Raw genomic sequence first — 141,413 nt, 5'->3', positions numbered from 1 at the left:
TGAGAGTTTGTGTAAATCTGTAAGCAAGCACTGATCATTTTAGGGGTGACAAAAGGGCATCTTTTGGAGACATGCTTGAATATAAACATTGTCTCCTGCATTTGCTGTAAACTGGCGCTTATCATTTCAAATCGTTTGTGGGACATGGTGGCCCTGAAGACTGGTCTCCCCCTATGGACATCCCACAGGCTCCAGGTAGATTCCCCTTGTGTGGACCAGTACACACCTGCCAAGTGTGAAGTCCCATGTATGTTCGAATCTCTTGAGCATCCACATCACTCCATCCTGAGATTGAATGCCTCCCGTGTAGGTTTGTCATTTCCTGAATCAGCTGGATCATGTCAGGAGTGAAGAAAAGGTCGAAAGAGGATGCCAAATCATGGATTCTTGAAATGGCATATCTCGTGGGCTCTGGCATCATGCCGGTCGGTGCTTGAATGTTGCGCAGCGTCTCAGTATTAGATGGAGACCAGACTTGCCAATTCTTCACTGTCCATTCAATGTTAGGATGGACAGGATCTTCATTGTCCTCTCCACTTTCAGAGGAAGGGTTAGAGGCACTCACAGAATTGGAGGACACCAGTGACCATTTTGTGTCAGACTCTCGAAACGTGTGTCATCTTCAGATGAGTCCTGCAGTTCGCTGGAAGATAAAGGCACCTTCTCTTTGCTCCAGGTCTTTCTCCTTTTCTATAGCCAGGTGCATAAACACACTAATAGTTGTTTTTGTTTACAACAAATGCAGGAGACAATGTTTTTATTCAAGCTTGTCTCCAAAGACACATGAAATGCATCCTTCAAAAGATGCCCTTTTTTCACCCCTAAAATGATCAGCTCTTGCTTATAGATTTACACAAACTCTCTCTCACACACAGACACAGACACGCAGACACGGACACATTTTTTGTGTTTTTTTGTAATAAATAATGAAATACTTCAAATAAATAAACTGGCATTTAAGGGTTAAAATCCTGAAAATGATTGAATGTTTGGTATTTTTGAGCAAGTTAGAAGTTGTTTAAGTGATTTATGAAAAAAAAGCAGAAAACAATATTGATATATGATGATTTAATAGCAGTTTTTGTGTACGTGTACATTTTTGCCACGAAGGTGTCCAGAGGGTACAAAATGAATCAATCAAGTATAAAAAATGTATAAGAGTAAAAAACACTGGATTTAAAAATTTTGACCAAAAAGAAAGGTTCCTACAAAATGCCATGCCATAAGCAGTAACACAGCAAAAATTATAACAAAATGAAAAAAAAAAAATTGAGAAAAATGTACAAAAATGCCCGAAGAGGGCATGAGGGTTAAGGATTACTATACTATTACAGGATTACTACAGGACCATTGTAAACTTGTAAATATGCCATTTCAGAAATATATTATGTACAAACCTTATAGATTTAGCAGATTCAAACCCCTTTTTCCATCAGATATTTGAACATGACTTAATGACTTTGTGTTTTTCTGTTCCAGGTCTGGTGTAACTGGTGCTGACCAGAATTTAACCTGAAACAGTCGGATATGAGTATGCTTGTTCACTATCCCACATCAAACACAAAACTCATGGTTGAAAGTTGTAACAGAGTACATCTCAATAGACAAAAACTACCATCAGAGAACTTGCCTCATTCCCTTTCTTCCTCCTTTCTTTGATGTCTCTATTTCGTACCCACCCTGGTTGTCTTCATCTCACATCCAAATTTAGTTCTCTGCACAGTTTATGAACCACCATCCCTTTGCTCCTTCATCCCTCAAACCACTTCAGCAAATTTCAAAACTGTTTTGCTTCCTGAGTTTATCACTCGTGAGATGCCCTTTAAGAAGAAAGGAGGGGAAAAAAACTCCATTAATTGTGCGTATAAAGAATAATGAAGAGGTGCAGAGTTATTCTTCGAAGGTAGCTCAGGCCCTCCCTTTAGGTCATATAAAGGATCCATCTGAAAAGGCAACATCAGAAGGCCTTTGTGGTGCAAATGATGTCGCTTCTAAGAAAACTAGCCAGTTGGCGTTTTTGACATTTTATTATATCTTAATCTGGTACAACAACATCCTACTCCATGAAATGTGGACTACAACAATGTCCTCTCACAAAAGCACTCAAGTGGCATATGCAGTTTGCTTGCTTTTCAAAGTAAGAGATTTTATTTAATATCTGCATTTCCTTTGCGACGTTTACTGGATTTTGGATATCTGCTTCCTCTTTTTGCTCCACATTATTTCCTCTAGCATCATCACATACTGTATGAATAAGTCTAATTCCTCATTATCACATAATTAATACGTAATTTAGATGAAGTCATGGGAAGCTAATTGCCTGTCATTCTGTTTGCTTAACACTGCTCCAATTTGAATCAACTGAGGCATAATAAGCTAATGAAAATGTTGCATAATGAGTTAAAATATCACCTGGCCATGAGGTGCACATCACAGAAGCATGATATTAAACATTTCACACCTACCCTTACCCTTAATAATAATAATACAAAGAACTTTGTATCCTCGACTCTAATGCTGCTATAGTTTGCAGACTGTTGTTGCTATTTGATATATTCTAATTGTTTTGGGTCCTGTATCTTCTTGGGTGATGTATTGATTTTCATATATAGGCCTCCCCAGAAAGCAGTTGACATAATGAGTGGATTACCCTGGTGAAATAAAGTGAAAGTGAATTGAAGTGGAATTGGATTGAATATATTGGAGAAGCCTCTATGAGCAGGGAATTTTAGAATAACAGTCTAAAGCACGAATTCCCAATTTGCTGCTTTCTGTCCATTTATTTTCCGAGGACCGGATTCGAAAATGGTATTTTATATCTCTGAAATTGAATCTCAGGTGTCTCAGAAAACATCTTGTGACATCTGGTTCTCTCTCTCCATATTTTTCAGGATAGATGTAGGCTGACAGCATACAAAATCCATTTGTATACTATTCTTGCAAACAGAAGACACAGATTGTTTTTGGGCATTCTTTTCTTCTGGCAGTCATAGAAGATTTGCCTCTGAACCCCATTGAGCTTAAAGTTTCAGATACAATAATGACACATGTATGCTTTATGGCAGCATCTGAAGCCGAGACTTCCGCACAGAAAGAGAAAGCAGTTGTAGGTATTAATGAGTGGAGGATGAGCTCATCTGTCATTCCCCATTTTGTGCATGTCAGCCTCCATCCATAAAACAATCAGTCAGGTGGACTTGTAGGGCAGTTGCTTTTGCCCACAGAGTGGCTGTGTTTTGAATGGCTGCTCATTATTCATTCCGTCAGATTAACACATACAGTAATTCCCTGCACTGACACACTACCCTATTTATTTTAGATTAATACTGAAAATGCTGCAGGTCAGGGTAATGCGTAGGCTCATGCTGTGAATGAAGCACCGAACAGAGGGAGGTTTTACTCACAAGACAGCTGTCTCCACCCAGTGGCTGCTTTGGAAATGTAATGGAAACTCAATGCAAAGATGCATTGGAAATGGGTTTGACTGTAAAGATGATGTGTTTCCATATTGTTGCATAATATTACTCATATTACCCTTCAATACTTCTTATTTGCTCTCTCTCCCTCCTTCTCTATCTCTTATTCTTTCTCTGTATCCCTCCCTTGATGTCCCTAAGACCCACTCGGGTGCGCCTAATGAACAGCATTCATCAAAGTCCCCTTCCTTTGATCACAGCAAACTCACTATGCACTGTACTGTAGCTGTGGACACTCCCTATACCACACTCATAAGTCTTCATGTTCAAACGGAACAAGGGTTTGCTCTACGCAAGTCATTAGAAGACTGGCCTGTGCTTGTAATGATGCTTCTTCAGTGTGGAGCTTGTTACTGGGTGGACTGCTTCTCCATACCCACAGCTGTCAGAAGTGAGGCGTCAAGGTCTTAAAACATATAGCCAGAGAGTATAGCAAGGGTATTTTCTTACACTTTTTTTTAGCATACTGTACTGTAGTTTTTTGCCATGGATAAACAACCTAATGAGGCCTGCAGAGTCAAAGAGCCACCCACAGCTTCTCCAAACAGCTGTGGAGCCATAACGCTCCATCTTGTTGTCCACTGAGCAAATGAGACTAGAGAAGAAGAATGGAAAGAGGAGTGTGACGAATTGTCAAGTGGTCCAGGGGCCCAGGACAGGTGCAGAGGGGGGTGTGGGGGGGATGCATATATTAAGTAGTTTAACAGTTACTCTTCATTGCACACTAACCCTCACCCGACCTGCACCTTATCTGACTCCACTCCAGCATACAAGCTCTGCATCCACCATTAGCATTCATCAAGCTGTAAAGAGGAAGTGATGGGTTTCTGCAGCTGGAGGTGGTGTAATGTCTGGCAGGAAGAGCCGTCACTTGTCCGGCGGAACCCCCAAATAACGGTGGAGATACATTACATCAATTAGGTGTTGATTAGGCAAGCCCAATGAGTAGGAACCACTTATCGGTTTTACTATTTACCTTGGTGAAACATTTTAATGGATACTGCCAAAAACTTCTAATACCGTGATTGTCATTTTCAGAGGGCACCAATTTAAAATCGTTTTACAATATTTTAGCACAAATACCGGGCGGTAGTATTTCAGTAAATGTTGACGTTTATAATGATAAAAGTGTTTACCGTGAATTTTTTTGCCACAATAATTGTAGCATGAAAGTCTAATACTGTCACATCCCTACTTAGAGCGAGACAGTTGTGACTACAGAATAAGTCTATACAGTGAGTGACAAGTCCTGTGTAAGGGGTTAGGACTGATATGAAATTTGCAGCACTTAACACATCTCTTACATGTATATGGATGTCTGTGTGTGTACTTGAAGGACAGGGACATCTAGATCTGTTTAATGACTCCGTGTTCTTGTAAACCAGTATCCAAAGGGTAAAAGCATAAATCCAGCTTTTTTTTTATTAGATCCCATCCTAACCACATTGAAGCTGACAATATACTACGCTAACAGCCCTGCCTTGTACTGCGATAGGACAAGCCATTAAAATCATAAATAGAAAGGTTCTAATGAAATATCAATTAGGCCGTAAGAGACGGCCAATGCTACGTTTATGAGAACAGAGCTCATTAAGAGGACTGCTGGCTATGCCATGAGATGACTTTGTAATTATCCACTGATAATCCAATTAGTCCACAATGGATTTCTCCTGGTTGAGAAATCTTTGTTATTGGAGTAAGGTTTCACTGCACGGGGCATATAAATCTATATATAAAGCTCCTTAAAGATCAATTATGATGTGCTAATGGAGGCTGTAATCATGATTAGTACTTAATAATCATAGATTTTTTTAGTAATATCAGCTGATCAAGTCATACTTATTCTGATGGGCTTCCATTTTGTCTGAAGCTGACTTCAGCTTCTTGTTACAATCATGTTGCTCATATTTGTCTGTGCTTATTTTTTCATGGGAGAGGATTTTGATAGTGTTGACTCTGGGAATAATCATCTCTGCAATTTTTGATATTTCAGCACTTGGCATATCAGACAATAAGAAAACATCTATTTTTAATCAGGCATGTTTTTTCCCCCCTCGCTCACTGACCTTCAGCCCGTGAAAATTCAACTCAATAATTCAGTACGCTCTGCATTTCCCTTCCCCTTCGATACACACACACACAGACACACACACACACACACACACACACACACACACACGCGCACACACACACATTAAGGACACATGATGGGTTCACAGCAGTATGATGTATGGATTGTGATTGCTGCTTGTGGGGAATTTGTTTTCCTACTGACAGCTGACTTGTATCTTTGTCTACATTTTGTTTTTTCGATTACATTTATTTTCCTTTCTATGTTTTTATTTTCCTTATCTCCCTCAGCTGTGGTGCTGGCTACACAGTGGCTATAAGCACGTAAATCCCATTTTCCCCCTTCATTTTCTGAAGCTGGGGTCAGAGAGTTTATCTAATTGACTTGCATTTGGAAACATGTTTTGCTAAATAGGCTAAATGTTTTTTTTTATACCTTGGCCATTGGATCACATACTAAACCTTATAATTCACATTCATCATATTCACTTGAATTTGATGCACCACTTGATATTTTTTATATAATTATACATGCAGTCAGGCCGATTCATTTCTGTATTGCACAACCCTTGGCCATGTCTGTTTCCTGTTTAATTTCACACCTAACCATCCCAGACCTGAACACAAGTACTGCAACCTACCTCTGCTTTTTATTAATCTATCGCAGACAGCACAATCTAATGCACAATCCAATCTGATTCATCCGTGACCTACTGTAACAGTATCCATTACTGGAACAACGTGTCTGCGATTTAGTCTGAAAATAGGATTGGAAGTGAATCTCTGTTCTTCTTTTTCTATGTTGACATACAATATTCTCTGTATTACTTATGCAACTTAATAGTGCAGTAATGTGCAATATTTGTGAGCACTGTCTGTAGATTTACAATCTTGTTTGGAACAGTACTTTCGGGTTTCTTTTTTACAAACATCACAATGACACCTCAAACAAAAGATCTTATTCACCACTCCACCATTGTCTTCTATAACCTTGATTCAAAACGATTAAGGACTTCACCTCATTGTAGCTGCTATATTAAAATGAAGGTCAGCACTTTTGAGTTTCCCGGAAGAACTTTTCTTTGTCTCAGAGTTTGTTTCTCTGAGGTAAAAAGCTACTAACCGCTGTGTCTCTGCTCTTTCATTGAATGCCTTGTTAATGCATGTTTACAGTTGCATTGCATACTTATTAATTTGATCTGATACAGGCCTTTTTTGCTTATTAATATATTGAGAACTCAAGGTTTCCGTGAAAAAGAAAACATCTTGGGAAATGCACAATACCAAATGGAGCTGATGATGATGATCTCTCTACTTAATAGCCACATGCCGAAATAGATGATCTGAATAAAAATATTCACTAAGAGTTACACAAGCACATTTACACGCCCACCACAACTCACCTAGAGCAAATTCCGGTGTTTTGAGTTGGTATCAGGAGGCCAACTTTGTTGCATAATTGATGGGGTAGGATGAGCTTCCTGTTTATGTGGAGGAGATCCCTGTTGCATGTCATTAGGAGACAGAAAGCTTTGGTGGGGAGTTTACCTTACTCTTATTGTTTTCAAAGATGCTACATCAACAGATCTGCTAGTGACTGGCACTTTAATAACAGCTGCATCATCAGAAGTTGATTCTTTTTTTGGGAACTTCAGGGGTCGTATAAACAAAGTCCTCCTAAAAGGCATTCAAAGTTCCCAGCAAAGAGTTTCTTCTTAAGAAGTGTTCAGAAAGCTGCTGAGAGCAACTTTTACTTACGGACTGAGAACTGAGAGTGGTTTACTCTGTTGCAATGGTTAACTTTAATTTACTCACTTTGTTGACAGGTGACCATTTTTCGTCAGTGAATAAAATAAAATATTCATCAACAAGCTTGAAAAGGAATTAAATGTAATTTAATTGATTCATTTAATTGATAGATTACATTAAATTAAAGGTCCAATATGTAATATATTTACTGTAATAAATCCAAAAATGACCCCAATATGTCATCAGATATTAAGGAAACATGCTAAGTTGAAATACTATCTTTTCTGACATCATTGCTAATGCCAGTATTTTCTCCTTTTGAAATTTCTGTTCCGTGACGGAATTTCTGTTTGTGTTTTGGCCTGTGTGTTGTTATCAACTGCCCAGTTTGACAGCCAGAGGCCTGTACTACGAAGCAAGATCAACATGTCCTGGATTGATTTCAGTTACCCGGCTTCACCTAACCTAACAACCGCGGTCCTGCATAAGCTGTATCACGACGGTGGTTAACAACTAGTTCAATCAGCCCAGGGTTTCCCAATCCAGCGGCGCGCGCGTTCACATAAAAGAGGCGGTGTTTGCACAGCACGACCAACTGCAAACATCTACCGGAGCCGCATATTTTACATAAGAAGAGGAAATTATAATTCTACATAAATATGAATAACACAGACATGGTTTTGCAGGCAAAACGCAATACAGTCGCTGCTTCCTAAAACAGGAAGGAAAGCTGGCAAAAAAATAGCCGATGCTGTAGATGCGTAAATCACAACGCTTATTAATATCACTTCCCCATCAGTTAGGGAATAGATCTGACCATAATTACACTTGCACTTTCCATAAACTGTCGTTGCTTTAGCCTTTTATTTCAGTTGCAACCCTGGCAGTGGGAAGCCATCGTGAGAGCAAATAAAATATATAAAACAAAATTCAAACTGATGTGCGCATTGGCAACACACGGCTCAAGAAGCCGAGCCGATATGTAATTCCCTACCATTACAATCTATATATTTCATAAATATACACATCAGGGAATGCTAACAGGGTTGTCGTCTCTAAATGTTTTAACTTTTATGTGCGCACCCCTTTCTCCGTCTCTCCCTCTTTCTCTCTCTGCGCACCGAGCTCCGCCTGATCTTCTAAGAACGGTGACGCCGTTATCTATCGAATATTGATTGGTCAGTAGGCGGTGCTTTTACACCGGTTGATCTCTGATTTCCAACTTAACCAGCTCCCGACCAGGTTAGGCATTCAGCATAAGTTACCACGGCGATTGAACCCGATCACAAGTAATCCACCTTCGTAGTACAGAAAACCCTGGGTTGAACCTGAAGTTAGCTCGTTAATGCCAAATCTTGCTTCGTAGTACAGGCCTCTGGCCTGGTTGCCAGATATACCTGTAAAAATGTAAACCCAGCGCGCTACAGCTTTAATGTTAGTACAGCCATGAAAGCAGAACTCAAACGAATGGGATCAACGGAGATAGATTCTACATGACATAAAAAAAACGGCATGTTTCTAACAGTTGCGTGACCAGAGACGTAACAAACCCCGGGTAAATATTGGAGATGTATTTGAAAGATGGAGACAGCTTAGAGCCCAAAAGGACGCAGAGTTGGCTAATTTACTCCTGAACAGGTAAGCATTAGCTTCGGGCTAATTTATCACTGCTACAAGGACGGGCATTTTATGTAATTTAAACATTTGTGTACTCACATTGAATTATATAGCTAGAGTACCCGAGTTGGTTACTCGCAAAAACAATTGAGACACAGCCAGGAAAGTGATCCCGATTGGTCCTGGCTAACGACGCCATGCTAACCCTGCTAACTGCTAAGGTTACCGGAGGGCCAGGCAAGCAATTCACAGCTGTTTACACGTGTAGAATGGTGAGTTATTTTAAGCCAAGAGAGGGAGGCTGTGAATTGGGAAGAGAGGACCGTGAGTTTGCAGTGTGTTTAGCAATTGTTGCCGCAATTCTAAGCCAATGAAGTGTGTTCAGTCGGGTGTAATAGGACGGCAAGGTAGTGGTATTTTTAGTATTTCCTATCCTGGCATGTGGAGAGGACGACGAGGTTGTTGGGTGAGGTTGTCAGGTTTTTAGCGGTTCCTACTGTAATTCTAAGCCGAAAAAGTGTCCTTGTCAGTTGGTTTTTAACAGAGCTCCTCGTGAGCATGGGCTTTTATGACTGTCAATATAGCCAGCATCTAACGTTAGCTACTCCGCTGTCTAACATTGTTGGATGCTGCGGTCTCAGCCTGGCAACCAACATGAACTTCGAGTCTGGGCAGGAGGGGGCGGGGGAGACGACTCTCTCCGGTATTTTGAATTTGTACTGCTTTAACTATTTTAAACACTAGCTGTCAGTATTACATATTGGACCTTTTAAATCAGATTATATTAGATTGTATTAGATTGAATTAAATTAAAAACATTAATTATATTAGATTGAATAACATTTTATTTATTTTTAATTAAGCCTATATTAGATTTAATTAAATAAAATAAAAAAATATTACATGAAACAATCAAATAGATGTAATTCCATTTATACAAAACAAAATTTAAAAAATAAATTAGGTTGGATGGATTTATCATTAAGAAACAGCATCTCCAGTGTTATTGGATTGTTTTGAGGATGAGCTGATTCTTATTGAGTCACCTGCCATCTAAATATGAAAAAGTTCATTATTATCGTATTTTTCCAAAACTCTAAAGGCACAATAGCTGCAGCACTTGACTGATTGTCCATCCATCTTCGTCCGCTTATCCGGGGTCGGGTCGCGGGGGTAGCAGCTCCAGCAGGGGACCCCAAACTTCCCTTTCCCGAGCCACATTAACCAGCTCCGACTGGGGGATCCCGAGGCGTTCCCAGGCCAGGTTAGAGATATAATCCCTCCACCTAGTCCTGGGTCTTCCCCGGGGCCTCCTCCCAGCTGGACGTGCCTGGAACACCTCCCTAGGGAGGCGCCCAGGGGGCATCCTTACCAGATGCCCGAACCACCTCAACTGGCTCCTTTCGACACGAAGGAGCAGCGGCTCTACTCCGAGCTCCTTACGGATAACTGAGCTTCTCCCCCTATCTCTAAGGGAGACACCAGCTACCCTCCTGAGGAAACCCATTTCGGCCGCTTGTACCCTGGATCTTGTTCTTTCGGTCATGACCCAGCCTTCATGACCATAGGTGAGGGTAGGAACAAAAACTGACCGGTAGATTGAGAGCTTTGCCTTCTGGTTCAGCTCTCTTTTCGTCACAACAGTGCGATAAATTGAATGTAATACCGCACCCGCTGTGCCGATTCTCCGACCAATCTCCCGCTCCATTGTCCCCTCACTCGCGAACAAGACCCCAAGGTACTTGAACTCCTTCACTTGGGGTAAGGACTCATTCCCTACCTGGAGAAGGCACTCCATCGGTTTCCTGCTGAGAACCATGGCCTCCGATTTAGAGGTGCTGATCCTCATCCCAGCCGCTTCACACTCGGCTGCGAACCGATCCAGTGAGTGCTGAAGGTCACAGGCCGAGGATGCCAATCAGGACCACATCATCTGCAAAAAGCAGACTGACTGATTGTGATATTCTTATTGACTTTGGATTCCTCTGGACTGCCAATAACTTATCTTAGAATTAGGACCTACTTTTTAGCGCTAAAATGCTTTCCTACTGTAACTCGGCCCGTTAGGGGCTACTTTTAGCCTTAGGACATTTTGTGAATACAGCCCCTGGTTTTTAAAAACTGTCATATTCACCTGTGTGTCTTTGAAATTGGATTTCAATTTGACTCGCAGCTTTTCCTACTTAATCATATTTTTACAATAATCCCTTTTGTCAAATAAGAATCTAGGAAAGGATCTTGAACCCTTTGAGTTCAGAAGACTTGAATACCTGCCTCCTATGGTGTAACAGGCCTTGTAATGGTCTATGAATATAAATTGCAGCTCAGAAGAAATTTACAACGCAGTTCATGATTCTGAAACCTATAGGTTACTGCTCAGGAAAAGCATGGCAATGTATTGCCTTGCCTACCTACCTACATGCTGCGCATTATTTTAAAGATCATTGCTTAAAGTGAAATTAGCAGCTTCTAATCAAATGTAGCTTCTGGACCATGGCTTATTTTAATATTAACATACAGCAGCCCTTGTGTGTAACCTCTCTGATTGATTTACTGAGCTGTTTCTCTAGTCTCCACTGTATATTCCATCTTAATCCATGACATTTAGAGTGCCATTGAGGCTCGTATGGTCAAGAATATATCCCTGTCCCTTAATCAATACCAATTTAGATTTGATCAATAATTCGCTGTTGGCTTATGATTTTGTGTCATAAGGGCTACAAAATGAAAGTGTTTACAGTAGGTGGAGTGATATAACTGTAGGTTCCAGGAGTCGCTCAGAGCATAATCCTACATTTACAGTAGTCTAATTAATAGAAAACAAAATACAGTAACCACATACATATTTAGTCAAAATTTGGTTTTCTGACTTGTTTGCTTAAATTATTTAAATCATGTATACACCATAGGTTTAACCCAGAAGAAACTAGAAGGGCACTCGGAGAGCGCAGCCCTCCGCCAAGGCCAAATACCCTATCTCGCAATGTTAAAGAAAGTAAAAAAAAAAAAAATTGTGTATCTGCGCCGTGATTCTTTGTGGTTCTTCCTTGGCCCATGCTACACCCTTCCACTAAGTTCCATAAAATTTGGGCTGCTGACAAACAAACCGAACCTAAAACATAACCTCCTTGGCGGATGTAATAATTGCTGGAGGGATGGAGGCATAATTTCTGAGCTCTCGTGATCTTCCTTCAGGAGGTTAGCCACACATTATTTTCAGGTTCATTGCAATACACATCTACGGTAAGCAAGCTGCTGAATGAAATGGTGGAGACAGTGTTATCTGAAATTGAACTCAGGTTTGGTGCATGAGAGTTCCTACTATCATCAGGTAGAGATGGGATTGACCCAAAGAGATAAATGGAGCTGTGTAATTATGTGTCTTTATCAGGTCCGGGCAGCCCGGGTGCTGGAAGAAGTCATCTTGGCTGTGTCCTTGTCATCTCTCTGTGAATGGCACGCTGGCCATGAAGCACGATGCCAGCGTGGCTCCATGGCACTGCAACAGGAAAGGTGCCTTTTAGGGTCTTTTCCTTGTATAAAATCACTGACGCTTGCAAGATGGCACAATTCAATGTTACTAGAAGTTACACTGGCTTTTTTTCACATCAATAAACCACACCAGAACAGCTTTTTTATGGCATGTTTTATATGTTTTATTGCACACAAAAAAAGGCATTTCACTTGCAGGGGATATATTTAGTTTTTTTTCTCATTCAAAGGTGACCTTTTACAGTAAAACAGTTATGGGAGCAATATTAGTTTTTGTACTGCTGTCTGTGAGCTGTATTCAAGAATTCACATTTAAACATACAGTAGACATCTCACTGTTACACCTGTGCATCTTAATGGAGCCCCCATCTGCTCTAACTGGTATTTCAGCTGATTTAACCCATTACCACTCGCTTCTTGTGCACACACACACACACATACAGTAAGCCGCAATCATGTTTGATGCATATGATGTGAGCTGACAGCGAAACACTTAGTGTTCCCAGGAATATTCAGGCCAAAGAGCCGCTCTGGCTGTCAGCGGGGCCGATGCACAGTGGCAACAGGATGCTCCTTCTATAGTACGCTGCGTAAGAGCAATGCAATTTGCTTTCCGAGTACAGCAGGTTGTGTTGCTGGAACAAATGACATCATCAAGATCCCTGTGTGGATGGACGCACTTTTACAAAGATTAAATCAATAATAGATGGGAACAGCAAATTATGCGGAAGAGAACCTGCAGTATACAGTAGTTTTGCTTGATATTTCCAGTGTTAAAGTAGATTTTAGCTGAGAGATGTGATTCACAGTATACTGTATATTGCATTATATTGTAGTGAATCACACTTATTTTTGTTCACCTCTAATCTGTTTTTCTACAGATATCTTTTGCCTCCTTACTATTTGGCTTATCTCTGGCTGAGTAAAGGTGACAGGCTATTTTTCCTGCAGCCAAAGCCATTTATGCAATGAAGTATGAGTTGAGCTTCAAAAACACACTCGCTGTGTGATGATACTGTGTAAAGATGAAAACCGTTTGAAGTGCAGGCAGAAAACAAAGGCCTATTTAGACCACATTTATTTTCCATCAAACGCCTCAAACCACATGGGTTTTCTCTTCTGCAAAGTAGCACTTCTCAAATTACCAATAGATTTGGAAAAAGCATAACCATTCTCTCGGATAGATTAGCTGTGTAATAACCCCGCTTTATCCCTGAGTATCAGCTGAATGCAAAGACACCATTGAGATCAACATAAGCATGATTAGGCTATGAGCAGCTAGTCTTTTTCATAACTCGTTTGAGGGCCTCATTCCACTCCAGCTTGTCTTTGAGATAATGTCCTATTTAATTAGAAATTGGAGATATCACATTGTTTTTTAATGAGAGGAGCACTTTACCAGAGCATATGAGGCATCAGAGAATCATACACAAGAAGGATAATGGCTGCATGCGAGGGCTTGGGGGATTCAGACGAAATACATTTTCGCTCAACTGCTCTTTATTCCCTATTGTCATATTCTTAGAATGCTTTCCTCCAATATATCTTAACATGGAGAGAGGGAGCACTTCAGGTGTAAAGTCTCAGATTCACTCATTACCATATCTATTTTAATGTTTTTCCAATATCTTTTTTTGTCCTAACTGTACACGTTCACACAAACACACATGATAATACTGTATTTCATCCTTGTATAATCTCTTTTGTTCTGTGATTTCTGTCTAGGGCACATCAGCAGGGTGGTATGCAAATGTGTTTGCTTGGGCAGAACATGGGAAGAGACCATTGAGCCATAAAAGCTGCGTGGTGCAGGTTTTCAGCAGGCCTCTTAATTCCTCTGCCAGCTCAGTGGCACGCTCAGGGGCTTTGACCTTTTACCGTGTCACTGTCATGGAGTGAAGAAATATATGCCTGTCTTTTCGGGCGTTTTCACACATACCTCATTTGGTCCAGACTTTCCTGACTTTTCAGTTTGATCCGAACCAAAATTAGAGGTGTGAAACCTCCCCCGGACTACGGTCCGGATCAAAAGACCAAATGTTGGTCCGATAAAAAGAGGTGGTCTCGGTCCGGACCAAACTGAACCATGGTCCGGTTCGTTTATAGTGTGAAAGCATTTTTTGGATGGTTCGGACTTTCGGACCAAATACAAGAAGCTCTGGCAGGCTCTCCTTACAAGACCGGGGAAGCTCCTTTAAGGAATAGCTTGGTGCTTATGCGTACGCAAGAGACGGTAACGGTGTCAGCGCTCAGAGCAGACAGCTGTCAGCTATCAGAGCAGAGAATACATCAGCAGTTTATTTGTTAAGTGGTATTTGAAACAGTGTTTCCGTTTGTCTCTGAATAAATGCTCCAGGAAGAAAGTTCCCGTGTCTTTGCTTCTCAACATCACAACAAAACCAAAAGAGCTGCGGCAGTAGGGGAGAGCAGCCATCAGTTGAAAAAACTCCGACACAGAGAGAGGATACGAGAGGACGGGGAAGCCCGTCTACAAACCAATCAATTATAAGTATCTGGAGACGCAGCTCATGTATGTGATGACGGCAGGACGTAGTTTTGTCACGTATAGATCTTTAGTGCGCTTGCATAACTGCAGTGTGAAACCAAAACTTACCGGATCAAATGTATACAATGTAACAAAAACATGAACCTTGGTCGGGACCTTAGTTCGGACTTTCATGTGTGAAAACGCCCTTAGACTGGGGGGTCACTGGAAACGCCAAAAATCCCCCAACTATTTTCATTTCTTATGTGTCCAGCCACAAGTGAAGCCACTGACACAGACCCTTGACAAGCTCAAGTTGTATTATGTGGTAAATGCACCTCTGTCTGACGTGCATCAGAGTGCATCTTAGTTAAATAGGCCAGTTAATGACTTGTCAGCAGGCAAAGGTTAAGGTATGATGTAGCAGTGGAGCAAAGGGTAATTTATAATAGACCTTATTCTTAGGGGAATGGCCTGCACATTCAGATTTAAAATGTGATTAGCAGTACCAGCCAAGTGGAAACTATTCCAAGTGCTTAGTATTTTTAAGCATGTAGCCAGGATTTAAAAAAATACTGATGCTTACATGAAACATCTTGAGATGTTCTGCCCACACAGTTCACAGGGACAAATCTTGAGACAATTAAAAGTGTACTCTCTTTTTTCGCTGTTCCCAACACTCATCTCTCCTGTCATTAATCTCACTTTCTTTCATCATCCAAAAACACAGCGTTATCCTGGGCAACAGCTGCACGCATCAGGGCTTTCTTTCCAACTTTAAAATACATTTTTAAATGTTATACAATGTGATACAGTCATATAATGTCTTTAATAGATTTTTGGTGAAGAGCGAAGGGGCAAGATAAAAACAACTCATTTATACAGTATTGTTGTGGAGAATATTTGAATGATGCAGCTACTTCATCCTCATTGTGCTTGTGCAACATGACGAGGCAGTTTGCATATTTCTTTGTAATTGCACTATTAAAGAAATAGTTCGACATTTTGGGAAATACACTTCATTGCCTACGATCTGTACCGCTCTCATATCCATTATATATAAGGCCATAACCAGCAACTGGTTAGCTCAGCGGGGTCATCCCTATGTTCCCGCAGCCCAATGGTCCCACAGCCCTATTGTCCTGTATTTCTAAGAATTTTTTTTTCACTGAAAATTAGGCCCTATGTTCCCACAGCCCTATATTCCCACATTTCTAAGATTTTTTTCAAAATTAGGCTCTATGTTAGGGTTACGTTCCATCTGTAGTCCATTGCTACTGAATAATAGGTTGGGTGTAATTGGCTACCACATTGTATGAAAGGGGGATCAAATCTGATACAAATTTATGAAAAAGGAAATGTGGGAACATAGGGCCTAATTTTGGAAAATAAATCTTAGAAATGTGGGAACATAGGTACACTCCCAGCTCAGCTAGCCTGGCTCCAACAAAATCTGCACATCTAAATCTCACTAACATGTCATATACAAGAGCAGTCCATTTTACAATACAAACAAGCTATAACAATAAGTTAGTTTAAGGTGTATTTTGTTACCTTTTGGGCAGAGCCAGGCTAGCTGTTTACCCCTTAACCAGCATTTATGCTAAAATTGAATGGACATATATGAGAGTGGTATCGATCTTCTTATCTAACTTTTGGGAAGAAATGTCGAACTATTGCTTAAAAAAATAGTCAATTCTGTTAAAGAAGTTATTGCTATTAGCCTTTAAAAACACACAACTTTACAACTTTATTTCAGTTTGTCAAATCTCCAAATTCTACAAATAGGAAAAACAGAGGACATGGCCTCTGTGTCCTCAGTTGTTCTTTCCACACAGTGCTTAATGTGAAGTGGGTGTTGAGAATTAAAGCTATGAAGATAAATGCAGGAAAGCATACTATATTTCCTCCGTGCCGTATGTAATTTGTACTTGGGAGATGTGAGATATTGATGCTGTCGATCTAATGTTAAGAATTCTGTCAGCATGTCAGAAGGCTTGCTGCTAATAGGAACTGTGCTATCATCACCGTAGCGCCCCACAGGCTCTAAAATGTCAATGACAGCATTGTGACTTGAATAAGAAATGTCCCTGTGAGGTGCGTGGCTTGAGCCATCAAACTGTAATCACTTGTAGTTGCAGGCAGAGGATAGATAAACCACAGCAGCAACCCCTGACAAGGTGCTGACAGATACCAAGATTTGCCCCACACCACATTCCTGTAATTTGTCACCTCACTGACACCATTGTGTCACCACTTCATGGGGGAATAAAATATAATTGACATATGTCCTGGAAAAAACAACAAAAATATTACTTAAAAGCTTCAGTGCGTAACTTTTTGATATTAATAAACGTCTGTTACATTCAAGCCATTGCCAAATGAGTTGCTACAAAGCTAATTAAGACTATCAGCTCCACACAACTCCCTCTGTATTTCTCAGTATCGCTATGTTCAGAAGATTGTGTCGTCCGGTGACTTTCCCGCACAGAAACTCAAGTGAAGATAATTGCCTCTTCTGAAGAGTCCATGTTTTTTTTAATCCTCCTGTCCTCCTTAGCTGCAAGTAACTGCATCGAGGAGGGGTGGGGGTGGTGCGCGATCACGTAAGGCTTGTATCATGTGGACTCACTGACAGTGTTGTTGTCATTACTTAGAATTGCTCATAGGGGCGACAGAAACTACGCAATATAGCTTTAACAGTGGTGATCTTCATTCAGCTAAGGATCCTATGACTTATTTCAACACAGAAATTAGATATCACACCCGTTTCAATTTTTCATTGTGGTTTTACTTGTTTCTGGAAACAAGTCATTTTAAATGGCATGCAGAGTACATACCACTTTGGGAGAAACTCATACTTGATTCCTGACAATTAAATTCTTGATTTGATTTGCATTATACCTGTATTTGCAGTGGAAACAACTGCAACAAGTTTTTTTAAAAAGGAAGATTTTGGACTCAACAATAGAATATACAAGTTTAAGTACTGTAGAAATAGTTCGACATTTGGGAAAATACACTTATTCGCTCTTTTGCCGATAATTGGATAAAAAATCGATACCACTCTTGTGTGTGTCTAGTCCATAGACAGTAAAAAAAAATGGACCAACAGATCCTGTTGCTCTGGACGGAGACCAGTGAAGGCTATTAGAAGCACTTTTCCGGTGATGGCTGAGTGCTACTGTGCAGCCTCCAACTGAGCTTGAAGATGTAGATGTGACATGAGCAACCTGTCTGGAAGTTGGAAGTCTTCTGGTAGCTGTGCCAAGAGAAATCTCAATCATTCCGAATCTTGCAGAGACGGAGAGCGTAGGTATATGTAAGGAGATAACATAGGCGCAGGCTAATTATTTCTAACTAAAATGCTAGTTAACATTAGTAATTAAACTTAAACAGCTAATGTAAGTCAAAACTCCCTGCGAGCTTCTCCTGTACTATACGGCAATTCCTCTACTATGCGACAGTAAGTCGCGTGGTTATGACACAATCGTTAGCCTATTTTTACGAAAACGTCTACTACGGAGCCATAATGTGAGATACAAGGTAATGGGGCCTTTTATACGTTGTCGTGTTTCTTTAGAAATAAACAACGGACAAATAAACGCTTCAGATGTAAAGTTATTCGCTGTCAAAGTGACGTCAAAATGAATGGCAGTCAATGGAATGCTAACGGCGGGTGATGGCTTGTTAGCATCAAAATGGCGCCATAGGAGGTACGCGTTGTGGAGAGAGGCTTACCCCCTTGGTCTAGTCAAATGTGAAGCTACAGCTAGCAACTGGTAAGTTAAGCATAGAATAAAGACTGGATTTTACAGGGTTATGTGTTGGACTATTTCTTGGCCAGGATTATACAAACAAGATATAACATGTTAATTAGTAAGCTTTAGAGGTACTAGTAAGCAGATTTTGATTTTACCTTTGGACAGAGCCAAGCTAGCTATTTACCCCTGTTTCCAGTCTTAATGCTAAGATAAGCTAACCAGCTGCTGGCTAGCTTCATATTTACCTTACAGATATGAGAACGGTATTTAAGTTCTCATGTAATTCTCATCAAGAAAGTACATACGCGTAGTTCCCAAAATGTCAAACTATTCCTTTAATGATATGGCTTTTTGATCCTTACTCGTGTTTACTTAAGCGTAACTCTTGCCAAAATGCAACCTAGGGTCTTTTTGTGAATGTACCTGAGTCAAACCTTCGTTTAAAAGCATATTTAGGACAGAAGCGCCACTTTTAAGATGTACCGTATTTTCGTTTTTCGGTCAAATGGCCTTTTGAATGGGAGTAATAGCGGCACTTTTATGCTAGCCTCAAAATAGCTATTTTTAAAACACTAAGAAGGCTCGACACAACATGAAACTTTGCTCCAAGTATCACCAGGGTCTCTACACATGCATGTTCACATGCATTGAGAACATTGTTTGTGTACCCAGAGTTTACTAAAAAGAGAGGTTTTGAACAACTCACCATAGCTCTTGTTGTTTCCGGCTGCTACCACCTCGGCAGTCAAAACGAGTCAATATCAAAACAAGTAGCCACAGATTTAGTATATCCCTTGTGCACCGGTGTAGTTAAGGTGTAGAGCCCCTGGTGATACTTGGAGCAAAGTTTCATGTTGTGTTGAGCCTTCTTAGTGTTTTAAAAATAGCTATTTTGAGGCTAGCATAAAAGTGCCCCTATTACTCCCACTCAAAAGGCCATTTGACCGAAAAACTAAAATACGGTACATCTTAAAAGTGGCGCTTCCGTCCTCAATATGCTTTTAAACAAAAGTTTGACTCAGTACATTCACAAAAAGACCCTAGGTTGCATTTTGGCGAGAGTTATGCTTTAAGTAGCCTGAGTTCTGTCTTCTCTGGCCCTGCCACTCTTCAGTAAAGTCCTTCCCCACTGGCTGACACTGCTGGCTTTGTTAAGATTAGATTTGAATTTATGAAGATTGCCTCACCTGGAGCACCGCTGTAATCTATGCTGCTGTAGTAATTCACGTTTAGGCCCTCATTTCCATTGCGGTCAAGACCACCCATATTTCACCATGACAATGTAATCACAGTCCCACATTAAAAAGTCATTATTGTTTAAAATCGGGGGGCCTGACTCAGAAAACACTGACTATACTATAGCTGCTATTCACACGGATGTTTACACAAGAACAGAGGGCAGCGTGATTTAAACATACGCTTATACGCTTATTGATCACAAGGGGGTTTGCAGACACACACACACACACAGAGTAATATCATTGTTCATTGGATCCACTTGTGCTTTTTGTGCTGATTAGCAGGTCATCTCAGGAACAAGCTTTGATCACTGCAGATTAGCAGAAGGATAAGTACACAACATGTTTGTTCTGATAGCTTAGACATGCTATAATCCGTCTCTGCTCTATCGCTTGCCCAGTGGTCTTAAATGTGATATTTTTCTTGTACTTTTCTCTATTTAGCTGTAATAAAACCCAGCTTTGCTTAATGCTCGAGGTCAGTCTATGGGCTTTATGAAGTAATGGTTCTGATTTGGTGTTTTATATCCTGAAAACCACAACATGATGCTTATTAAAACAGGCTTTTAGAGAAGAGTATTTTGCAGCAGGTTGAGACACTTGATTTTAATGGCCCTTGTTTTCCAGTTAGTAACTCACACTACATTTTACCTGTAACTCCTGAATCTCATTAAATAAAATTGTCAGGTGTTGAGCTTTTTCATCTTGATTTTATTTCATGATGGGAAAAAGAAGTCATTTATTCGCTACAATCCTGAATAAGTCCTCAGACATTGTGTTTTACAGTTGACAAGACTAGCTTTGATCCTGGCCCTGCAGGTCCTTGTCTCTGACTTTCTTTCTGCAACAAGGTACAATTAAAGTACAAAGAAATGGTAGGCTCCTCTTATGTGATCTTGATATCATCTTTCAATCATGTCTTGGGGGGCGGTAACTTATAAAGGATTGTATTTTTGTGCATGTGAAAGGAAATGTGTTTCACTAACTGGTACACAAGCAAATTAGATCAAATCAGTGGTTGCAGTTCTTTTTCTTTCTTTTTGCACATAAAGTGTATTCTCGTGCCTCGCCCTGACCTTATCAGGATGCATTCATTGGTGAACCATTATTGACCTTCCTCTTCGCCCAGACTTTAATCAGCATGATTTTAGTCAGGATCAATAACTTCTTTTCATGTCAAACACTTTGCACTATTTTTTTTTTCCACAAATCAATACGGTGTGCAATGTGTTGTTCTGCTACTATCCCCACACCAATGCAAGACTAACATTGGCTCCATTCAGCTTTTACTTGTTCCTGTCAAAATGTCCAATGCAAGTGGTAACATCTCCTTTCTTCTGTTCCCTGAACATGTTTTCTTCCAGACAAAACATATTAAAACCTAACCAAGGAGATTAAGATTGCATAAGGAACATTAACACTAAAATTGCTCTTAATCCATATTCTTGTACAAGAGTATTTCTTTAATCAAAACACTCACATATGAAGTGATCCCTCAAAGAGACTTTGATCAATTTACATTGATTTAAACATAAAACCATGTGTTCAGTATAACAGTATGTATTATTTCTACAATAGAAGGGCAATGTGGTTTCCTTGAAATACATATCCAACCCCAGATCAGTGGGGATTGCAGAGCCTTTGTTAGTGCTGAAGCTTTGTTTTCTTCTAGATTTATGATCGTTTCGGGGAGTTGGCAGGAGCTTGTGTGATTACTGCTTACACGCTGATTTATACCTCACTTTTAATTATCTGAGGGGGTCTGCAGCTTGCTGATGCCAATACACCTTCTTTTGGGACCAGGAGGGGGAAAACGAGCCATCTCTGGTTTCCAACCCACCCATTCTCTCTCTGTCTGTGGTATGGGACCTAAACAGGGATCCACTGCGCTTCTGGCAGCATCCCCATCCTCCCCAGAGCAGAGCAGACGGATGTTTCTGACATTCATACACAGTGTGGGATCTGAAAGGAGGCTTTATGGAAATATGAAGCTGCTGGACATGTAAGTCTAACTAACACTCCCCAATGGCCTATAAATTATGTGGTTGTGAGAGCCACACAAATCATCTTCTCTAGTAACTCTCTACTTTTTCTTTTTTATAGAGTCCTCTACTGTGAAATTACAATGGCCAGACCCCTTACTGTGCTCTTAATTCTGAAAGTTAATTGCATAAGAACACAACAAGTGACAGATTATGTCATTTGAAACATTACTCATGATTCATTGCTTAATTGTCATGTAATTTCAACATTTTGTTTATCACAGTGGAAAGACACTGGGGCCAGGAAATGTTTGGTAATGAAATGTGCATTATGAAATTAGATTAAGAAGATCTATAGAGCCATACTGGTCAAAGATCTCTATTTTATTCCGTTAAATACCCTCTGGATTAAATCCACATGGAAAATAAGTATGCTAAACACTGCTGTAATTGGACAGCAGTGCAGTACTTGGACCCTTAAGGACCCTTAAATGAAATCATTAACTCAGTGATTTAAGTAGAATAATTAATGCAATGTAAGGATATATCCTGGGTAAAGACACCTAATGCACATGATGATTCTGTTATCTTCTTTCCAATTTTAAGCCCCAATAAATTTTTCTTTAAAGATCTGTCAAGCTTCACTACAGCTCTAAATCTGTAACTACTGAATTGTGGTATTTTGGCTTAAAGGCAGAGAAATGTAAAAGCTTACCTGTGCAAAGAGCAAACTTTCCTGATAGCTGTCCATTAAAGTCTAATTTCTGAAAACAATATGGAACCTCTTACAATATCCATATTGAATACTAAACGGCAAACACCACAACGTGAAAACAATTCTGAAGACGTTGGAAGTAACATATCTGTAATAGTCATGACAATTGTAATTGAACAGCCTGAATGCTGCTCACAGAGGGGCATGTCTTGGATGTAGGGAGGGTTAATTTTGAGCAGGACTGTTTTGTCTTTTCTAATTATTTTTAATGTCTGTCATTTAGCTGTCCCTTGGGGGAGGGATCCAGTCCTCTGTCTTTTTGGACCTCATATCAGCAGCCAGGCTGACTCCCCATTAATCCTCCTATTGTCCCATAGACCTGCTATGTGCCTACCCCTCCAATCAAGGACACAAGAGAAGCGACAGTGAGAGGGCATTATTGAGCTGGAGTTGAAGAGATACAACAATGTAATGCTTATGATTTCTCTATAAGCCAACATCCACAATTTAAATGTCTGTGGATCTGCAAGAGCACTAAATATCATAAAACGGAAAACATGTAACTCCACTTATGTCAGGAATATGTAACACAAGAAAAATAGTTATATAATGGAAATCCGTCTCAATCCGTCATGCAGATTTTGTCATAAGTTTTAAGAAACAGATTTTTAGACTTGGCATTAAATTAAAGGATTTGTAAAGATAAATTATCTTAGGATTTTCCATGTCTTAGTCACGTTTCAATACTGACTGCTGCTGTCTGAACCGTGGGGATATTCAAATGACAGCTGACACAGTGAGTCTTGCATCGTCACGCGCATCATTCTCATTTCCTCGTATTGTCTCTCCATCCCATTTCTTTTGTTCCTTGTCATTTCCCCTATCTGTCTCCTCGCTTCAATCCACTTAAATCCTATTCAAAATTTTATAGCTGAAAATCAATGATGGGCATATCACCTGATTAGATCAGTGTGCAGCACTCTGTTGTGTGAGCAGGTGTGGCGTCCGAGGGACTCCTCTGCAGCACCTCCACATGGGGGTTTGTAATAAGATTAGTGGAGCCTGAAGAACCTCACACAGGAGATGTGGTGATCTGATTAGGGAAGAGGACTATACTGTAACTTTAAGAGGCCTGTGACTATGAAACCTCCCAAGACGCCACACTGAAGCTTTTCCCTGGTAACAAAACACAACCTAAGCAGAAATCTTTCTCATTTTGACCCTGGTTTACAGTTTAACTTCCTGGTGTCCCTGGTCCTCTCTGTCCACGTGCACTGAGAGGCTAGGTGTGTGTCTAGAGGTGTGTGGTGAAGGTGGTGGGCATGGGGGGATTGGTGGTGTCACATTGATGGATTCGTCTGCTCATTGCTAGCTCCAGTGATTAGGTCAATGGCCCAAGAGACAGCAACATGTCTTCTGCAAAATGCTGATGCTAGACTTACTTACTGATTAGAAGTCACTGCATCACTGCCAGGCGAAGCGGGACTGCACACACTCACCGAGCTGCAGTGAACAATACTGCTGTCCCCATCAGAGCGAAGGGTGACATACTTCAGAGAGTCAGGGCGGGTTATTTGTTCAAATCTGCCCTCTCTGAGGAAGGCTTGAAGCTCGCAGATATCCTCTGTGTTCAAAGCCCATATCCTCTAAACACATGCCTCCTTTCTGTTCTCTCTCTGCAAGTGAGAGAGTGCAGAGTGGCGACAAAGGCACACACACATTAAACTGCTCAGCTCTCGCAATGCCATCGTCTTTCACAATAATGCTATTCCCCTCTCCCCAGCAGCCCACTTTCATTTGTTCAGTAGTGAATTCTCTGGCTGTTAAACTGAAGGATTGACTGTGGTGCTTGTCATGCTTTTATCTTTTGCCCTGATTCATTTTCATTTCCACTATGAAAGGGAGGACAGAGCGGCATCCAGTGCCATTATTTTGTCTGAGACAAGCCGATCTCGCTACAGAATCCAAAGACATATCATCTTGTGTGAGTCATCCCATTGTTTCTCGAAGACATTGCAACATTACTGTACTAAGAGAGATGATTGCAGTAGAATTTTATGGACTATTAGAGTGAGAGCGATGCATCTGGTGACCACAAAGTAATGGCATCTATCTGCCCCACACCACTGCGTTTAACAATACAGAAATGTGATTACAGAGGAAAAACTGTTTATTTCTGTCTTGTCACCACACCCGAACGTACATCATAATGTTTTCCATAATAACCTCATTTCCTACAAAAGGACAATTTTGTTAGTTAAGTAGCTTGTCTCCCTTAGTTTAAAAAACAGTAATTTTCTGATGGGACTACTTTTTCCATAGCATGAAAATAATCAAACTATAGATCAGATTTTATTATTCTGGACATTCTATTTACATAATTATGCAAAGAGGATTTGTTTCTCTGCATATTCAAAAGTCAAGCCTAGCATCCTTCATATTGATGTGTCCATAAATGGTAAGTACACAGGAGCAGACATTAACTCTCCTGGACAGAAAAAAAGGATGTGAATGAGGGGAACTCCTGCTGTAGTAAAAGCCTCAGCCATAGGAAGCGCCACTACCGCAGCATCATAAAGATAAGAAGACAGGTGTTTTCTCTGCTCTCCAGCCATGTGCCACTGTGTTGGCTTTTGTCTGAACACACACACTTCTTTGGATGGATGCCTTTTATGGCTCACGTCACAGAGAAATACACTTCTGGGCAGTTATCATGCTATTCTCACTGTTACATGGGTGGAACTCATGGATCTGATTGAAGTGTGTTTGCCAAGCCACATACATTTGAATACTGTTATGTGTAAGTGTGTGTGTCCTTGATTTTCTAAATTTATGATAAATTCTACAGCTGCTGTAATTAAATATACAGTTCTTATAAATGCGCTGACATACCTTGTATGATTTTATTAGATTATATAACTTTATAAATATTGTACAAATGAACAAATGTCTGCATTTTGGGAAAACACACCGTGCATGTGATTGTGCAAGACTGCCACTTGCCATGTTTAAAAGAAGACTTGTCTGCCCTCTTCAGGCCTGGAACATAATTTAGAAAATGTAAAACTGCCAGTGTACTGTAGATGATCAGATTCTGAATGTCAGAAAATCCAATTAACCCAACAGGTGTGGCAGATGCAGCTCTGGGTGTATCACAGTACATTCCCCCACCCCCCCACGCACCCACCCTCCTTGTCTTATTTTTTCTTTCATCAGAGGCCCTGAAGGAGAATATCTAACTGAACTCACCAGGTAACTTATTTGCAATTAGATTTGTTTTATTTGCCCCATTTCTCCCCACCAGCATCTGTAGCTGCTGCAATTACTCCCTCAGTAAAAGTGTAGAATAGAGATATGTGTGTGTGTGTGTGTGTGTGTGTGTGTGTGTGTGTGTGTGTGTGTGTGTGTGTGTGTACAGACCCAAAAGAGATCAAGCTACAGTCTGTATGTGCAGCAGCGCATCTACAATTTGTGACAATTCCCATCCATGGGACGGAATTCTCTGGGGGACTTCCAGGAAATTACACCTTGCTCTCATATCACTCCATCCTCCCCGAGCCTGTTGAGCTGCCCACTTCCTCACCGACTCCCCCCGCTGCAGCTGACACAGTTTCTCTTCCACCGTATGGCACCAAAATGTTGCAGCAGCCCAGTTTTTGAAAAGCCATTTCATTTTTCACTCTTGTCTGGGTCTTGCAGTAATGGGCTTCTCTCACTCCACAAGGTTCCATCAGTAATACACATTCAACCCAATACTCGCTGACCTTCTGCGACCTCAGACAACGGTTGCAATAATGACAGGTCTAATGTCCTACTGAACTGCACTGCCATACTCCTTATAGGCATGGCAGAGCCTGACCACTGTGCTGCATACACATCACTGAGTTTTCCCTCTCCAATCCCTTCAGGATTGAATTTAAAAAATTACATCATTGTAAGCCAGAAGGCAAAAGTGGAATCTTAATGGTTGTCAAATCAGAAATACATCCTCATGGAAACCTAGTGGCATTCTTACAAGCATGTAGAATAAAAACTGAATGTATATTGTTTCAGTGACAGACCTTTGCACAGACTTGAAGGAGCATTCATTCAGGATTATACACAGACCCCCTAAATCTTTAGTCCAGGGCCATGTAAGTTCTGACAGTAAGCTGTGTGATTCTATACAGAGATCTTTACGTACATTACAGTTGGATGGTTTCAGGAGGATGCAAGCTGGGGATCAGGAATAGAGTCTTCCAGTAGATTGTTTTCTACTGAGGGTTTCAGTAAGTGCAGGTCATGTTGAGCTTTCCCTCCTGTTGGTTCCATTCTCTTCTGACAAGAAGTTCATCCGGCAAGAGGCATGGTAAACCCACATATACCTGCTGGTGAGCAGGAAGTGACTTGAAAGATGAATGTTTGGCTTTAGTAAGTCCCCCCACTGTGATGCACCAACATCACCAGGCAAAGAATAAATCAATTGACAGATGCTGAAAATTGTGCAAAAGGTGTTTCCATGGCAAGAAATCTTGTTGAAAACATACAGACCCTTCAGTGGATCAGTGTATGGCATGGTAACTAAGATGGAGAACATGGTAAACATTATACTTGCTAAACATCAGCATGTTAGCATTGCCACTTGCGGCATGTTAGCATGCTGATCTTAGCATTTAGCTCAAAGCACCACAGTGTCTTACAGAGTCGCTCCCATGGCTGTAGACTCTTAAGCCTTTTTCACACATGCAGTCTATCCCTGAAATGTTCAGCAACGCTGTCTGGATTGGGTTAGGTCTGAATGGGAGCGGGGATATATATTCAGGTAAATTAGTACTGCCAATTTCCCATTTCAAGACCTAGTAACATTTCAGGGAAAAGTCCGGCATGGCTGTGTTGTGAATGAAAGAAGTAACATTGCAGAGATGAGCACGTAAATGGTTACATCCGCTTTTGGGTGGAGCGATCGACCCAATTACAGACTCCGCTCCGTGATTTATTTGAATCCATGACATTTTACAGTTAAAATGTATGCCAATGCTTTTGCGGGGGATGATTGTTTGCAATCATGCTAATTTTCAATAACGGTTCATTATCCGCCGTATTGTATTGTATACTGTAATATTAGCTTTTAGACACATCAAAGCTGCATGGGGGAATTTACTTAGGCCAGACTTTGATCCTGATGAGTTCTTCTATAGGCAATGACGTAAATGCTATCTGTCTGCTCATGTAAATGTGTGATAAAGTAATAGCATACTATATCTAATTCCTCTCTTTATAAGATAAGTTGTCCAAAGAATGCTATTTAATTACACTAATTACTGTAACTGTGCTGTAGATTGGTTCAATCAGTGTCATTTCGCTGTGTAGTTTGGCTTGCATACAGTATAACCCAAGAACCAGAACTTTAAGGTCATAGTGAAATTTAACAACACAAGTTTGAGCGTTTCACAAATAAAGATAATTTATTCTGCCAAATCATGTATACAATGTATGACTTAAATCAACAATTATTGATATTGATAAAGCTATTGATAAGGATCCTATTTAAAGTAGCTACTGTCTAAATATAATAACCTGATGGCGGAAGGAATAAAATATTTGGAGTAACGATTGCTGTATGTATGTACTGTATGTTGGATTGCTTTCATTTTATTTTCACATGTGTATCTGTGGGCATATGCTCATGTTTAGCCTAGCCTACATTTAGGCAACTTCTACATATATATTTAATGTATCACAGCAAATGAATGCAGAAAGTTAAGTTGGTCAGAATATACCTAGCATATATAATAAATATAATGAAATTATTTAGTTTATGCTATGCCTTAGTGCCTAGACCTACCAACAAATGCTTATTGTTAGAAGAAAACAAAACACCCCACATTTCATTAGACCTATAGACCACTACTGACCTCAATCACGCCGGCTCCCTCAGAATCAACTGCCCTGCCAATCTCCTGCTTCTCTTTCTCTCTGCTAAAATATCCTCGAATATCCATCTGCTCAATTAATTGAAAGATACACCGGTAGGCTACATGCTGTAGCAAGTTCAGACCAAAGAGTAGCGACGAGACGAGATGAATCCTCCAGTTACTTGCAACGCTCCGGTCTGCAACGCTCTGATAGCTGCCAGTTCACACACCAATGCAACGAGACGGTGCATCATCTTGATAGCACAACGACTCTTTGTACTTCTGTCTAACGTTCGACTTTTCGGCTATTTTGTAGCTGGATACATATCATTTGTTGCGTCTAAATATGAATGGGGATACGGTTAGTGATAATGAGATGCTTGATACAGTTGCAGAATCTTTGATTCTCTGCTTTGTTTTAATGCTGCTTAGCTCTCTTCAGTAGCTAGCTCTCTACCTCGCTCGTCCACATACCGTTACCGTGCCTGTGGGCACTCGTTGAGCCTCTAACGCTGCCATTTCGACCAGCTGACAGTTGTAAAATAGAATTAAAACAGACACACTACACACCGACACCGACACACACAGATGAATGGTGAAGGAAGATTGATTCACCGTAGTTAGTGAAAAAATCGAATTATTATTGTTGTTCTTATTATTATTTAGGGGGGCTTAGGAACATTTAAGGGTAGCTTCAGCACCCCTAATATAGGCCTAACGACGTCCCTGGCGCAAACAATGGCAAACCTCACAGAAAGAATTATTCAACCTGCTCCATCCCATGGATGTATTAAGAGAACGCTCCATCCTCATTGACGGCGAGAGTTTGGACACATTTCGGCTTTTATAACCTCGAGGGGAAGACGGAACTTGATAGGAATCATGCTATATGCAGGCTTTGCAAAGCGAAAGTTAAGTATTTTGGAAACACCACAAACTTGGGAACTCACATGGTCAGCACACACACATCACCCAGAGATTAACATTAAAGACGTGGACGAACAACAACCTAAAGTACCTCCTCCACATCCCAGTCAACCAACGCGCTCTTTCAATGCTCTAAACTCCCACTGTTGCGTCAGGGAGAGCGTTCTCAACTGCCGGAGACATCGTAACTGCACAGAGGAGCATGCTCACTCCAAAACACGTAGACCAGCTTCTGTTTCTGCAAAAGAATGTACAGATTCTTGCCAGTGGTGGACTCTGAACTGGTTACACACACACACACGCACACACACACACACACACACACACACACACACACACACACACACACACACACACACACACAAACACCTAAATGTGTATCCATTTTGTGATTCTGACACATCACAAAAGTTCTGTTGAATGGACTGTTGTTGCCACAGTTCTAAAAAGAAAGGGCCTAATTTTAGGAAGTTTAATGTGCCCAGTCAAGTTCACATTTCAACAGTCAACCTGGTAGCTAAAGTACTCCTTAAACCACATTTAGCAGTATTTTTTGTTTGATCGGAGTATAGCACTGCTAAATGTAAAAGCTCTTTTTATTTAACAGTTTTTGTTAAGTTCCGGGAAGTTGAGGACCCAAAGACAGAGAGCAGGCAGGCAGGCAGGAGAAAGTTGAGGATTTATTAAACCAAAACACAAAAAAAAATCCAAAGGAGTCCAGAGAATAGCTGACACGGAGAAACACAACCAGAACAAACACACACACATACAATAATCTGACACAGGACAAGGGGAACACAAAGACTAAATACAGAGGGTAACGAGGTAACAAGAGGCAGGTGACACAAGGGCTGGGAAACGTGGAAAACATCAGGCAATCACAAGAGCGGGAAAACACAGGGAGTAAAATTAGACAAGACAAGACAGAGAACAGACTATCAAAATAAAACAGGAAACAACATAAAACAAGACCAATAATCACAACAGAAGGAAACAAGACATGGCTACAAAAATGACAGGAAAACAGACTACAATAAGACAAGACAAAACACCAAAACCATAACAGTTTTATACTTGAATTAAATGTATTTGAAAGCTGGAAAGCTTGGCACTTTTGCAGTTTTTAGTTGCAAAAGTTTTTATTTTTGTATGAAGACATAAAAAGTAATATCAAACTACATTTAATTTGTTGTGTTTCTTTTCTTTTAAATTGTATGTCTACTGCATTCACATGGGAAAAGTAACTACATTTACATACTGTGAATCGTTTTTTGAATCGAGAATCGTTTTTGAATCGAAAATCGATATTGAATCGAATCGTGACATTTTCTGAATCATACACCCCTATTGCCATGGCATGTTTGAAAATGCACAAGACGGAAATGTTTCTGAATGTAGTGCATTTGTGTGCTATGCCAGAATTACAGTAATGCAGTAGTTGGGAAGTAACAGGAAAGGATGCCCTGCATGGCTAAAAACATTGTATCATCTCAAATCACAAAAATATGGAAGTTCATACTCTCTGTACAGTAGACACTACCATACAGAGTAAGTGTGGACAGGTCTTTTGTTGGTTTTGTCTATTTGCTAAATGGGTATAACCCTCCCCTCATGATTTGGCAGTGAAACAATGAAATTATACCAGAAAGCAGCATGTGTTTGGGATACATCCTCCAGCAATAAAACCAATATTGCAAGATAATTATCATGGATTTTACAATATGCCCATTGCATTTCTCCTGGAGGGGAAACTGTCAAGCATTTGCAGATTAATTTTGCTTTTTATTAGCTCACAGTAAAACACTGCCTCACTATCTTAGATGTAGTACAATAGCCTAGCTTTATAGTCAATGGAACCTGCAATGAAAAAAATAAACGCATCACTGGTTGCATACTAATGTAATGTGTAACATACATATCATACAGTATGTAGTCACATTATTTGATGTTTTGTATATAACTATTTTCCATAGTGTAGATGCTGACCTCCTACAGGAGGTCACAACATAACAAGAAATAAGCCAAGTAGTTCTAATAATTTTGCACTGTAGCTAAATAAATAACAAATTAAATACAAATTTGGATCCTGTTAGATTTGTTTCATGATGCTAATTTCATTCTGTCAAAAGTCCCCGCTATCAGTCTTCTTGCAAACAAGTGAGCCACCTAACATATGGCACAGGACTCTTCCTGGAGTTTTTTTGTTTGTTCCTGAATTTCTACACACAAAGTGGTTCTTCACATTTTCATCTTCAAAATATACAGGTACCTTGGTTTTTGATTGCTGTCAGAACTCATAAAATATATATATAACTCTTATTCATGAAGACAAAGTTTGTTTTATTGTCATGTGACTGGAGAGGGACAGGGACCTGAGCTGCATTTTAACCGAATTACTGCTATGCATCATGGCCAACTGAACTAAGGGAAGGGCTTGCCTTTTTATCACGCAGAATGTCCCTAAAAGAGACGTGTTAAAGGAGAATTTCAGCCTATTTTTACCTGAATCTTGATCGCTATATATCTCAGAGTTCGCTTCAACGCAGCGTAAATAACTCCTGAAAATAATGTCCATCTCGCAAATGTATCTGTCTCTGCAGTCATCTCAACCATTGAATACAGCAACAGGAAATAATACTCACGGCGTTTTTTTTCCTGTGAAGAAATGTTTCGCGGTGTTGGTGAATTCTTAAAAAAACAAAACACTAAATGTTGCGTCAAAATGCGTTGTAACGGGTATAATATTACCGAAATTCAATTAGTAATGCGTTATATTACTCCGTTACAGCAAAAAGGAATACATTACTGTAATTGCGTTACTTTTGTAACACATTACTCCCAACACTGATAACCAGTGCTCAATTTTGAAGGGGAAATAAACTTGCAAAGGCATGACCTGTTCTCTGGAGGACATAGCCAGACCACCAGCGCTCCGTGGATTGTTGTCGGCAGCAGGAGGCGATGAAGGCGGCGAAAGCAGAAGCGAGAGGTCGGGCCTGCTATCCTTTAAACCAACTACAGTGCAAATGTAGCCAATTATTTCAATATTTATAGCAGACACAAATCCACCACCAGCTCTTTCAGCTAGCCACGTGTTTCGCTTCAGTTTTATTTACTGCATGGAAGGTAATTCTGCAGTTTTAGTACATTATACTTCAGTATTTTATAACAGAAAAGAAGCAGTGCATACTAAGACTCACAGGAGCAGCAGGTTAGTCTCTGACTGCCTCTTTGCAGCCTGTCAGAATGAGCCATGGCTGAGCAGGTGGGATTGTCCCACCACAAAGATGTATGCATCAGGAAGCCGTAAATCCTCCACCACCATCCAGTTGTTTACTCCTCCTGTTTCCCGCCAAACAAACTACTAGATTTCCCATGAGAGTTCCCGGCCCCCACAAGGCGTCCTCAGTGGACGTGCTTTACAAGCGTCACAACCAGAAGAAAACAGTTAAAAAAACATTTTTAAAAAGGTGAGTTTGTGTGGAGGGGAGAGCAGGGCTTAGATTCAGCACAATTATTGGCACAAAATGACAGAATGTGCTATAAATCGGATCATGCCTGTCGTTCTTTTGAATAAACACCTTGATTCATTTCGCAAAAACAAGCAATTATGCTCAAATTTTATTTATGCATCAAAGCCTACAACACTGGGCAGGTGGAGGAGTGGGAGCTGCCGTAGCTCAGGAAAGAGAATTTCTCAAACCAGTATCACAATGCTGATGCAAAGTGGACAGTATATATATATATATATATATATATATATATATATATATATATATATATATATATATATATATATATATATATATATATAATGCAAAGCTGCATTATCCAATAATATGTAGTGTTTTAGGTTAATTACATGGTATAGAGCATATTTTGCATTTTGGATGTCAGGCTTCTAATTGTTGCTTCTCATTTTTATTTTTTTACCCTGATTTGAGATGGTTTAACCGGGGCTACATCTTGCCTAAACCTTGTGCAAGTTTGTGTGTGAGTGTGCACCTAATATTTGAGTTTTATGTCTCCGTGCCAGAATGTTTTATTAATGCGGTGCCTCACAGACGAGTTGACATATTTCACCAGTGAAGGACGTGACCCTGGTTGTTTATTTCCCATGATGAAATTGTCCAGAGGTTGATGACTCCGTAAATAAACAGTTCATGGAGCAGTAGCTCTTGGCTTCCGGTGACCAATGTAATTGTAATTGTGTATTTGTTTTTGTTGGGGGGGATAATAGAGGGGACAATATGTAATTATATTACATATTGTATTATATTACTTAATTAAAATTGGACAGCTATTAAAGCTAAGGCAGCCACATTTTTTTGACAAGAATTGTTTTTATTTGTTGACCAAGTATATTTTGATCATATTGTCTTTTAATGCTTCATTTATGTTGCTTTATTTTATTTTTGTTTTTAGTTTTTTGCTAAGACATGTAAATACATATTGTTTTCTATCAATGAAACTATATTTTGGGGGTTAGTGCAATTAATCATAATACTTAAATTTAGGTCACTTTTTATTTAGGTAATTTAAAATGTTCTGTTATAGCCGGCTTATGGAAGGAACGAAGATCAGCGTCATGAGAATGTGTTATTTGCAGCGTTTTTATGTTAAAAAAAGGCATTTAAATGTAGTTTGTCTGGTTAAAGAAACCCAGACTTCATTGTGTTCCCTCCACAAGATAATCATACATATAATTGTGATTCGCTATAAGGCAGACAAATGTCTGCTCTCGCATTAAAGATCTCCTTGCCATGTAAGGAACACAATATTGAGGCCTCACAAACCCAGTTACACTCAATAAGCAGACCAGGTCATACAGAATTGAACCTAATTTGCTGACAATTAATGGACATCATGTGACAGGAGCTGTCTGTTAACACCAGAACAGCTGAAACCAGGGCTAGAACACAGAAACAGGAAGTCTGCCAACTGCTACAATAGCTGTCATTGGTGATTTTCTTCTTGTTCTTCCTTAGATTTAGAAAATCAATTTTTTCACAATGACCTCATCACACCATTATCATTCTTTGAAAATGCCGGGTTCAAGAGTACAATAGTACTGCATAACAGATTTTACTTCCTGAGGTGTACATTTAGTAAAATGACCAGTATATTATTGTATACCAATCTCATTGTACCATCTTCATTAAGCTCTGCATGTTCTATAAGTCACCAGGCGATGTAGTTTTCTAATCTAGACACCTTACCATGCTTTGTCAGCACAATTTACTGCCTGTAGATCCACTGTATGGACAATCTATAAAGTCCTCCCTCCTCATCACGCCCATGCAGCTGTTAGAAACTGTGTTGCAGAGGGCGAAATTAAAGGGCCAAGCAAACCGGGATCTATAAACATATTATGTCCTGTTGTTAATGGAAATGTCATCAGCAGAAATCTCACAGCTCTATTGAGCGATGAGCCAAGTTCCCTGACTCTCTAAACCACTCGCATGTAAAACGGCTGGAAATTCTCAGGATTAAGTATGTACAGTAGCACCAGTTCGCCACCAAAAACAAAACGACCAAATTTTCCAACCGATTAAATTTAAAAGCCTCTTATCCCGGTTTTGAATGGACCATAATAAAAAGGAATTTTAGAGAAGTGGAGAGCTTCTCTTGAAGGATGAAGAATGGCACATAAACATTTACTGTGTGTGGCCAGTCCCTGCTGGTCACTGGCCTTCTTTGCCCTTCCATAATAACCCCCCCCCACACACACCACCACCCACCACCTACCTATTGAGTTATCATAGAGTGAGGTGTGTGTCTCTGAATCTGTATCAGTGGTTGATCGACCGTGACACTGACCACCAAGGCAGCAGCATCACATAGCCATGGTCATTTCTGTGGGTCACTGAATGTGGAAAGAGATAACACTTGACCTTTAATTTCCTCACTGGCATTCCTTTAAAGCTGTGAGCTGTTTGTTATGATATGAAGTGCTGCAGGCGCAACAGATCAAATTAAGGTTTTCTCAGCGTTGCTTCAAAAAGCAGGATTTGTTATCATAGGGCTGTTTTGCCTGATAGTTTTGCTCGACTACACTGTGCTACTTTGATCAACAGTAATATCCAACAAATTACCATTTCGCCAGAGAGTAATACAAGTGAAGATAAAATGGGCTCTGCAAAGAGCTTTAGTTTATCAGATTAGGTCCCTGAGCTGTTTTAGGATAGCTCTCACAACAAAGACAAAAGAATTTGCAAATGCAAATACATATATTAATAAGTATTTCAACAAGACATCAGCATTTCAAAGGTAGCAGCTGAGAGGCTGGACAACACTACGCTTTTGGAGCTAAATGCTGAAATCAGCATGCTAACATGCTCACATTAATAATGCTAACATGATGATGTTTAGCAGGTATAATATTTACCATGTTCACCATGTAAATTAAGCATCTTAGCATTTGAATCTGTCCTCCAGAGCACTTCCAGCTGAGCCCCTGGATGAGTCAACTAACATAAAGGACCAGGCAGAAAGGCAGAAGACTGACAGTATTGAAGAAAGAACTGGCGACAGTCAGACCCAGCTTCAGTTTATGGAGACAGTCTCCAAGAAACTGAAACTGAAATACGATTTACAAAAAGCCCTTGAGCAGGAGATGGAAAAGATGAAGCTGCTGTAGAGAGAAGCCTGCAGAGAAGAAGTGACTGCCTATCAGCCGGAGGAGTGCTCTGCCAACTGAAGCTATCTGTTTGTCTTCAGCTCATATTGAAAACATCACTGGGCTTTGTGTTGTTATTAAAACCACCCAGATGTCATTATTTTTCCACCTTGAAGGGGAGAAAGCAGCCAAATGCAACCACTTTGGTGGAGTGGCCCACACCTGCATGATTACGAAGGAAGAGGGGGATCATGGGAGAAAGAAAATGATGAAATGATGATCAGCATCGAGGCTGGAGGTGTCTTGTTGACACTTTAGCATTATTGACAGGTGGCATGCAGTCTTTTTGCAATTAATTACAGACATTAACCCTTTGACCCATTGCACAACTAGAAAGACTCTTCACTAGACTGATACCAGTTGGCATGGCAACCTGCTGTGAGTTGATGCTGTGTGAACAAGACATTTATTTCCTGAGTAAGCTGGACAGCAGGTACTATGTTACTGCCACCATGAATTGCTGCCAATAGCTTGAGTGCACTTAGCTTTTATGTTTGCATTAATGTGTCACGTATTCGTTTTTTTAAATACAATTTAGATTGGATGCTCTATATGAATAATATTTTTTTTCCTTTGGTTTTCTTATTATCTCCCTGCCTCTTATGGAGAAATAGCAAACAGAGGACCCAGGTGCCTGGTCATAATGACTGCCTGCGTGCAGTATGACCATGCAGTGTGAAATAGGGTTACATCTACAAGGTCTGGTAGAGATCCTGTGACTGGAAGTAGCATCATATCTTTGTTAGAGTGAGTAAGCAGCTGTGAGTGTCACTGTTCCTATCTTACACTCTGACATCATGTCTCATAAGCATTTAAAAGAGCTGAGACAAACGCAGGAATAGAAGAGAGAAGAATAAAGAGAGAGTCTTACATGAGAGAGTCTTACATGCCTCTACTCAAGAGAGTCTTGAGTAGAGGCATGTAAATAAATGTGAGTCAGGGAGTATCAGGGGTGCGAGTGGGAGTAAGTGATGGTCTCAAACAAACTGGCTGTCACAAGTGACTTAAAGGTGTATAATTGTCATAGACATACCAATTTGACAGTAAGAAGTAAATTGTCTTCTCACACTTGCTGTTGTCTCGCAGTTAACCTCCCAAAACAGAGAAAAGAAACCATGACTCTTTTTGCCGACAGATGGCCCTGTTTAACAGCAATGGTTACTATTTGCTTTGATTTTGCATACAAAATATATAATCAACTTAAACATTTGATCCGTAATTATAGATTAAAGGCCCTGCCCACAGAAGTATTTTGAGTTATGTGGTTGATTACAACTCCTCACTTACAATTTCAAATTTTTACATTTCAGCTGTTTGCATTTTTAGAAATGAACCATATCACAGAAAATGACATTACAACAGTGATGTCTGACATTAAAATGTATATGAGACTTTTCTTTAACTACAGAGATGCACATTGATTAACCCCCCTGTTTGCAAAGCTTTGTGAAAACAGCAAGTCAGATTTCATCCACCCATCCATCCATTTGTCCACTAGGGGGTGCAAGAGTGGAGCAAAAGATGATGAATCAGAATCAGAAAGGTTTTATTGCAACAATATGTACACTTATGTGGAATTTGCCTTGGTGAAAGGTGAATACATAAACAAATAAACATATTAAACATTAATATGAAATAAACAATACATACAGAAAAACTAATATAGACATACAAAATAGCAGTTGCATAAGAAAGAAAAGGCTGAATGGGGTATTCCCTGTAATCAACAGTTCTTAATAAATTGATTTTAACATACTGCGATGAATCATTATAAACCCAGTTAAGAGGCTGTTATCATTAAGTAAATAAAGCTCTTGCTTCAAAGTGTTAGTCATGCTGAGTGTATAGTATAGGCTGTATACTGTATGTGACCCTTTCACAATGAATCAGAAATGAGGATTCAAGTTATAACACCCCACAGCTGTAATCGTACAGGATCTATGGTGATTCATACTAGAATTTTCAGCTCATAATTGAGGGACAGCGGTTAAGTTCGAAGCACTGCTGGAATGAGAACTGACCAAAAGGAAATCATAAAGAAGTGTGGGATGATGTATAGATGTGTCATAATCTTAGCTGGGGGATTTGCGTCACTGTGTTTACCTGGACAATGTTTGACAGTAAAAGTCACTGGGTCAGATAATTGAGTAAAAAGAGACAGATGGTGGCAGCATTTACTGCTGATTACATGGAGGTCATAAACTGCCTTTCAGTAGCTGGGGGTGTCGGGTCCAAGCCTATTAAACTGCCAGAGCCTGAATCTTAGAGGAAGTGGAGGGGTTTAAACAGAAGGGCAAGACTAGAGACTCGAACATCCAGAGTAAAGGCACACAATATGTGTATCTCAACAGGGATGCATGGTTTCATGTCTGTAACAGTGCATATGATGTTTTTTTGTGTGCAACTATTAGACTCAGAAGACTCAGTCCAGCAGGATCTCTATGGTGCTGAGTAGAGTGAGTACTTGATCCTCTCCTCACATCATTGGAGTTGGCGTATTGTAGCGAGGGACGTAGCTGTCACTCACACAGAGTAAAATATTCCATACCAGAGGCCTCTAGGCTACAGCAAAATTGCATAGAGTGGCTGTATGTGCACAATGCAGAAAATATAAATAGGATATGCTGATGTAGGGCCATGCGCAGTGTTGTGAAATGACACGAGGACACAAAAGAGGCAATGTTCCTGTTCAAACCTGCTGGACAATGCAAAATGCATTATTCTAACAAATGGTTTATGAAATCATCTAAGATTTATGACCTTATCGTAAGTCAGAAGAAGAGGAATATGCAAATATCCACATAGTCAAACTCTGCAAAACTCAAGATTTCCAGAATAAAACAGAAGGCCACATTTGATTTTAACCCTCTAATAAAGTTTTGCAGGTCTTTATTGGGGATATACTGTGATTTTTACACCAGCTCAAGATGTACTCATGGTAGCACAGTGTAAATACAGATTACACAAAGCATTAGCACTAATTGAATATATTGAGGTTTACTGCAATAACCTGCTGATGATTTATATCTGTGGATAACTCCCTGTTTCATTCTACTCTGCATTCTGTTGCAGCCAGGACCTCCTCACCATTCATTTGCATTAGTCTGGTGTATTGGCTTCCCTAGGAACGGGTGCTGTGAAGAGTGTTTACTGATTGCACTGATGTATTTGTCCACCAACTCTGCAAGACAGACGATCAATATTACAATTACAGGTAGATTTCCAATTCTTGCACTGTAGAATAGCGGACATCAGTCAATATCTTTGTCAAAATGACTGTCAGTACATGTACAAAAAGGTGGAAGACCTACTGCATTGTGGTGCCAGTAAGTCAAATTAGTCATTCTTCCAAGCAACAATTTCATATTATCATGTCAGAAAACAGCAGCGTTGCAGCAGGTTGGTATTTTCTCCAATCTATGCAAAGTTGTAGCCAGTGCAGAATATAACAGGGACTTTCCCAACAGTATTAAAACACAGCGTAAAATAAGCTATAAAATAGCTATAAATTTGCAGTTACATGGTGACAATCCGAAGTAAATAGTCGAAAGTGCTCTTTGGGCTAAGAGTTACCTCAATTCCAATGTTTACATTTTGAAAGTCTGAGGACAGCTTTGAAATATTGACCTGCATGGTAGATTCCCTGACACGAAAACAGTACCTGCTTTAAAATATAGAGTACTGACTAAACTAATGTATGGACAAGCTATGTACCTAGAGTAATTTGTTTATGTGCTTATATATTTTGTGTTTTATTTACTTTTTGTATATATTTTTACACCTTTTGCTGGTTTCCTCCTGCTTTTTTCTTACTTTATTCCATTTAATGTTTTTCTTCATTGTATTTTGTGTGTCTGATATATACAGACACATATATACAAAACTGAATACATAAGTATGTTTCAGATTGCTCTCAAAGTAACTAGAACCTTACTTACCCCCCAACATAACAAGCACAGTGACTTCTTGAAATACATATTGCTGTATTGTTATATCAGATATTATGTGTCATAACACTTGTTCAGCTTGAAAGGATTGCAGTCCTGCTTGGGTGGGTTTCCTGTTGCATGGTTGTTGTCAAATGTTAACATGACATCAAGAACATTCTGTGCCGCCATCTCACAGCTGATGTGTTTCTGTTCAGCTTGACTGGCCTGTAATGAGGAGATGGAGCCCTCTCTTTTTCAGTTAGGACTGAACACTGAGATTCAGCCAGTGGCCCTCCAACTCAATCACATCAGACGCTTTGTTAACGTTCTTGCTGTCTTCTAACTCAACTCTTTTGACGCCACAGTAAAGTGAGCACAATCACCTGTCTGTGTTCTCCAGTTGGAGGGGATAAGGCAACCCTCCATCAGCATAATCAAGTTCCAGCTCTGGAGTAGGCATGGGCCAGTTACCGGTTTCAAGGTATACCGCGGTTTGAAAAAATCACAGTTTCAAAACCACTAAAGTTTTCTGTCATACAGTTCCTAAGTTATGAGCTGTTTTTTAAGGACAGAAAGTGCAGTTTAGAAATCCCTCTCCCTGCCACTGTGCAGTCAGTTTAAAAATAAAATACATTTTGTTCAATGGAAAAAAAAGTTGTTGTTTTTTACCCAGACATTTTAAAATTAATACATTTATAGCTGTAATTGCAGTACCGTAAAACCGTGATATTTTTGCTGAAGGTTATCATATCGTCAGAATCTCATGCCTACTCTGGATGCTGTTAGTCCAAAATGAGCACTGTTCACAGTTCCCTGAGTCTGACCTGCCAGTGTAAGTTTAATGCATTCACAACCATTAAAATCCCATCTTGCTTAGCTAGGTGTATCGGACACTAATGGAGACTGACTCTGCCTATTTGCTTTGTGATTCCCCAGTCATTTCCTCAAGCTACCATGCACGTGTCCAAATGAAGTGACGGTGGGGAGGAGTGCTGCTCACAAAGTCGAGATCCATTCATAATCCTCTGGATCATCCGTGGATCAACTACCACGTAGCACCAGTATCACTTCTTTTCCTTCTCTTTCTCTCTCCCGAGGCAAAGATTGGCCTCACATTAATGTTGATTAGTAGAGTGTGAGAGGATGTAAGCACACATCCAGAGGAGGCACTCCTTGTGAATAAATATTTGTTGTCCTTGTTTGGATAGTGAGGAGTTCTTTCTCTCTCTCTCTCTCTCTCTCTCTCTCTCTCTCTCTCTCTCTCTCTCTCTCTCTCTCTCTCTCTCTCTTTCTCTCTCTCATACAGTGGCTGTTCCTAATGACCCTGTGGTTGCATTTTCTCTCTGGTTTGCTTTAGAGAATTTACAAAAGCTTGCTTTCTCCGAGGTAATGTGAAACATGCTCACACATTATGTATTCTAGTTTGCTTGTTGGTGCATAATTCTTATGCACTCCTCATTTATAAATCATAAGTGGGGCAGTAAGACTTAAAGGGATTCTCACACACACTGTCAATATACATAATGCACTACTCTGTGAATGCAGAATAGCATGGAAAATTAGGTCAGAAATACTGGAAATGTCTCATTATATACTACATTTAAACATCACAGAACATGTGCACACTATATTTGATTTTCATCAACTACAGCATTGCATGGTCCCTTTTTAAAGAGTGGAGATAGATCCAATGTGCAAAACACATGCTGGCAGGGCTACTGTACATGAGCAGAGTAGGGATTGGTCAACCGCTCTGCCACTCTAACAGCAAATACTCCCCGACTTCCTCTGTCCTCCTTTCCTGGTGCAGCCTGGGAGGAGGGAGGGAAATGGATCTTTTCTGTGTGAGTCGCCAGAGCTCCCTCAGCCTGCTTCTTACCACCTGTCCTTGACTTACAGTGCCCAGACGAGACTGAGAGAAAGCTGTGCTGCTCGCTCCTCCCTCTGGCACCTCTCTGTCTGTATTTATGTGAGCAGCTTAATTTTTTTCTTTGTGTGGCTTGTTTCTTTCTACCTGTGGTGCTTCAGTGGAGTGGCAAGGAGAGGAGCGTTTGTCCTCGGCCGGTGGAGCTCTGATGGGAGGCAGTGCTGGCTTTGGCTGGGACTGGGGATGCTGAACAGGGGGAGGGAGGGCCTGTTTGAGCTGGGACAGCAGCTCCAGCAGCAGGGGGAGTATCAGGCCGCCCTCCACTGTTTCCTCAGCTGCCTGTTGGGACTGACCCATGTGCAGAGCTTCACCTCTCTGCCCAACTGCCTACACCAGGTGAGCCAGATGCAGAGCATAGACACATTTGCATAATTTCCCCTTTAGAGCCTCATATATAATCACACTGCACAGCACACAGGACACATTCAACCTTGTTATCTCTAACACCAATGTCAAATCTAACAGCACAGTGCATCATGTGTCCCTGTGTTGACACTGTGAGATAATTTCAATCTCAGTAGGAGTGATAGTGTGCGTGCTGCTAAATGAGGCACCGGATGCAGCACTAATATACAGTAGCATCGTTATTAGACTGCTCACATTGTTAAAAATGCAGTTTTCTGTCCCATTGTGCAAGAACCTTTCTATTTTTGAGGTCACAGGCTTTATGGCACTGTGTAACCAGGCCAAAGTCCTAGCAGATTACATATACAAAGGCAAGGCAACAATTTTAATTCTGTTTAGTAATGCCTGAAGGAATGTTCCTGATGTCAAAACAAAGCCTCTACACCAGAACTTTGGAACGTGTGGCATGATGTTGATCAGACCAATGGTGCTTCGAAGAGACCAGAATTACTTGTTATGACAGCTCATGACATCACAACCAGGATTGATGTTGGAAATTAATTATTTTGTCCCTTGTCTGTGCTTTACAGATCGCAGAACTCTTCATCACTGAAAAGAATTGTATCCTTTGCTAACTCAGGGAAAGCCTCACTCCCCCATCTCACATCTGACACTTAAACTTTCACCATCCCTTCAGAACTGTCTGTGTTAGCATGCGGGCTAACTATAAAACTCTCTTTCTTTCTGAACAATCTTTCTGAAACTCTTTTTCTGAACATGTAAAGGATTGCATGCAGTGGAAGGCGTGGCAAATTTCTGTACACTGGAGAATGTAGACCCGGTATAGAAAGCCATGTAAACTGAGGGGGATGAGCAGATGTCTGTGGGCGAGTTCATAACAACACATTTGTCCCAGAATGCCATGTTTTGTGTGCAGCTCAGGCTGTGTGTCTATCTCTTAAGAGGATTTGTAGGCTCTTATCTCTCCGCAACAGAGTGGAAGAGCACTAATTAACCTGCATCTGCACTGACTAGCCTGTCTAACGCCACTTAACTGCTTCTATAAGCTATAGCAGTATAGGACATAGAGATAATAGAGAGGTGTTACGTTTCAGGATATATTACCTGTGTGGCTCTTCTCCCCGTTTCTGAGACACTCCAACACTTAACTTGCCAGCTCAGGTTATCTACCTCAGCAAGGCTATACCCCTTACTGTCCATTTTCCAAAATAGGTCAATTTGCTGAGCTTTACTTCATCAATAGCCTTCAGTAGACCCCTCTTCAGCACAAAATGGTATCTACTTAGACCTCAACCTGTCTAGCTTAATGGGGTTAAATCTTTTGACATACAGTACTTTATTGCATAACATCATCAATAGTAATGGAGTCATGTTGTGTCAAACTGTGGCATTCTATGTATGGTAGAGTTACCATGTTACATTGTTTTACTTATAGTATAAGGTTACAGCCATGAACATGTATTCACACATTGTTTGGTATGTCAGCAGAAGAAATGAGGCATTCATAACAATAATAATAATAATGATAAATTATCAGTATTCAAAATGTAATCATGAACATATGATATTTACAATAACATAATACAATAAGAATTGCATCTAATGACTTTATTAATAATATCATTGTGCACAGAGATTGAAAGTATGTGGTCATTTCCCATGAAATAGAAGTTAAGTAAAGTTGCTTACATTTTTTTAGTAGTTCTCATGAGCATCATAGGAGCTGAAGCAGTGATGTTGTGATTTTTGCAGTGGTCCTCTGGGGAGGGAGGTGACAGGTCAGTGTGCTCAAACTCAGAAAGGATATGGGAACTTTGGAGTTTCACACAGATGTTTACGATAACAGAATTTGTGGTGTCCCCTCACATTTTGTCTGTGGGGTCTAAACAAAATCCACAATTTGGAAACAGCTGATTTTACATAGTCAAAGCTTGATGTATCGTTATCAGAGCTGGCAGTATCTGCAAGTGACCTTTGTCCAAAGCCAAAAGCTCTTTTGGCTGCTGAGTGTTTACTGATAAATGTTTCTTGGAAAGCATGCCGACCCGGACAATTTTACTTTAACCTCAAATAAAGGGGAATATCAGATACAAACTGGGAGTATCCTGCATTTACATTCCTAAAGTGGATATGCAGTATCAGAAAGAGTAGTAATAGATAGTCACAGGGAGCTTAAGAACACCAGCTAATCAATATATCACATTTAGTCATATTTATCACATAATTCTACTGGCTAGAGTTAATGGTGTTATTCATTTCAGTACACCCTTAGCAGAGTTGTGTGGCACTTGTGATCAATTGTGCCTTTGAAGGTTCCAGTGTTAATGCAAGTTCTTGTCGAGTTTTAGAATGCAGTCCAATTAGCAGTGAGGAGAGGGTGTTTGTGTGTAGGTGCGTAGAGTGGAGCACAAATTCCCTGAGGAGGATTGTGTGAGGTTCCTGTTGTGGCGTTGTTGTGGTCCAGCCAGGCTAAAAATAGCAGGCAGAAGTAGTAGACTGACCTTTGATGATGGCTGTTCCCCTAATCCTCCCTCCCAGATGGTCCACCACACACTCACCTTATTTCCTGCTGCCAGGTAACTCCCAGGAACTGGGGCAGGTATAATGCATCTTTAATCATCCTGTGATATATATCAAGATTTGTTAAAAAAACAAATGTGTGGTGTTGTATATACTAATAATATTAACCCAGAGTTTCACTTCATCATTAAAAAATGCTGGGTTTTCCTGACAGGTTGCTATGTCAGCTCCTACTGTACTGTACAGTAAATTATTCAGATGTACATCCACTAAAAGCTTTTCAACATCCACTCCTCACCGTCCATTATCTGGTATATTGTGCTCATCAGAAGTATTTTTCATTTTTTTATCTTTTATCTTTCTGTTTAATAACTGTCCTTTCCTTTTGTTGATGACCATATGTACAATAGGATTATAACTGCATTTTGTCCTGGTTTTCTTGTTGGATCTGTGGCTCGCCTGTCCCGCAGTACTGACATTAATGAAGGAAACCAGCTGTTGTGGTTTTCAGCGGTCAAAGTGGAAACCTATTGTCCATATTTCTGACCTCAATATAAAAGTTGTTAGTTTTATCTAAGCTATATTAAAGTAGAATTGGCAAATAAAATGGAAAATGAAATACGTACAATGTAATTTATAGAATTTTACAAATAAGAGATCTGGTTGTTAAGTAGGATGTTTAGACAGGCAGGGCTGTGTTTATTTTAAGCCTTCTCCTTCCCATTGGCCTTTAAATTCACCTGACAACCATCAGTGGTGTCATTTTACAGTGGGCCAGACTCTCGCATGCAGAATGCTTTGGAAAAAATTTAAGAGGCTCTATTTTTAGGAAGCTTTTTATAGAAAGTCTTTTCATGGAAACAAAAGTGACGCTGTACCAAACACAAAAACAAAAGACTAAGAGAGGAATATAATATGATGTAATACAATGGGGTGCAATCAGATTACTACTACACTGAGATTCAGCATTTGAAACTTGTTTAGCATCACAGTCGCGCTGTTTGAAATGCAGTACAAAAACCACAAACGGTATAACAACACAAAAGCAACGACACAGACACCAGTAGTTGAAATCTGTATTGCAAAATTCATACTGCAAGATTAAAAATCTGGTTTGGGTTACTACAAATTCTGTTTGCCTGGAGGGGTCATTCACGAGAGGGGTGAAACAAACATAAAACACAGCTGAGCTAGGTAACGAGGCTGTTTTTAACTTCAACAACTGAATAATCCTGATGACAACTAAGACTGATCCTTCACCTATATAAACAGATGAGAAGGCCCTGCAGTTCATCCAGGCTGAGAAAATGTTCTATGAGGTGGCATTGATCGAGCTCACAGCTCTTCAGGGGAGCACAGGCAAGTACTTTTGACATTAGGCTATCAATAAATACTTCTGGGAAAATACTGTATGTGCATATACAGTATTGCATGTACTGTATGTATATCATGCAGCCTTGGATAAGTCATATACCTTGACTTTGAAAATGTTTTTTTTGGTAATGCTTTATTTTCCTTATATTTTCTTAGAAAGATCCATGCCATTTGGCTAATTATGGGTAAAATAGAGATAGTGTTCAGTTGGTTTCAATTATTTGATTCAAATTAATTGCTAATCTCTAGTGTAACCTTCTTTTAGTCTTTTAGTCTGTGCACATCAGATCAGCTGAATGTGTAGTATGTTTAAAAAACGAAATCTGAATGACTATTTACTTGAGTTTAACTGGAGTGGTTCTTTTTAGGAAATTCCTGGAAGAACTGTTTGAGCTCAACACAACTAAAGTAACTAAATTACCAGTCTCAAAACATTGTCTCTCTCTACCCTATAATAAGTACCACATTACAAACTTAAAAAGGAAATTATTAGAAAAAACAGCCCCATTAAATAAAGTTTAACTGTTTTTTTCTTAACCTGCATTACTGGAAAGGGTGATGCAAAATAGTGTGGAGTCTAATTTTATTTTGTATTAAATTTATTTTGAGGCTGTTAGCAAAGCAGCACTGAAGCTGTTCAGTGGCTGACAAGTGGGCAGCTCTCCAAAGTGACTTGTGTGTAACCTGCATCTACAAACTAGCCTGCAAATAATGTCTAGACTATCACACGTGTTTTTATAATATCCCAAAAAATATATTCCCCTAACTCATTAAGCCAATATGGAGTGACGTCCCATTTCTACCATCTTTGATGACAATATACCCGGTGGAGCGTTAAGCGAGCATTTAAAGCAAGGCCGCGCATTCATCACCTGCTGCTGCTCCAGACATCTGCCTCCTCCTCTGTGTCTGCTGCTGAGGCAGCAGCGCAGTGTAGCATGGGCACAGTGGAGGAGAATGGGGACAGACATAGTAGAAGACAAATGGCCTCACTTTGCACACATCTCATTAGGAGCTGTGTGTCACTATAGAATACTGAAGCCCCTGATTCAGCACTCACTTGGATTAAATGCTGGACTTCTCCAGAGGCAGAGCAGGCATTATAGCTGCCGCTTGCTTACTTGCTTTCTTTCTCTCCCTGGTGTCTTTTTCAAATGTACCCTTCTCAGTATTTCCCCACTGGAAGCTCACATAATTGTCATGTTGTGGTTTTTTAATGCAAATGAAAGTCTTTACCTGTTACAATGATTTATTTGCTCTTGCTTGTGGCGTGGATTACAAGCCAAAAATCATTACCACCTCAACTATTGTCTGTGTGTGGCGTGTGTTTGGCTTGTACATACTGTGTGCTTGTGGTGTGTCACCGTGTGTCTGCATGTGTTCCAGTGTTCCAGTGGGCGTGGTGAGTGTGTTGTTTGACTCCCTTATCCGCTCTCTTCTGCCCTTATCTCTGCTCTCTTTTCTCCAGTTGGCTCCACTCTGCTGTTAAGGCTTAAAGTCCGCAGCAGTGCCAGACAGGCTGGTAGCCATATACCCAGGCTTTTTTAGCTTTATTTATCAAACTCTGTGCAGTGGTAGAGAGTCAAAGAGATCAAAGGACGGTGAGGAGAGAGGGATAAATAGATAGATAGACGAGCAGAGGGAAAGACTGAGTGGTTTGCTGGCGGACCAACTGTGATTCTATGCCCTGTGTTTGCGTAACAGGGCCTCAGGAGGAGGCTACGCTGGGCTCTGCAGGATGGACAACCCCAGAGGAGCTTTCGGAGCAGGCCTCCCAGGCACAGCAGCTCGAACGGCTGGCCCAGCTCTGCATCATGAGCAAACAGTAGGTAAAACTGTGTCCTGCTGTAGCTTCTGTTGGGGTGTAATTAATGAGGCGTTACATGTTCTGTGAGTTTAAGGGCTCAGTGGGCTCATCAGGAGTGGATTTATAGTGACATAGATTCACTTTTATGACGATTTTATCACCAGTTTTGTATACAGTTAAAGTACTGCATATATGTAAAGTGTGTGTTATTGTTGCATTTGACCATCACTCCATAGCTGAAGTGAAAATTGTGCTGATTCAGTTGTAACAAACAAAAACAGAAATCAATATATTACCGTTTGTTATCAGTTTTAGTGCGAAAGCTCGGAGCAATAAAAAGATCATTTATGCTTAGATTCAGCTCTAACTGAAATAATCTCGAGATAAATAATTTACTGCAAGATCACTGAAACTAATTATTGGCATGCTTGGATAAATTTGTGTGACGGTTTGAAAAACCCACTTTAAGGAATTAATCACTTTGATGTTTGAAAAGAATTATGCATATCCATGTCCACTTGCACGTACACACATTCGCCTTTCTGGAATGGAAATGTTTTGAACTAGATAAACTCCGGCTTCAAGTCCTTTTAGCTAGAGTTGAATTTCCTTGTAGATGCAGAGAAAAGAGACACCGCACTCTCCGTGAGTGTTACAGAAGGAACACCTTAACTGGATCTGGTGTCTCCTGTTGCAGGGGTCGAAGCATGCCCCTCTTTTCTGTGCCTGTGTTGTCATTGTTGAGATTAGGCCATTTAACCTGATTGCCAGAGAGGGTCACAGAGGGTGGAAGGTCTGCTTGACGGAGGGCTGGTCACAGTGCTTCATTAATGCAAGGAGCGTACAGTAGTTAAACTTAAATGAGATGGTACTGATTGTGCATGACTGTACCCAGAGGCTTTGGTTTCTGGCTAAATAAGAACAGCAGGAAATTGATTCTACTCTTAAAAAACGCAAACTTTGGTTTCTCTAAGTGGGTAAATATGATTAATGCCCCAAAGCTCTTACTACCTCCACCAAAAGCCTCAGTCCCAGTCTTTCTTTCTTTTAGACAGGAAGTTGTAGGCCTAATACTCTTCTGAATCTTTCAGCGATGTCGTAGGAAGTCCTTTGGACCGGCGAAGGGCTTTTCTGTCTTTGCTGATCAGATTTCCCCTGAAAAGGACGTTCTAAGGCAGTGCAAACTGATACCTGGCTATTAATAATTGAAGGGAAGTGTAGGTTTGGAACAGTAAAGCTGACATCTGTCACACTAAACAGGGCTTGCTCTACATCTTTAGGCGCAAGTGGGGGTGTGAGAGGGATGTCCTTGGCTGACTTTGCAGGGCAGATATGAGCAGAACAGCTGGCAGATTCTCATGTTCATAGAGCTTAGCACTAAGCAGAAAGTAGTGCGAGGGCACAAGTCAGTAAACCAACCTGTAAACGCCATGCCTTCTGTAATTCACCCTGGAGAATAGAAAGGGGCAGTCTGCTCGCAGAAATAGCAGCTTCCCACTTCCATAAGACGCCTGAGCACCTGCAGCCCTGCTCTCTGTCTGTCTAATCACAGCACACGCATGTTTAGATTTCTCATGCTGCTGAAACGGATCCATGCTCACCTGACAATGCAGCACGGGCCGCCAAATTTGATTAAGGTCAGGCGTTGTTTATTTGTGTTTTAATGGAAGAAGAATGTGCAGAGGTTGATTTAATCTGATCATTTAGTGCTCTCCATTTTTAAGAGAATGCTTTTGTTTTAATCAGATATAAAATGTTTGGTTTTACAGTGTAATTTCCTGACATTTACCACATAATTCCATATTTTAGAGGAAAGGAGAAATGATTTATACCCAGTATGTATTAAAATACTTAAAGCATAAATAAATTCTCCTTCTTTCTAAAATACCCGTAGGTACCCAGTTCAAAAATACTTATCGTATAACTTATTTTTCCTTTCCTCTAAAAGTCCCAATTGTTACTCCCTTGTTCTGCTATACCTACTTTTAGGTACTACTAGGAACTGGTAAGTGTATGTATTGATTCTTATGACGATATAACACCATAAATTAAGAGGAATTACATGGTAAGTGTTGGGAAATTACACTATAAATTGCGGGCTGTATTATAAAGTATTACCAAATATTTTACTCCAGTGGCACAGAAAAATGTAGAGGTAGTGTATTTGACTAACGGTGCCATTTTCCTTTTCCTTTCAGACCTCATCTTGCTCTAGAATACAGTGGTAAGGTATGTGCATCATTCTCTTTGCTTTCTCTCTAGACTTTTGAACAAATAAAATATTTTATGGCACTCTTGTACCAACTTCAAATCCCTGATGCCTGTTGATTAATCTTTCAGGCTGCAAAGATCCACCAGAGGGCTTTTGGTAATGACCACCCCATTACAGCCAGAAGCCTGGAGCTTATGGCCACTGTCTATGCTGAGATCGGCAAGACGGAATATTCAGGTAAACACTCACCTGGGATGAAAGGCACAGAGCGGCACAGTAAACACTCATCCTGACACAATGTTACAACACACTGACTTACTATTTGCAGATAAATAGATTGTGGAAAACAACCGTGGTTGTGTGATTTCTGAAAACAACAGAGCAGGACACCTCTCTCCGCAGTATATATTTTAACATTCAGTCTGGATATTGAACTGTTTGCCGTGGTCATGTTGTTAGTTGTTATGGTGACAACACGCCAGTGGGGCCAGTTAGTGTCACACTCACTATCATTTAATGAAAAGGTTTTGATGACTTACCTATAGAAATATGAAGCAATTACATCCAGCAATCCTCTCTAGCAGCAAGGCAACAGACAGAGTGTACAAAAGATGCCTTTCTATACAGAAGTTAGCCCACCATAATGGTTTTTTGCAATGACAATGGTACACATAAAAATGGCCGCCACTTTGACCCAGGGCTGTAGTCAAGTCCACCTTTGTCGAGTCCAAGACAAGTCCAAGACCAGGACTAGTCGAGACAGGTTCGTCTGTACAAACATCTGTGTTATTCTCCATGTACAGACCACAGGGAGTCAAACAGCCTTAAATATGTGTTCAGAGAGAGACGGCTACATGGAAAGAGTGTTCTCAACAGTGTTACAGGCAGACAGTGATTTGGAGATAAACAACAGTCAGATGAATGTAATGTTTCGCGGTACATCTGTGTTTTAACATGGATGTGTTTACTACTGTTGCCAGGCAGCCTGCTTCCGGTTTCTTTTCTCTACTACTTCTTGCTCATTCACTGATTATTTTGTCTGTACGCTCTCTGGTGTCTTGGAGAGTACCGCAACGAACAATGCGTTGAGCATAAACGTCTCTGTGCATGCTCGTAGCACGCGTGCCATTGACGGCAGACCGCGCACAGTGTTGAGCTCAAGTATACCCGCGCCTTTAGAGAGCATACAGCACAGTGAGGATGTGGTTTAAAGCAATTTAGTACTGTAAGCCTTTAAACCATGTCAACTCGTAAAAATGTTAAATTAATAAACACTTGCAATCATGTCGGACACAAGAGTGCTTTTATGCAGAGCAAAGAAGAAAAGTAGCTTTGTGTGCTCGGGTTGGGTCCATGGGTAGAGCAGGAGCACATATACTTGGAGGTTTATGCCTCGACGCAGAGGTCCAGGGTTCGAATCTGACTTGCGATGATTTCCTGCATGTCTTCCCCCTCGCTCTCTCTCACCTAGCTGTCCTATCGAATAAAGGTGGAAAAGCCAACAAAAATAATCTTTAAAAAAAAGTAGCATAGTGACAGTTTGAGGGCACTGTTTTGTTGTACAGTATGTATGCTTGGCTTGCAGTAAATGGGAGCAACACTCTCTGAAAGCTGCGTTTTTGTAAAGACTGCTGTGGTGTAAAAAAAGCAATATGCACAAACCAGCCTTGTTGTCGAGTCAGCTTTCAGAGGCAGTGGTGCTGAACAGCTACATAAAGACAGGAGTGTACATCATATAAAGACAAAGATTAACAACACTCCTTTTGTTCACCTCAGAACATCTTAAACATGTTTGGTGAAATGGTGAGAAAGTGAGCAGCTGTAGTTGTTGTTGCAAGTCAGAATGCAGTAATCTCAGTGCGCTTTTTGTGACCTTTTCATTTTGTATTGTAAATAGAAAAATCCTCTTTGACCCACAGTAAGATGCTTCAACAGAGGCATGTTTAAATGGTTCCAGCTCTTGTCCCCTAGATACTGTTCACTGTAAACTGGGTCAATCACTCTCCCTCAGCTAACAAACTATTTATAAGTATTTGCAAGTTGAATTAGTATGTCAGCTGTAGTATGTTGTGTAGCAGTATGTGGTAACATTTTGAAACTATAATTAACCAAACTGCTAACTACTAGGGAATGTATAAAAATGATTAGGGTGAGGATGGCAGTTGAACCTTGTGGTTCACTTTTTAAAAAGCAAAGCCCTCACACACACACACACATATACACACACACACACACACACACACACACACACACACACACACACACACACACACACACACACACACACATACATATATATCTCAACATATCAGATTTGAATTGGTGCAACTCGTTTAATAAGATAACCTTAAGGTGCATAAATAATTTGAAATGGTGTTCTTTTTTTAAACATATGTAAATATTATGGGGTACAGCTCAAGGGAAGGCTGAAATAAAATATAAATGCAAGGTGAGAATTTTTTTAAAGGCCCTCCCTTGCTCTTCCATTTCAGACGACTCTCATTTCAGCAAAAAGATAGAGAATACATAGCCCTGTCCATTTTTGACCCCCTTTAATAATTTGCATTCAGTCTCTTATGAAGGTGTTAAACTGTCCCTCATATGGGACCCTATATTTCTTATTATTATTATTACTTAGCACATTTATTTCCTAATAATCTATAGAGTATGTAGTGGAAAGGGTTACTAAGGTTGGCCTTAGCCTGAGCAGCATCTTTCTGCCTTATAAAAACTCAAATATTATGTAAGAAAGAAATGTAAACATATATACAAAAGAAAGTCTGTTAAAATAGGGACTAAACAATTTTTGCATCAGGCATTTTTTAAGAAAGGTCTGTCTGTCTGTCTGTTTGTCTGTGTATCTCTTTCGATCAGTTATTCTCCATAGAGGCTATTCTAGTTGTAAATGACCCAGAACAGTAATAGATTAACTTATGTCAGTGACTGGTTCATCAGCCAGTGTTGAAAGACAAAACATAGATGGTATTTAGTGGAGATATGTTCAACTTACAGACAATACAAATAAAGCAAAATTAAATTTGGTGGTACACTAAAGTGCAAATGTAAATGAAAAGATAATACGTAACTCAAAATAGCAGCCTCTGCCCCAGCATGGAGGGCTGTACCTGCCTTGGAATAGAACATCATTGGTCATTTCTATGACAACTTGTAAAACATCGTAGCTAGTGTTTGTTTACAAAAGAAACGTAGCTGCACTGCACCACGGCAACACTCCAGAACATAGAACTTTGAGTTGCTATACAAGTAGAGTGCCCTCTAAAACAAATTTAAAGATACGTTTTTAGGCTTTTCTGCCTTTATTTGACAGGACAGCTAGGTGAGAAAGGGGAGAGCAAGAGGAGGAAGACATGCAGGAAATCGTCACAGGTCGGATTCAAACCCTGGACCTCTGCATCAAGGCATAAACCTCAAAGTATATGTGCACCTGCTCCACTGAACCAGAACGGCCACACCCCTCTAAAAATGTTGATGTGCGTGAAAAGCTCTTTGACACCCTAACAGACACAAAGTTTGACGTTTTAATGTCACGCCTGGACTATGAATTGCCCTTTAAGTGGAGGAGGTTTACTAGTCAGAATGAACGCTAGTAAACGGCAGGGAAAAAACTAGAGAAGATGACGAGACAGGGTAGGCTACTCCACTCCTATAATTTACTATTGTACTTAACACGTTAGCTAACACAACTGAAATAGTGTTCCCTTAGCCAGCACCATGAGATCTTGTTTTCCGACAGGTAAACTAACAAACATTCCGATACAAACATTACCGTATAGCCAGTTGGCTAAAGCATGAAACAGTCGCTAAAACATACCTATCCGGAATAGACACAGCTCCAGGGTGCTTTCTTTTAAGGTGCCTGTGCATCACTGCATCACTATTGTGCTGCCATGCAATCCTAAGTGTCCTTTACAGTGTTTGCGCTGCACTTGTTTGGCAGGTTTATTTTCGGTTAGTCTATATCCTTGACGTTCCACTTCCGGGATTTCTCCGTTGCCATTGAAAAATCCGCTGGATTTCACTCATTAAGGCCGGATATCCATTGCCTTGGGCTTCCTTTGTGTTGGCATTTTAAACTCCGGGCGATTTATGAGGACTATGGCAAACCTTTTCTCAGATCTCTGCAGGGTAAATCCAGACAGCTAGCTAGACTATCTGTCCAATCTGAGTTTTCTGTTGCATGACTAAACGTACACAAGTTTCTTCCGAGCCTATTTTGCACAAAAAAACACCGCTGGCTAAAGTATTTAAAAATGGCGGGTTTGTTCAGGAACCCCCCCATCTGTCGCTAGCAATGATGACGCAGTGATTAGTGACGATTCTCTCTGACCAATCAGTAGTCTGCAGGTTTTCACGTCACCTTTTGGTATCGCCTCAGCTCGCTTGGAACCTCGACGGAGGTGGTACTAAAAAAAGTACCTGTTAGCAGATACCAGGGACTTTTTTTCGTAATGGAAAACCAAAAAGGCGAGTAGATTCGAGTCCAGCAGGTACCATGTAATGGAAAAACTTTAACTTTAACTTTAACTTCGCCTCATAGTTTCTCTTCAGAGCAGGGTGCACGCTCCTGTGTAAAGCAGCACTAGATCACTACTCATGTGTGGTCATGGTTCTCTTCCTAGACTCCCTGGGTCAGTGTGTGTCTGTACTGTCTAAACACTTCGCTGCTGCAGAGTCCATCAGAGACACCGTCAACTGTATTCCTCATTCCCACCGGGAGAAACACTCAGAGGTCCGCCACAGAAAGGACACCCACCACCAACAGGAGGACGCACTGAAACCTATGGTAATGTTAACAACACCAGCAGACATCTTCACCAGTGTTTGTTTGCAAAAGATCTGTTCCTTCCAGCTGTTTGTTGCCTGTCTTTGAAATTCATCAGGAGCTTGTTATGAGTGTATTCATCCTGAGCTGTATCTGATTCAGGTGACCAATGGCAAAGTCCCCACCTCCATTCTAAAGAGGCCAAGTCCCAACTACGGGTCAGACACCGAACCCAACCACAGACGGAAAAGCGAACGGAGGGTTCGATTCAGGGAGCCAGAGACCACAGTACATGGTGAGAGAACAGAAAAGTAGAGGTGTGACGAGATCTCATCCCACGAGGTAAAAAGTGTCTCGCGAGATCACTATAGCCTACACAAGTGCAGAGCAGCAGCCAGCATGACGGATGAATCTGACTTGAACCTCGAAATTAGCATAGAAGATCCCCCCGGCCCGTTCTCCAAAGTTGACTCTGAGTTAGCTTTTGCAGAGTGCTAAAAAAAGAAAAAAAAGCTGCCTGTAAAACCCAGCGAGAATACCGCAGCTCTCTCCCTCTCTCTCTGGCTGAGACACACGCGTCTGCAGCGTGCAGTTCACTGTGGCGCTGTCTTGCGCAGAACGCTCTCTTTCTCTGTCCTTTTTAAAATGAGTCTTTACTTTACTTTACTTTTAATGATATTAAACAAAGAAAACTGCTCTCCCTTCTTCCTATAGGCTAATGGTCATAAATCCATTCTAGAGTAGCCTGCTTCCTTGTTTATTGCTGGTATGAATAAAATTCAGAGGAGAAAAGAGCATCTGTCTTCACAAAAATCATCTGTTGAGTGTTTGTGCTTTAGAACATAATCACTGTGAAACAATAAAATAAGCTTTATTTCGCTCTGTCTACTAAATGACAAATTCAAGTAGGCAAAAAACAACTCAAACTCAACTACTACCAGAAAACGCTTGGTTACGTTGTAACCTTGGTTCTTTGAGTGAAGAGACTATCTCTCCACCGTACGGAATAAGTAACAGTGTAATTGTTAGTTACACAAGCGGGGAGCCAGTCATTTGAGTTTGTGGCAAAACCTTAAAGTGCTTGTTTTTCCATTTTGTGACTTTTGATTGAATAAAGGACTATTTTTCCAGTATTATTTCTTCATTGAAGTTTTTTTTTTTTTCAATAGTCATCTGAAGCGTTTAAAGACTCTATTTGTCCATTGTTTATTTCTAAAGAAACACGACAATGTATAAAAGGCTCCATTACCTTGTATCTCACGTTATGGCTCCGTAGCAGACGTTTTTGTAAAAATAGGCTAAAGATTGTGTCATAACCACGCGACTTACTGTCGCATAGTAGAGGAATTACCGTATAGTACAGGAGAAGCTCACAGGCAGTTTCGACTTACATTAGCTGTTTAAGTTTAATTACTAATGTTAACTAGCATTTTAGTTAGCAATAATTAGCCTGCGCCTATGTTATCTCCTTACATATACCTATGCTCTCCGTCTCTGCAAGATTCGGAATGATTGAGATTTCTCTTGGCACAGCTACCAGAAGACTTACAACTTTCAGACAGGTTGCTTATGTCACATCTATGTCGTCAAGCTCAGTTGGAGACTGCGCAGTAATGCTCAGCCATCACCGGAAAAGTGCTTCTAATATCCTTCACTGCTCTCCGTGGAAAACAACTGCGTCACATTATCCATTTATTTTACTGTCTATGGTCATCACACCCATGGATGTATTAAGAGAACGGTCACACCCCTACAGAAAAACAGTATGTAAACGATATGCTCAAACACGGATGTGGTTGTGCAACCAGAGAGAACATGCTTCCCTCTGGTGCTCTTACACCTCGACCAAACTAGTCCAGTGGCTTCATATCACCAATATTTTCTGCAGCCTGTCTACACTTACAGAAGTGTGAATAAGGGAATGTATTCATACATTAACAATATGAACATAATATTTGATTGTTTATTTTTTTTAAATGTCTTTGAAATTTGTGCAATCCCAGATTGCAAAGGGGCCCTTAACCCATATGTAACAGTAGTGTATGCCCTGCACTTAGCAGTAAAGAGAAAAGACAAAATGTAATACAACATCCTAACATCATACACTATTGTGCTTTGGGGAATATGTACTATTTAAAAAATAATATAATGCTGTGAGACTCCCAAACATGAGCAAGTGATTTACACTTCGTAATTAATTATGCATGCAAATAAGGCACCATGGAGTCTGTTCCATAGAGATAGTGGAGTTTATGAGGGCACAGCAGCTGGTTGGTAGCTGCTGTACATCACAGAGGTTGTTGATTGACTGGCCTCTTTTCTGTCGGCTTCACAGACATTCCTTACTGTGACTGTTTTGGTGGTAAGTCTGTCGGAAAGTGTTCAGATTCACTATGTTAATGTGCATGAGAAACACTACACTTTTTCTAGTCTAGTGGATGTAAATATGTGTGGAGAACACATTAGGAAAAAGGATTTAGGTTAGTTGTAAGGTAAAAGGTGTAAATTAAATCAAATCTTATCTTTGTTGCCTGCCATGCAAAATGGCTTTTGCTTCACTGTCACTCCCTTTTTGGAACACAGAGAGCACCAGTTTGTGTGACAAGGCCTCCACTACACTGTATATACTGTATGTAGTCACATTAAATCCTCCATCAAAAACTTCTCCTCCTCTTGAGGTCTTGACTTTGTTAGGTCAACAGAAAAGCGAGAGACCTGTGCATGTGACAATTCAAATGCTCATTTACAAATCAAAATTGTGAAAAACTGGTATTGTTTTTTGTTTGTAGCCTATGAGACGACACCATCCCGCCCCCACCTTGCACTGTTCACTTGCCTCTTCCTCCTGATGTCATTCCTGGGCGTGGCAATGTACTGCACAGACCGGCGGCGCCCACAGCGAGTGTGCGAGGAGCTGGAGGCCGCTCTGGCCGTCTACCTGCTGCATATGAAACAGCTTCTGTGGGGCTGCTGGATATGGCTGACCATGCAGTGACTGAGACCAACCAGAGGCGGAGACATAGAGCCTCCTTTAATTTTTTCAGACCCCTCTTTTCTCTCTCTGAAGCGGAGCCCAGGCCAACAAACACCTCAGCCTTTTGCCAAGGCTCTGTGAACTGTCTGTGGTGTTGAACCACTCTCGCAGTGACCAAGGGAAAAATGTGTAATCCCAGAAATATGTAGCTTCCATGTCTGTACTGTATGTACATATGTGCTAAGGTGGTGGGCACGCCACTCTTTAAGTTATGATTTTGCACATCTGCAATGTTGATGCTCATGTATAACACTCACCTAATCACCACAACCATTGGATACATGTCACAGTCTATTGTATGTGAGTAAATGTTTCCATGGAATGCAAATATTTATTTTGTTATGATACATGCTTTGTGTATATCAGATATTACACTGAACTGAATGTGTATGTATATGGTTCAATATACTAAGGACTATCACAATATTCAGCCTTGTAATTGCACATAAATGAATGTAGAGAATGTTTGGAAACAGCATTGATTAGCACGCCGCACATTCGAGAGGAGGGCGAACGGATGGAAGCACAAATGTGTGACCTGTTAGAGTTTGAACCATGAGGAAGAAAACACAGGGCTGCATCACTTCACAGTACCAGGTTAAATGACTAACAGATGAAAAACACCTCTTTATTTACAGACTGTCTGGTCTTCTGTACGACTGACTGTCTTCAGCAGACTCCTAGCTACACTGAGGAGAATATCTGCAGCACAATGTTATGAATTCTCTCTCCTTATCTATTGTCCGAAAGAATATACTCAAACTGAATGAATGCTAATGCTTTTGACAGTGTTTCTTCTTATAACCGCTTGAATCCCACAAAATACCCTTTATCTTAAATGGTATTTATTCTTCTATACTGTATATCTGCATCTACGCAACTATCCAACTTTCAATTATTTCAGATTTTTTTAACTTTTGTTACCGGTTACATTTCTATTTAAAAACAATAATATTCAGGTTTAAATCGTGATGTCAAATGCTTGTCAAGCTTTGGACAAATGTATGGATGGACATATATTTGCAATACATATAAAAACATGTTTAATTTTATTAAGTTCATTACTACTAATATGAGGCCAAACACAGAAATATAACAATCACATTCTGTATGTTATTGTATGAGTCCCTTTATGAAATGAAGCAAATCAAAGTCAGACAGCGCAAATGGATTATAGGACTTAAAGGGCACAGTGATGCACATCCCACAGACCTCTCATTATGAGCAATAACACACATCACATAGTTTCCAGTAAAACATTTCTCTTTATATAACAGATTTCAGGGAACTCAAAATTTGAATGTCAAAGCAATATAAGGCTAATAACGCCTGTATAGAAGAAAGAAACACTCTCGACTCTGTACTGTCAAAATAAATTGTCATTGGCAATAAACAATACCCAGTGAACTTATGTCCTGCATATGCACATTTAACTTAGAAGCTGCATTTCATGGCTGTCCAAACGTTTATGGTCACTTTGAAAGAAGTGCCTTTATGGAGGGTTTTCTTAGTTCCTACCGTTTTATGATTTCAATTGTTTTAAATAAAACTGTCATTGCCTATCAAAGTCAAGAAGGTGATTTGCTTTCTTCCTGTAATATCTGAAAATAAGTGAGTGTGTGATGTGTATGTAACCGGGAGAGAAAGCATGCAGGTACATTTGTGCGTCTACTCACAGTAATACAGTATATTGGTTTTGTAGGCTATAAAGTCTGAAGGAGGAGCCTAGGTTACTCTATGGCACAAAGAGGATTTGTTTTTTTTTCTCTCACACAGATTGCTAAAAGCATTTTTGGACTGGCTGCCCCATACATGAATGTTCTGAACTACAATTTTAAAACAACTTTTTGTAACTGCTGATGAAATAGTGAATGCACTGCAACAGCACACGAACATCCTTTCTTAGGAACACATTTATTGGTGTATAAAACAAAATAACCTTTGTTTACATCTAAAAACCACCACCCTATCAATTTGTCATGCATTAGGTCCATGCAGAGGTTTCACAAAGACAACATGATCGATTGGCCAATCTGTCCAAGCCATTTATACTGTGTTGCTAGATAGAAATTCATGAGTTGAAAAAAACTTGGTGTGAATTTCCATTTACTGGTTTAATACTGTCGGAGCTGAATTACGGTTGTGTGTGTTGAAGAGGAATGCACACAGTAAGCTCAATAAAGCAGGATTCCTCAAGGATTAACTACCATTGGGAGATTTTTTTGAGGGAAAATCAATTACCTTTGGAGAACAAAGCTAAAACCTTGTATTTGATTTAATCCATGATTAATGAGAGCAAATACCAATTTGAATGTCTACAGAGGCAAACATTGGTGTTTCTCATGGCAGGCGAGAGTACTGTACGATTGAGTGTGTGTGAGTGAGTGTGTTTGTGCGTGCTCTGGTTTCTAGATCAGGCCGGTCTTGAGGTCAGATTTGCGACGTGAGGAGCAGCCGAGCAGCAGTTCCTTCTCATGGATCAGACTGTCCAGCAGGTCCTCTTGTCTGTAGTTGTAGTAGACCTTCAGGAAGGCCATCACTGCGATCCCAAGCCAAGTGAGCCATGCAGCCCACAAGCCAAACTGAAGGACGGAAGGAAATTATTGTAAATATGACTGAGATTCTGGATTTTGTTGAACTGTGAACAATATTAACTAGAAAAAAAAGAAAAGACAATACTTGTTAATGCTGAAAATCTAAATTGCTAAATTGGATTGCTGGCATAATTGCATAAGAAAAAGGTGAAGTACTGAGAATAGTTGGAAATGTGGGAATGGTTTTAATTAGTACGAATTTCATTGAAATGTTGAATAATACCAATAATGTATTAAACAAAAGTGGAATATTTTAAGTTTTTAAAAGAAAAGAAAAGTCAAAGTATTGCATGTCGAAACGTCACAGTATAGGTTTGTCAAAAAAAGTGATATAAAGTCATATTATAGAATAGAATGTCCAAAAAAGTAATAGTATGGTATGTCGAAAAAAGTGATAACAAAGTCATGGTATAGTATGTAAAAAAAAATCATAAAAAAGTCATAGTATAGCAAGTCAAAACATTCATAGTATAAAATGTCTTTAAAAAATCATAGTATAGAATATAAAAAAGTCATACCATATATATGTTGACAAAAGTGATAATAAAGTCATAGTATAGTATGTCGAAAAAAGTGACAAAAAAGTCAAAGTATAGTATGTCAAAAATAGTCATAGTATAGCATGTCGCAAAATGTGATAAAAATGTCATAGTATAGCATGTCGAAACCAGTCATAAATAAGTCATAGTATAGTATGTCGAAAAAAGTGATAAAAAGTCAAAACATTCATAGTATAGCATGTCGAAATAAGTGATTAAAAAATCATAGTATCGCATGTCAAAAAAAGTGATAAAATGTCATAGCATAGTATGTCAAAAAAGTCATAGTATAGTATGATAAAAAAAAAGTGCAGTATAGCATATCGGAAAAAGTGATAAAAAGTCAGTATAGTATGTTTAAAAAAGTCATAGTATTGCGTGTCGAAAAAAGTCATAGTATATTATGTCGAAAAAAGTGATAGTACAGTATGTAGAAAACAAATGATAAAAGAATTATAGAAGGTATAGCATGTTGGAAAAAGTGATAAAAAGTCAGAGTATAGCATGTTGAAAAAAGTCATAAAAAGTGATAGTGTAGTATGTCAAAAAAGTGATAAAAAAAAGTCATAGTATAGTATGTTGAAAAAGTGATAAAAAAGTTATGGTATAGTATCTGAGATTAACTGAAAGCGCCCTGGTAAACATCCCATTGAAGAAGCCTGAAAACAGCCTAAACAATACCTGGTATCAATATAATGACCTCACTGTGAGCACCAGTATTTGCGAACATATTGATATATAATTTGCGTGGATAAAGTAAAAAAATGTGGTTATATCAGCAATTTGAAAAACTGGTACTATGTGCTTATGTCCAGAAATGTCGAGGTTGTTTAAAGGGGGCTGTCAATGAAGGAATGTTTGTGGCTCTTGTCATTCGGAGGCTCACTGAGCCAAATCTATAAGTCCTATTGCTTAAATGAGCACATTGGCTGAAAGTAGACAAGTATATCTACGTTTTGACGTATAAATGGTGTATGAGAAGAAGGAATTGTGGCCGTGAGAGCAAGTTAAAGAGAAAGTTCGATGTTCTCTCTCCTCTGCACTGTAGCTGTGACATCACCCACACTGAGCAGCCCTTAAAAATGCAGAAAAAGCCTGAAGAAGCACTAAACTTAAAAAGTGATAACACAAAACTTGTAAAAGACATCAAAGAGCTAATGCTAATAACTGAAGGTGTTATGAATAGTTTAAAGTTTGAATGACGTCTGTAGGTGAAAGTATGTGGGAGCAGTAGCATTTAGAAGTGGAAGAAGTCTGGAGAGGATTTAAAGATTGCTCCATTGACTTTCAATGTAAAACAAAAAAAGCTTAATATTGTAAAAGCTAAATGGTGAAACAAGTTGAATACAAACACAAATATCCTTAAAGAGCTGAACATTTTAATATTTGAATGGTTTTTGTAGCTGAAATCATGCAGAAGTAGTAAGCTACCGAAAATTGTACGGAAGAATCATAACAGAATTTACACATTCACACAATAATAGTCTTACCTGAGCTATAGCAAACTGGTCGTAGAAAGCAGAGTTGTCCAGGCCGAGTTCTAGATCAGTGTCCTGCAGGTCCTCGCAACTATAATATGATACACATTAACTGGTGTTTAGGAGGACTTCTGCACTGTACAATGAAATTGTCTGAAAAGTTGAGTTTGTGGGCTGCTCTCTCACCTGCTGGGCATGGTCCCACCCTCGGTGATGGAGTCACACCACATGTTGAAACCCACGCTGACAATGGTGCTAGACAGAAAGACTGTGAACACCGCCAGGGAGCTGATCAGCAGGTTGAGAAAGGCGTTGAATATGGAGCTGCGGGCAGTCAGAACAGAAATTGATAAAACTGAAACACAAGTTGGGCCTACATCACCCAGCATGATTTAGTTTTCTGTGATTAATAGTGTCTTCCAGTCAAACATGAAAATAGATATAGAGACACATGTTGGAAATACTGTATGTGAGATTTTGATTGTTCAAAGTCACCACAAGTAGCCTATATTACCTCCATCTGTATAATGGAGGATTGGAGGAATGGACGATTCTATGGCGTTTATCATCATACCTATAGGCCTATTAGCCTACATGCAGTCTATGATTCTGCCAGAATAGCGCGCACATACAGCAGGGGCGTGGGAGATGGACAGAAAAAACATATTTACATTAAGCCGTTAGCATGTCCTACTGAGCTTGTTATGGTGCTAGTATTGAATTGCGTAGAACGAACACTGTAAGTGAACGGTCACTCACTCATCGTGTCCTTTGCACAGAAAGAACAGCAGCCTCCATGCCTGCACTGCGGACAGGATGAGTGACGTTATCCCGACAAAAGTGATGAAGCTGCAGGAGGACTCGGGTCCCCACTCCTCCACGATGAAGCGCTGCTTTGACACCGTGATGTTCTCGTTTTGCCACATACCCCGCGTGAAGAGCAGGCATTTCCCTCCGAAATCCTCCGTGTTTTCAGACAGAGGGACCACGGCGATGAAACCGAATACGAAGGATAAAAAATAAAGGATGCATTGGGCAAAAATTAAATTATCGTGGGCCATTTTTCTGTCTGCCTCTTCTGCTCTCTGCGTCCTGGAGAAACTGCGGCTGCGCAGTGGAGGCAACGGTGAGCGGAGGCGCAGCATCAAATCAGCAAATGAATGAGCAGGCTGAGGCCTAGCGCTCTCCATCTTATCTGCATCCAGGCGGTGTAGATCTTCTCTGGTGTTCCCAATTGCAACACAAGTATTTAAGTTAATTATGACATTTAACCTCTTAACATACAGTTTACCCCATAAGGATAATTCATCTAATAGGCCTACCCTACTGACTGACAGGTTCACATATGGTGTTTCAGCTTATTTAAACTCTTCATTGAAGCTATGATCTGGGATGTAATCACAATACATTTTGGTAAATATCATAGTAAATATCATAGACAGTATCGTAAATACCCCCAAATATTCACAAAGTAGCCTATAAAATGATGACGCTGGGGGGACCTACACTGTACTTGTAAACAGCTAACGCAAGCTTCCAGCTGTCTCTCAAACTCTCCATCCGGTTTATCCACGACATAGTAGCCTGTCACAAAAAATGTCATAAAAAGTCATAATATAGTATGTCATAAAAAAAACCTCATTGTATAGTATGTCATAAAAAATCATAAAAATGTCATTGTACAGTCTGTCATAAAAAAGTCATAAAAGTCTTTAAAAAGTCCTATAGTATATCATAAATAGTCCTAGTATAGTTTGTCATAAAAAAGTCTTAAAAAAGTCCTAGTATAGTATTACGTTTAAATGTCATAGTGTAGTATGTCATAAAAAGTAATAAAAAAGTCATAATATATTATGTCATAAAGAATTCATAAAAAGTCCTTCTGTTGTATGTTGTAAATCAACCTAATAGTATAGTAGGTCCTATGTCATAAAAATGTCATAATAAAGTAATATTAAAGTATGTGATAAAAGATCATAACAAAGTCATAGTATAGTATTCTTATGGTAGACTCGTTACTGAAGATGCAACTATTCTATGTTCATTCAGTGGCTTTAATGCAATAATGCCCTTGTTTACTCAAACACACACACACTCACACACACACACGCACACACACACACACACACACACGCGCACACAAATTAGAGTTATGGTTTGTTTATACATGGTGACAGACCTTAAGGAAGGGCAGGTAGCTGTCACAGCCATCTGACACGCTTCACTGAGCCCATCTGGTGAGATAGCCTAGGTGTCTTTCAACCTTCCTTGGCCACCCACCCCCTCAAAGTGCTGTATGAAAAGCCTGCTGCTCACAGTGCCCTCCAGTGTGCATATTCAGACAATCATTGCCTTGATGTAAAGTCTACAGATGCTGCAAAATGTTGGGATGAAAAGACCTTTAGCTTATTGTCTTTCGAGGCTGGCACTGAGTTATTTTGCGTCTGAAATTATTAATCTTACGGCAGTTTCCTGGGAAATATCCCGTGCAACACAAAGACAAGGATTTATACGAGAGCTTTCCAGATATCAGACGGCTATTTGTATCCATCATACAAACTGCAGCATTATGCATCCTCTCCCTTGCACATGATTTATGTCTCATTTTGCTGTACCTAAGCACTTTGATTTCCATGATGTTATCAGCTCTCAGATTAGCTTGAGTCATTGTGTGTGTGTGTGTGTGTGTGTGTGTGTGTGTGTGTGTGTGTGTGTGTGTGTGTGTGTGTGTGTGTGTGTGTGTGTGTGTGTGTGTGGTCGTGGTCGTGGTTTGCTTTTTACCATCACCATTGCTCTGGCAGATCTTTATTCTTGGGTGTATGATAAATTGTCCAGATTAGTGATTTTCTGTAATAAATTACTTTGCAGTTCAGACCTTTCTGTTGATACATTAACACTGGAGTATTGTACTGCTTGTGAAACAGCAATTTCTCCTTTTTCTAATAGCAAAAGTTATTTTAAAAAATGTGGAGGGAACCATACCTATGTTGCCATGCTTATAATGTTAGAATTCATCTGGTATCAGAGGTGCTGCCACACCTGCAAGGTCACAGGTAAAGGCCTAACAACTCCATAAGGCATTCCTCCTTACACAAACAGGAGATTACATGCACAGCCACACACAGACAGAACTCCAAACCCACACTTTTAAATAATACAGCATGTGTGGGCTCGTGAACTGGGCACCCAGGGGAGACCCAGAGCAGAAGTGTGTCAAGCTGAAATATGTGTTAAGTTATTCACCCCCACAACAAGCCACCAAGGGAGCGTGGGAGGGAGAGTGGAGGATGCTAACCCAAATGCAGTCCCTTGGCTCTGTGCAAATATGGGGAGCGATGGGCAGCAGAAAGCATTGGGAGGTCATCCATTTTTCATGAGTTACAGTGGCAGCAAAGCAAACATCCTTTGAGTGAAGAATCTAAAGTGCAGAATCATTTTCAAGGACAACATCACTGCATTTCAAATGTAGTGCATTTATGTTTCAAATGGACTAACATGCATCCTTGTGACCAGATAATAAAAATACAAAACATAAGCCAAAAAATATCTATTTTTACTAGAGTTTTAATTGGCAAATATTTAATAATGTATGTGTATCAATCCTGAGTAACTCATTACTAAGTGTTTCTGACATGTGATATTACAGTGGAAGAAAAAGGGTGTGGCAGGACATCAGGTGAAAAGTCTATGTAGTGATCATCAAGCCTTGTCGCATGATGAGTAAGTTCATTTTGGTGAGTTAATCCTTACAGTATTGCTTTAGGTTAAAACATGTATTTCTGAATCAAAGGAAAGATGCATCATTTTAAAAGACGTAGAGAATATATTTCATTCAGTTCAGTTCTCGTGCGCTGTCCTGTGTCATAGATGTGCTAAATCTTCATGCTCTCTTCACTCCTTTTCCTTTCCTTAATATTGTTCTCACACTTCTTATGGCACCTTGTGAATCCTTCCCCAAACTACTCCAACCTGCGGGCTCCTCTTTGTCTCCCTGTAACACAAAACAACAGCAAAAACAGACCCAATTACAGCCTCATATCCTGGGCAGTGATGTGGAAGGCCTGGTGAAATATCCTGTACCCATTAATCTTTCCCCAGGGGGGTGCAGGAGACTAGGAGCACTGATTAAATGCTCCTAATAGAGGCCATTCGTCTCCCCTCGTTTCAAAATGCAACATCACCCAACACTACTACTCCCCGCCTCTCTCTGTGCAAATATTGGTATTTTCATAAAGACAGCAAAGTCGATAATATTTCATTTTGTGATATCTTTTTAAGCGGGCAGGATCTCTTTGTGAGCTTCTACGATTTGATCGATGACTTTGTTTTCACCATGGTGAATATCTCATTTTCAACTGTGCCACAACAATCGTCATAAACTGTCATGCATGAGGTCATATGGGACGCGATCAAAATGTATAGTTTATACTAATAACTATGTTTAATATCTGGATTTTAGCCACCCTGGCATTAAACAGATGATAGTTTGATCAGCAAGGGTTTGTCTTAAACTCATTTTCACACATTAGTCAGTAATATCTCTCTGTCTGCCAATTAAGCAAATCCTACGCAGCATCATTTCTGGCCTGGTTGAACGATTAAATAACATTTCTTTCAAAACAACCCACTGGAAACACACACTCACACTGAGACTTCAAGTTAATTGATGTAATGCATTCATTACAAACATGCACCGTACAACAAAAATAGATTGGCTAGGATAGGCACGCACTCTTTGTACAGTAGGCTATTTAGGCCCAAGGTATAATCATCATTATAAACATAGCCCAATTACGTTTCACCTGCCAAGCTCCATATGGTCCCCAGTTCTGAACAAAATGATTAGGGGACTGCATCCCAATCAAACAATTATCCAATGATCAAACCTCAGTAAAACAATTACCTGGTCATATCCGTGCAATAATATTACAGCGCTTAGCAGTGTAATGGTCAGGTCAACGCACAATAGTAAAATTATGCAATATAAATAGATGACTAGTACATCAGCGACAGATATTGTATTTTTCACAAATAAATAATAGCTTCATTCTGTGGTATTTCATGCACATTTGACTCTGTACAAGATACAATACAATTAATTCATATCCCCTGAAATACTGCCTTCATATTTAGAAAATGACATCATTGTAGGTGGAGATCTTAAAAGCAATGGTGTTTATGCTGGAGGACAGGAGAAAGAGGGATGAAGGGTAGTAAAGAGGGCACCTGCTGGGCTGTGATGAAGCAACATCTCCAGGGACCAGAAATGAGATCATCCAAATCAGAGGTGCTGTCAAGCTTTTTAACTGGAACAATAGTGACCCCTAATGGCCAAACTGACTTTTATCTCCTTATGATGAACACCCACAACTTCAATAGAAGCCATCTCTGCTGTCCCCTTTTTGCTTTGCAGTGAAGTTCATAAAGTCGTAGGAATATGGTTGGCCTAGTGCAAGAGAAGGCCTCTTATTATCTGTAAATAAACAGAAACACAACCGTAAATAAGTGTTAACATTGTCTGAGTTGTAATGATCCATTGCTGGAAACACATCACACACAATAGATGTCTGGTAAACTGCCGATCTGACACTATTCTTTTAATCTCTCTTATGTCTTTAACCCTTATCCCAGGGACAAGGTTGGGGCATCAGCGTGGGGCAATAGGCCGTAGATCCCTGAGGCCCAGTGGTGATCAGCACAACCCAGCAGATGGAGGGAGGTCTGCTTGCAGTGGTAGACAGAACACCCTCCATAGAAATAGCATAAAGGAGGGAGTGAGGGAGAAGGGGTTGTTTTATGGATGAATGACTACTGCAGCAAGGTTAAGGGAACCAATCTCTGACACTTCATTTCCTCGCCAGTCTCCCTCTCCTAGCAGCCAAGACCCCCTGCCTTTGGTACATGTACCTGTGTCCTGCACCCTGCAGTGAACATCAGCCCCTCTGACATATAATTATGTCTGGCCAGAACACAAACACAAATTATGCATCCGACATGCAATGACATGAATGGGTTTTTTAATTAGCATATTGCTAATGACCATTTGCAATGTTTTGGGAGCTCTAAATGTCAATAAGGCAACTAGTAGCACACATGTCATTATCTCTACAGACCAGTTCACACTATGTGGTTGCATATGTTTGTATGTGGTTTTATATGTATATAGTATTGTTTATTTGAAATATAAAAATCATCCAAAATTCTTCACCTGATGGGATAGCTGCTCCTGGCTCTGTAGCAGATAGAAGGCCAGTGGAAGCGCTACAGGTTTCCAGGTCCTGTTTCCAATAGCTGCCCATTTTGCAATGATCGGATACAGGGTTCATCTGTTTTTAATTGGGCTTTGGGGGAGCTCTCGTTGGTGATGTCAGAAGGAGCAGAGGTGGCTGTGATGTTGCAGGTTAGGCTGGGGGTCTGAGGGATACCAGAGATCTGAAGCTGTGTGGGGAAAAAAGGGCTACACATGGGGGTGAGAAGGTCCTGTTGAGCGGTCCCTGCTGGGACCCCTGGGCCACTGGCTACATAATCCTTTGTCAGAAGGCTCTGAGGAAGGTCAGTCAGCACTTCCTGAGTGGTTTCAGACAGGGCACAGGAGAGGTCTTGATTGAAGCATCCCACAGCTCCACAAATCTGTGACATCTGGGGGACCATGAAGGATTTCTTCTCCTTTACAGCAAGATATTTTCTCTGCTGATAAAAGTCGATGCAGTGATGTTAACATTAAGTAAACCACAGTTTAGCGTGATATATTTTTGTCCCTTCAGCTGGATGCACCTACACACCGTAGTCAGGTGAGAGGAAGCTGTGACTCTCCACCTGGGGCTCACATAGGGAGGGCACTGATTGGCTGACCTCATTACTGAGGGGGAAGAAATAACCTGCAACTGGACCACAGGAAAACAATATATAATGTAGTTTTAATTTACTCGCCAGTGTTAGGTGCACCATAAGTATAGTGTGCGATAAGATGACCTCTGACCTGCTGTTGTTTACAGGAAGGGTTTCATCCATGGAAATTCCTGAAACTGCATCACTGAAAAGATCCTCGCTTGAGAAAACATCTGTCTAAACATCCTCTTCTCCCTCTAGGAAAGAGTTCAAGTTTCTCTTTATCTTATGACTGCCTCTTAATGTGAATTGTGTGAAAATATAATTCAACACGAAGCTTGCCCTCTGCAGAAAGCACCAGCTCTACCAAAACGTCTTTGTTCAAGTTGCCCAGAAAAAAGGGGTCTGTGGCGCCATCTAGTGTCATTGTCAGCTCAAGGCAATCTGGGAAGGTGTCACCATCAACTGATAAAGGGGTTCTACTCTCTTCTTCTTCTTCTTCCTCTTCCCTGCTTTGGTTCTCTCCATCATTGAGGAAAGAGGAGATCCTCTGCAGAGTCAAGGTATACTTTTGTACACATAAGGGCGGTCCCGTCTCAACAGAGGTAAGGAAGAGGTGAAGCAAGAGACAGACTCAGAGCTCAGATTCTCAGAAGAAGAAATGTGCTCTGGTGACTCAGGTTGCTGCTGGGACAAGGACAAATGTAAAGGGCAATCATTATTTCTAAAAAAAAATATTCATGTTGTTGTGGTCATTTTTTTGTAGGGACACTGACAACACATGCATTATGGACAGGATGTTCCTCTTCTGGTTCATCTGTATGCGCTGTTTGCTTCGTTTCTTCTACCAAGTCCATTGGGGAGGGGCTGGGCGTGAGGTGACGGAGAGCCTGCACTGACAGAAACATCTCTCTGCTGTTCGATTTTCTCTCTGTGTGCTCCGGCCACACCACCTCACTGGAATAAAGAACAGAGAAATGATCTTCTGAGTTCTTTGGGGTACTGAACATATTTTCAACATCTGCTGTCCACATGCCATCTACAACTACAGTACCTTATCTTGGGATGTGGCTTTCTTACTTCCATCACAGCCTTTCTGGCTAGTTGGACCAGTTCCTCTGGGGATACTGTGTTGACTCTCTGGGCCTGATACAGTTTGGCAAACAGCGGGCAGGGTGGCCTTCCTGCAAATAATCATGGTTAAATTGAATGTAGTTTATTCTATTCGGATACCATTTAAAATTCATTTAATCTGCCTTACCTTTGTTCATCAGTGGCAGCTGTGACCCTGTAGTCCCATTTACAGTGCCCCCGTCACCCTGATAAAAGAATTTAGGGAAAAAAGTAATTTCAAGGCTGAATATGTTGCATATGGTTCGCTGTATTACAAGATATTCACCTACATTGCATTCTGCAGGGATTAAAGGGTTAAAGTCTCTGCAAATAGACAAAGTCTATTACAAGCCTGGAGGAGGTACATGACTACGTTGTCACTTTCTGTGTGGCCTCTCTTCAGCAGAGCCCAGGCTTCAGAGACACAACTGGAGACCAAAGACATTGTCAACGACACACAGTAAGACAATAAGTGATGATTCAACATAGGACTGGCAAGCCATTAATGTACCAGAATATACCTGTTTAGAAGTAGCACATCTGCACAGAGCTTAGCATCCTCAGCGCTCTCTATTGCGGGTCTGGTCCAGTGGAGGTACCTTAACGCCAACTGAGGTTGCTTCCTCGTTAACAGACAGTGGATGATGCAACGATGCTGCCAGGAGAGACAGGGAGCAGCAGCCCTGGGGTTCAGCAATAGCTCCATGGAGGCCTGGGTAGGATGTAACATTACATAAAGTAGCATTCTGAGTTTTTTTTCCGAATGACATTTAATATGTCAGTTATACCTCCCCTACTTGTTGTGATAAAGAAATAAACTGGCACATTTCTTATCATCCATGAAAGAATCTTCGTTTTCAAAAGAGAGGTATACTGTAGTTTCATCCCTATTAAGTGGCACAGTGGAGCGTTATTACATTAATCATAAGCACTACTCAAATGGCCCATTAGTGTCACCTGCAGTCCATTATGGCTGCTGAAACAGACGCTAATGTAATCAACAGGATGGTTAAGTGGCCCCTGAATTGCACTCACATCCCAGTCAGCATGCACATGCTCATTTTAATGACTTAAATAGAATCAGCCACTCCCCTAATGTAAAAATCTATTTTGCTTCTTGGTTATGTACCTTGATGTGTCCGTGATCAAGCCATGATTTGTTGTGGCAGAAAGATTTAAGGAGGTCGTCCTTGCACTGCAGAAAGTTCGCCAAATCCAGAACAAAGACTGACATGAACTGTGATACATAAAAGTTAAGAACTAATAACCGGAATCAAATACACAGTATTTTAGAAATAAAGCAAAACAGAGCACGATAGAAGAAAAAAAGGACAAAGAATTTGTTGATGCTGTATTTGGATGGATACGAGTGCTTGGACTGACATGTTGTCGATATGAGGCACCAGCACAAACTTTAGCAGGGCCTGCAGATTAGGAGGAGGATAGCAATGGTCTGTGCAGTCTTCAGAAGTCCAAATGCACCCATGTTGTCTATCCAGCTGAGTCACCATACCCTGTATCAAAGACCTAAATCTTTCCATTTCTCCTTTCTCCCATCTGATCAAACATAATAAAATAGAAAAGCAGAGAGAAAATAAAGAGATAAACTTATAAGCCCAATGGTTTCAGAATTCCTCCATCAAGTCAAATCATCCGAGTTATCTAGGGGTCTCGAGACAAGCATTCCGATTTCCTTCCACATCTGAGAGATGCACTTCACCTCGTGAGCCTCTGACAGCAACAGCAGAGAACAGAAAAAAAAACTTTAGAGGCGTCATAACAGTTCATCACCTTAATATAATGTGTGTGATCTACTTGGGTGGTAGTTCCATGATGCCCCACCACTGAACCAGCCGTCCCAGCCAGATGTGTTGCTTTAGGACCCTGTGCTCTCGGTTCCAGCAGCCACGTCTGACGTCTGAAGAGCTGACTGTATCCCTGCAGACCACACATGGGACCCCTACACCTAAATAAAAATATATAAATTATAATTGTAGTAAATTCTAGTAGACGCCTTGGACCACTGGCCCTGTGTATCCAGCATGATGCCCTCAGACCCCGGGGTCCACAACGAGAAAAGGGAGCTCACATGGTGGGATCAAGGGAGCATTACTGGGGAAAAGAAATGATAGTTCATTACAGCAAAAAAAAATAGTTATTTATGAAAACATCTTATGTACTGTATACTAAAGTGTTTTAACCATAATGTAATGTACTTAGGGTATCTCAATGAACAACTTACACCTAAGCCTGGAAAACTTCTCTCTTAGACATGTTTCCATTATTAGATCAATGGATTGTGCAAGAACAGATTAAAGCGTGAACGTGGTAGTAATTATTTTGAGGAGCCTCCATACAATACATTGTAAATATTTGTTGGATTCTCATTACTTACTTGGAGACGTGGTTTAGTTTTCCAGTAGCTTCGTTAGGCTTCTCTCTTGATCTGCACAGAGGTGAGTGCTGTGTGTGTTCTGTCTGCCTTGTAGATTAGCTGACTGGCCCCGTGGCTATGATACTGTTCTCTTCTTACACAAGCTACTTTGGTACATGTCAATCCACTAATCTCACTCTCAGATAACGTTTCATTGGCTGATTTGCAGTCTGGCTGTGTGTGTGTGTGTGTGTGTGTGTGTGTGTGTGTGTGTGTGTGTGTGTGTGTGTGTGTGTGTGTGTGTGTGTGTGTGTGTGTGTGTTGAAATTAGGGGGGATGATAGCAGGAGGTAAAAATGAACTTCTTAAATGACAGAGGGAGGAAAAAGTACTCTGCTCTCTACAGCTTGGATCTTTCAGGCATTTGGCACTTTTGGCCACACCCTAGTCAGTGATGTCACAACCAGTTTTCTTTTCACAAAAAAACACCTGCTATGACATCACTTGTTGTGGACAAATGCCTGGAGAGCTGCAATGATAAGTCGATCAGTCAAATTAAATAGACATTTGAAGACATAACCTTGAGCTGTTGTAAAATACATTACATTACATTTTTAAAGGCAAAACAATTCATCAAGAAAATGATTGGCAGATTCATTAATAATGAAAATAATTGTTAGCTGCAGCCCTACTGGAAGGTGTCCACCAGTAGAGAGAAGTGTAGTAGCAGTTCCGTCCTTCCATAACTGTGTCAGTAAGTATTTAGTTACCTTAGTTGACTCTTTATGACCTTTATTTACTTTTGTATATTATATGTCCAGTTGGATGTCTCTTTTTTACTACTACAAAAATGAAAACACAAAATGGCCATCATCCATTACTCTTACAGTGCAGGGACAGTCAGATATGCGTAGGTGGCAGAAGGTGGGTCCAAATCCCTCTTGGGCCCAGGGCTGATTAATGATTAAAGGGGATTAGGAGGAGGGTCAGGACTTGGCTACTAGTCTCGCTGTGATGCTGCCTTTATACTATCTGTGTTGCTATGACCACTCGCCTCTCTCAGGACTAAATCTGAGGATGTCAGCAGGGAAACAGAGGAGAACGATGTCAGATGTTCAATGTGAATGCTGACCCAAATAAGGTAGGTACAGGACAACTGGATTTAAAAGGAAAAATATTTTTTAAACCAAATTACATCTTGTTGAACTTCTCTCAGTTTGTTTACAACTGATCACGTCATTGTATTTTGTCTTAACAGTGTTCTCCATGCATCTACAGTATAACCATAATGCAGTGTCCACAAGATATCTATCACGACTACCAGGCTAAGCTGCTTATGAGAGGACCTTCAGAGAACTGTACAACCAATCCCCCTCCCCTTGGTCCCCCACACTCCCTGGAGGATAACCTGTTCCTCACCCCTGCCCTACCTGTGTCCCACCCTTAATCCCCCCTTAGACTTAAAAGAAAATTTAGAGAGGTATAGATACACGATGGCGGTCTTGAGATTGAGGTTCACCAAGACCAAGAGAGACAAGCTGGCTCAGGTGCTGTGGATTCTGAACTGGATCTCAGTGGTGACAGGGGTCATCCTGTTCAGCCTTGGGCTCTTCCTCAAAGTGGAGATCAACAAGCGAAGAGAGCTGATGGCTGAGAGGGACATCCAGTACGTGCCCAACATGCTAATCGCTGTGGGCCTCATCGCCTGTGCCATAAACTTCCTGGGTGGGAAGATCTGCTACGACTGCGTGGACACCACCAAATTCTTGCGCTGGAAGCTGATCATGCTGCCCTACATAATTTGTACCTTCTTCTTCACCTTCTGTGTGTTGGTGGGGGCTCTGATGTGTTACAGCATGCGTGGGGAGCTAGAGGAGTCTCTGAACCTGGGGCTGGCAGAGGCCATCAGGTTCTACAAGGACACAGACACACCAGGACGATGCTTCCTGAAGCGAACTGTGGACATGCTGCATATAGAGTTCCAGTGCTGTGGGAACAATGGCTATAAAGATTGGTTTCAAATCCAGTGGATCAGCAACCGTTACCTGGATATGTCCAAAAAAGAGGTGGTGGAGTAAGTGCAAGAGAGTATATTCAAACTAAAGATGACGTAAAACATAATTTTAGTACAGTCCCAAACAAAGACACACTAAGGTCAAATCTGTCACACACTGCTGCACAAAAAGCATAATGTCAGATCCTGAGTTTCTCCTCTTTTTTCCTTCTTTCTAGCCGATTAAGAAGTAACGTGGAGGGGAAGTACCTGATGGACGGAGTGCCCTTCAGCTGCTGCAACATCAACTCCCCTCGGCCCTGCATCCAGCAGCAGATCACCAACAATTCTGCTCACTTCAACTATGAGCACCAGACGGAAGAGCTGAACCTGTGGATGAAAGGGTGTCGCCAGGCGCTGCTGGAGTACTACACCCACATCATGCAGTCCATTGGCCTCACAGTCCTCATCACCTGGCTGTTTGAGGTGAGGAGAGAGAGGTTTATAATAACATAATGTCTTAATGGGGAAGTTAAAGGGGAACTCCACTTTTTTTACACACCAAAGTTTTTTTCAGGTCTTGGGGGGTTATATGCATAATATATGTCAAAAACATTATACAGCTTATGTGGCCCCACTAGTCTGATAAATTGCCTCAAGTGACATAACTTGAGGCAATGTTGATGTCCGTAGCCCGCTTGTTTGTGTTAAAGCTAGGTTTATGCTCACTGCTAGCATAACACCTGAATCTCCAACCTAATGGCGCTTTTCCATTACATGGTACCTGCTCGACTCGCCTCGACTCTACTCGCCTTTTTTGGTTTTCCATTACGAAAAAAAGTGCCTGGTACCTGCTAACAGGTACTTTTTTTAGTACCACCTCAGTCGAGGTTCCAAGCGAGCTGAGCCAATACCAAAAGGTGACGTGAAAGTGACAGACGGGGGCGTGTCCTGAACAAACCCGCCATTTTTAAATAGTTTAGCCAGCTGTGTTTTTTTTGCTGCCTCCAGCTTCATTTGAAACAAAATGTGTCTTTTGGCTGTGGCAACAACAACACACCTTCGACGTTCTGTGTGTGTGTGTCGCGTTAGGTCACGGCAGTTTACTGCGGCGCCGCTATATAAGACGACCAGCCACGCTGAGGCGGTACTAAAATCTGCAATGGAAAATGGACGCACAGTGTGTCGAGTCAAGTCGAGGCGAGTAGAGTCGAGGCGAGTCGAGCAGGTACCATGTAATGGAAAAACGCCATAACTGTTTCTGGTCCAGTTGCATTGTGGGTAATGTAGGCACCATGGGTTTGACAAGGAAGAAGAGTGCTTGGAACAAAAAAAAAAAAGACAACATCTCTGGTTATGCTGCATCGTTTTTGATCTTTTGAAGTTGTTATGGGAGTGCAATGCTAAATCAGTGCAGTTCTCTTTAAGAGACGGGGTTCTCCAAAAAGAGCTGCATTTGTGCTGGTGTGTTGCAGTAAACTCTTCTTTATCTTAAAACTGTTTGAAATATGAGACATTATCCTCTCAGATAAGTTAAATCACTTAAAAGGTAATAAGAAAAGGTTGGCTGGTGGCTTTTTCTTTTCTCACATTTAAAAAATACATAGCAATAGCACTAACACTGTGATTGCACATTCACTTCACACACTTGCAGTACTAATCCTTGAGCAAATCTCTACTGTCATATTATCTCTAGGTCGTCCATGTAGTACCTGAAGTGGACTCTACTATTGTCCTCTACTCAGTTTAAATTACTGTAGGTCAGATACAAAATGACCCCATACCAAACGAAACATACAAAACTAGTTCTTTGACCTATTGTAATATGACTGTCACTATTATCTGTGTCTTGTTTTAGCTGTCGGTGTTGACAGGGGTTCGTTACCTCCAGACCTCCTTGGAAAATGTGCTGAGACAGGGCGACCTCGACTCTGAGTCTGATGGCTGGCTGCTGGAAAACAGCTTTATGGAAACTGCCCGTACCAACCTGAACATCATCAAGAGCCTTGGCAAGAGCAACCAGATAGACACAGCTAACAATGGAGATCCCAACATTAACGTTCCCTCCACCTCTAAAGCACACTATGGGCCGGACAATGTGCCACCAAATGAAATACCTGAAGCCAGTTGACCTTTCTCAGGCCTCAGTGAACAGCATCCCTGAAGGCCTAAGTAAGGGCCTTTTCCTCGTTACTTAAAAAGAGTTGTTACGTTACATTTATTGGTTGTATCCATATAAGTCAAGAATTAGAACTAAGAAATACCTATACCGAAGTGTTTGTGTGTGGAAACTAAAATATATTGTGGGAAATATCACACAATAATATATAATACATTTCCTAGTATGACAGTAGCTCTTTTCCAGAATGCAGATAATGCCTTGTTGACTTTTTACAACTATTAATGATGTATTATTATATTATATATTTTTTTACATCTGTCTTCTGTTTTCTGATATGTTATTGCCTGTGTATCGTGATTTTGCAACGTGTACAAAACGTCGTACAGCCGTCAGTTGCAACACTGGAATCAAAATGAACGTGAAATATGTAATTGTTTGATGAAGACAAATTAGAGATGTGAGTCATTGAAGTTGAAGCCCACATATTTTGTCTGATTTTGCTTCAAAGTATGATAGAAAATGCAGTCAACATTTTTTTGAAATTACTATAGCAAGAACGTAAGAGATATATAAATTAAATTCCACAAGTCAAAGCACCCTCTACATTAGTTCTGGTTGATAAAATCAATAGTAACATTTTTGAATCCTTGCTGTGCATTTTACTGGACTTTAGCAAACAAAGTTGTACCAATGTAATAGAGTACACATCACATCATCCATTTTTAACAGTTAAGCCATCACTACAATGACTCTTATGTGCCTCAGCAATGCCACCATGGTCTTATGAAAGATTGTCATTTTCACTGGGATGAGCAACCAAAAGCTTGACAAACACGTTCTGAGCTGGTGATGGTCGGATTTTGTTGTTTGTGATTGTTTTATAAGGGATCCAAACCAGTACACTGCAAACTAGACTTCCATGTCTTACTTTTGTTTTAATGATTAAGCCTTTGACCAATTGGCTGTCGGCAGGACATTGTCTGTTGGTCAAAGAAAGTCTGCCTTTTCTGCCTGTTTCAGGAAATATAGAGCACATGGCAGGTGAGAAGGACAATTACAGCTTAAACATTGGGGGAAATAAAAATAAAAAACTAAAACTAAATAAAAATGTGTGGTTTAATTAAGTTTTAATCATGTCTGTGAGACATTGAGTTAAAACGCAGCATCATAATTGTGAAATAAGAGAATTCTGACAATTTTTGCCTCTCACTTGATGGATGGCGCAATATTGATGATGGAAAATAGATCATTAATTGATTCTATGGGTGAGCATTGAGAAGAGATTTTTATTCCATTATAATAAAACAAATCTAATCCCCTAACACATCAGATATTATAGACACAAGCTGGATTCATGGCACAGGAGCAGTTCAGCTGTATATTGGCTACAGTCTTTATTTCCACAGCCTGGAAGTCAAATAGTACTGTCATACAACACAAAAAGGAGGACATTTTTTATTCACACATATTTACTTTTCAATAAAAAGTAAATTCCCTTCCTAAATAAAATATTGATTTTTTTTATTACTTAAATTCAATTTGTGTTAACTGGATTCCCACCACATGGTGAAATGTCACAATAATCTGTCTAGCAATGGTCCCCTCGATAAGTTTTAATCATTACAAACATACAATGTATATCTGATCATCATAATCACTTTGACCCAATAGGATTTGAGGCTTGTTTTCATTTAATTCACTCACTGATTCTTGACGTCAGTGAGGACTTACAACCATAAATGTCAAAATGTGGCTGAAATATTCAGAAAACTTTAGTGTCAAAATGTCTTCTTATCATTAAATGCATCTATAACAGGAAATCATGGAGGCATGTTACTGTATACGCCTTTCAGAATACCGAGTTTGTTTTAATACAACTTTAAAAATTATGTACTCTATACATGTTTTAACCATTACATATGCTTCTATATGTGAGTAAAGGTGACAGTAGGATGTGGCTGCATCATTTGGACCGTTTACATAATGGTCGAAAGCAAAAATGTGAGATCTCTGACCATGCCTTATTTTCAAATGAACCCAGCAACTCAACAATTATAACTTATGACAAATCATAATTGCTAACACCAAAAGAGAACGCAGAAAATTCACAGCATTACTGAGAGAAAACAAATATATAAACTGATAACTGAAACATTTTTGTGTGTATCTGATGCTTTTCTTTATTTGAATGAGCCTTTTTGCAAATAATAATTCTCTAGGAGAAACTCATTATCACAGCAGACAATCAAATTAAAACAAGGCGACTTGGGTTTACTCATTATTCATCACCCTCCACTATTCTTCCTCTTTTGACTGTCCCACCTCTCTCGACTCCAGCAGGGGTTTCATCACGGAGGGATTGGCTGTTCAGGCCTCCTCTATAGGAGGGTTGTGTGTGTGTGTGTGTGTGTGTGTGTGTGTGTGTGTGTGTGTGTGTGTGTGTGTGTGTGTGTGTGTGTGTGTGTGTGTGTGTGTGTGTGTGTGTGTGTGTGTGTGTATGCGCGCCTTAGGAGCATTGGAGCAGATTGTGCTCTATGGCTGTGCTCTTAACTTCCCGGCCACCAGAGCTGGAGCAATCATCACAACATCTGCCACTCAAAGGCAAACATAACGTTGACCACCTCTAGGCTGCGGGCAATTTCTTCCAGGATGCAGTGCTGCTGCCACAGCTGGTTCAGCTTCTTGTAGCGCTCTGGGCAAAGGTGCAATGGATTGCCCCTTCTAGAAATTAAAAGACAGAAGGCCTGATTTATTCAAGGGTTTGTCCAAAAAAACACAATACATTTCATACTGTATATGACAAAATGATGTACTTCATGGCCATGCCTATATGCTGCCTACAGAAGCAGTAATGTTTCATATGATTAGTAGTTTTCTTTCAGTGACCACATTGTTGAATGACATTAAACTCTGCAAGACTTTGATGGAAGACTTTTGCAAAATAGGACAGCGTGACTTGTACAGTGTTCTTCTGCACCAAAATGTAACTAAATATAATTAGAAATGTGTCATATAGGCTAGCTCCTAATCTGGAAATCAAGTCTTTTTGGTCTAGTACAGGACACATGGGGTCATTGATGAAAAGCACCAGGCCCAGCAAATATTTTCCAAATGCAGGTTTGTAACACAATTAGTGCAGTAGACCTAAAACTGCAGCTGTAACACTCATCGTCTGCAGGTAGTGGATGGGTTTAAATTGCAGCAGCTTTCACCTATTTGCCTGTAGGAGGCAATATGCATGTAGATATACACATGTCTACATTTGCAATTCTAAGCAGAAGTTAATAACAGTTTGGCACCTGGAAAATAAGTTAAAATTCTTACCCAAGGTGAGGATCAGTCTCCCCATAATCGTCTAGGTAAGGAGCAGGGTATGTGCTTCCTCGAGTCTTACTGGCCATCAGCACAATTTCACACTCTCTTATCCTGTCAACATGAAATCAAACTTCATTTATATAGCAAATTCCAAGCAACAAAGAATACAATTCAAAGTAAAAAAAAAAATGCAGTTAAAATCAAGTTTTAGAGCTGGAAAATAATTCTCCTATATATCCCTATAAGGCCTAGAATTGACCCACCTGAGGAACATGCCCACTCCAGCACCACAGGTAGCAGCGTGGGCGGTGCATGCTCCCACATCGTCTCCATCCAGCTGGCTGAGACAGCAGGAGCTCTGAGAGCACAGCATGGCCCCACAAAACAGGCATAGGGTCGGATGCTTCCTGTCATCATCTGTAGACTTGGGGCACCTGAGGACAAAGTACAAAGTAGACAAGTGGGTTGAACATCTCTGGCAGATTCCCCACTGAAAGGTGATAATTGAAAGGACTTCAATCCCCACTCCCCACTTACTGAAAATGGCTGGCTTGGTTGAGGAGAGCACTGTAATCCTCAGGAAGATCAATCAAACGATTCCTTCTCCTGGGGTATCTGGAGAGTTTATTGATCAATTATTAGGTGATGTTTTATTACAAAATATAAGTGTGAATAAAAGAATATAAAGGCCAAAATCTACCTGACTGTCTGGATGTTGCCTTTCATGGCTTTAGTTACAACTGGGCTCCCACTCCACCTAAGGAGGAAAAAGAATAGTCATAAAACCGCTCACCTCTCCAGTCAATATGAAAAGATCAAATACATTGGCCTTGCCTCAATGTTTATCACATACTGTACCTTTGCATCAGTGGAGTAACAGTGTCTCTGTGGTCTTGGAAGAGCTGGAACACATTAGAGGGTAGTGCCAAGTAGCTGCATAGCGCCTCCATCTGACCTTGAGAGGTAACTGCAAAGACCCAAAATGTCACCTTGAATTCATTAAATTGTCATTTGTAGTATGCTAAAATTATATAATATTTCACCTACCAGCAGTACTAGAAAGCTCCTCTGGAGGATGTACTCCTGTAAGGCAACTGAAAAAGAGAGCAGCACAGCGCAGGAAAGGTTCGATTCCTCTATTCACCCTTTCTGCCACAGAGCTGCCGGACACATCTGGAATCAGCCTGATGAGCAAACCCCAGAACAATCTGTCAAACAAGCTGAGGGCAGTCCACATTACCGTGTACATCACTGAGCATGCAGCATGGAAAGGGAACAAGGAGCAAAGTTTGCCTCTACTAAGTGAACATTTGTTTCCATTACAACCAGGTGAGGTTGATTCCTGTCTAGTTTGATTATGAAGCAGGCTAATACAAAATAAATGTTCATGTTCCTAAGAAAAAAGGTATTTGGTTTTAACCCTAGGACAGCATTTACAATGGCAAGGGTTCAAAAACATTTTTGTTTTTTTTCCTGTCAAGAGCTGCCATTTAAATTGTTAACGAACAGAAATGCAAATCATTTAGTTTCAGGTTTGAAAAAGAACAATTTTCTCCTTATTGCAGGGTAAAAGGGACGGTCAAACTGAGCTTACAAATTAATGTGGGTTGGTAGAAATGCAGATTTCAAACAAACCTTTGTGGGGAAAAAACTAATTTGCCACCAAGGAGCTTACATTTTTAGAGACTCAATTTCAGCAGCAGTAATTCTTTGGACACAGTTCCATTTTAATTTTTTTTACTAGATAAATTCTGAGCTTAGTAGTGTGACCTTTAGAAGAAATATTAAGCTTTCACCTAAATAAGAAAAAGAGACGTTCATTGAATATATGTATACATATTTATCAGCCAATAATTTCGACTCACATTTTGTATTTTATTTTAAATTTCATAATCAAGGTAACACACATCTTTTAGCTAATATTCTGTTCGTGAGTTTTGAACTCACATGAATTGCACGTCTAAACGCATCATTATACAGCCAGGAAACCTATTCCCTGCCCTGCTTGTCGTAGCGTTAAATGGTTGTTGCTGCATGTTGCTGTGTATGCTGGCATTTTTAACAAAAATTGGTGTGTCATTCAGTAGGGTAGGGAGAGTGTACCTTATTCACTTTTAGTTTGCCACGAAACTTATAAAAGATAACTGAAATTTAAAAAATAAAAACTACAAGCAATTCAGATCTCATACATACTACTGACTAAATGTCAAACAAAATTAGCTCATTTTGCTCATGTATTTTGCCAGAGAAATAATATGATGATGAGAAACACTTGTACCACACTGTAGTGTACAGCTCTGATGCTGCTCTCGCCTCCTCCGTCTCCTCTCCAGCCACCGCAGGGAAATCTAAGTAGAAATGACACCTTTATTTAATCATCCTTGTTATTGTACTACGTTCTAAAAAGGTAGTTCAGTAAATGAACCAGAATGTATGGTTTTGCGGTTTGTACCTTTAGAGGAAATGAGGACCTGCAGCATATGAGCCATGGTGACTAGATGCAGGATGTGCAGGTGGTTGTAGGCAGAGCTGACTGCAGACGGCTGTAAGTCTACAGCCTCCTCCTGATACAGTGCAGGTATAGACAACACCAACCCCACCTGACAAAACACAACAAGAACTTGAGAGATGAGGACAAGACAAGTTGGAGTCTATCATTCTCAACAAAGCTGTTCCCTCTAGGTAGAACCTACCAGAAGATGGAAAAAGTCCACCTCCAGAAGAGAAGGGCTGTTTTTTCTGCCAATGCCCGGAAGCAAAACTGGGGAAATAAGTCAGTTATGACCACAAGCCATAACATATAGCACATTTCATACTTGGAGGAAAACACAATATGCTTTACATGGAAGAAAGCGGTGCAATTTCTACAATTTTTACTTTTCAAGTAAATGGATGTATTCTTAAACAACCACATACCCCCCAACATGTCGTGGAAGTGCCTTTGAATGACAGCCTGGGAGCTCTTAAGTCTCTGAGCTGCTGAAAACTGAACAATTGCCTTCAGACCTGCAAGCTAAAATAGAGAAGCATTTCAGAAACTGATGTCTGACCAAGTTAAACCTAAACCATAATACATTACATGCATTATTTGACAGCTGTTGACGAGTCATGAGGCATCCAACCTGTCTGTTTTGTAAGGACCCAAACAGTGGCTTTCCCTCTTCCTGCAATATGTTTTCTGTGAAGACATGTAAATGTTTTTTTTTAATTAAATTGAAAACTAAACCACCAAAAAAGCGACAGATTGACACAATAAGCCTTGTAACTCCTACTGTACCTATGGCCTGAATAGTGAAGGCACATGTGTTCCAAGCCATAATGGGCACAAGTGGGCACAGCTCATTGGGTGCCGTCTGCAGTCCCACCCTGTGAACTGTGGTGGCGCAAACAACCAGCATCTCCGCTATGCTGTCGGAGAACTTCCTCCTGAAAACAACCACCAGCATAGAGTTCAAACTTGTGTGCTAAACAAAAAACATAGATACTTGAGAGACACCAAAGGAGCTGACAGTGTCACTCACGGTTCTTGTACACCATAGCTCAGAATGGATCTAAAGTCTGATTGACCCTCTCCACACAACCCCGTGTCCCCATCAACACTACTGCCTTCTGTGTTGCAATCTGCACGAGAGAGAGAAGATCAATTATAATCACCGGAGTGTCACACATCACAAACAACTAGGCATAATAACATTGGATGGCACTCATAAGTAATAACTACTAAAGCTGAATAACTGATATCGAGGTAAGCCACAATCAGAAAACGGGTACATGCAGAGACTAGCATAAGGCTGTTTGTGAAGACCGTACGCTGCAAAATAAACAGTAAAAGTCCTCTATCAAATTAAGCTAATTATAGCTTTTAATATGAAGCAACTGCAGTGTTCACATAAACAGCATACTAACATAACAGCCTTCACATGTGAGTCTGCCAGGTTAGTTGATGCTCTACATCCATATTGGGACATTTTGTGCATGTTTTCCATTGGTTTGGTGGTTTGGTGGATCAGTGGCTGAACCTAAAACCTCCCACAACAGCAATGCCACATGTCTTCTTCTGTGCCACCCATCCAAAGATATGCAATCATGGTATGTTGAGTATGTCTTCTTACCATTATCCTGAGTGACTGACTTGAGTCCTTTAATCCTGGCAGAGATGATCTGGATCCAGCGAGGCAGGGTCAAATGCTGTCCAATTATCTCTGCATTTTCACTGTACATGGGAAACAAATAACTTCTATACATTTGTACAACCAACAATCTATTGCAGATTGGCATGAAGAAGGTGGACTGGACTTACTAGTTAAACGTTAGTGTTTCAAACGGGATGAGAGGGACAACAGTGTTGCACAGAGACTTGCATAGGGGACACAAGTACTCCCCATTCTCCAGGTCGATGATCAGCTCAGCATGGAGCCGGTTCCTGGTCATATTCTGAACAGCCTCAAAATATCTGAAAAATATAGAGAATAACACCTTAATGGCAGATTAACTGTCAATTGTGCCTTCTAACGGACCACACACACGCATACACACAAAGGGGAGCGCTGACAGAATAATAATTAGCAAATTTGGTTCTTGTAATAACTCACTTCTGCCAACATGTGGCATGCATGACATGTCCACAGCTGCCAGTGTGGGTGCCAACTGCCAGTTCAGGAGGCATGAAGAGGGGATATGATGTGCCTGTCCCTGAAGAGATAAATACAATGCACATATGAGTCAAATGTATCAGCGTCAAATTACAGTTACAATTAAATTAAATGATAGTAAATGGACTGACCATCTGCTCTATTGGTCGGTATCTTTCCTCTGCACTGTGTCAGAACAGTGGACCTCTGGACACACGCAGTCAGCACCATGGCAGGAGCCTGGGCCACAACTTCCTGTTCTTCCTGACAAAGAATGCAGGTGAGCACCTCCCTCCCGGCCGGAGAGGAGCCTCGGTGGGGCCCGATGGCTACACACAGCTCCCTGTGCTCCATGAGACAGCTAAGGGGAATAAACGTAACCCAAAATAGAATTAGCCAAACACTAAGCTAAAAACACACTTTTTATTTTTTTTATTTTATTTTTTTAATAAATGGTCCTTCTCACCTCTCAGTAGATGTAACAGGTTCTCCCTGTGTCCCACTCTCTGGCATGTTCTCATACAGCATCTTGTTTGACTCAATGAAGTTTTTCTGCATTGCTGACATCTGGGCCATAATCTTCTGCCGGTGAAGTTTGGCTGCCTCTGCCTTCCTTTTGCGCTCAGCTTTCTCTTTGTCCTGAGCACTCTAATAATAACAAGTCAGACAGCAAAACTTCTCAATACTGAGAAAATACACAATGCAATGTAGTTTGTGTTGTTTCTTATAATTTCATGACAGAGAGCTATATTGTGTTTGGCACCTTAACACCTTAAATCTAGAATCACTTCCACCTTTCAATACTTTTTAAAACCTTTTAAAGTCAACTCTGACTGAACAGTGCAATTGCTCTTAACTAGGTGCCCTTTAAGTTGTATGTCTGTATTAGCTTAAGTTAAGTGTAATGAATTGTTTCTGTTCTAGTATGTATAGTGTATGTATAGAGATTTGTGGTGTAGTATGTAACCTTTGTCCTGTCTTTTATGTATTTTGAAACTTTTTGCCGCCAGTCTTGGCCAGGACTCCCTGGGAGAAGAGTTACTGTAACTCAATGGGACTTTTCCTGGTTAAATAAAGGTTGGAAATCAGATCCAATAGGAAGCCAAATGAATGGTGAGTTGGGATGCTGTAACCTAGGACGGGGGAGGTTGTGTCATGTAAAGACAGGGCAGCTCTGAGCTCTACAAGACGTCTTTTAATTTGGATAATTGTATCTGCCCCCGAAATAGAGTTACAACTACAATTGTATTGTTGGAGACAATGGCATAAAGCTCTGTTGAATCTGTTATTTCATCTGCACTCATGCAACCACCAAATCTTCTAGTTACCCTGCCCAGAGCCTTCTTTGTAAAAAGCCCAGTTACTAACACTCACTGTGGCAGTATAGAACTTAACCTATAAGTACTTTAGTACCTAAAATAGAGCAAGCAAAAGTTAAGACCAGTCAATTGTATCGTTAAATGCACAATTTTTATTTCATCATTTATTGTTTTTTTTACCTCCTCTGGCTTGGTTGTATCCATGCTCATGGAGGCAGTTGGACTGGACTTCTCTCTAAGGCACTTGACAATTTCAAACATCTAGCAGAAAAAACATTCATATAAAATGATGAAGGTAACTACAAAATAAATGCATCAGTCTACAAAAATTAACTGTCGGAGATAAAAATGTATTAAATACTAAATAGCCTACCTGTAGAACCCATTTGACCATGTCGTTTTGAGCTTCAAGGGAAGGAACAGCCTTAATCTTGGACAACAAGAGGAACACTGACTTGCCATGTTCTGAACCGATTCCTGGAAGAACAGAATAGACATTTATGTCACAAAACCAAACCAGTTTATAGCTTTGAGAACTATGTTGAATAGTGAGTGAGTGATGAAAAGATCCTACAAAACAATTTGTTTTTTACTTACTGCGGGCCTTGAGGCTGAAATCAAAGGTCACTTCCTCCACGGTGCTATGCTCAAGCTGCGTTTTCTCTTCAAGCAATGCCTGACCTATCAAGTGCAGGGCCTGTGTGGTAAATGCATGCATTTTGTTACTGCAAGTGGTTTAAATAATTAAAGGCAAATTCTGAGCAAGGCAGACTCTGTAAAGGAAAAAAAACATTTAATGTGTACCCTCTGGATCATGGCTTCTGTCCAATGAGTCGACCGGTCCTCTGCAGCTCTCTGCAGGACACGTCTCAGGACGTGGATGATTATGTCACAGCAGAGCAAACGCACTATGCTGGAGAAAGCTAGGCAGAAGGCTGGAGGTACCGGTGGACGCAGAGCTTAAAAAGAGGGAATGTTAGTAGCGCTGATTAATTTGCAAGTGGAGTACAGATTGTCACATTTTGTAGCTATACATAGGTGTGTGCAGAGCAAAGACATTGATCACCTTTATCATTGCCCTCCTGAGTCCTCCTCTTCTTCTGAGACTCTTCTGCCTGCAAACCGTAAAAGATAACGAAATGAGGAATATTAAACAAAAGTTGTGTCAATTTAACGTAAAACTGGTGTTGAGACATTGCATTACCTTGCTATGCTGTGATCTTGAATAATGGTAGAAGAAAGGGTTGAATTCTACCAGACACTCTTTTTTTAGTCCATACAATCCATGCCCTGACACACCCGGTTTTCTTAAAACAGTGCAGAACAGACAGATTAAACCCACTCTGGAATGACTATTAAGGAGAAAATTCATAAGCTCTTTCACAGTCTTTACATACTTGAAGGTGGCAACTTTGGTAATTACAGTCTCCAGGCCTGTTTCATGGCTCTCCTACAAAAAAAACATTTTAACTTGTTATCAAATGATTATTCCCTTATAAAAACGTAGATACTAATTCTGGAATTTAGACAGTATGTGCAGCTTACGTTCTCTGGCAGACCCTTGACCAGGCTACTATGAGCCATGGGCTCAATGCACAGCAGGTGGATAACCTCCCTCATTGTCACGTCCTCTTTGGTCACCTGACTGACACCTGGGACATAGCGTTCACCTGGAAACACAAGACACAGACACTATAGAACAGTTTCTATCCAACCAACTAACTTCCCAAGTTTGATTCGTAGGATGTGACTCTGTACCAATAATGACGATAAGGAGGTACAGCATCTCTTCTGTCAAGCGGTTCCACTGTGTCAGTTCATCCTGCAAATTGTGCTGCATTTCATCACTAAGTAGAGCATTAGGTGGCATAAAGTTTTTTTTTCTGAATGATAGTTGAGGTGTTGCTTACCTGGTCTTTGCTTGAACAACTTCCATTAAAATAATCAAAGAGCTCAAATCTCAACAAGACCAGCATGAGGAAGTGGTTGGGGTCCATTTTGGAAGCAGCTATCTGTAAACAATTTGTAGGGACACATAGTTTATTATATAAATGGTGAAGAGTAAGAGCATGAGAAAAATCCTCAAGACAGTCTCAATGTCTGATTGCTACCAACCTGAAGCATGAGAATATCCTTATCGTACATCTCGTCCCTGCATTTTACATCCTGATAGTAGTATACCTGACCATGTGAAAAAACAATGAATGTACTGGTCATTTGTTAATTGAAGAAACAATAACAGAGAGCATACTGAATAAAAGCAATGCCTTGAACAGCCAAAGGTAGGTATTTGGATATTTGTGTTTTTTTTAAATACTGTATAATAACAGAATCCTTCCAAATGAAGGCCTTTAATTAAAACCGAATGACATGTGTAGCAGCGCAGTGTTTTCCATTTTAGCTCCATTTTCTCTTCTCTCCTTTGATCTCCATGTTTCACAGAGGGAGGGGCTTTGCACACACCCACACACACCCAGTGCAGAGCAGAGAGAAAGGTCCAGTGACGACTTGGCAGTCTGCTAACTTGTTGGTCTCGCAACCAATATTAGCTGCTCTTTCAACAATGTGAGACTGAAAAAAACATGCATGCAGGCTAAAATTCACTGTGGTATTCTGTCGGGATTAAGATATGAAAGCGATTAGCAGATGGGCTAATTTATGAAGTGTAAACACTGAAACACTGCAGCACTATGCCGTCCATCTCAGCTGAGAACAGAGAAATGTCAGGATGACAGTCTACGAGGTCTGTGTGGTTATACAGCAGCAGCTTTCATTCATTCAGTCATTTTCAGACGCTTTAATAAAGGTAAACACAGTGAACTGGCTTGCATAAAGCCACTGCTGTTGATTAGTACCCAGGCTTCAAAGCCCAGAAAATGGTATTCGGGACAGCCCTAGAATGCAGTATACCTGGCTGACTAATGAGAGCCCGTTTCTGCGCCACATTTCAGCTGAGACCTGTGCAGCCAGCACCACACAGCGTAGGGGATGCTCTGCCAGCTGGGTGCAGTCAAAGCTCTCCTGCAAAAGACGGAGAAAAACCTTAACTCTCTAAAGCCAGCAGCGGAAGTTAAGACTGTTTATTCAATAAACACAACAACACAGCACACACTGAACCCTGAAATCAGTAGCTTACTAAACATTTAAAATCATACTTTTTTTTTTTCATGTCACTTACAGAATCATCCAGACGTTCAACTGCCCCTGTCCTGCACAGAAGTACATACAGGCCTAGGGATTACAATGTACAGAGGAGTAAATTGACAGTAACAGAAAAATACCAATAAATCAATAGGAGTCTGAAATATAGGTTCTCCTACCAGCCAGTAGCCTGGAGATTGGCACATGTATGCTGACAGGCTCCTGAGAAACTTTGTATGGACGAACATGGAGGATGTGCTTGCACATGTAGTAGTCAGTGGCCTCCCTGTGGAAGGGCTGGTTATTGCACTGCATCAGGGCTTTGTGGCACTCTTCAAATGCAAGCTGCAAGATCTCGTCCTGAAGGGGCAAACAAGCAATAATTGACCACAGCAATTCACTCCTCAGCCTATTCTAAGTGAATGGAGAGTAAGGGAGGGGGTGTTAATAGTTATGCTCCCTCTATTTGTAGGATAATTGTTTGATGGACAAATTGTATGACAACTCACATCAGAGGAACACCAGTCCTGAAACATAGCAAGAATGTGGCGAAGCTGGATCTGAAGAGAAAAGCCAGCCTCCCATTCTGGCTCTACTGCAATGTGTTGACCAAACTGGCGCTTCACCTCCTCCATACCCTGATAAGGTATGTGAAAGAAGGCCAGGATTCATTAAATATATGCTTTGTCAAGTTACTGTAACCTGATGTACAGTAATAGCCCTGGTATTACACACTATCAAAGAATGAATTAGGGTTGAGATAATTATTACCTGCATGCATTTGAGAAGCCCAAGAAAGGCTTTGAATCCCTCTATGAACTCTTTCCGCAGCTCTTCAGTCCATATTGAGGGTTTACTGATCAGAATATACCTGAGAGACAGAAGTTACATCTTAGATAAAGACCAAGAAAGTTAGGAACGAAAAGTTATTTAAAGTTTTGCCTGTTTAATGACCTGAGGTCGTGGAAGATGACCTGGATGCGTGCAAACTTGTCAGAGTTGTAGCCAAGGAAGAAGAAGCGATTGTTGTCATCCAGATGTTCACGCAGCAAATCCATGACTGTACCAACTATCACTTTAATGACATTGCCCTCTTCAATCAGCTGTCTGGCCTAGAAAAGAAACAGGAATGTGAGGACAGAGATGGATGTTAAGGCACACACACACAGAGAGAGAGAGAGAGAGAGAGAGAGAGAGAGAGAGAGATTTTAATATATATTTTAATATTAGACCATCTTAAAGAAGAATATTGTGTTTAAAGAATAAATATGAAAGATAGATAACATTTAGCCCACTATGACACAATATCTACATTGATGCCCTAATAAACACTTACCAATGTGGGTACAGTGAATATCTGAACAGACAGAGCAGTGATGGATATACTCCTGTCATGGTCATCAATTATGAAGTCCTTTTGAAGCTGCTTATAATGCTGAAAAGACAAAGATGAGGCATGTATTCATTTAAGCAGGTGAAAGAATTGGAATTAAAATGTAAAACATTTCCTCCCGGTTTACCTTTGTAAACTCAATTGCAAAAAGCCTCTTGAACTCTGTCTCCATTAGCATGCTACAGAAAATCAGTTCATGTACTATCTTGCGAGCTCCTTAAGGAAACAAGAAAAAAAACTTCATGTTATTGTCATTTGGAATAGAGTTGAGATTAAGCTGGTACTGGAAATAAAGCTCTACTTGCCTTTGTACATCCTGCCATCGTGCAGCATGAGTCTGCTGATGAGGCAAGGCTGGTCTCTGTCTATGTTGGCCTCTAATGCCACCTGACAGAAGGCCTGTCGGAAGCCCACTGCACATGACACACATACATAGGTTCCCAGTCACATGACATGAAAGTGTGCACGGAAAACTGAGGATTAAACGGTGTAGATATTTTTTTCTAAAAAACGAACACATCAAAAGGTGCACAATCAATAAATAATGCTGTGAAGTTTGTGTGATGCAACTGCATGTATGGTGAAGATGATGCCAACAACCTGAGTAACTGATGATCTTTTGGAACCAGGGGCCAAGGCGCAGAACAAAAGTTTGATGAGCCATTACTGCTGCGTGAAGGATCTCCACACGTAGTGGCTGCAGGGAAATGTGCTCGGAGTTGGACTGCAACACAGCAGTAAAAGAGTTAGAGCTCACTTGGACATGCAAATCTGGACAATAATAATTACAGATTAAGATCAAGACTAAAGTTATTCTAAATGTCTGGTCTATAGTCAGTGGCTGGTGTTTACCCTGATGAGATCTTTTGCTTGCTGGCAGGAACGAAGGGTTCCCCTCTTTACTGCCCGTCGACCCTGTAAAACGGTTAACAATAATTACATAATGGCATAATATGCAGTGGATATGACGAGTGCATGCATAGGAGCTTTCCTTTGACATGACAGTATAGTAAAGCAAAGGTTATGAGCACATGAAACCATAAAGAAATACCTCCTTGTCAATAAGTGCTGTGTGTGTTTGAGCGTCAGCTTGATCACAGTTAACAGAACGCTGCAGGGTGTAGATCACATGGTCGTACGAGTGGTGCTCATCATTGTACAGTACACAGTAGTATGCATTGTCTTTTGTCCTGCATGGATGGATAAATACAGTGTCAAAGTTAAGTTGTGTGATTTGCATATGGATTTTGCATGGGATTAGACGGGCCATACCGGGGCTGGAGTTCTGCTGAGAGCTCAAGGTTCTCCTCCCACACCAAGAAATCTGTGACGTAGTGCAGCAGTATCCGGAACAGCCTCTCAGCACGCTCATATATCTCAGGCTCCAACACGCACTCGTCCTGCACAAAATGAGGCAATCACACAGGACATACATTTTTTGGAGCACACCACTGACAGAAATTGAGACGAAAAGAATTCTACTTTGCAGAAAATGAAGCTAATCTGATGATGGAGAAATTTGTTGTAATAACCTTTCCTAATTCCCTGTTTCCTGTGCCAGCAGTGACTCTACAATATGACATGGAGCTGGTCTAAATATTTTGCTTAATAAGATCTACACACGCAGCTGGCCCAGTGAAGTTAATATCAAATCCCCTGAGAGCAAACATTTCACATGGAAGCTAAGTATTTCATACAAATGTCTGACATTTAACACACAAACCAAACCAAACATACAGAGAGTCTGTATATTTACACCAGTCTCTACGTCACACTACAGTGTGAGAACAAGCACTGGAATCTACCACAATCTTAACAAAAAGAGGTCTAAAACAGCATGATGGGTTTTCATGTTTAGTGTGGAGATGTGTTCATGGTCATGTGATGTGTCACTGCATGTTAAGTACAGGTTCAGATCTGGTGTAGAAAAAACAAAGCAGCCTGCCAGACTGGGTGCCAGTAATGTCTCTGTTGTAAGGAGCACCTGCTGTTTACGGAAACAGGCACAGAGCCATCAAGCTGTACGTCTGCTCAAAGCCCATGAGCAGGATCTTATCAGAGAAAAGCCCAAACACTGTGATCAGCAAAGAAAGGCCTGACAGACAACTGCTGAACAGCAGAATCAATCGTCAACATATACCAGCAGCAGTGTGGTAGAAGAAGCTGTAAACTGAATGCATCCCTGCACATTTCAGCAGGATTTAAGCAATTGTAGAAAGGCTGCTTTGACCCAGTATCACCGACAACGGTTTTCAACAAGCTTTTCAGCATCAATCACCCTCCCAATCTCTTAACCTAGTTATAAATGTTTTCAGTTGGTGCAGGTCAATAAAGTGCTTTTCTTTCTCGTTTCCGGAGCCAAAGCCACAGCCAAGAGAGCAGCATCCAGGACTAAGATGGGAAAATAAGCATTCTGGGGTTCACTGACACAGAATGGGACAAGAACGCCCCTCCCACGTCCCTCTTTCCGCTCTATTATGTAACTCACCGTTTCCATGGCGGTGGCTGCCCCTGGGTTATGTTTGGAGCAACAGGGGCCAATCTTCCAGGCTTCTACATCCCCACAGTCACAGAAGCCCCCGCCAGAAGATGCATGCATCTGGGAAAAAATTTACATACTGTATATCACAATGGGAGAGTAATGAATACACACAACAGAAGTTAAGTTGTTAAACTATGTTAGCTGTGATAATGCATTATTATGCAACACTGGGGTTTGAACATGAAAGGCCAAAAATAAGTAAGTTAGATAGATAGATAGATAGATAGATAGATAGATATAATATATCAAACATAGATTTTAGTACATCTAGAAATATGTTGTGTTTTTTCCCCAAAGTTTAGGGAGGGTAATCAAGTTGACTTTATAGCACACTGTGAACAGACGTGAATCATAGACACTGTAATTGACAAGGGAAAGATAAGATGCTTTAGTATGTGTGGGCCATAAAGAAATCTCACAACATAAATCCAATGATGAGTGATTTTCTATTATTCCCATTTATCCACGGGGGAAGAAGCAGACTGCAACCGATCTAAATTACATGTTCCAAAAAAACATGTTCATTTGGATTTCATTAAAAATGCAAACATTTATATTGACACCAACCTTGTAACGATGGCTTTTGTGCACGCTATCCTGGAAGCAGTCCATGCACAGGACACAGGTGGGATCTATTGCACAATCCCTGCAATGTGTTGAAGATGATTTGTTACTTGAGCGAGCAAATGACAACAAAACTGTATCATCTGAGGCTGAAGACATGCCACTGTAGTTACTGTCCAAACTGAAATGGATAACAACCTCTCCTGCATTATTTAAACATTAGTCTATATACTTGTTGTTCCTCTTCCGGGATTGCTCCGTTGCCGCCGGAAAATCCGCCGGATTTCACTCATTTAGGCCAGATATCCGTTGCCTTGGGGCTTCCTTTGTGTTGGCATTTTAAACTCCGGTCGATTTATGAGGACCATGGTTAACTTTTTCTCAGATCTCTGCAGGGTAAATCCAGACAGCTAGCTAGACTATCTGTCCAATCTGAGTTTTCTGTTGCATGACTAAACGTAAACATGTTCCACCAAAACAAGTTCCTTCCGAACCTATTTTGCACCGCGGCTTTTCTCCGGTGCTTAGCGCTGCCCAAGACGATTGTGATTTAGTTTAGTTGTGTTGATGCTGATTCACTGTCATTGACTGTTGTCATATTGATTATAGTATCACAGGACTGGTTTCATACAGAAGCAAACACACCTTTGCCTCATTATACAGTATATTACAGCTACCTGTTTTCAATGACTCTATGTACTCATTTTAAGACACTTTTTTTATGTACACACACAAAACTGAGAATACACCCTGGTCTTTTATTATACCTAATTATGCAAGGATGTACCAGTAATTTCTTAAATACGACTCTGTGGCTTTATACAAAATCCAGTAACCGCCACTGGGGCCGAATACAGTTTTCTTTTACCTGCATTTCATGTCTAAATGTTAGCAACAACCAAAACATTTTTTTTTTATATAAATATTGACATTAATCATCCAGTACTCAACATTAATAATAAGAGCAAATAAACACCTAGTATTTTATCATAACTGCTATTATTATTGCTGTTATAACTTGTTTATTAAAGAAGATCTGAAATGTTTTTAGACCTGCAGGAGTAGACAGTCTCTCCTTCTTTGAAGACACGTCCACAGAGCTGGGAGGAGCTGCTGCCCTGCTTGAGCTTCTCCAAACCCTCCTGAGGAGCCTCTCCAAACAGGAAGCACTCCAGAGGGTAGAGGAGTCGGCTCTGCATGAGCTCCTCTTCCTCCTGAGGGCTGGACTCCTTTTTCAGGCAGAAGATCTGTGGCACCTGGTCCTTCAGGTAGCAGAACAGCTCTGCCCTGCTGTCTGCAGCCTCCAGCCATTGCTGAAAGACAACAGAGAAAAGCATGACTCACCACACACTCCACTTTATGACTCATAACCACATTTATAAGCCAGTATTTTCATAGTGATACACAAGGCATTATGTTTACTAAGTAACAATTCAACTTCAAATCTTGGTTTAAGGGCTTTTGATAAAGATGTAGTCGTTTGCAATAAAGGCAGAAATATGTTATTTTGTATTGACTGCTGCTAATGCTACCACAAAGCACAAGTTGTTTTGTCTTTAAAAATCTGAAATGGGGAAACATGCAACACAAACAGCCTGGCATTAAAATAAAAAAAATCTTATTTTTAATAGTTATTAGTAAGGAAGTAGTCACACTGCTTTCTCCTAATGTCTGCCAAATTAATGAAGCCTTTTCACTTCCTGTATTAGCTGGCAGCTGGGTGAAAAGCACCATGTACACAGGGTAGTTTTTTACTGTTGGAATTGACAGACATCTATGAAGCTAGAATGACTAATATTGGTACCATCTATATATTATATCATACAGTATGGTAGAGAACACGTTAAAAATGAATTAAATAATCAACTATTAATAAAATATCTAAATCAGTGACTGTAAGGTGATCTTTGGTAATTCAGCCTAAATTTGGGAGTGTGTATAACACTTGGATTGACTTCTTTATATTAAAAAGGGTAGAACCATAGGCCTAGAAAATACTTTCTTCTTTCAACGCCCTATGGAAAGTGTAAGCTGAAACGTTGCAGTTTTACATGATAAACATTTTACAGTACTCACAGCTGTGCATGAATTTGGATTCCTATACAGTGTCCTGTTTTACACATGCATGTATGTATTGCGCCAGGATTTTTTTTCAATTTCATTTCATAAATTTTTTTCAGCATTCATACTGGCAGTTAACTGCTGTAGTGGAATACTGCACATTGTACGTGGAGGCTCGAGTTACACTAAATAAAATATATTATCCAATCATTTTCATATTTTAAAGTGCTGGCTCTGCAAGGTTTGGCCACATCTGCTGCAAACAATGTATGTCATTTTGTTTGTTGTACTCCATCAAGTCAATGTAACCGCAAGTGACAAACTGTAAATATCTAATGTAACAAAATCATATCCAAGTAACGTTAGGCCATTTTCACTTACACAACGCGAACAACATTTTGGACAATAGTTTATGACTAACAAAACGTTGCAAGAGTTTGAGGTCGGAAAACAATCGGGACAATGGTGCTTAAAATTGATAAACTCATGCAAAACTCATGTTGAAGCGCTTTGGACAAAGCGCCCACCAAAATAACACAGGGTGGTTATTAACACAACGGACAACACTGACATATTTCCCCAGACTGTGTTGTGTACAACAAGTACTGGCTCCAAAAACAGCAACATACACTCACTGTTGTAAGCACTAAGCAGTAAATATCGCAGCCTCTGTAGAGACATTTTAACCATTTAGGTAGCTAGCACAGGAGCTAACCACGAATGCTAACCTGGTAAGTAGATGCCCTTTAACTGCCCGGTCACACTATTTTGTAGAAAGGAATTAACAAATTACACTTCAGAGTTTTGTCCTTGAGTGGCAGTAACCACTGACAGCTAGCTATATTAGCTGTTTAAAAATCATACCTTGCTGAGCTCCAGTCCGTCTAAGGATTTCTCACCCTCCGCCATATTCCATTTGCCGTAAAGGAGGTGTCACTAGGAGACTGTTCCACTTGTAATCGAAACCTTTTGCGACGCTATTAAACCATAATTTGAACAGTTATAAATATTTGAATGTAGTTAAGCACAGATATGCTAGTTTATTAATCAAATAGGACACTTATTTATTAAAATTTCCCGTCAATATGCCTCTGGTCAAAGCAAGCATTTTGTAAACAAAACAATCTGATAGACTCGCCCTCTGGTGGACAATTATTAGCTAGGTTAAGGGACGTCATTCCCAGCTCCGAGTTCCGAGGTAAATGGAACGCACCATCTATAACATTTTTGTCAATTGTTGTTATATTACGGACAAAAAAAGTAACGAGACACTTTTTGGATCAGTGTCTCTATGTATAGTAGTTGCATTGCTCTGAGTGTCCCACACAGCCAGTGATTTCCATGATGTCGCTGGTATAAATGTATAAAATAAATCCGCAAATGGAGATATGAATGTAGACGGGGCTAGTGTAGGGACCGAGCCACTAGAGGGCGGTGGTCGAGACTGTCCCTTCTTTCCATGGTAATGAATGCAGCGGGGCTAGAGGTCAAAGTTGAATGTTTGACAGAAAGCTGAATATGGATTCCATATTTCATGAGAAAGTAAGTTAAACGTTTAACTTAAAATATTAAGCCCCAACTAATTCGTCGTGTTTATTCGGAAAGCCTTGGGCCTTCTGGCGGCGGTTTGTTTACCGGCGCTATCAGGCCGGTGTTGAGAGATTTGTTGTGGTGTTTGGCAGTATTGTTGTCCAGACAGCTAAAATGCTAACTGAACCTGCTAGTCAGAGATATGAAAAGTTTATTTTCAGCTAGGAGTAACAACGCAGGAAGTTTTATAACAGCCGCAATCATGTTGTTTTTGTCAAGTTAGAAAACGAACTGGCTTAACATAGCTAGCTATCTGGTCTCATAAAGCAGAGTAACGTTTGTTGTTTAGCGTTACGTAAGCTAAATGTATGTAGCTTTACTGGTGTATGGCTGTTACCGTGGGGACAGACCAAATCCATAACATTTTAGTATTAACGTTAGCTAATTCCATGTCCATAAAGCTAACTATTTTATCTTGCAGTAATGTTAGAAGTGGCATTATATGTATTTATGTATTATGTTATTGTATTTGTAGCAAGAGGGCTCTCTTTGCGCCCAACACTGTCTCAACAACCTCCTGCAGGGTGAGTATTTCACTCCTGTGGATCTGTCCTCCATTGCTCATCAGCTTGATGAAGAGGAAAGAATGAGGATGGCTGAGGGAGGTATGGCCAGTGAGGAGTATAGGACCTTCTTACAGGTGACGAAAAGTGAATTCTAGTGCATCAGCCTATTTATACATGCTCTTAAAAAACAGTTTTTAACTTTATGTTTTGTGAATCTGTTTCTAGCAACCATCTGGTAACATGGATGACAGCGGGTTCTTTTCAATACAAGTGAGAGATTCACTTTTTAATGTTGCTTAATAACAACCATTATAAGTCAGTAATATCAATTCCCTTTTCTGTCATCTAATTCCTCTAGGTAATTAGCAATGCACTGAGTGTGTGGGGCTTGGAGCTAATCCTCTTCAACAGCCGGGAGTACCAGAGCCTGATGATTAATCCAATGTAAAGTTTTCAAGACTTTATTGTGTAATGTCTTAATCACACAGCTACTTTACAGTTAACATGACAGCAAATCCTACTTTCATGTTTCAGAAATGAGAAAGCCTTCATATGCAACTACAAGGAGCACTGGTTTACTATACGCAAGCTTGGGCAACAGGTATGAGGCACTTGTTATCATAAATAATGTTAACACAGCTGGATTTACTAAAAACCATTGTTTTGTTTTCATTGCAGTGGTTTAACCTGAATTCGCTGTTGACTGGACCAGAGTTGATATCAGACACCTATCTAGCACTTTTCCTTGCACAGTTACAACAAGAAGGTATTGTACAATTGACTTTTATCATACTATATTTAGTTGTTGCAAAGCATAAATGATTCTGAAAGTTGAATTTGTGCAGGTTATTCCATATTTGTGATCCGAGGAAACCTCCCCGAGTGTGAAGCAGAGCAGATTCTTGGGATTATGAGGGTGCAGCAGCAGCAGCGACCAAGGCTTATCGGAGAGGATGAAGCCCAGCCAAGTGCAGGGTATGTACTGTATGTGCAGACAGTACAATATGGAGAAGAGAAGTATCTTAGTTTATGTTCGAAGTTGCTAAATTAAAGCTTTTTACTTACTTGTGGCAACTGATTAAGCCTTGTACTGTGAGCAGCAGGTCAGCAGCTCTGAGCCAGTCCGAAATGGGCTTTGGTGTGGAGGATGAGGTTGTGGATGAAGATGAAGAGCTGAAGAAAGCTCTGGCACTCAGCAGGCAGGACATAGATGTGGAAGATGAAGAAGCTGATCTTCGCAGGGCCATACAGCTTAGCATGCAAGGTAAATCCTGAGTTTTAAAATATGATATTGTTTCTTCGTTCAGACAAATTTGAGGTTTATAAAAAAAAAAAAAGTTGAGCATGAAAGTAACAGAACAATTGATTTCATGAACTCTATTCTTTATACACTGCACTTTTAATTAGGCCTTTCCCATTAATCATATCAATGAGTCCAATTTATTTTCACAAATTGTGCTTCAGGTTCACAATAATAACGTTTTAAGCATATATTTATCATAATTTTGCCATTTTGTGTTTTACAAATGTCAATACTGAAAATTGTGTCCTTGGTTTTTTATAATATTATAGGAGCAGTGATGAGCAACAAGTCATCAGAGTCGGAAATGAGAAATGTAAAATCAGGGAGCCATGCAGCAGGGAGTGCTGCAGGAGGACTAAGAGAAGGCCATATTGAGGCGCTTACAGCAGAGGAACTGCGGAAGAGGAGACAAGCCTATTTTGATCGGTAGGTTTAACTGAATGCCTGGTGACTATTGTACAGGGGTGGATACAATATTGTAAACACTTATTAGCAATTCAGTTCAATAGTCTGCAATAAGCACTGCTTTTTGAATTTGATGGTGTCCTCATTAAATCCTCTTTGTTGTTTGCGTTTAATTTATAGCTAGAACTGATTGAAGTATTCATGATATTGTGTCCATCCCTTTTGAGTGAACGGAAAATGAATGCATGGATTTTAATACAAATTCTCTCTGGTGACTTCTTAGGCAGCAGCAACATGCTCAGCCAAACATTCCTCAACAACCAGACACAAAATCAACAGGTGGCTCAGGTAAGTACATCTGATTTTTTTAAATATAAATATAGTGCAGATTATTTAATGAATTTGATCAAAAAGCCTATCCTAGAAATACATGAAATATACTAACCTAATCCCTCTCCCCTCTTCTAGGATCTGTAAACACTGGCTCTGAAGAGGACCAACAACAAAAGCCCAGCCAGTGAAAGTGTGCAAGGTTTGCCTATGTTGTTTACCAACTGCCAGGATTGGCAACCCCATACAGGGGTAGCTTTGCTCCTTCCTGTAACCTTTTGCACATGCGAACATACAGTAAGGACAGTCAGAAGGCTGACACATTTCCAGTGGTTAGTTCGCTGACAGGTTATAGAGAAGAGAACTACGACAAAGAAAAGGCATCAGTTAGTCCTATCTAACTCAGTGAGACACTGATGCTGGGAAAAGGGTGACCACAGAACTCATGATGCAGTTAATCCAAGTTTGCAATTGCCTTTTTACCATGGCGCCTTCTATTTCTATTGTACACTGTTTTTTATTCTCGTTTTTTTCTCTGGAAGAGATGGAAATGAATCTTCAGCACACAAAGGATGTCTTAACTTTGTTTTGGCGTGAATACATACAGTGATGGGTGTTCTGTGAAAGCCATAGGAAACCATTGTTAAGACCACAGTTTGATACATGATGACGGGGCCCCCTATCTTTACATTGGACTTGCGTTTGTAGGACATAAGATGTGAGTCCCAACACCCGCCATACCAGAACACCTTTAGTTTTGAAATCATTTATGGTACTGAAATATCTTTTAGCCAGCAGCACTACCATGTGTGGGTCATTTATTCCTCACTTCATCGATCATTTTACTTGTGAACGTCCCAGGGTATTTAGACAACAACATAGTGATGTTGTAGCTTTGTTATTACCATTAAGTGTATAAGTAGGCATAATGAAATGTAAGAATACACAGCTCACAAACATTTAATGTAAGGGTGTTTTGTCCATTTTGGATGGATTCACTATCCACAAAATAATTTTATTTAGCTATTTGCTGAATCTAAGATGCTTTTGACTGGTGCATATTTTTCATATCTTGTCCAGAATAAGTTAACATGTAATGTGGAACAAAGAAGCAATCTGTAAACACCATGAAATAGCATCTAATAGATATATGCATAGTTCATTTTTTCCAGCACAGTATGAAAAAAACATCTGACATGTCCAACCAGCCTACCTAGTATATGACTTCATTTACTGTTTCTCCTCATCGGTATTTGTCATGATGGGGAATTTATTATAAAGAAAGGATTGTTAAAATGGCCATTCTCACTTTGATGTACCTCCACAAACAGTTGATAGTTTTACCCTGAAATATTGTTTTAATTGCACTGATTTGACTTCTCCTGTATTTCAATAATACTTTGTTCATATCAGTTGTACATAGATACATTCATGTGCACTGAGGTTGCCTTGAGTTAAAGCTATGGAAGCCATTGGCTAATCGATGACCTTCAGAAATAACAGTAAAATAGTGAGAATGAAGGGTGACTGACAAATTTAAAATCCAAAGATAGAACAAAACATCAAAAATGTTTCACCTTGCATTCACTCTCAAGAGTTTGTTGTATTTGTATGAATACAACAAACTCTTCTTTTGGTTTTATAATTTTATAAAATCATGTTGCAACACACAATGTTGATAAATAGACCACATAACAGCATCAAAACTGTTAAGTTTGTTTAAAGTAATTATGTTTTCTGGAACCAATGACTGCTCAGCATGGATTTATCTTGATGCCTCCACAAAAGTATTGGATGTCATTCAAAGTTGGACTTCTTGTGCTGTATGACTTCCAAAAAAATTCCATGATTTAATTATTGTTTTCATTTGATTTGGATTTGTTAGGCTTTTTTCTATTCAAAATGCACTTGCAAAAGACAGAATGTTGGTAGTGTTTATTTTCACTCACTACATTCTTACAATAAATACTCATCATTTTTGTTATATTCCACATGTTACCATAGCACATTCTTTCATTTAATGTATTAGTTCTTGTTCCAGGATTAAAGTGACATTCACTCCCCCTGAAGTTTCTCATGTCTCAGTTTTTGTAACTCAACATGCAGTTAACATGCAGTTATTGATGGTTCTTGATGGTTCTTGTGACATCACCTCTAGAAAAGAGGCCCTGAATGTTTGAAAAACAGCTCTGACTCCATTTGGAACAACATAAGAGGCGGTGTGTCGTGGTTAATATGTAACGCTCAGAGCACACTTGCACTTTGTTTCCCCAAATAATAGATGGAGCTTTCTGAAGCAATCTTTAACAAGCTGAATGGTACGTATGACAGTTAGTTCATCTTGCACACTGTTTTTTATTTAGTCACAACTATCTATTGCATTTAAAAACTGAATTCATCCAAGTGCTTTTGGTGGTTAATAGAAAAAAATAAGCTATTTATGAGATTCAATCTGCCTGATAGTTTTTTTTTAGTAGATGGGTAAGTTATCGTGTTACTGTTAAATTGTGCTTTTATTATTATCTTGACATCTACATGTCTTCGTGTTTCAGGTTGTGCAACCAAACCTCTCAAAATATGGCGGTACACAAAATGAAGATGGGATTTATGTTTATTGTAACCTATATGTGCTTTCTTGCTCCTGTCCACCAAGCGCACCTTCCAAGCCCCACCATCTCAGACCTTTCCTTCAAAAATATGGACTTTGCCATGAACCTATACAGAAATATATCCAGCTATCATGACAAGAACATCTTTTTCTCACCTCTGAGTATTTCCACCAGCTTTGCTGCTCTCTTAATGGCTTCTGATGGTGTCACACATGAGGAAATACTGAAGGGACTCAACCTGGAGGAGCTGGAGTGGGCTGACCAGCCAGAACTTATCCCAACACTCTTTCAACTCCTTCATAAGGGAATCGTACAGAATGGATCACTGAAACTGGACCAAGGCATGGCCCTCTTTATGCGCCAGCAGTTTGCGGTGAAGGAGATATTTAAAGGCCAAATCAAGAGGTTTTTCGACGCTGACATCAAAAGCGTAGACTTTGCGGACACAAAAGGCAGTATCAGCTTCATCAATGAGTATATCAAGCACAAGACTGAAGACAAAGTGACAGAGATGATTTCCACCCTGGATGCAACGACCCAACTCATGTTAATCAACACAATTTTCTTCCAGGGTAAATTGTATCACTCTTGTGCAGTTTAGAACTTTATCTTGGGTCGTTAATAACTGTGCTTTGACACCCATTTGTGTTTTTTGCCTTTGACCTATAGTGTCCATAATTAAACATTATCATTCCCTTCACAGGAGCATGGCAGATGCCTTTCAACCCCAATTTAACTGAAAACGCACCGTTCTACATTGACAACTATAATATCGTGCAAGTGCCGATGATGTTTTTAGAGGATAAGTTCTACTTCATGGAAGATGTTCCTCTTGGTGCCAGGGTGCTGAAGCTACCATACCAGGAAGGTGTTTCCATGCTTATCCTGCTCCCCAACAAAGGCATGGACTACACTGTAATTGATGATGGGATCACTGCTGAGAGGTTCCTCAGCTGGATCAAAAAGCTGCAGAAAATGTAAGTGCATAGAAAGTCATTATGTGGAAATGTTTTACACTCACCTGTAAGGCTCATCTTTGTTTAGTTTTTCTACTGTTTTACTGTCTGTATTTTGTTGTAGTTTAGCTATTACTGCGAAGCACTTTGTGACATTTTCTCTAGAAAGGTGCTGGAAAAAGCACGCTGCAACAAACGTGCTAATATATATATATATATATATATATATATATATATATATATATATATATATATATAGTGTATACTCAACATCGTCTTTATGTTTACAGCAAACTGGAGGTCAACATGCCCAAATTCAAGATGGAGGAGTCATATTCCCTGCACAATATTCTACCAGACATGGGCATGGCCAGTATCTTCAGTAATCATGCCAATTTGACAAAGCTGAGTAAGGAAGAAGGCCTCAAAGTGTCTGAGGTTAGTTTTCAATTTCACCACACTGTAACAACATACTTGCATATTCCAACCTCTGCAGATAATTCATTTTTATCTTGACTGTGAAATCACAGGTGCTGCACAAGGCTGTGATCGAGGTAGACGAGACAGGGACCATTGCAGCAGCTGCCACAACAACTGGCATTATTGCATATTCCTTACCCAGAACCTTCACTGTCAACAGACCATTTTTCTTCTTCATATACCATGAAGACACAAACTGTATTCTGTTCATGGGCAGGGTGATTGACCCCACCACAAACTAGCAGTCATGACTGTGCCGTTTGATTCCTGAAGTGCTTGCACTTAACAATGTGTAAGGTTATTTTGATGCATTTTTTAATTTTAAATTGAAAATGCTTGTGCTTGTCTGTTCTGTAAGCCTACCTATATGTGATCCCTATTAATAAAGAATTTACGTTAGTGTGCCTTTATTTTGGAATTAATCAAATAATTTAAGCTCTTGGGTAACAATGTGTGCAAAACACATAGCCTGCTATATGAGAGCAGTGTAGGTTATATACATGTGAGCACCATCACAAGGACAATTTGGCTTTTTTCTGCACTACTACCTTTAAATATTTATAAAAAACTGCAGACTTGATGGATAATTAATAAAGATAATAAATTTATTTACATTTATGATTTATTTACATTTATAATGTTATGCAGATTAGGCTATACTTACAAACCTTTGCTGATGGTTGAAAATGAGAAACGTGTCCCTTTATTAATTATTTAACATTTATATCTGCAAACTTGTAGGCTAATTGGGACAAAGTGATTGTTATTAATATTAATAGTATATTAGTAAAGTCATTACTTACAATGTATAAACCTAAGGTGAAACCTAAGAAAGTGGTACCAACACATCCAGCTCTAACACTGAGTTTAGTCAGAATAGAAATGCCTGAATATTACTTTCTCTGAATCGTATCAATATCCGATTTTTTGAAGATGATCACATAGCAGACTATACTAATCAATTCAAATATATGTGTTTAAGATACTGTGATTGTTTTGCGAATAAAACAGGATTTGATATTAACATATAGTATCAGAAACGAGTTATTGCTTCGTTATGAATAAATAACATACTAATGACTTCGAAGTTTTGAGTCAGAATTCTAAGTTTAAACTCAGAACTCAAATACATTTTTGACGCGTTGTCCCTGTTCCTCTTCCGTATCTCTGTACCGTTGTTCGACAAAATAAAGTTTTTCAAACCACGTGATTTACTCTGTCATGGCTGCGCCCGCGTGTCATGCGTGGTTGTCAACATTTGTTACAATATTTTGACATTTAAAAAAACCAAACAAAGTCAGTCAAGGTAGTACGTTTTTAATTGTTTTGACTTATAGCTGTTGTATTGTTGTTTATGGTTTAGCAAGCTAGTTGTTTCTGATATTATTACGAGCATTCTATACAGTATAACGTTAGTTGGAGTGGCTCGGCACCTAGCTGCTAGCTAACTTCACACATACGCTTTTAACTACTCAGTTTGAGGGAGCAAAGTCAACATATTGTCGTAACTCGGTATTTATAGTAAAATGAAGACAAAGAAGATGAAGCCCAGAACCAAGCGTCTGTCCTCCGGACTGCAAAAGCCAACCAAACGGAGCATCCATGTGAAAGGCAAATGGGAAGCTGTGGAGATTGATCCCACTCTCTTTTCCGAGGAGGGCTTGGAGGGTCTGGTGTGTTTTGAAGAGCTGAAAGATTACCGTCTGATAGACTCTGAGAAGGCTGCAGCTAAAGCAGCAAATGATCTGAAAAGGGAGAAGAAGAAAACCAAGAAAAGAAAAGCCGGCGAGGGAGAGGAGGCTGGAGAGAAGGTAGATATCGAGAGCAAAGAGGGAGAGCAAACGGCTGAACCAGCCAAGAAAAAAGCCAAAAATAAGAAGAAAAATAACAAACCGACTGCAAAGGAATCGGACCAACCAGATAACACTTCTGTAGAAGTGACACAGAAGGATGTAGTTGCAGCTGAGGAGGCAGGGGGAAATAAAATGCCTAAAGAAGACGCTTCAAAAGATACAGCAATTATTTCAGAACCCGATGCCCAATCAAAACCCACAAAGAAGAGCAAGAAAAAGAAGAAGAAAAAGAAGCAGCAGATAAAAAAGGATGAAATCCCAGAGACACAGCCAAACCAGGAGTCTCCATCAGAACTTCAGGCTCTGGAAAAAGAAAAATCCACTCAAGATAAATTGACAAAGGCCCCCCAAAACAAAAAGCTGATGAAGAATTGGACAAATGCAGCACATTCTGGCTCTTACGACAAAAATGCTGATGTTAGTGCATGGAAGGACCTGTTTGTTCCCTCCCCTGTGCTGAAGGCACTGAGCAGTCTTGGATTTAGCTCACCGAGCCCTATACAAGCCCTGGCTTTGCCTCCAGCTATCAGGGATCGTATGGATGTACTGGGGGCGGCTGAGACAGGTAAGATAAAAATACCTGTTTTTGTCCCATAACAATATGTCCTCATGTTTCCATTAGTGATGCTAATGTGAGCACTGTCATTACAGGAAGTGGGAAGACATTGGCTTTCGGTATTCCCATGATCCACGCCATCCTTGAGTGGAAGAACGGTTCAGAGAAACCTGTTGATGACAACACTGAGCTAACCACAAAGGTGGAGAGTTTGTATTTACCAGCTGTAGATGAGTCCACAAGAGAAGAAGACAAAGAGGACACCATGGAGGCTGAGGGAGAAGAGGGTGAAAGCATCACAGAGCAGGATCAAGGTGACACTGACAGCGATGATGAACATGATGACGTTGAAGAAAAAGATGAGGACAAGAGGCTAGGGTGTGTTCACGTAATCGAAAATGCAGAGTTTGACTTTGACCCCGCCGATGAAGAAGAACCTGCAGGTGGTCGGAGTCAGCCTCTGCTTGGACTGGTGCTGACTCCCACCAGGGAGCTGGCTGTTCAGGTCAAGCACCATATTGATGCTGTAGCAAAATTTACAGGTAGGTCATTAAAGTTTAAGGATTACCAGTTTAAAAAAAAGAGAGAATTAAACAGAATTACGAATGTCAAGATACTAAAGATGTAACTTTTGTGTAGACATCAAAACAGCGATTCTCGTGGGTGGAATGGCACAACAGAAACAAAGAAGGATGCTAAACCGAAGACCAGAGATCGTTATTGCCACTCCAGGTCGTCTGTGGGACTTGATCCAGGAGAGGCATCCACATCTGCTGAATTTAAGACAGCTCAGGTACGTCACAGTTTACACCTCTTTCTTATATGGTACAAAAATCACCCTTTTAAACCAAAAAAAATGAGAGAAAAAACTGACTGCCATTTGTAGCTATTGTATGTTGAATGTGTCACATCAATTAAATGTTGTTGTTGTTGTTGTAACTTTTCCAACTCTGCTGAACTGAGGTACCTACAATATTTGGTTATTGCCATGACCAGTGTCCCAAATACAATCTGTATCTACAGAGAAATGTGTGTTAAAAGCTAAACAGATACCAGAGGTGATGACTTTGTTTTTATTGAATTTGACTTCCTAACAAAGCTAGATCAACATCAGGAATATCAGAAGTGTGATGAATATTTCTATGATACAGATCATTCACAGAGGCTTGTTGGATTTTTGCATACTAACTTTTATGAAATGCTCTTGGATGTGTTATTCTACAGGTGCCTGGTCATTGATGAAGCAGATCGCATGGTGGAGAGAGGCCACTTTGCAGAGCTGGAGAGTCTGCTGGAGATGCTGAACACTGTGCACTTTAATCCCAAAAGGCAAACTTTTGTGTTCTCTGCCACACTGACCATGGATCACAGCCTGCCCACCCGCCTCCTGCAAAAGAAGAAGAAGAATCTGGACCAGAGGAACAAGCTGGAGGTTCTCATGGAGAAAGTGGGGATTAAGTCCAAGCCCAAAATCATTGACCTGACCAGGAAGGAGGCAACTGTGGAGACCCTGACTGAGACCCGAATCCATTGTCAGAAGGAGGAGAAGGACTTCTACCTTTATTACTTTTTGCTCCAGTTTCCTGGCCGCACCATGGTGTTTGCCAACAGTATAGACTGTATCAAGAGACTGAACTCCCTGCTGGTTATCTTGGACTGTACTCCACTGCCTCTTCATGCCAACATGCACCAGAAACAACGCCTCAAAAACCTGGAAAGGTTTGCTGAGAGGGACAGGTGAGGTTGCACACACATGCAGTAGTGGTCTGAAGGCGTTTGCCTCAGGTTAGGTCAGTGTGATTAAAATATAAAACCCTGTTAACTGCAACTAAGGCCGTAAGGGTTTTTTCTTGTATGTGTGAAAAGTCCTGGATTATGTTTCCCATGACTGGTTTCATTGTTGAGTTTTATCATAATGCATATCTAATACGTTTGCGACCACAATAGTTTAGCAAATTAAAATGAGTCTCTCTAATAGTGCAACATTTTCAAGTTTTTAGATTTTTGTTTTAATCGACGGAGGGAGGCGCTTCTTCAGTCGATAGATTTGCAGTCCCCAGTTCTTACAATAAGCTCTGTCATAGAAAATGATATTCACACTGCTATTCTTAAGTAGTAGTTACTAAATAATCTCATTCTCCTCTCTTTAGTGACACTTTCTTTGGCATGTAATCAACCTTAACTCCAGCATTCACTCATTGCTTACTGAATTGACACTTGAATTTCAAAATATCATTCACAGTTGTGTTCTACTGACTACTGATGTAGCAGCTAGAGGACTGGATATCCCCAATGTTGAGCATGTTATTCACTACCAGGTGAGCTTTTTTAGACTTTTTTTTCCCCATAGCATGTATTACTTTGAAACTATAGTCATGAACAATGGTACTTACTATTACCTGTAACCACTATGTATTACTGAGCCATAGTGCAGGAGATGCTTTACTGTCGAACTGAATTTCGGTTACAGCTGTCAGTATTGCTTATACATGGCCAGATATTAGATTTTTAAGAATACAGTTTTATAGCTCTCTTAACTGCAATAGTGTGTTAGAGGCTGTTCTGCTGCAACATATGCATAAAGAAAACCTTTTGTGTAAATGTTATCTGGTGTTATTATTTCTAATGTTCTCCTGTGAACATCAGGTTCCTAGGACATCTGAGACTTACGTCCACCGGAGTGGCAGAACAGCAAGAGCCACCAAAGAGGGTCTCAGTTTGCTGCTAATAGGCCCAGACGACATGATGAACTTCAAAAAAATCTACAAGTCTCTTGGGAAGGACGAGGAGCTTCCCATGTTCCCCATTGAGATAAAATGCATGGAAGCCATCAAGGTGAGATCCAGCATTAGGTCCTTCCTTTGTCACATTTAAGAGATTATATTTGACTGTTAAGTGCGTTCCTCCACAGGAGCGGGTGAACTTGGCAAGAAGGATAGAGAAGATTGAGTTCCACAACGGCAGGGAAAAGCAGCACAACTCCTGGTTCAGACAAGCAGCCGAGGCCCTGGAGGTGGACCTGGATGATGATCTTTTAATTGGTAAGACCAACATAACACAATATCTTGTAATAGGTTCCCTTTATTTAAAAATGTTCAAATACACACAACTGAATATGCCGTCTATGACTACAGGCAGAGCCGGGGATGAGGAAGGGGACAGAGAGCAGCAGAAGATGGTGAAGGGGATGAAAAAGCATTTGAAGCATCTGATCTCCCAGCCTGTATTTAAGAATTTGATAAAGACCAGGTACCCCACTCAAATGGGAAAGCTCTCCCTGCCTCACATGCCTCTAGCTGGGAGAGAAAGTGCCCTCACCAAGGTTTCAATACAGGAGAAGAGACGGAAGTCACCACAGCAGAAAAAGCAGAAGAAAGAGCAGCAGTGACATGTTAATGGAATGTGTATTTAGAGACCATCTTTGACAGGATTTATGTAATTGTTTTTACATAATTCATTTAAATACTTATTGCACAATGTGCAAAAAAAAAAAAAAAAATGTATTTGCAAATGTTATTGAATCGCTGTACACTGCAAGACTTTATTAAAAAAAAAAGTGTCTTAAAGCCCAGTTGGGATTTTATTTAACCAAAGTCAATATCCCTGAGTTGAGCTGAGTCTTCGTGGATCTCCGGTCAGTGTCGAGGTCGTGGGTAGAGAATGTTATAATGTGACGTTTGGTAGAGGAGGTGCAGAGAGGGTTCAGCACCCTCTGGAATGACATGGTGAGCCAACTGCTGTTCATCACCCTCCATAGAGACAATGTGGATGCAAATATCCAGGGCCTGTGACAGAGCTAAGATGTCCACATGATCACACTCCATTGCCATGACCTCCACTTCCTTGAATGAAGAGAGCAAAGACATTACCAAATCTGACAATTGTATTTCTTCGACTTTATCCTTTTATAAAAACTTGGAACTACAATTTTTTCACTAGATGGCAGCAACACTTTGTTACTAACTTGATGACAGTAGACTAATAGATTGGGCGCCTCCACGAAGTTGCAGAAGAAGTCTGCCTGGTTTTGCAGGTGTGCTGAAGTGAGCAGCCTGAGATACTGCACCACACTGTCGGACGTCATCTGCTCATTGAAGAGCCTGAGCAGCGTGTCTTCCTGCTCATCAGCCTGGCACTGCTCCACAACAGTGACAACCTTCAAGAGAACAGAACCAATTGGGTATTTTGACACATTTGGTTTTACAAGAACTGTTCATCCTAGTTCTACAAGTGTGCTTTGAATACTTTGGATTTCCATTCCCTGCACATTTTTAATACAAAGAGATCCAGGGGCACATTAACCACAAAATCATAATAACTTGATCTACAGTATGTTGTACTATACACCTCATTCTATGCCTTTAAGTGTGTATTATGTCACACACACACCACCTTTATGGGAGCACTGTTATGGCCTACCCAAAGAACCAAACTAATAATCGCCTCGTCTTCTGCCTAACTTTGTTTTATTGAATGGTTCGTTCCCAACAATAAATTCCCCTTATTGAATATTTTAATGGAGTTTTTATATTTTCACCAAGATAATAACAGTTAGTGCTTTACTGACCTAATGCTACCTGGCAAGTAAATAAAATGCGACTGTAAAAGGAAATTCATAATTTACTGTGTTCAGGTGGTGCTTGAAGGAACTCTCATCAAATCCCGCAGAAGAGAAGTCTTCGCAGGTTTGAACAATTTTCTCCTTAAATCTGAAAGTGAAAGACAATGCCACCTTAAATTTTAAGTGACTTCAGTTTGGACGGATGGCAGTAATGATAACTGACCTCTGCAAAGCCCTGGCATTGTGTAAGACTGACTCCAAGTGTGCGAAGCAGAGGGCTCTGTAGAAGCAGTTTCCATCTCCGCGTACTTGTCTGACGGTGGAAAACTGGCTGCTTAAATCCTAACAAAGGACAATGGGTGTGATTATTATGCGGCGGACAATTTGAGTGAAGAGGGGTGACTATGACCACTTATTGCACATTACACCACCCCACCCCAAATACATGTCCTACTTTATATTTGGCACCCGGCGTATGCTCAGGAAACAGCGAAGAAATGTCCTCTCGGCATGAGACGAGGCTGCCTGCCTCCATCTGTCGAGAAACAAACAGCTTTAACTATTTTGAGACCACAGCAGTTTCCGGGGTCGACTGCCCGCACGACATACCTTTGTATTTCAACAACATGGAAACAATGTACGAAAACGTAATTACAGTTTAGCAAGAATCCGTGCGTCAAAGCTGTGTGTCAAAACATTGATGCAATCTTATTTCCATTTTCTTAAACCGGATGTTTGCAGATACCACGTGCTCGTGTTAAAGGGACAGTACAGGGGTTGTTAAATGCTGGCGTCATACCTTCATGACGACTTTTTGCGACCGCCAAGCCTAAAAATTGCCTTAAAAATGGAAACCAGTGTAACCGATGTAAGCGTAAAACATTTTACAACAATTAGCCTATTGTGGGTTACCTTTCCCCCTATTTCCATCAGTCGACAGGTACAAGAGTCAACAACAGTGTGGAAGTTCTTCAGTGTAAAAAAAAAAAAGAAAAAGAAATCCTCTGTTGACTATTGGTGCTTCCGCAAAATATTTACACAATGAGATTTTTAATAAATAATCATCAGTAATGTGGATATAATGATATGAAGTGGGTAAAGGCAAATAATAGAACAGTTAGAACAGTCTGGTAGGTTCAGAAAATGACATCACTTTACTGTAATGCAACCTCTAAAACCAGGAAAAGACAACACTTATGCCATATTACGATATCCAAAATCTAACACGATAGTCTCATATTACGATATCGATATATTGCCCAGCTCTAATCTGGTCGAGGTGGGGCTGATTTTAATTACTTAATTGGCCTGTACAATAATTCATCATCTGTTGATATTTGAATCTCAGTAGGCTAACTGGTCACATTATTGTAGTGGAGTAAAATGTTTAATATTTCCCTCTCACATGTAGTGAAGTAGAAGTAGCCTATAAAATACCATGAAATAAATATGAATTTTTAAAAAAAACTTGGTGAAATGGGCCAAGTACAAAACTTTCAAAATTGTCCTTCAGTAGCCTATACTTGAGTAAATGTACTCACAGCCTGACAACCCAGATTACTACTTGATATAAATGCCTAAAAAGTATGTTGAGTATGTTTTGCTACTTGCCCAGAGGAGTAGCATGGCAACATGATTGGTGATCACTGTCTGCACAAGAAGGCTGCCTGTATGAAAACCTGTATGGCAGTGTCTGGCAACATGGAGCAGGCATTTGCATTGCTGCTAATGCTTGGTGTCTTGTACAAAAACACAAACTTTGTGGTAGATACAGAACAGAAAAAGTAAATGGATGCAACGTTTGGTCCTGCATGATATGTAGGATTTACAACAGAAAAGTCAGATTCTCTCTGCTGCAATATATTTACTGTATTTAATAGATACATTCAAAATATCACAAAGACTCCATACTCTTTTCTCATTGCTGTTGGTATAATCTAAATCTGATAGAAATTGCATACATACCATTGCATGTGCTGTTTTGATGGGTATTACTTTCTGTCTGACAGCATCATTTGATTTTAACCATTTTATTTTTAAAATGCAACAATGATTCCACATTCCAGAGATACATATTTACAAAGTTCTGATGCTCGAATACACTTGATCACCCTATTTTTAAAATCTGTATGAAATTGTAGGTGCAGAATTGGGTGCATATCATTTTACATTAAGAGTTTCTAACACTGAAACTGTTACACAATCTCAAAATATGTATGTATAAAAATATCTAAACACAGGGTTTGTTTACGATGCCCTTCATTGCCCTCTCTCTTTTGTCCATCAGAGCTGTTCTACTTGTCATGGCAGACCCCGACTCCATCAGTCTTCTCGCTCTCTTCTCTGTGTCTGCCTTGTCCTGGATGTACTCCTGAAATCATACTCTTGGTTAGTTAAAAGGTAGGTAAAGGAACGTAAATTACTAGTGTAACGATATGAAGATATTACCTTCACCATGTCCATCCTTGTCAGTATGTTCATGTTTTCCAGAGGTCCATATGCTGCTAGATAACACTGCTCTGCAAGGTTGTTGATGGCCATAAGCAAGCAACCCACTTCCTCAACCTGAGTGATAATGGCACATTAACATTTTTATCCAAAACTCCTGTCTGCAAATGAGCTAAATTAGCTCATAATCTTGAAAGCACACCTTCTCTCTGGACAGGCCTTGTTCCATCAGCAGGTTAACCTCTGCCTGCTTGTTCTTCTCTTTGAGGGTTTCTAACTCACTCTGGAGTTGAGACAGTTCCTTATTGGCCATCTGCAACACACATACAAACTGGTTGTTCATTCAAGCACTGTCAATTGAAGAAAAGTTGCAGTGAATATATGTGCTTGTCTGACCAATTTTTTAATACTGTGCTCCTGCTTCATGATCTGCAGTTGTCGCTGGCCCTGCTCCACTTCCTCCTCCAGACGCCCCAAACGCTGCAGCAGCTCCCGGTGGGTGATGGACAAGGTCTCGTGGCGCCGAATGATGGGCATAACCAAAGATTCAGACCCATTATCAAGGTAAGCTGCAAGAGTTTGTGCATGTTGGTCAATTTTACAGCTGGTGTGTAATTAACTCATTAGGATAAAGAGCACAGGTACATGTAAAAGTTCTGTTATGGAGGCCAATACAAGTCAGTTTAACTTACTGCTGGGGAGATAATCTAGTGTTTTCATCAAGTAGTCCTCATAGATTTTGTATTTTGCCATTCTCTCCTTTAAAACTTGCTGTCTGTTAATTGAGATATGGTAAAATTGAGGTAAAAAGTGACTTAATGGGCATGATCCTCACATTAAGGCTTCAGTTTAAAGTTCATACCTGGCTCTAAGTTGTTTCAACTGTTCTGTCAGGTCTTCTATCTCTTTCTGTTTCGCAATGTTCAGCTCCCGTGCAGCCTCATACTTCTTCAACGCTCGGCGTCGCTTCACTTCATTTTCAGCCACAAACTTCTCAAACTTCATCGCCCTCTCTTTAGTCTGGGTGGAAATACAAACCCCAAGGTTTTAGGTATTAGGCCAATGTCAACAGTGAATATCTAGTCCACAATCATTCATGCTTTCAAGTACTTTCATGGGGTTTCAATTCACCTGCTGTTGCTTTATTTCCAGTTCAGACCTTCTCTGAGCTAGAGCCTCCACATAGTTCTTAAACTCTTTCCGTTTGAGCGTGAGTTGCTGGTCCACCTCGTCCAACTCAGCCTGCTTCTTCAGAACCAGGGTCTTTTGCAAAGTGTTCACTCCTGCCTCAAGGACTCTGCTTGAAGCCTAAAATTATTTAAAAAAAACAATAAAATTCTTTCCATGTACCAAAATATCTTAAAAGGGAGCCATTACAGGCCACAAAATGTGATTTTTTTTTTGTATTATTATTTTAATATATTTCTTAAATGCACAGGTTGACAGCACATAATTATATCCTTATTTTTATCACATGCTTTATTCTCACCTCTGTCACAACAGGTATGTGATTGACATTGTCCTCCTTCCTGTATCTGAGGAGAAAATTGATTTTCAGGAACATTCAATTGAAACATTTATAAATGGGTTGTTAAAGAGAAGGGAAGTGGACATGCTGCTCATTGTATAGTAAAAGCACAGGCCTACCTGGAGTCTTCCGATTGTGTGACAAAAATGTTTCTAATTCTGTTTTGCACCGTCAGTTTTAGACGGGGGTCGCTGTTATCTAAAACAAGAAGGGAAGAAGTCGTCATATTGTCGAGGAATCGTGATGAGTAAACAAGTCCTGCAGTTATTCCACGTTCGGGCGACCAGAAGGACGACCAAGGGTCTTTTTCGGATGTTTTCCTGGATTTGTGTAACTGTTGCCTGGGAACAGCAGGCGAGACAACAGGGAATGTGCCAGGATCGTTTCTCTGTTGTCATGGCAACTGCCAAAGAGGCGGTTCGTTTTTATTGACTGAATGAGAGGCATAGAAATGAGACCATTAGAGGTCCGAGACGAGGCGAAAATTAAGAGAGCTCACTCTAATTCCCGGGAACCGCGAACCAAGTGGTGAAGCACCGGTGTAAAAAAAACTCTGCTGACTCTGAAGTCCAGGAACTTCACGAAGGGTTTGTGATCCACTGTTACTGTATCAACTCCATTAAGAGCTAACATGATACATTCTGCTACTCTGCAGTCTTTACAGGTGAGATGTCCCACAATTAACCCAACAGTAATATGGAATGATAATACTTTGTAAAAGCTTCCTGTTTTTCTAACTTTCCATTAAACATAATTTTTTATATATATATATATATATATATATATAGCTACACTTTTCTAGTCCTTCTACCTCATTGAAAACTAGGCTACTTGTGCACTAGAGGTTTCAAGTTTCTACATACACACTTGTGTAAGTTGCATATTGAACCATGTGGTTTCCAAAACTAGTGGCATCACAAAATTATGCTTCAGCAGATGAATATGAAAACAGCCTTCTGGTGTCAAACTCTGCATTCACATCATTCTCACGGTCAAACATCCAAGTGAATAATACAAAACACATTTTTGAGTGGAGGGGGACTTTCTAGATTTATAGACCTTAATTCATTGATATGACATGTCATTAACAGGAAAATCACAGGTTAAACTAATACTTTAATGATGGTTGCATCCACATTAGTTTTACCAATAGACTATTTTCCCCAGCAGATATGTTGACTTGAGATAGCAGGAAACCCACAGGTGTTAATAATATTAATAAGGGCTGAACTTCATTTAGCTTTACCGGTTTCAGGACCCTGCCACTGTACATGCTGACGAGGCTTGCTGACACACTATAACGGGATAGAGACATGGTTAATGGTGATTACACCTGTGTTACACCTGCTGTGTCAAGTCTGTGAAAAAAGGTATATAATTACTGTGTTAAACAGAGAGCAAAGCTGGTAATATTAAGAGGAAAAATTCCATTTGAACTTGCTATATTGTAAAAAAAATTTTTTTATCAGAATACTTTAATAATCTCCTCAGGGAAATGATTTAGTTGCAGTTGCTCGCAGTCAAATTCAAGGTAAAATAAGAGTAAGATTCAATGAGTGTATAAAGGAACATAGCTACCCATAGACTAGGTATTACCAAATCCTACCTTCATGATGGTTATAATGTTCAGTTTTTGTTGAAAATAGGGTGCTCTTTCAACTGTGTTTTCCTTTTGGTGAGTGTACTGGTAGTCTACTGGTTACATATTCTGTCCACTCCATTTATATAATGAGGGTAGAGGGATACATTTGTATCTTCCAATTTGGATATTAATGATATATGCAATAAATAAAGCAACAAATGCACTTGCATCAATGTACATACAGTATCTTATTTGTACACATTTGTGATGATCGATTAGAAATATATGTAACTGCTGTTTTTATGGCTGTTTTTAACAAATAACAGTGTGTCTGCAGTTCCTGTTACATTTTAACTGAACATAAAAGTAATAGATATTATATTACAATTTGTTTTGTGGGTGCTGGTTGGCTTTTTTGTAATATTACCTGGAATCAAAGAATAGATGAACTTTCACAACATATAAATAACCAAGTTTGTCTTGTTGTTGGCCAAAAAATGGCTCCTCTGAAATGTGGAAACAGCTTCAGAGCTATAGTCCTGTATAGGCTGTAAATAGATACACTGATAGACTTGTTTGTGTGAAGTAAACCAGAGGCCACTTCCAGCTAACATGCAGGAAGCCTTTTTCAACTTCCAAAGAAGTTATTGTGAAACAAAAATATGTGGTCATTGTGTGCACATTTTCACACTTCATTGTCTGATGGTAAGAGCTTATACACACAACATAAGGATACTCTCTTCTTGTTATAAAGGTGGGTCAACACATCAGAATCAGCTTTATTTGCCAGGTATGAGGACACATACGAGGAATTTTGCTTTGGATTATACATTGCTCACAATGTGCTTACTCATACAAAACAAACAACAAAAACAAACAATATATACACACTATAAACATTTGTAATGTTGAAGCAACTTCTGTGAATGGGGATGAGGAACTGTCGTATGATGAGTTGAAGTCTTTGAATTATAGTTCAAGCTTTAAAGACAAGTTTTATACACTTGGTCTTCTAAATCTGTGTGCGTGTGTGTGTGTTTAACTTTATCTTTGTTTAAAAATAGACAGTATTTTCTTAGTTCATTAATTATAGTCATAGTTGAGCAAATAAACTGTAACTCCAGCTTTATTTGTTATTCTAACTTTCTGCTGCATAACTTACTGTAACACTTCACATGACCTCACCTCAGCGTTGCCTCTGGAGCAGCAGAAACAAGTGGTATCAAACACAGTTGAGCATGCCCTTAAATGGCATTTATCCTTATTGCCTGAACTGCTGCTCACTGATGTCTGCCTATGCAGAATTCAGCTCTATCAAATGAGCTTGGTCTCTAATTCATACAGTATGGCTGTAGAGCATGTGTGTATTATACTGTGCATGTTGGTATGTTATTTTTTGATTTAGGGACTTTGCAATCCTGTTTTTACAATTGCTGCTAGTGTTCTGACTTTGGTTTTCTAATCTGTTGGTCTGAATCTCTGGTCTATAAAGAAGACAGCAGCACACTGTTGGATGTCCCGGTCCTCAGACTGGACAACACATCTTCTCCTGTGATGATCGCAGTCAGCAGATCCAGGTCTCTTTACCAGAGACTAAAAAATGATGTCAAAGACAGGCTGGCTGTCTTCTCTCTGAGTCTCCACACTTCAGCCAACTCAACAGTAAACTTGCTCAGGTGAGGAAATATAATATTACTTTATAAGGCACTTTAGTATGCACATGCCCATGATGTCTTATAATAAAACAATCCCTGAGTGAATCTTAAAATGAGTCATTTTATATGGCGGAAAAAGACTTGTGCTTATTCATATTCTATATAAATTGAAATAAAGTAATTTCTTATTATATTAAATGGCATGGTTATACACTTTGTCACAACAATGGATCAGATCTCAAAACAGTAAGATTCAAATAACAGTAGTGGACACAGGACTGCAATGTCTGTCATTTAAAAGTGAGTAGTGTCTGATGAATGGTGGTGGGTCTATCTTTAATCTTCTGTTATACTCATTGTTATGCCTTGCTTTGTGTTTTTCCCTTCCTCCAAAAGTCCCCTTTAAGATTAGTGCTTTTTATTATCTGGTTGTCTAATGTGGAAACCAGCCAATGAAATAAGGTCTTCATGCAAAGAAAGACGTCTCGGCTTCGGCTGCATTATCTCCAGTGCTGTTCGCCTTATCTGTGGATGTCCGAGTCTCTTGACATATATGGATAAACCCGTCACCCTGCCGCCTGACAATACAGTCCCAAAATAATCTGAGGCAGCACAGCTGAGCCCCGCTCGGCGCTGCCCGCTCAGCTTCGCCGCGCTGTGTGAGGAAACACTGCCGTGAAATCCATCATCAGTAATGACGAAATTCAGCTATTCTGAATACTTATCTCAGTTCCGTAACACTGGAGGTAAATGTAGTAATAATGTTCTGTCGCGACTGCGAGGAGATAGGAGGAGAGGAGACAGTCAGAGCGACGTAACGTCAGAGCCGGAGTGAGTCTTTTGTTGTTGTGGGCTGTTTGACACGGGGGCTGCATGTGTCCTTGTACGGGACTGAGGTCTTCTGTAGCCTGTAACTATAGAAGAATATGAGTAAGACATGTTTAATCTTGGTTGATTTAAAAACATAACATAGTTAGAATTGCTTATTTAGGTTAAATCCAGCCAAATTCAAATCAAGATAATCACCTAAATATAAATATCCATGGTTGCATCAAAACTACAGCCCTTAAAGTGCTGATGTCTGTCTAACATTACACTTGATTGCATTTAAGTGTAAGTCAGTTAAAATGTTTTTTTTGCTCCTTTCAAGGGATGTTGAGCCAGTTGTCTTTGCCATCAGGAGAGGGGATGTGAAGGCTGTTAATGATCTGGCCACATCCTCTCCTCTCAGCCTGCTGAAGGAGAACGAAGATGGGTGGATACCTCTGCATGATGCGGCCTTCTGTGGACAGACAGAGTGCTTGAAGATCCTACTCAGGGGTATGACATCGAAAGCAATGCAAACAGTCCATTTGTTCAGTTAAATCACATGGGCTCAGTGTTACAATATGGGAAAGAAAACATAGATCAATTCAAATAGGTGTTTTTGGTGCTCTGTACATTCTCAAAATGCTAAATGAATTCCCCAGCTGGTTTGTGTGATATGTAAATTTTTTTGCTCCAGCCCATCCAGGTTCGGTAGACAAACGTACCTTGCAGGAGCAGACGGCCTTGCTTCTTGCTGTGTCTTGTAAACACTTGTCATGTGTGCGGTGCCTTCTGGAGAAAGGCGCTGACCCCGACATCAGCAGCAAGAACAAAGAAACTCCTTTGTACAAAGGTACAGCTGTGAAATCAATTATATACAACAGCTCAGAAAAAAAAAACAGTATGGATAACTGTATAACAGCTAAATGACTCAGTGTCTTGTCTGTTTCTGTAGCATGTGAGTTGGAGAATGTGGACACAGTGAACCTCATTCTGTCATATGGGGCCACTGTGAACCAGCGTTGTGGTCAGGGTTGGACGGCCCTCCATGAGGCTGTATCCAGGGACAACACAGAGATCTGTGAGATGCTAATAAGAGCCGGGGCCGCAATCAATCCACCTAATACCTACAGCATCACACCACTTATTGTAGCAGCTCAGCGAGGACAGATGAGGGCACTGTGTTACCTTATTGAGAAAGGTACTTTTCTGCACAGAATAATTCTCCTTTTCATGTTTCTGATCCCCATTTAAAGGTTATAAAGGGACAATGCTTTTCTGTAGGTGCAGATGTGAACATGCAGACTTGTGATGGTGTCACAGCGCTGCATGAGGCTAGTAAAAATGGCCACAAGGAAAGCGTAGTAGTGCTGTTGACTAAAAACGCAGATGCCAACAAACCCACCAACTCAGGACTGCTGCCACTGCATATTGCTACCCAATATGGACACCATGAGTAAGTACTATAACTTGTTAGTCAGGTATTATTATAATAGAAAATATTGGTGAAGATGTAACATTTGTATTCACATTCAACATGTAAATTAGAGTAGTTATTGTGAATGGAGCTGTGATAAGAGTCATATAAACTGCTTTGTATTTGTTGTCTTTATGTGTTTTGTGTCCTCACTTTGTGTTCAGGATTGTGGCCCTGCTTGTCTCAGTGACAAGTCGAGCCAGGCTCCGCCACAGTTGTGTCAGCCCCCTCCACCTGGCAGCAGAGCACAACAGACACACCGTGGCAGCTGTGCTGCTGAAGACAGGTGCAGATGTAAATGCTACACTGGCCAACAGTCATTCCATCCAGTATGCTGATGGACGCGCAACAGCCCTCTACTTTGCAATCGCCAACGGCAGCACCAAGACGGCAGAGGTGTTACTGAACGCTGGCGCTAGTCTAAGCCTAGACCCAGTCAGTCCTCTTCTGATGGCTGTACGGCAGGGCTGTGTCAGCACTGTGTCCTTACTGCTGGAGAGAGGGGCCGATGTCAATGCCATAATACCCTCATATGCTACTACGTTCCCCGCTGTTGTTGCACTTTGCATGAATAATCTGCCTCTACTCAAGTGCCTTTTGGACACCGGCTGTAATGCCCTGTCCTGTTTTACCTGTACATACGGCTGTGCCCCTCACCCAACATCTGGAGGATCCCACATAAGAACTGTTGGCAGCAATGGATATGTTTTGCAGAATGACAACATGCTTCCTTTAAACTGCAGTGAGCCGCCAGAAAGAGCAACACAGGTGTGAAAAATAAGCAAAAACAGTGTCACTGATTTCACAATAACTGACATTTGTATGTTATTTATGAGTATTTTTTTCTGATTTCCTTTTTCAGTTCTGTGAGTGGATCTCAACATCACTTATGTGTAAATGGGCAGGACCGATCATAGACTTGCTGCTGGAGCACGTTGGTCACGTTCAGCTGTGCAGCAAGCTCACTGAACTGCTGGACAGCCGAGAAGAATGGCTCGCTGTGAAGAGGAAGTCTTGTAAGCATCTGACAAAATTTTATCATCCTGACATGCAAACGTGTCTCTTTCTGCCTTTCACTTCCTCATACATGCAAATGTAGTCTACAAATATACAGGCAACAATCCTCTTCATCTTGTCTCTTTGTCTTGTCCACAGCGTCGCCTCGTCCACTGCTGCACCTTTGCAGATTCAGGATTCGGACCCAAATGGGGAGACACAGACTAAAATCTCTCACATGTCTACCTCTGCCAGACAGACTGATCAGATACCTGAGCCTGGCTGACTGATTTTTAAGTGAACTTCAAGCAATATACGCATCAAGAGATGTGACTAAATTTATCATTTTGTGTTTCTTTTTTTAGCTGCATCTACTATGTTTAATCTGTAAATGCAATTCTCTATGTATAAAATATCTATTTATAACATATATAACGTGACAGCAAGTTTCTTTAATCTGTCCATCAAGAGTGTTTTGTAGTTTCACAGAAAAGCTCAATGAAAGCAAAAATGATCTAATGCCCAAAGGAGTTCTTGAGGGAAGTTGAATCATTTATTTAAAAATAAAAGTCATCGTTTCAACTGTGCCTATCAAACATTACTTTGACAAAGAAAAAGCAATCTATGTCCCACATTCTATTCTCATTGTTGAAAGAGAAAACCGGATGTTCTCATTCATTTGCATGACGTTTGGTACTAAAAAAAAATGATTCTCTGCAGAAACCTAAAAGTAGAAACTTTTGAACTTACTGTCAGTTTTCAGATACTTGGAAGGCATCAGACTGGCATTGAAGTGAAAGTTATTATACAAGTGCAACTTAGTCCTTTAGATTTAAACATTACAAATAGAAATAAGTGCTTGAGGAAGTGTCTCGTGTACAAATGTTGACAGATAAAGAGTTGGCTGTGTAGAACACAAAATGAAAAAAAACAATTAGTCCTATTTACACAGCTTGTGTGCGACTGACTCCATTAGTAGGATAATTAAATGAATCCAAACACACTGAAGATCGGTGACTGGACGGTGGGTTTGGTCGGTATAGGTTTGACCACAACGTGCGTGTGAATTTTCTGTCCATAATGATGCTCAGGTCTCTCTGTCTCCGCTGTTTTGCTCCACAGTCCCAGGGGCGGATGGGGGACAACAATGTGACTGTGGAGGACCTGGTGGCCGTGGTACTGGAAGGGGCAGCAGCCGCACACGCTCACACAGTGGTGAGAGGTCAGGTCCAATTTCAATGTATCTTTATCCGCAGAGCTGCGTCGACTGGACGCAGACAGAGTGGCCTTTGCATCATCATCATCATAACTCCTTTTCCTCTTTTCGTTTTCACTGCCCTCAGGTGTGCCTGCAGGGTTCTTTTTCCGTCCTAAATGCGAGTGCTCCCTCTTAGTTTGGGTCAACTTAGGTTCCTCCCAAAATGAGGCTGGTAGTTGGCGTTTCCTCATAGGCACCTGCTCCACGGCGCTCCCCACATTCTCCACACACCGAGAATCCGAACTGGCCTTCTCTGTGGCCTTCACACTCTGGTGAACAGTCCCCACCGGTTTGGCGCACCCATACTCCGCTGACCTGTGCGTGTGGCATCTTGGGACTCTGGAGTACTTCTGAGAGAAACGCTTCAGCTGTTTCTGCAAATATTTCCTGTGATCCACGGAGCGTCTGCACGGAGCTGACTTGTCCAAGGCCGCTTTGATGTCGCTGGATGCCAAATTCACAAAATTCAGCAACGTCTTGACCTCACTGTCTGCGTTCGCCATTTCTTGCAAAAAACATTTATAATATCAGTCCATGTTGGTGCTTGAAGTCCACCGCCAATATCTGAAGGGAAATCAGAAAACAAACTTAAGCGTTGCGTAATTGCGCATTTTTCTCTGTTAATTCTGCAATCAAGCCTATACACTGAATGTGATGCCTCTCAGTTGATATATTTTTTTCAAAGAGTAGGCCTGATAACCCTTTACTCACTACTGCTGGATGAATCCAGGCTCTCTCGAAGCCACACGGACTTCTCTCCAGGCTGCAGTAGGAGCACTTCAACAAGTTGAATGAATATAAACTCCTTGTAGTTATGGTGCTTTTCTTGAACCAATCAGCGACCCCAGGCCCCTCACAATGCACCCCAATCAGCCTCCAAGCGCCCTGGTATCGAATTCTTCACCATTGCAAATTGTTGTCATGGAGACATGGATGAAAAAAGCCGCTGAGGGGACGCGATATATCTCCTACACGGTGATTTCCGCGCGTTGGCCAAACATCTCCTGAAATCCGGAGTGTGCATAAATAAAAACGAGAAGTTTTGCTGAAATATCCATGCATTCTAACTTTATTCTGGAGCTGTTAAAGTTGAGTCTATACCCCTCATACCCTCCCCAAGAGTGATGTCAGCTACAGGATTTGGTGATGGGGGGGTGGATCTAAAGAGTGCATAACCATGGAAAGGGGCTTGAACGCTCAAGAATCTTGTCTTTCTGTTTGCCCCCTCAATCGAGCGACACAAAGACTGAATTACTCATTCAAACCTCGCGGGACAAAGGGAAAGGAGCTGGATAGCACTCCTGCATTTGTAGTCAAACATTTAGAGACTTAAATCGAGTCGTCATGAAGGAGAAAGAGTCGGACAAAGCCCATAGAATTGCCATCAGCAAACATTTTCCTGTGTCATATTATGGGGTCTCCATGGCTCCCTCTGGCCCGCGGACAATAGCACAAGTTTGCACACTCGAATACTGTCACCCTGCCAACGGCAACAAGGGCCCAAAACAGGACAATCCCCAAAGAAAGCATGGGCTCCGCGGGGAAGGTTGCAATGGAGGAGGAAAAGGGGACTTGTGAAATGCTAATTGAGCTTCATCCCCTTATTGAAGTGGAAAAGTAGTAGCTACCTATCGTCCCATTGAACCGCAGCAGCAGTGGAAAGAGATGTGAGGAAACTGTTTGTCTGGTAAGTAACACCTCATGCTGGTGCACTGTGCTACCCTTAAAGCATACCCTGAACCACTAGCACCAGGACAGAGCATTTTTAAAAACATTCTGCAGTCTATATTGAGGCTACAGGCCATTTATTCAGAGTAAGCTGCAGCCAACATGATTGATTGCCTCATTCACTCCGTTTGGAGTTGTCTGAGGAGAGCCCTGCAGGTCTATATGTGCTCTGACTGGTCTATCTTTTTAGGCGGTACATCCCTCTTGTTCTGGAGAGGCAATGGGACCCTATTGTCCTCTCTTCTTCTTCCCTTCACCTCTCTGTTCAGCTGAAAAGGCCAATTAACAATGGGGCTCCCCTCCCCTGGCCTGTCACCCCACTCCTGTGCTTTTGAAGTGAGGGAGAATGAGGAAGCACAGTGGCATCCATAAATCACACGTTGTGACGGCTGTCCTTGTGCCAAGACAGGTGGACGGGATGTGGGTCGAGCATTTCAGATCCTTGCTGATTTATGGAACTTCTGAAAATCAATATTCAAATAAACTCACTATTTTTATTTATCCCTATCCACTTTAATCCATATTTAAGGAGGCCATCTTCCTGCACAAACCATCAATCCACCTAACACAGACAAAGCAACATACAAGTTAACGTGTCACTTCAACCGCTGCCTGCATATCTCTAGTACACACATGCAAACTGCATGAAAAAATGCAGCCAGGGAGTGTGTGGGGTCTGATGATATACAATCATGTTACAAAATATTGAACCATCATTCCTTACCATGTTTGCATTATGTAACCGACACTGTACACTGTAATCCCAGAATTAGTTGTAATTAAACTTTTTAGTGGTCACTACTTATTTTTTGATGTTTTGTGAAAAACCATATTCATTACTAAATCACATTGGTTGTTTGTTATAATCAGCTTAAGTATGCAGTGCACAGATCATATTAAGCAGAAATAACTAAGGATGTTAAGTTTTTGTACGGGAGGGGCGGGGTCATTTGAACTGTTCTGTGCTAAAGCGGTGCAAAGGCTCATGGGAAAAATATATGTTCTCAACGGTTTCGGTCCTAGTTCAAGTGTGTTTTAATAATGTTCTCTTAATGTGTTGGGTGTGCATTTATTGTATCTGGGTTTTAGTTATGTATGGTTGATTTAGTGTTCATGTTTATCTATATTTATTGTTGCACCTTGACCGACACCCGGGTGGGGACTGATGGCGTCTGGGCAGTGACAGACGTTTTAAAGTATTAAAATTGGTAATAATAACGCAGTCTACTGACTAATACTTTGCACGCCGTACAATACATTTGATCCATGCGTTATACTGCAACTAATGTATACTTTTTTCTTAGAATTATACTATCATAAAGGAAATTTTTTTTTTATATGAACAAGTTATTCTTCTAGTAGTGATAAGTAGTAGCCTGTTTTATATTTGTTGTTTATTTGCATGTTTAAAGCTATAGTGCGTATTTTTTATGTACCCCATAAGGAATTATAAGTAATGACGCAGTTGCTAGTAGCCAAGGAGGACACGGAGGATTAAGAAAACATGATGGAGGTAATTTTCTTCACTTGATTTTCTGTGCGCGAAGTCGCTAGACGACACCATTTTGTGAACATAGCGATACTGAGAAATACAGAGAGAGTTTTGTGGAGCTGATAGTTTTAATTAGCTTTTTATGAACTCATTTGGCGTGAATGTAACAGACGTTCATTCATATTAAAAAAAAAAAGTTACGCACTAAAACTTTAACTTAACATGCTTATTTTAGACAACATGACTCCAGAAAAAAATAATTTATGTTTACTTATAATTTTTAGTAATGACTACTAATGTCAACTTGATTTGTCTACTGCATCAACTTACCGCTCTGTGTTAACACAACTTGACCTGTTAAGTTTCAAAAACTCAAATGGTTTAAGGCAATGGGTTTCCATGCAAATTTCTAGTAAAGTCAACTAATTTGGGATAACAGTGTGGTAGATTCCCAGAGGAGCACTAATATGACTCAAATCTGACTCTGTCTGTACTAGCTCCTTGGCAGAAGCTGTCCAAGATACATCTGTTATTGGGCATCTTTCTATGGTAAGCAATTCTTTCTGTCACCTGTTTGACTTCTTTGCTCAAAAATAGCTAAAATAAGATACACATGTATTGATGCCCATGGTAGAACAAGTATCAGACAAGATACAGATTTTTTGGTTGGAGGTATTTCATTTTGTTTCTCTTTACAATAAGGGAGTAAAAAACGGTAAAATTCTACTGGTTAGCTATTATGTGTGATGGAAAAACTGAGCAAAAAATGGGAGAAATTGAACAACAAGGATGCTATCATATCTGGATAACTCTATGGACAATATGGACACAGACAACAAGAAAGTAGACTGATGTATTCCCTATTTGGCTCCAATGCTTTGTTTTTGTAAAATATATTTAAATTGTGACAAAGTGACAAAAAGCTATATGCGGATACAAAATAAACACTGAATAATTTACAACAAAAATAAAAGATATATAAAATGTAGCAAAGCAAAAGAAAATCCAACTTTAGACAAATATGCACTTTCTGCCCTTTTCACTATAATTTATGCAACTTAATGTCATGTGTTGCCAGACTTACCCAGTAGATGGCAATCTACCTCCACTGTGATACAGCCAAGTTGGACTGTTACAATAAAGGAGAATACACAGATAGTAAAGATAAATTCTCTGAACATTAATATTCCTTAAATGACACATGACATTAAAATATCTCTTTGTTTGATGCAAGTAATATTCTTGGGCTCTGTTTGTTCGCAGAGTTGCTGATTGAGTATCTCGGCAAGAATAATAACACTAAAGGACCACAGTAATTTTATTAAGAGGGTTGCTTATCTGAGTTTAAAAGGGCTGTCATGCATGTTGTGGCAGATTGCTGCTAGTTGGAATGAGGTGAGGCAGCAGGAAGGAACCAGGGTGTAGTGCTTTCCTCTTGTCAGATAATCAATACTGGGACTGACTGTAGGAGAAGATGGACGAGCTGAACCACCATGCACACTATACGCCAAACCCAGGCTTGTTGTATACTTAAAAAATTCTGAAAAATCTCTGCATTGTATCTGCAAATGCAGTTCAGCAGCAGATGTGGATTTTCCACTCTAAAAGTCATCCACGCGCGTGTGCATTAGCTCACTCCATTACTGTCTGTGAAGAGCTTTTTGATAGGCAAGAGATGTGATAAATGCTCAGCTGCACCAAAAGGCTGTAGGGCTGGATGCTGAATTCATAGATCTTAATCCAAAGTTATTTGAATAGTCGGCTTAGATGCTGTTTGCATTATTTGGAATAAGCAGGCTGTGACACAATTGGCTGTCACTTATCTTATTTAAACCTCGAGCAATACTCAAAGTCCTTTGGGCACAAAAACTTATTGTGGATTTATGAAACACCAATAAGTCATTATAATAACATACAGGCTGGACAGTGTGTTGGTGTAATGGGCAGAGAAGCTGACCTGCAAAACAAACATTTCAGCTTCAAGCGTCACCCCTTTTGAAGTGCCTCTAAGCTCCACAACTAAGATCCCTGTAGAGGATACAAAGGGAGAAAGTATTTAAACTGTGCAGGGCTGCAACTAATGATTCTTTTCAGAATTGACAAAAGTCTATAAAATGTCAGAAAATAGTCAAAATGTCCATCACCATTTCCTCAATCTCAAAGTAATGTCTCCAAATGTCTTGGTTTGTCCAATCAACAGTCCAAACCCCAAAGATATTCCATTTGCAATTACATAAGACAGAAAAAAAAGCAAGCTGGAACTTTGTATAGTTTGCAGCTTTTTCTTGTAGAATGACAATCAACAATTATAAAACAATAAATACTGATTAATTTTCTGTAATTAAAACCTAATCAAACATTTGCTCTAGAATTGTGACCACTAAGTGTCCAATTGTGTCAGTACTAGAAGTAGTTTTATAAATGTGATGTAAAATAATGTGGTGTCAAAGAATTATTTCACACAGATCCAAACACAATTCTTCTATATTGCCTCCCTTATTAAGATGAGCACCAAGGTTTTATTCCCACTGACAGTTATCTGTTTTAGTAAGTAAACTGTGAATGTCACGTTGGCTCACTAGTACCAGTACATGGCTGTGGGCTGTGGGGTAATTTCATAACTGTGCCTTGTGAAGACCACCAACAATATTATGCAACTCTGCTCTTAAAAACATTTCAGTCTGATTCTTTGCACTCTGGCCTAAAGCATCACCTTTTATAAACTATATCAATGTGGTGGCAAAAAACAGAAATGAAATGAAGCTGGTGTTTAAAAATAAAAATCTAATAAATATCTTATAAATGTCTTTGAAGTTGAGCATTAGCAGTAAATGCCAGGTTACATCAGTATTGTTTATCTCAGTCTACTTTGGGACATTGGACCTCAGAGTGTTCTAGCAGACACACAGCACATCAAACATGGGTACGGTAGTCTTTTCAGTCGGTAGGCGTCTTGCACTCTCTCTCTCTCTCTCTCGCTCCCTCTCTCTCTCCTCTTGACTTTAATTCGGTCTAGTACGCGTCATCCTTACGGACTCGTCTTCACGCATTGTGGGCTACTTTCTTCCTGGACCACTATATATATATATATATATATATAGGCTATAATATCATAATAGTAATCAAACATAAACAAGCAAACAAAAACAAACAAAGCACAGGAGATATTACCGACGCCTACACAACCACGTTCCTGTGTGTGTGTGTGTGTGTGTGTGTGTGTGTGTGTTTTTGGGGGTGGACTTTTTGAGAAGCGGAGGGTGACTTTGTTTGAGCACACGCTGTCGGGATGAGCTGATGTGAGCGCTGCATCAAGTGCGCGGTGGTGATGCTCCCGCATTAAACAGCCCGCTGTATTTTGGCACAGAGGGGGATGCATCAGTTTAACCCTCGGCTCAGCCCTCCGGACTCGCCCATACAGTGTTCAGCCTAGATAAGTTGAGGAGATGTGTGATCCTATTATGAGGAATCCTGCAGCACGATATTCCTGAGGATCTCTCTCTGTTCGTTTTTTCTTCAACTTCGATGGCTTGAGTGGCCCATTTGCACTCATGCTTGCAGCCGAGGAGGGATGTAAGGTACGGGCCATCTACCGCCCTCACATTGCACGGAGTAGCGGCGTGATTCAGGTCGCTATCTGAGTGCTAATAAGAAAAAAAACTACTTTCGAGATGTGAATTATCGAGATTTGCTACTCATTCCACCGGCTCGCCTGTCCTATGCTATCGACAACGGGATTTCAAGAGGAAAATGATTGTGGCATAAACTATTTCTGGAGTAGCTTGTCACAGATATCGCCGCTGAACTGGACAGGGTGGATGGTTATTTCCCAAACAGTTCAAGCCTATGTATACTGCATTCATTTATTGGAATCGCTGCCTATTATCTTCGAGAACAGCGCAAGAGGAATGCTGGTCCAAGATCTAATGCCATTTACTTTAAGTTTTTGGCCTTTTTTCTTCGGTCATTGCTTTCTCTCACTGTTTTTACTCTCATGCCAGGTAAGGATCATGTTCAGGCGCGCCACTTCTCAATTTACGCATGAGAAGATGTTACACTAATGTAACTTGAGTTTGATTTACTGATGGATCTGTGAACTATGGAACTGATTATCTTTACCAAGTAACTTATGTATGCCTACTCATTATGCTGAAATTACTACGCAATGCATTGCTTGTGTGTTTACACCATGATGTTGGGATCACCATTTCAGGGTACACCTGTGTTTAGGAAATAGACATGCATGTGTAGAGTTGGCGTAAGAAATATAGCTATGTACAAATACACACACACACACACACACACTCAGCTCTTTTGTAGTGGGAACATGGAGTAGCCAACTGTGTTTTTTATGATAACAATATTCAGTTATCCCACCAGGATCCCTGCAGCAAGCATATGTTAGTGATGAGTATTCTAACCTCTGCCCTGTGCTGCTGCCTACAGATAGTGGTGAGCTGTTGTTCACACGCACGCAGTGTTGCCAGGGTTCATGTGTAATGTGATCTGCTTGAGTTTCCAAGTCCACCCACGCACACTCCTCGGGGCAGCCTGCTGCCCACTCTGTTGGTGGGTGGTTTCTTACAGGGAGCGGGCTGCAGCCATAGACGTGATACTATTCTGCATGTACTACATACACAACGGTGACAACAACACTGGAGCTGTGATACAAAGAATGCTGAGAGTACATCAACAGTGCTGCTAACTGAGAGGCTGCTGAGTGTTCAAGCATCTCCATTTGTGCTGCACAGTGTTGTGCTGATGGCACTCATGAGTAATGCACTAAAATACAGTGCCTTAGTCATTTCAATGTCTCTCTCTCTCTCTCTCTCTCTCTCTCTCTCTCTCTCTCTCTCTCCCTCCCTTTCCCTCACCATAAGGGAGAACTCCAGAGGTCATGCTCACGGACTGTGGCGGAGAAAGTTAGTGAACAGTGCCAGCTGGCATGCCACTGTAGAAGATACCCTCCCCTTCCTCCTCCACCGCCTCCACCGCCTCCCCCACGGCTACTGGGCACCACAGGTAAGACTTCTAGCTCACACTCCCAGGTTTCACACCTGTCTCGCTCCAAGTCTGTCTGTCTCACTCTCAGTCTGTTCTCGCCCCACAGTTGGATCTCATTCCTAGCCAAACACAGGTGTCAAGCAACTGGCTAGTCTGAAGGAACTGTTTTGACGTAAAGTGTTTCCTTTTATGCTCAAAAGAAAAATTTACCATCAACCCCCTGAGATTACTGTGTGAGTGCCCTTGCATGGGCACTGTTTTGCTCTTGTGCGTCTGTGCTTGTGATTGAGCCAGCAGGATGTTGACAGCTGAACACAGGACTAATTTATGCCGGGTCTGACCTTGGGGAGTACCCAGCTGCCTGTGAAATCCATGCCTGCTGGGCTGCCGAGCTCAGTGGTTCAGTGGTAGGGTTTCCCCCGGAGGACCGCTGATTAAAACACAGATGAGTTAATTAAATTAGCTCTAATGTGATAGAGATAAGGGGCTGATGAACCAGCCCAGTAGTTTTAGCTTCGTTTTGAAGTTGAGCTGGCGGCAATAGGTGTGTGTGTGTGTGTGTGTGTGTGTGTGTGTGTGTGTGTGTGTGTGTGTGTGTGTGTGTGTGTGTGTGTGTTACTTGTGTACAACAAATGTGTATATCTGTGTGGATCCACTGCCTGTTGCAGCAGTTTTCCCTCCGACAGTCCCTCTCAGATGGTAAATCCATTGAAAGATGGATGGGGGCGGAAATATTTCACCAGCCTGCTCGCTGAAAGTTGATATGATTTGTACTTAGTCTCAAGCACCGTAATGAACAGTGCTCTGAAATATGGGACAGCGTTGCTGATGATGCAGCCATTCTGAGCTATTACTGTGACTCTTTAATATCACTCACCCTGAGTCCTTAATATTATGAGTTGGGAGGAGCACTTAATCATCAAAGTCTCAACAGGCAGCAGTGTAAAGCTTTAAATCAATCAGTTCGAATGATTTCTTTCCGTCTGCTCAATTTAAACGGACCTCTTTTACCCTCTGACTCACCATTTGAGCTACCTATTGAGAGTTATGGACCCTTCTGTAAATGTTGGTCACTGCATAAATGCTGTCAGGACCATCTGACTCTAAGCTAAGGTGGGGGGTTTAAACACCCAATTATGGCCAACGCATGAGCGGAACTCTGAATGCTGCATCAATAAACAGCAGTGTGTCACGATAAACATAAGCAGGCAATTTTTATTCCTTTTCAACTTTACACAGAAATGTTTTGCAGAGGGTGGAGACAGCATAAATAATTCACTTTAAGGGAGTTTTTTTTTCTTCAGTTCCCAATTTAAAAACCGACGCTTAATTATCTTGATATTCCTTCAGTAGCCCAATTTGTAGAATGGTTAGAGCTGAAATTTAGCTTTTAACTGTAGTCTTTAAAAATGCAATAAATATGCATCGCTAATGTGAAAAACTGGGACAATGACTGAGACCTTATCTATCTGCTAAAAGTCTAAAAAAAAAAATATTGAGAAAAATTGGCACTGTAAATTAAGTCTGTGTGCTAAAAATGGTTTCTGAAGTCCTTCAAAGGAGTGTGCTTTATCACAATGAAGTATATCCTTACTACTGACTGAATTAAATCCTCCAGCCGTTGACAAAACGCAGGATTAAAATGGAAGTTTGGCTGAGAGGAGCTTTTAAATTCATAGTGACTTATGACGTGGTTTGCTGTACCAGGGAGAGCCGTGGCTTGTTATTTGCTCTGTAGAAATATGCTGTGTTGGAAAATAGTCCACAGCATTACTAAGGAGTATTTGTTGCTATGGTGTAAACCCTTCCTCTCATTCATAACAAAATATCTGTAAATGCAGGAGCTACAAGTTTGTTATTACATACAGCGCAGTGTATTTTTCTCAGGAGCGCAAAACTGGAACAAACCGGCATTCATATAGATAGATAGATAGATAGATAGATAGATAGATAGATAGATAGATAGATAGATAGATTAATGACGAAACTGATTTATAGATGCTGGGAGAGCATCAAATGCTGCAGAAAGAGAAGAGAGAAGTTCTGCATTACAGACACGGAGTTGCTGATGCACATAATGTTATACAACATTCCTAGTGAGTGGTCTTACACCACAGATCTAATGTGGAAAGAGCAGGAGGTTCCTGCAACGGTAATTGGTGTGGACAGGAGTGCTGGTGTAAGGAAGACTGACGGGACCTTAAATGATTCATAGTGTCGGGTGGATATCTTTGAACGTTGAACCTAAGACCTACAGAACAGGCAAGGACACAGCTACTTCCCAACTCAGAGGGAAGGGACGAAAATCACTTCCATGCTTTTATTGTGTTGTATAATCATTATCTAGTATCTAATAACTCAAATTTTTGTGTGTCTAAGGGATGAGCACTGTATTAACATTTTTCTGATTTATTTTGTTAAATGCATTCTACTCATCTTCTGTATCCAAATCTCTCTCCTCCTGTCCCCTCTTTTTTTTGCTAAGTGGCAGAGCCCATGGTGCCCTTGTTGAGGCCCTGGTGGATGGAGATGGACATTGTAGTGCTTGGAACGGTGGGCTGTGCCTCAGTTGTCTTCCTCCTCTCAGCCATCATCATCTGCTACAAGGCCATCAAGAGGTTGGATGTCACTTTTCTCTTATCTGTTCTGTTCTTGTACTATTCCAGTTAGGTCTCACTCGCACATATTGTATGTCTGAAGTATTTTCAAGTGATGACATATTGAAATAGGAACTGTCGCAGGCAGGCTCCTTAACATATCATGTGTAATTTGACCCATGGGAGAGTGTACTATCTCTCCTGCCTTTGAGTGTGAGGCTACTTGACATCACCCTGCTGGGTCACACTAAGGTCAGGGATTAGATAATAGAATGGTTTGTAAATGTCACTGAGAAAGCTCCACTACACTGAGTTAGTCAGAAACATCCTATAAATTAATTTATTGAGGTGCATGATGACCCGCGTTCACAATACTGTGTTGATTTTAATTTGCATAAGTGTCTCAAGCGTCCTAGAACGGCAGCTGGATTCATGAAAGTGAAAGCAAGAGGCAAGCAGAGGAATCCCAAGACGCCATGGTTGCAGCAGGAACTGTTTCCCCCATTTGGCTTATTAGAGAAAAGGCTGCGTGAGGTTTTAGCCTGCAGCACAACCCAGACCCAATTCTCTGTGTGACATTCAGGCAGCACAGTGTCACACATCATGCACTCTAACATCCACGTTAATGTTCACAGACATTTTACAAACAGACACGTACACATCGTGCAAAGCACTGCACGTGCACAGAGAGCGAGGCAAGCAGAGGAGACTTGTGTGCACCCATCTATAAACTCACAACATATTTACGTACATAGATACATCATCTTGGCATATTTACACACTATGAAATATGGCACGAACATTGACTCTCACACACCCATGTGAGAACAGCCACAGATCTGTGTGCTAAATCAGGGAGCTACTATGTTTTATTTATGTGTATTTAAATTGATTTAGTATCCTACCTTATTATAGTTATGGAATTATATTAAGCCAGATATGGCTTTCCTCAGCAGAACTCTATTTCCCCTTTCTTTAAACAACAAAAAGGCAAAGTCAGGCAGCGGAAGTAATGGGTGGTTGGCTCAGGAATTCATTATGGCAATTCTCCAGCCCCCTGTGTAGCCAAGGGGCACCTTTTTTAATGCAGCAGTGGTAGGAAAGTGTTGTTGCAATACGGGCTCTAGCCCCAAACCCAAGTCATTATTTATGAATTAATTTGCGCAGTCATTCAGTCGCAGGCCACATCTTTTATACATGCAAGCGGGTCGTGTCCTGAAGCTCTGTGGGCTCTAGACTGCAGACTTTGCGCCACGCTAATCTGCCCTCCACTCTGAATGAGAAGGGAAAAATACACAGGTCCAGCCAGACTGGCCTCATTAGACATTCATTAGTCACCAGCCAATAGGAGAGCAATCCAGGGACAAATGTGATTTCATTAACATTTATCACAGATGCTCTAATCATCCATCGTTCCTGAGTGGAAGGGAGAGGAAACAACACAGCGAAAAGGACAAGCAATGGCAAAGGCAGTAATTGAGCGTTTTAGTCAATAACAATGTGACAGAGGGTTTGTCAGTGAGAATAACACAGCCAGTTATATATAGCCCTTCCAGCCCCTCAGTGCTTTGGGCTTTCCCAATGAAAATCAGCTGGCTAAGGGCCAAGGCCTGAGCAACACAGACAGCAGAGGAGCTAGCTCTGCGGGTCCTAGCCCTCCTGGCCTTTTGTTATTTTTTATAATCTTTGTCTGCCAGTCATATGTCAGAAGCAAAGGGGCTAGAAAGGAAAAACACTTCTATACAATTCTATTCAGAGAGTCCACAGCACCAGGGAGGCTGGTCTGTGCAAGCATAGAGAAGAGGATTCAGACACATGCTGCGTTTCAGTGTTGCTGTGCCATCCAAAGCAAAAGACATGATGCTACAGTCCAGGCTGTCAGCCATCCAAGAAGCAAATACAAACAAAACTCAAACCAACTGACTAATGAAGCTAGATGCTTTTCCCAATCACTTAACGCTCTGGTAGGCTTGTCTAAAGACAGATAATACATCACAGCTGCTCCTGTCCAAGGGCAATACATTATCCAAAGTACTCAACCAGAGATACAATAAAAGGGAAATACTTCTCAGACAAAATGGTTTCAAATCCAATATTTACGAATGCATTATTAATGTCCTCTGTTTTATTTTCAAAATTACAATACCAGAGACATCAAAACCATTGACAGGTTTTTACAGTCTGTTTTTTAATGTGTTTTCTTTGAACCATAGCATGTTACTCTAATTTCCAGATGGCTGGAGTAATTGTAAACAGCTCAACACATGTCCCAATTTTGCCATGATCCATTCCCCAAACTTCAAACAGGAATGGCGCTGTGATTGCACAGCTTTGATATGAAATATTCATCTAACCTGTGAAGTGTTGTGTTGCCACCTGCCATGTGTCAACAGCATGGCATCTATTATTGAAGGCCTGGGTAGAGGTCGGTTTGAGCCCCCAGTGCTCTGCCCTGTGTGGTGGCCCAAAGCGACATGGTCAGTCTGAGCAAAGATTACATCCTGGGAGAAATAAACAGGACCCAAGCACCTTCCAGCAGGCTGTAGATCACCAGCGTCACACAGCATTTTACAACAGAGCAGCAGATAAAATACTGGCCTGCCAAAAATATTCTAAATTAAAATCATTAGTGAGCTGCAAGGACTTTGCATAATGAATATCGCCATGACCTTTTATTCCAAGTAGAAGAATTCCCAGACTGGCTGTAAACACTGCCGTCTGTCCCAAACTTTGGTATATCCCAACTCCCCTAGCTGCAGCTGCATCAGCCAATCATCTCCCCCACGGCACAATGTGTTTCCATCCATGGACTGGACAGTTTCTATTCTGAGGCTTTCCCCGGGTCCCAGGGGGACGCAGCAAGCAGCATCTGTCCTACATGGCCAGCATGTATCCCTGGTGTCCTAAGCCCATACGACCCCTCCCAGCTGACAGAGTCCCACAGGAAGTCTTAGTCACCGCCTTGTGTTTTGTTTACAACTTTGCTCATGAGCCATTAGCTCGCATCACCTACAACAACCCCAACAATAGATAGATTGAATACAGTGTTTGATGTTAACAAACAATCTGTCATTTATATTGGGCAACAAGTTATTAATAATCATCTTTAGATTTTTTTATTTTATTTCTTTATTTAAAAGGGACAATGCACATTAATCAACATGAGCACAGAGTCCAACATCTAAATGTGCCAGATTTAGCCATGCAGGCTAATTTTCATCTGCAGTCCCTAGCAGGTTAATGGCTTGCATACATGACACTCCAAAATATTAACAAAAATGTCACAATCAATCTTAGATTATAAAATGGCAATGAAAGCTCAATGTACAGTGTCACGCTTCAGTTAAAAGTCAGGAGAGTTAGTTATTATTCATTCATGACTTTTTATTTTTAATGATAACTTTATAACAAGACTCTATAGCCATGCTAGCAGCTCTGTGAGGCTGTACTTTGACACAGCATTTGAAGGAACATGAATGTCTGCACCCAATTTTGTGGCAATCCATCCAATTTCACACAAATGGTGGCCCTAGAGGAAAAGTCAGGGGATCACTGAAGTCAGTAGGATTCATCCTCTGGGGATCATAAATGTCTGAAAAGTTGCATTGCAATCCATTCATCAGTTGTTGATTTATTTCAGTCTGGACCAATGTGGTGGACTGACAGACTGACATTGCCATCCCTAGAAACATGCTGCTAGCATAGCTCAAAATGACAGAGAGTGTGTTTATTATTTAACCCCCATTGTGATTTTTTTCTCTTTAAAAACTGGTAAAGACTCTGAGATTGACTTTGTTGACAGATGAAAGTATCTGGAACACAGGAGGTGTTGGGGCGGAGGTGGTTCACGGCAATCCAATGACAGCTGAAAAACAGCCAAGACGGGGACAGTTTTCAAATGTGACAGCAACAAGATGGTTGATTAACAGGTGTGGCAAAATCAGATTGGCTGTGTGGGAGCAACGAAGAAAGACAGCAGACAAATTGAGTTGACAGCAGGGGGAAAATCCGCAAATTGAGCATGTGCATGAAAAGTACACATCCTAATTGCACACTTACTAGACTATGAATCATATTATATCCAAGAGAAATGTCACAAAAAAAACACATTTTACATAACAGAAAAGAGACTTTACATCAGCTGTCCATTTTTATTTTACAGTCTCAGTGTAAGACGGTGTGTGTAAATACACATGGGGGCATGAACTATAATGCATTCCAATGTGTGAAGCATATAATAAATGCTACAATTGTTAATGTGTGCATGGAGCTATTTTTTTTTCAAAAGTGTTGATGTAACTCAATAGTAAGGTTTTTAGTCCATGGACATAATAACGTACGAAAATACGAAAGTATGTAACACGATGCCATACAACAGCAGCACAAAATGCTGTCTTAAAGGCAAGTCTATGTATTTTTGCTGAACTTTGGCCACAAGTAGCAATCAATGGCATAAGCTAAAATATAGTGTACAGAATAATAAGTAGAAAAGACTCCTAAAGTCAGTTAACTAACTCAGGAATTTCAGTTACACAGCAACATTTATCCAAAGTTAACTAACATTAGCTGCCATAAGCTACCGGTCATAACAGACCAGAAATTTATGAATTCAACTTTTCATTCACGAGAGGAAGATTGTGTTATTTCCTTTTTCAAAAGTTACATAGTCTCTTCCAAAAAAAAAGTCTCTGATGCATAAACAGGGCTTTTGTATTGGATTGCATCATGTTGTGGATGAGCTCATTTCACCCTATAAGGATTCCCTTGCTACACGATGCCCGAGAAAGGAAAAAGATTTGTGCTGGACTGGACTGGGAATGACTGTTCGTCAAAGTTGGACTGGCCAGTTAGGGCTTTCAGAGGAGAGGAGACGCTAAGCTAAGATGTCGCTCAAGGGTCCTCTGTGGCAATGAAGGCATAGTACAGTGTTGAGTGGGACAATGACTGTACTAACTGTATTCAGATTTGTCTCAGAGTTACATAAGCCCGAGCAGGGGAGAGCAGTTGAGGGGGTCGGTGCAGAAGCCACAGTACACTGGACAAATATAATAACGACAAAGGCACCGAGGAGTGCATGAAAAGGGCTGCATTGAATGATACTGCTCTTCACAGGCCAGTAGCAGCAAGGGGATCATGTGTTGCAGCTTTATTTTGCACCAGAACGTATTCATAGAATGGACAGAGCACTACAGGCAACCAGTGTTGGGAGAAGGTTATGTATTGATGTTTTTCCCAAGTTGTTTTGACAGCCACACACATACTCATTACTTAGAGGGAAGATTGCATCTACCAGTCAGAGTAGGTAATTGCCTTATCCCGTGTTGCACCCAGAGTAGCATCAGAAATCAAATCAGCAGAAAGGTTAACAGTCTACAAACTCTGTTTAATGACATAGCTTCAACTGAAGGCAAATGTAACTCTCTTGTCAAGGAATTTGTCTTTACTTTCCTGTTTATTCGCAGGAAACCACTACGAAAAGAAGAGAACGGGACAAGTCGCGGGGAATATGCCATGAGCATCCGTAACAAGAAGGCCATGGGTACAAACAACACTGTGGTATAGACTGTTTCCTGGTAGACGCAGGAAGTGACATCAACATTACCGTCTCTCACCTTACCCCCACCCCCCCCCCCCCCCCCCTCCCCCCACACCCCCCCACGAATACAACAATCCCTTCTCACCCAGAATGCAACAGGGTTTTACCCAAGGTTTTTCAATAGGTAAACCTTCCCTCTTTGCTTGGCATGTTGCCCGGACTGAAGACACCATTCAGCTCAAGAGGAGCTGCAAAAGATGAAAGGAAAAAAAATCAAGCCAGAAAGGATGGAGAGAAAAATCCACAAACCCCCATGGTGTCGAAAGTGGCACAGCAGGCTGAACATTATGCTCTTAGTAACAGCAAGTGTTGTTGACAGGCTGGTTGGCTGCTGGCTGGAGAGTGACTGTCTGCCAGTCTGCTGCAGATCCAGACCTCACACACTGTTGACATCTGCAATGGAACAACAGACAATAACAGCATCCCTGCAGTCCTACGAGCAGCCAGACAGGACAAGCCCATCACACACAATAAATAAAGTGCATGCAGTTTTTACAGAGAATGCAACATTTTTTTACATTCCATTCCCAAAACACACTGTCCATCTTTTGTTCTCCATTTTTGAGACAGATGCTTTGTGAGAGGCATGATGTTCCTATCGGTCCTGGCTCTGAGATGTGGATTTATCTGACTATGCAATTTAAAGAAATCCATATAAAAAAAGGAGCAACAACATCAACATGGAACGTTCTGGTTATTTTACCATGCCAAAAATGCCACCGAAGACTTAGGCTCAATGTAATATACTTCAGTCATTCATCGATTTTATTTGCTCAATTTATTTACTAATCTACCTTTGAATTTATTTTTCTACTTAAAAGAAAAATGTCTTGTATGTTACTCACATCTTTACAAATCTCAAACATCTTGATGAATTCATTTGATTTCTTGATAGCTCTGTTTTTAAGTGAATAATTTATAAACCATATAATTCATTTGTGATGCTCCGATGCGTTAAGCCTGTTGTCAGTTTGTTGAGACACTGATGCAGAAAAGGCGCTTGCTCTGCAAAGAGTTTTGGTATTGGTTGTTTTGTCTCTGGGTGTTTGATATGCTTCTCTCTGTTTCCCTGAGACTTCTGCTAAAAAAAAAAAGTCAGGGGTCTCTATGATGTGCTATGTGAATGTGTGTTTTCCAAACAGTATTTCTGTGCTGCATCATAATGCCAGTCTCCATTTTTTTATTTGATTATCTCAAGGGGTCTTGGGGTCAGCTAGATGCCTTCAGCCTCACTTTGGATTTGACAATCTTCATTTTCCTATCTGTTAAGAAAGGCTTAGCCCATCGCTATAGAAACAAGGGACATGAGCCCACAGCTGACCTTGTGACTGGTGAGAGACAGGAGACTTAGCCAATAGCCAGAGATCAGGTTGCACAGAGGAAGGCCTCAGCAGTGATGTGTGTGACTCAGTGCTGTCACAGGCATCCTCCACATCCTCGCTGGAAAAACACAACTGAGCAGAACTGGAGCATCACTCAACGCTGCTCTGCTTTTATACATTAAATCTGTGTGTGTGTGTGTGTGTGTGTGTGTGTGTGTGTGTGTGTGTGTGTGTGTGTGTGTGTGTGTGTGTGTGTGTGTGTGTGTGCGTGTGTGTGCGTGTGTGTGTGTGTCTCTGTCTGTGTCTGTCTGTCTGTCTATCTGTGAGTGTGCATGCAGATGAGTGTACACAGTGAGAGTGGGCTGTACTCTGTGGCTGTCAGTTAAGTATAGATATTGGCTAAATTGTGGACATTTGGAAAAACACATGCTTGCATCTAAACATGCACAGATATTAGCTAACAATATACCCCACCATGTACCTATATGAGAGAAATGATGGATGCATGAATGTAAATATTGATATTTAAATATCTGCCTTCTGGACTGTTAATTAATGTACAGTGTAACAGAACATATGTTTATACATAGTAAGACTTAAACAATGTGCTACCATTTAAAATTATGTCAGTGTTGTCATGTTGATGGAGCAAGCCATTAATGTATATATGGCAATCAATAGTACATACAATTTATGCATTATACCAAACAGATAGAAAGACGTGCATA

General features: G+C 40.5%; 12 protein-coding genes across 16 annotated transcripts; 7 read left to right on the top strand and 5 right to left on the bottom strand.

Annotated features, from left to right (window-relative positions):
* The first annotated feature begins 41,837 nt into the window (after positions 1–41,837).
* On the top strand, positions 41,838–59,596 carry c20h14orf180 (chromosome 20 C14orf180 homolog). The gene is made up of 9 exons (XM_078277820.1): positions 41,838–42,280; positions 42,880–42,910; positions 46,103–46,189; positions 47,909–48,029; positions 50,210–50,240; positions 50,352–50,460; positions 54,864–55,027; positions 55,169–55,301; positions 57,796–59,596. Exons 1-9 carry the CDS (start codon positions 42,128–42,130, stop codon positions 57,999–58,001), a joined length of 1,035 nt encoding a protein of 344 aa, XP_078133946.1. The 5' UTR covers positions 41,838–42,127; the 3' UTR covers positions 58,002–59,596.
* tmem179ab (transmembrane protein 179a, genome duplicate B) lies at positions 59,286–63,735 on the bottom strand. Its single transcript, XM_078277821.1, has 4 exons — positions 63,411–63,735; positions 62,838–62,975; positions 62,664–62,742; positions 59,286–60,622 (listed from the first exon to the last, which is right to left on the bottom strand). The coding sequence occupies exons 1-4, from the start codon at positions 63,710–63,712 to the stop codon at positions 60,449–60,451; spliced, it is 693 nt and encodes a 230-aa protein (XP_078133947.1). The 5' UTR covers positions 63,713–63,735; the 3' UTR covers positions 59,286–60,448.
* A 10,723-nt stretch (positions 63,736–74,458) lies between these two features.
* Positions 74,459–77,089, top strand: LOC144535591 (photoreceptor outer segment membrane glycoprotein 2-like). Its single transcript, XM_078278129.1, has 3 exons — positions 74,459–75,039; positions 75,198–75,444; positions 76,817–77,089. Exons 1-3 carry the CDS (start codon positions 74,459–74,461, stop codon positions 77,087–77,089), a joined length of 1,101 nt encoding a protein of 366 aa, XP_078134255.1.
* A 1,257-nt stretch (positions 77,090–78,346) lies between these two features.
* On the bottom strand, positions 78,347–97,187 carry ubr1 (ubiquitin protein ligase E3 component n-recognin 1). Its single transcript, XM_078278327.1, has 47 exons — positions 96,911–97,187; positions 95,039–95,298; positions 93,989–94,067; positions 93,368–93,478; positions 92,152–92,279; positions 91,931–92,069; positions 91,732–91,794; positions 91,480–91,603; positions 91,185–91,292; positions 91,007–91,095; positions 90,823–90,921; positions 90,441–90,598; positions 90,258–90,357; positions 89,996–90,124; positions 89,666–89,846; positions 89,524–89,576; positions 89,256–89,366; positions 88,461–88,526; positions 88,256–88,357; positions 88,104–88,167; positions 87,891–88,015; positions 87,743–87,795; positions 87,550–87,652; positions 87,412–87,460; positions 87,150–87,304; positions 86,943–87,042; positions 86,719–86,822; positions 86,526–86,606; positions 85,493–85,674; positions 85,179–85,387; positions 84,988–85,087; positions 84,696–84,848; positions 84,508–84,608; positions 83,917–84,016; positions 83,673–83,821; positions 83,518–83,573; positions 83,312–83,408; positions 83,089–83,156; positions 82,848–82,995; positions 82,674–82,743; positions 81,443–81,579; positions 81,254–81,362; positions 81,096–81,152; positions 80,933–81,010; positions 80,659–80,829; positions 80,405–80,506; positions 78,347–79,801 (listed from the first exon to the last, which is right to left on the bottom strand). Exons 1-47 carry the CDS (start codon positions 96,953–96,955, stop codon positions 79,660–79,662), a joined length of 5,208 nt encoding a protein of 1,735 aa, XP_078134453.1. The 5' UTR covers positions 96,956–97,187; the 3' UTR covers positions 78,347–79,659.
* A 291-nt stretch (positions 97,188–97,478) lies between these two features.
* On the top strand, positions 97,479–102,249 carry atxn3 (ataxin 3). Its single transcript, XM_078278330.1, has 11 exons — positions 97,479–97,588; positions 98,112–98,276; positions 98,368–98,412; positions 98,501–98,586; positions 98,677–98,743; positions 98,821–98,908; positions 98,988–99,117; positions 99,243–99,406; positions 99,715–99,871; positions 100,134–100,198; positions 100,319–102,249. The coding sequence occupies exons 1-11, from the start codon at positions 97,544–97,546 to the stop codon at positions 100,369–100,371; spliced, it is 1,065 nt and encodes a 354-aa protein (XP_078134456.1). The 5' UTR covers positions 97,479–97,543; the 3' UTR covers positions 100,372–102,249.
* A 94-nt stretch (positions 102,250–102,343) lies between these two features.
* LOC144535723 (protein Z-dependent protease inhibitor-like) lies at positions 102,344–104,614 on the top strand. The gene is made up of 5 exons (XM_078278329.1): positions 102,344–102,498; positions 102,733–103,361; positions 103,493–103,766; positions 104,036–104,183; positions 104,276–104,614. The coding sequence occupies exons 2-5, from the start codon at positions 102,758–102,760 to the stop codon at positions 104,465–104,467; spliced, it is 1,218 nt and encodes a 405-aa protein (XP_078134455.1). The 5' UTR covers positions 102,344–102,498; positions 102,733–102,757; the 3' UTR covers positions 104,468–104,614.
* Positions 104,615–105,439: 825 nt separating this feature from the next.
* Positions 105,440–110,099, top strand: ddx24 (DEAD (Asp-Glu-Ala-Asp) box helicase 24). The gene is made up of 8 exons (XM_078276773.1): positions 105,440–106,643; positions 106,730–107,176; positions 107,274–107,427; positions 107,859–108,371; positions 108,877–108,952; positions 109,281–109,469; positions 109,546–109,675; positions 109,769–110,099. Exons 1-8 carry the CDS (start codon positions 105,752–105,754, stop codon positions 110,020–110,022), a joined length of 2,655 nt encoding a protein of 884 aa, XP_078132899.1. The 5' UTR covers positions 105,440–105,751; the 3' UTR covers positions 110,023–110,099.
* On the bottom strand, positions 109,698–111,959 carry LOC144534767 (ubiquitin thioesterase OTUB2-like). The gene is made up of 6 exons (XM_078276780.1): positions 111,851–111,959; positions 111,650–111,730; positions 111,419–111,537; positions 111,259–111,343; positions 110,599–110,790; positions 109,698–110,476 (listed from the first exon to the last, which is right to left on the bottom strand). Exons 2-6 carry the CDS (start codon positions 111,728–111,730, stop codon positions 110,270–110,272), a joined length of 684 nt encoding a protein of 227 aa, XP_078132906.1. The 5' UTR covers positions 111,851–111,959; the 3' UTR covers positions 109,698–110,269.
* Positions 111,960–113,104: 1,145 nt separating this feature from the next.
* On the bottom strand, positions 113,105–115,397 carry ccdc197 (coiled-coil domain containing 197). The gene is made up of 9 exons (XM_078276781.1): positions 115,291–115,397; positions 115,133–115,178; positions 114,775–114,951; positions 114,506–114,663; positions 114,336–114,418; positions 114,040–114,212; positions 113,846–113,956; positions 113,644–113,760; positions 113,105–113,566 (listed from the first exon to the last, which is right to left on the bottom strand). The coding sequence occupies exons 1-9, from the start codon at positions 115,395–115,397 to the stop codon at positions 113,426–113,428; spliced, it is 1,113 nt and encodes a 370-aa protein (XP_078132907.1). The 3' UTR covers positions 113,105–113,425.
* Positions 115,398–115,747: 350 nt separating this feature from the next.
* LOC144534764 (ankyrin repeat and SOCS box protein 2-like) lies at positions 115,748–122,270 on the top strand. Of its 5 annotated transcripts, none has more exons than XM_078276777.1 (9): positions 115,748–115,835; positions 118,246–118,429; positions 119,559–119,728; positions 119,913–120,068; positions 120,171–120,416; positions 120,500–120,671; positions 120,857–121,460; positions 121,555–121,708; positions 121,848–122,270. In XM_078276777.1, exons 2-9 carry the CDS (start codon positions 118,308–118,310, stop codon positions 121,976–121,978), a joined length of 1,755 nt encoding a protein of 584 aa, XP_078132903.1. In that variant the 5' UTR covers positions 115,748–115,835; positions 118,246–118,307; the 3' UTR covers positions 121,979–122,270. The 5 variants fall into 5 exon arrangements, with proteins under 5 accessions (XP_078132903.1, XP_078132901.1, XP_078132900.1 ...); XM_078276775.1 differs by having other exon boundaries at positions 115,834–117,507; XM_078276774.1 differs by having other exon boundaries at positions 115,834–117,543.
* Positions 122,228–123,504, bottom strand: LOC144534766 (protein FAM181A-like). Its single transcript, XM_078276779.1, has one exon. The coding sequence runs from the start codon at positions 123,447–123,449 to the stop codon at positions 122,673–122,675; it is 777 nt and encodes a 258-aa protein (XP_078132905.1). The 5' UTR covers positions 123,450–123,504; the 3' UTR covers positions 122,228–122,672.
* Positions 123,505–129,459: 5,955 nt separating this feature from the next.
* prima1 (proline rich membrane anchor 1) lies at positions 129,460–139,379 on the top strand. The gene is made up of 4 exons (XM_078278267.1): positions 129,460–130,167; positions 131,047–131,188; positions 133,656–133,788; positions 139,230–139,379. The coding sequence occupies exons 1-4, from the start codon at positions 129,886–129,888 to the stop codon at positions 139,327–139,329; spliced, it is 657 nt and encodes a 218-aa protein (XP_078134393.1). The 5' UTR covers positions 129,460–129,885; the 3' UTR covers positions 139,330–139,379.
* Positions 139,380–141,413: the final 2,034 nt, after the last annotated feature.

Source organism: Sander vitreus, chromosome 20 (genome assembly GCF_031162955.1).
Source record: "Sander vitreus isolate 19-12246 chromosome 20, sanVit1, whole genome shotgun sequence".
Classification (NCBI taxonomy): Eukaryota; Metazoa; Chordata; class Actinopteri; order Perciformes; family Percidae; genus Sander; species Sander vitreus.
This window is presented reverse-complemented; position numbering and strand designations above follow the sequence as displayed.

Coding starts and splice junctions, on each gene's coding strand:
- c20h14orf180 (XM_078277820.1), top strand. CDS start 42,128: ATGCTGAACAGGGGGAGGGAGGGCCTGTTTGAGCTGGGACAGCAGCTC. Junction 42,911..46,102: donor CTTCATCACTGAAAAGAATT/GTATCCTTTGCT, acceptor CTATATAAACAG/ATGAGAAGGCCCTGCAGTTC. Junction 46,190..47,908: donor AGCTCTTCAGGGGAGCACAG/GCAAGTACTTTT, acceptor TTTGCGTAACAG/GGCCTCAGGAGGAGGCTACG.
- tmem179ab (XM_078277821.1), bottom strand. CDS start 63,712: ATGGCCCACGATAATTTAATTTTTGCCCAATGCATCCTTTATTTTTTA. Junction 62,976..63,410: donor CTGTGCAAAGGACACGATGA/GTGAGTGACCGT, acceptor GACTGCCCGCAG/CTCCATATTCAACGCCTTTC. Junction 60,623..62,663: donor ACCAGTTTGCTATAGCTCAG/GTAAGACTATTA, acceptor TCCGTCCTTCAG/TTTGGCTTGTGGGCTGCATG.
- LOC144535591 (XM_078278129.1), top strand. CDS start 74,459: ATGGCGGTCTTGAGATTGAGGTTCACCAAGACCAAGAGAGACAAGCTG. Junction 75,040..75,197: donor TCCAAAAAAGAGGTGGTGGA/GTAAGTGCAAGA, acceptor CCTTCTTTCTAG/CCGATTAAGAAGTAACGTGG. Junction 75,445..76,816: donor TCATCACCTGGCTGTTTGAG/GTGAGGAGAGAG, acceptor GTCTTGTTTTAG/CTGTCGGTGTTGACAGGGGT.
- ubr1 (XM_078278327.1), bottom strand. CDS start 96,955: ATGGCGGAGGGTGAGAAATCCTTAGACGGACTGGAGCTCAGCAAG. Junction 89,847..89,995: donor AGGACTGGTGTTCCTCTGAT/GTGAGTTGTCAT, acceptor TTGCCCCTTCAG/GACGAGATCTTGCAGCTTGC. Junction 87,043..87,149: donor CAGAAGCCATGATCCAGAGG/GTACACATTAAA, acceptor TTTACCACACAG/GCCCTGCACTTGATAGGTCA.
- atxn3 (XM_078278330.1), top strand. CDS start 97,544: ATGTTTGACAGAAAGCTGAATATGGATTCCATATTTCATGAGAAA. Junction 98,413..98,500: donor GCGGGTTCTTTTCAATACAA/GTGAGAGATTCA, acceptor TAATTCCTCTAG/GTAATTAGCAATGCACTGAG. Junction 99,407..99,714: donor CATACAGCTTAGCATGCAAG/GTAAATCCTGAG, acceptor ATAATATTATAG/GAGCAGTGATGAGCAACAAG.
- LOC144535723 (XM_078278329.1), top strand. CDS start 102,758: ATGGCGGTACACAAAATGAAGATGGGATTTATGTTTATTGTAACCTAT. Junction 103,767..104,035: donor ATCAAAAAGCTGCAGAAAAT/GTAAGTGCATAG, acceptor TTATGTTTACAG/CAAACTGGAGGTCAACATGC. Junction 104,184..104,275: donor AAGGCCTCAAAGTGTCTGAG/GTTAGTTTTCAA, acceptor GTGAAATCACAG/GTGCTGCACAAGGCTGTGAT.
- ddx24 (XM_078276773.1), top strand. CDS start 105,752: ATGAAGACAAAGAAGATGAAGCCCAGAACCAAGCGTCTGTCCTCCGGA. Junction 106,644..106,729: donor ACTGGGGGCGGCTGAGACAG/GTAAGATAAAAA, acceptor CTGTCATTACAG/GAAGTGGGAAGACATTGGCT. Junction 108,372..108,876: donor AGGTTTGCTGAGAGGGACAG/GTGAGGTTGCAC, acceptor TATCATTCACAG/TTGTGTTCTACTGACTACTG.
- LOC144534767 (XM_078276780.1), bottom strand. CDS start 111,730: ATGGAGGCAGGCAGCCTCGTCTCATGCCGAGAGGACATTTCTTCGCTG. Junction 111,538..111,649: donor CGCCGGGTGCCAAATATAAA/GTAGGACATGTA, acceptor GTCCTTTGTTAG/GATTTAAGCAGCCAGTTTTC. Junction 110,477..110,598: donor TATTAGTCTACTGTCATCAA/GTTAGTAACAAA, acceptor TCTTCATTCAAG/GAAGTGGAGGTCATGGCAAT.
- ccdc197 (XM_078276781.1), bottom strand. CDS start 115,397: ATGACGACTTCTTCCCTTCTTGTTTTAGATAACAGCGACCCCCGTCTA. Junction 114,952..115,132: donor ACATACCTGTTGTGACAGAG/GTGAGAATAAAG, acceptor AAATAATTTTAG/GCTTCAAGCAGAGTCCTTGA. Junction 113,567..113,643: donor CAAGGATGGACATGGTGAAG/GTAATATCTTCA, acceptor GTATGATTTCAG/GAGTACATCCAGGACAAGGC.
- LOC144534764 (XM_078276774.1), top strand. CDS start 117,366: ATGCAGGAAGCCTTTTTCAACTTCCAAAGAAGTTATTGTGAAACAAAA. Junction 119,729..119,912: donor CTTGAAGATCCTACTCAGGG/GTATGACATCGA, acceptor TTTTTGCTCCAG/CCCATCCAGGTTCGGTAGAC. Junction 121,461..121,554: donor CGCCAGAAAGAGCAACACAG/GTGTGAAAAATA, acceptor TTCCTTTTTCAG/TTCTGTGAGTGGATCTCAAC.
- LOC144534766 (XM_078276779.1), bottom strand. CDS start 123,449: ATGGCGAACGCAGACAGTGAGGTCAAGACGTTGCTGAATTTTGTGAAT.
- prima1 (XM_078278267.1), top strand. CDS start 129,886: ATGCTATCGACAACGGGATTTCAAGAGGAAAATGATTGTGGCATAAAC. Junction 131,189..133,655: donor ACGGCTACTGGGCACCACAG/GTAAGACTTCTA, acceptor TTTTTTGCTAAG/TGGCAGAGCCCATGGTGCCC. Junction 133,789..139,229: donor TGCTACAAGGCCATCAAGAG/GTTGGATGTCAC, acceptor GTTTATTCGCAG/GAAACCACTACGAAAAGAAG.